The sequence below is a fragment of the Giraffa tippelskirchi genome, chromosome 10 (assembly GCF_054371585.1).
Source record: "Giraffa tippelskirchi isolate mGirTip1 chromosome 10, T2T-mGirTip1v1.2.pri, whole genome shotgun sequence".
Taxonomy (NCBI): Eukaryota; Metazoa; Chordata; class Mammalia; order Artiodactyla; family Giraffidae; genus Giraffa; species Giraffa tippelskirchi.
In genome coordinates, this window is record NC_137284.1 from 5394222 (window position 1) to 5528635 (window position 134414).

General features: G+C 54.1%; 10 protein-coding genes across 25 annotated transcripts in view; 7 read left to right on the forward strand and 3 right to left on the reverse strand.

Moving 5' to 3' along the window:
- Positions 1–2356: 2356 nt before the first annotated feature.
- Positions 2357–12329, forward strand: UNC93B1 (unc-93B1 regulator of TLR signaling). Its single transcript, XM_081531892.1, has 11 exons — positions 2357–2529; positions 2685–2826; positions 3397–3550; positions 6003–6164; positions 6381–6513; positions 6858–6951; positions 7481–7605; positions 8072–8254; positions 9074–9347; positions 10480–10598; positions 11565–12329. Exons 1-11 carry the CDS (start codon positions 2434–2436, stop codon positions 11901–11903), a joined length of 1821 nt encoding a protein of 606 aa, XP_081388018.1. The 5' UTR covers positions 2357–2433; the 3' UTR covers positions 11904–12329.
- A 12495-nt stretch (positions 12330–24824) lies between these two features.
- Positions 24825–34683, forward strand: LOC145522833 (aldehyde dehydrogenase family 3 member B1-like). Its single transcript, XM_081531893.1, has 10 exons — positions 24825–24912; positions 27230–27392; positions 28001–28111; positions 28295–28415; positions 28668–28753; positions 28849–28930; positions 29190–29576; positions 30577–30743; positions 31304–31403; positions 31675–34683. The coding sequence occupies exons 1-10, from the start codon at positions 24854–24856 to the stop codon at positions 31857–31859; spliced, it is 1461 nt and encodes a 486-aa protein (XP_081388019.1). The 5' UTR covers positions 24825–24853; the 3' UTR covers positions 31860–34683.
- A 9052-nt stretch (positions 34684–43735) lies between these two features.
- TBX10 (T-box transcription factor 10) lies at positions 43736–48747 on the forward strand. The gene is made up of 7 exons (XM_081531894.1): positions 43736–45293; positions 45382–45483; positions 45831–46002; positions 46935–47090; positions 47390–47457; positions 47649–47743; positions 48194–48747. The coding sequence occupies exons 1-7, from the start codon at positions 45082–45084 to the stop codon at positions 48472–48474; spliced, it is 1086 nt and encodes a 361-aa protein (XP_081388020.1). The 5' UTR covers positions 43736–45081; the 3' UTR covers positions 48475–48747.
- A 1038-nt stretch (positions 48748–49785) lies between these two features.
- On the forward strand, positions 49786–52345 carry NUDT8 (nudix hydrolase 8). The gene is made up of 4 exons (XM_081531898.1): positions 49786–50211; positions 51194–51326; positions 51859–51936; positions 52037–52345. The coding sequence occupies exons 1-4, from the start codon at positions 50018–50020 to the stop codon at positions 52262–52264; spliced, it is 633 nt and encodes a 210-aa protein (XP_081388024.1). The 5' UTR covers positions 49786–50017; the 3' UTR covers positions 52265–52345.
- LOC145522835 (double C2-like domain-containing protein gamma) lies at positions 52304–59508 on the forward strand. Of its 3 annotated transcripts, none has more exons than XM_081531895.1 (11): positions 52304–52515; positions 54921–56097; positions 56256–56335; positions 56409–56480; positions 56674–56783; positions 56876–57011; positions 57113–57163; positions 58500–58654; positions 58758–58839; positions 59002–59098; positions 59187–59508. In XM_081531895.1, exons 2-11 carry the CDS (start codon positions 55875–55877, stop codon positions 59315–59317), a joined length of 1137 nt encoding a protein of 378 aa, XP_081388021.1. In that variant the 5' UTR covers positions 52304–52515; positions 54921–55874; the 3' UTR covers positions 59318–59508. The 3 variants fall into 3 exon arrangements, with proteins under 3 accessions (XP_081388021.1, XP_081388023.1, XP_081388022.1); XM_081531897.1 differs by having other exon boundaries at positions 52419–52515; positions 58778–58839; XM_081531896.1 differs by lacking the exon at positions 52304–52515 and having other exon boundaries at positions 55043–55174.
- A 523-nt stretch (positions 59509–60031) lies between these two features.
- On the reverse strand, positions 60032–65685 carry NDUFV1 (NADH:ubiquinone oxidoreductase core subunit V1). Of its 5 annotated transcripts, none has more exons than XR_014066186.1 (10): positions 65515–65685; positions 64352–64434; positions 64108–64278; positions 63198–63381; positions 62241–62430; positions 61305–61517; positions 61014–61180; positions 60606–60718; positions 60262–60432; positions 60032–60168 (listed from the first exon to the last, which is right to left on the reverse strand). XR_014066186.1 is itself a non-coding variant. In XM_081531902.1 (10 exons), exons 1-10 carry the CDS (start codon positions 65584–65586, stop codon positions 60082–60084), a joined length of 1368 nt encoding a protein of 455 aa, XP_081388028.1. In that variant the 5' UTR covers positions 65587–65685; the 3' UTR covers positions 60032–60081. The 5 variants fall into 5 exon arrangements, 3 of the variants coding, with proteins under 3 accessions (XP_081388028.1, XP_081388025.1, XP_081388027.1); XR_014066185.1 differs by having other exon boundaries at positions 60262–60449; positions 60563–60718; XM_081531902.1 differs by having other exon boundaries at positions 60262–60407; positions 60637–60718; positions 65542–65685.
- A 16684-nt stretch (positions 65686–82369) lies between these two features.
- Positions 82370–85225, reverse strand: LOC145522840 (glutathione S-transferase P). The gene is made up of 7 exons (XM_081531906.1): positions 85169–85225; positions 84936–84971; positions 84559–84665; positions 84348–84435; positions 83742–83845; positions 82817–82924; positions 82370–82638 (listed from the first exon to the last, which is right to left on the reverse strand). Coding segments are annotated over exons 1-7 (633 nt in total). The 5' UTR covers positions 85170–85225; the 3' UTR covers positions 82370–82449.
- A 28279-nt stretch (positions 85226–113504) lies between these two features.
- Positions 113505–132988, reverse strand: LOC145522841 (glutathione S-transferase P-like). Of its 6 annotated transcripts, none has more exons than XM_081531908.1 (7): positions 132927–132988; positions 120658–120720; positions 115498–115604; positions 115317–115404; positions 114117–114220; positions 113914–114021; positions 113505–113752 (listed from the first exon to the last, which is right to left on the reverse strand). In XM_081531908.1, the coding sequence occupies exons 3-7, from the start codon at positions 115582–115584 to the stop codon at positions 113564–113566; spliced, it is 576 nt and encodes a 191-aa protein (XP_081388034.1). In that variant the 5' UTR covers positions 115585–115604; positions 120658–120720; positions 132927–132988; the 3' UTR covers positions 113505–113563. The 6 variants fall into 6 exon arrangements, with proteins under 6 accessions (XP_081388034.1, XP_081388038.1, XP_081388037.1 ...); XM_081531912.1 differs by having other exon boundaries at positions 114117–114205; positions 132746–132928; XM_081531911.1 differs by having other exon boundaries at positions 132746–132928.
- CABP2 (calcium binding protein 2) lies at positions 122388–128104 on the forward strand. 3 transcript variants are annotated; one of them, XM_081531904.1, is made up of 7 exons: positions 123600–123656; positions 124135–124317; positions 124885–124915; positions 125745–125879; positions 126592–126701; positions 126802–126949; positions 128079–128104. In XM_081531904.1, exons 1-7 carry the CDS (start codon positions 123600–123602, stop codon positions 128102–128104), a joined length of 690 nt encoding a protein of 229 aa, XP_081388030.1. The 3 variants fall into 3 exon arrangements, with proteins under 3 accessions (XP_081388029.1, XP_081388030.1, XP_081388031.1); XM_081531905.1 differs by lacking the exon at positions 124135–124317; XM_081531903.1 differs by lacking the exons at positions 123600–123656; positions 124135–124317; positions 128079–128104 and adding an exon at positions 122388–122789 and having other exon boundaries at positions 125706–125879; positions 126802–127251.
- A 1262-nt stretch (positions 132989–134250) lies between the features above and the next one.
- Positions 134251–134414, forward strand: part of CDK2AP2 (cyclin dependent kinase 2 associated protein 2) — a 2328-nt gene continuing 2164 nt past the window's right edge. For all 3 annotated transcript variants that reach the window (XM_081531914.1, XM_081531915.1, XM_081531913.1), the window contains exon 1: positions 134251–134414. This exon is cut by the window's right edge. The gene's annotated coding sequence lies outside the window, so the exon portion shown is untranslated.

Below are 134414 nucleotides of genomic sequence, written 5' to 3' on the forward strand. Positions count from 1 at the left end.
AAACTTTCTGTTTTGTATTGGGGATATAGCCGATTAACAACGTTGTGGTAGTTTCAGGTGAGCAACTAAGCGACTCAGCCATACTTACACAGTATCTTTTCTCCCCCAACCTCACTCCCATCCAGGCTGGCATATAACATTAAATAGAGTTTCATGTGCTATACATTAGGTCCTTGTTGGTTATCTATTTTGAATATAGAAGTGTGTACATGGCTCTCAGGAGCTACTACATTTTCTTCTAGGAGTTTTATTAGGTATTAGGTTATCAAACACCCATATAGTCAGCGCTATGGTTTTTCCAGTAGTCATGTATGGATGTGAGAGCTGGACAATAAAAAAGGCTGAGAGTCAAAGAATTGATGCCTTTGAACTATGGTACTGGAGAAGATTCTTGAGAGTCCCTTGGACAGCAAGGAAATCAAACCAATCCATCCTAAAGGAAATCAACCCTGAATATTCATTGGAAGGATTGAGCTGAAGCTGAAACTCCAATACTTTGGCCACCTGATGTGAAGAGCCAGCTCATTGGAAAAGACCCTGATCCTGGACAAGATTGAAAGCAAGAGGAGAAGAGGGTGGCATAGGATGAGATGGTTGGATGGCATCATTGACTCAATGGACATGAGTTTGAGCAAACTCTGGGAGATGGTGATGGACAGGGAAGCCTGCTGTGCTGCAGTCCATGGAGCTGCAAAGAGTCAGATTGACTGAGCAACTGAACAACAAAGTGTCTTTGATCCATTTCAAATTAATTTCTGTGAGTACCTTCAGAGAGAGGTCCAATTTTGTTTTGAGCATGTGGTTATCCAGTTTTCCCATCACCATCTGTTGAAGAGACTATCCTGGAACCAGTATTTTTAAAAGCTTCCCAGGTATTTCTAACCAGACAGACACCCAGAGCTGTGGCAGATACCCAGGCAGATACCTCCAGCAAAGCAGAAATTTCCTGGGCTCTCACTGAAGCCCTGGACCCTGTGTCCAGTCAGAAGGAGGCAGGAGGCTCTGAACCCTCCTGCAGTGTGGTGCTTAGGGTGGTCACCCCACTGCAGTCCAGCAGCCCCTGCAACTCTGTCTCCCAATGACCCTGCAAAAGGAAGCTCAGGGTGAGTGGGAGGTGGGCGTGGGCTGCCAAGTCCTGCGTTGGGAGCCTCTCCCGGGTGCTGTGGGGACTCTTTGAAGTGAAGTTAGTCGCTCAGTCATGTCTGATTCTTTGAGATCCCATGGACAGTAGCCCACCAGGCTCCTCTGTCCATGGAATTTTCCAGGCAAGAATACTGGATTGGGTTGCCATTTCCTTGCCATTGCCAAGATTCCAGGGGATCTTCCCGATCCAAGGATTGAACCCTGGTCTCCTGCATTGCAGGAAGATTCTTTACCAACTGAGCCACCAGGGACTCCTTGGGGGGCTCTTTGCTGACCTGCAAACACATCAGATGGGGCCTGGAGATGGGATAGGGACGACAGTGGTAAGGCCAAGGGGAGCTTATTATGGGCCTGGCACTTTCCTAAGGTCTTGCATTAACCCAGTAATCCCAAAATAGCCCTTTGAGCCCTTTGAGCTGAGTGTCCCTGGCTTGTTGTTGTTGTTCAGTCACTTAGTTGTGTCCAACTCTTTGCAACCACATGGACTGCAGCACACCAGGCTTCCTGGTCTTTCACCAACTCCCAGAACTTGCTCAAACTCATGTCCATTGAGTCGGTGATGCCATCCAACCATCTCATCCTCTGTCATCCCCTTCTTCTCCTGCCTTCAATCTTTCCCAGCATCAGAGTCTTTTCTAATGAGTCAGATCTTTGCATCAGGTGGCCAAAGTATTAGGGCTTCAGCTTCAGCATCAGTCCTTCTAATGAATATTCAGGACTGATTTCCTTTAGGATGGACTGGTTGGATCTCCTTCAGTCCAAGGGACTCTCAGGAGTCCTCTCCAACACCACAGTTCAAAAGCATCAATTCTTCCCTGCTCAGCCTTCTTTATGTCCAACTCTCACATCCATACACGACTACTGGAAAAACCGTAGCTTTGACTAGACAGACCTTTGTCGGCAAAGTGATGTCTCTGCTTTTTAATCCCTGGTTTACAGGTGAGGAAACTGAGGCACAGAGAAGTGGAGTTAATCTCCAGAGTCACAACACAGGAAAGTGGCAGAGTGGGGATTTGAACTAGCACCTCCCATCCCTGAGGCCACTGAGGGACACATGGGTGCTCCCCCACACACACACAGACACGCAGACACAGAGACATAGAAACAGACACACACGGATACACAGACAGACACGCGCGCGCGCGCGCGGGCCAGGCACGCCCCCAGCCGTGCAGGGCCTCCCCTAGCGGAGGAGGTGGCCCGGGGGCGGGGCGCGGCAGGTCCCAGCTCCGGGAGGAAGTGCCGGCCCCCTGCCTGGTCTCCCGGGCTAGTCCTCCCGCGGGTCGGGCCATGGAGGCGGAGCCGCCGCTCTACCCCGTGGCGGGGGCCGCGGGGCCGCAGGGCGATGAGGACCGCCTCGGGGTCCCCGACGGGCCCGAGGCCCCGGTGAGCGGGGACGCTGTTGGTGTCGGGGCGCGGGGACCGGGAGGGCCGGGTCTCCCCCGGCGGGAGTGGGATGCGGCCCCGGGGACCGGGTGCGGCGGGGCTGGATGCGGGAGCGGCCGGAATGCGCCCTTGCTAGCGGCCGTGGTGCCCCGCAGCTGGACGAGCTGGTGGGCGCGTACCCCAACTACAACGAAGAGGAGGAGGAGCGCCGCTACTACCGCCGCAAGCGGCTCGGCGTGCTCAAGAACGTGCTGGCGGCCAGCGCGGGAGGCATGCTCACCTACGGCGTCTACCTGGGTAGGTGGCCCGCGGCGCGCCCCGCCAGCGGCGGGCTGGGCCTCGGGCCCGGCGAGGAGGCACGGCCCGCGGGCTCCGCGCGGGGACCCAAGGCTCTCCGCCACCCCCCCTCCGGCTCCGTCTCCGGACCTGAGGTTTCTCAGGGAAAGAGAAACCTCGGCCTCCCTTCCTCTTTCACTTCTCGATCTGCGCCCTCGCAGATGCAGCTGCGGCGCCCCCTCAGTGGGGGCGTCCCGGGGTGGGGGGGCGGGCAGCCAAGGCCCTCGAGAGTGTGTGGGCGGTGCGCTGGGCGCCCTGGGCGGGTCTGCTGCCATTCTCGGGGCGGGGGGCATGGGGGCGCTGGGGTCCGAAATTCCTGCAGAGCAATGTAGGGGAGGGGGGGGGTCTATATTCAAGTCGCTATCGTTGCCACCGGCAGGTGGGACCTGGGCCTCCCCGCCGTCCTCCTGGGTATTGGAGTTAGGGACCCCTTTGGTGCCTGGAGCTTCCTGCCAGGCTTCGCGTTCCCGCCTCTGCTTGGTTGCCCCCAGAGCCAGGCGGCCCCCTCCACGCCCGCTCCCCGCCCCCTAGGCCTCCTGCAGATGCAGCTGATTCTGCATTATGACGAGACGTACCGCGAGGTGAAGTACGGCAACATGGGGCTGCCCGACATCGACAGCAAGATGCTGATGGGCATCAACGTGACGCCCATCGCCGCTCTGCTCTACACGCCTGTGCTCATCAGGTGCGCCGGCCGGCGTCCCCGCCAGGGCTGGGCTGCCCCCACTCCGACCCTGAAGGGGTGCAAGGGCCGTTGGACACTGGGGTCTCCAGTTGCCCTGGTGTTCCTGGGGGGTGGAGAGAGGCCTTGCTGACCTGAAGGGGTGAGAGAGAAGAGGTGAAACCCAGGTTTGGGGGAAGAAACAAGAGCTTTGCCCGCAGACACCGTGGGTCTCAAGCAACAGAAATTCGCTCTGGCTCCTTCCCTCAGCTTGCCGGTACCCCATGTGGCATCATTCTCGTGCCCTGCTTTGTGGCCTGGAGCCACAATGACCTTATGAGGTCAGGGCTGTGGCATTTCTGGAAAGAATCTGATCAGCTAGCAAAGCTCAGGGACACATCCCGGGACCCATTAGCAATGGCAGTGTTGAGGGACATCACTCACTGCAAAGGGCATGGTTGGGCAGGTGCCCTGGCGAGGGGGGGTCTACTCCAGACCTGAGCCTTACTGGCATCTGGGGCCGTCGCTGGGCCCTCCACAAGAACCTAACCACCAGGTGGTAGGTCTGTGCTCAAATGGGACCCAGAGATTAGTGCATACACTGGTTGTGTTCCCCTGTCTTTCCAAAACAAAAGCAACCCTGTCCCCCAGCTCCTGGGCTGTTTCCTTGTCTTAAAATTAAAGAGAGAGAGGGGGTGAGGGAGAGAGAGAGGCTGAGAAAGGAAGGAAGGAAGGAATAAAACCTCCTAGGATAAACTTTCAGAACTGCCCTGACTAGGTCAGAGGGATATAAAAGGCTTTATGGCTCTTGAAACCTATTACTATTATTCACAGCGACCTCCTTTCATTTCCTTTGTGCTGGGCACTTTATAAGCATATCGCATTCCCTACAATCCAAGGTGGATGCTCTAATCTTAGACACAGGGAGACCAAGAGATCGAACCCATTCCCACAGGCAGAAGTGCAGACTGAAAGTTTGAACCCAGGCAGAGTGACTCGGAACCCCCATGCTTTCCCCAACCCCATACTCTCAGGATGACTTTCCAAAGGACTGTACCACCTGCCTGAGCACTGACTGTGTCATTTTTAAAACCACAGCCTCATCAGCAATGAGTGTTAGTATTTTTACTTTTTGCATTTTCAAAATGTACAGTGCAGTTTCGGTGCCCTTCCCCAAACAGATCAGAGGAGGCTGCCTGTTTGTTTATTAGATGGCAGTTCAGTTCAGTTCGGTCGCTCAGTCGCGTCCGATTCTTTGTGACCCTGTGGACTGCAGCATGCCAGGCTTCCCTGTCCATCACCAACTCCCAGAGCTTACTCAAACTCATGTCCATTGGGTCAGTGATGCCATCCAACCATCTCATCCTCTGTTGCCCACCCCCTTCTCCTCCTGCCCTCAATCTTTCCCAGCATGAGGATCTTTTCCAATGAGTCGACTTTCTCACATCAGGTGGCCAAAGTATTGGAGCTTCAGCTTCAGCATCAGTCCTTTCAATGAATACTTACGGTTGATTTCCTTTAGGATGGACTAGTCTGATCCTAGGTGCGTGACCACATGATCATGGTTATCTAGGTCATTAAGACCTTTTTTGCATAGTTCTGTGTATTCTTGCCACCTCTTCTTAATCTCTTCACAAGCAAGTATACTCCAATTAAAAAAAAAAAAAAGAACCAGGACCCTGTTGTAGAAGAGAAAGCAATTGTATCAGAAAACCAGAGTCACTGAACTTTGAGCTTGCTGGAAATTCAGACAAAGAAAGGAAATAATGAGCCCAAATACTCAAAACAAACAAACAAAAACCAAAACAAAGCTAATCCCAAGATCAGAGGGGTGGTTTCTAACCTGATCAGCCTCCACGCCCTGAATGGGCCCTTATCCTATCATTTGTCAGCCCCTTCCTAACATAGTGTGACATTTTCCAAGAGCCAGTAAGGCTGTTGTTCTAGGAGCCAGTGAAGGGGAAATTTCCCAACTGACCATGCTGGACTGAAAGGGCAAAGTACGGAGGGGACGGGGTGCCAGGGCTCTCCCCGTGGTCCTCAGTTTTCCTCCACCCAGTTTCCTGGGCCAAGTTCCTTAGACATTCACTTGGGTCTCCTGCAGTCACTGCATGTGGGTAGAGGAGGGGCCTGGGTAGTCAGCCCAGAACACAGATGAGGGCTTCTTGTGTCCACGGGCCACTGTCTCCTGACACCTTCTCCCCACTGTATCTCCTCTATCCCTGCGGTGGCCATGAGAGGCTCGTGGCTGGGACACGGCACACATTACGTCTGTGTGGTTACAGTGGCTCACCTGAGGCCACCAGCAAGTCCGTATCTCTGAGACTCTAGTTTAGGTCCCTTGATTCCAAAGCCAGGGGTCTCTCCCCACTTCACCCAGCCTCGGGAGCTGGGACCTGGACTTGTGGCCACTGTGGCTTTGGGCTGAAGCCGTCTGGGTAGTCCGTGGTGCCAGCATCCTTTTTACCACCTTCAGGTTTTTTGGCACCAAGTGGATGATGTTCCTGGCTGTGGGCATCTATGCCCTCTTTGTCTCTACCAACTACTGGGAGCGCTACTACACGCTTGTGCCCTCAGCTGTGGCCCTGGGCATGGCCATTGTGCCTCTTTGGGCCTCCATGGGCAACTACATCACCAGGTAAGTCTCGTGGACAGCAGGGTGGAAGACCGGGGACCCAACAGAGCTATATTGCCCACCTCAGCTGGGGGACCTTAGGCCAGCCTTATTTGCCCTCTGGGCCTCAGTTTCCCCATTGGTGGGACACAGGCCAGGTAGCACATATGCCTGGGTACAGAAAGTGAGGCATCTGGCCGACGTAGGGCTGGGGAGAGCCTTCTCTCCTTTGTGGTCCAGGATGGCCCAGAAGTACTACGAGTACTCCCACTACAAGGAGCAGGATGAGCAGGGCCCCCAGCAGCGCCCACCGCGGGGCTCCCATGCACCTTACCTCCTGGTCTTCCAAGCCATCTTCTACAGCTTCTTCCACGTGAGTGCCATGCCTGGGGACCCTGGGGGCAGGCTATTCCAGGCCTAGAATCACATATTGCAGCCCATCCCACAGTCTTTCCAGCCCTCTAGTCCACTGGCCTTTCTTTGGCCAACCCTTGCTTGCTTACCTCTAGTGACAGAGACCTCATTACCTCACTGTCCATGGTGCTGACCAGGAGGAAGTCCTCCTGCATCGGGCACCCCCCACCACTGGACTGCCCCCCAGAGGTGGGAAGGCCCTTGTCCTCCCAAGGCTGTTCCCAGACCCCTCCCAGATGGTGCCTGTGCTCTCTGCCTGGTTCCATGCCCCGCACCTGACCCACACCACCCTCCTGCCCACAGCTGAGCTTCGCCTGTGCCCAGCTGCCCATGATCTACTTCCTGAACCACTACCTGTATGACCTGAACCACACGCTGTACAGCGTGCAGAACTGTGGTTAGTGCTCAGGGGGGTGGCTTCCCTAAGGTTGGCTTGCCTCCCCCACCAAGTCACCCAGTAGACACTGGGCCCTCAAGGGCAGAAAGGATGCCCTCGCTCACAGGATCCAGAGATGAGAGCCTGCTGTCACAGCTCCGGTGATCAGGAAAAGCAAAGGGCCTTGTCGTTAGGACATCTGACTCAGCCTGGGGTCAGGGTAGGGTGCATCAGGGAAGGTTGCTTAGAGAAGGTGCCATCTGGGCTGAGGCTGCCGTGGAATCCCTCAGGATCAAGTATACCCTCAATGCAGGGAGATGTATGGAGGTGGGAGGTGGGCTGGCAACCTGGGGAGAGGTACTTTCAGCCTCTTTGGCCCTCACCTCCAAAGTGCTTTCCAAAGGAACCCTGCCTTTGCAGGCACGGGTCCTCAGCTACCCCCCCTAACCCTCCCCTCACCCATCTGCTTGGTCCCATTTCTTTATGGCTGAGTTGCCCGTGTGCCCTGCTCCCTGCCTCACGATGCCCCCCCCCCGCCCTCCTTTCTCAGGCACTAACAGCCAGGGCATCCTCCTCGGCTTCAACAAGACAGTTCTGCGAACGCTACCGCGGAGCCGAAACCTCATTGTGGTGGAGAGCGTGCTCATGGCGGTGGCCTTCCTGGCCATGCTGCTGGTGCGGCCCGGGGTGGGGGTGTGGCGGGATCAGGTCTGGGACCCTTGGCGGGGAGAGAGGCGGCTTCGTGAGTCAGGAGTCAGGGCTGAGTCCTCCGGAGGGGACCTGAGCCTACGCGCTGGGCTTGAGGCTCCGAGGCGTGGCCGATGCCTGTAGACTGAGAGAGGAGTTGGAATACCAGAGGCCAGTGAGAGAGGGTCCAGGCCAGATCCGGGGTCGAGCTGGAGACAGGGTCCTGGAGGACTGGTTGTGACATTGGGCGGAACCGGGGGTGGGGTGGGGGAATGGGGAGGCAAGGCGAGGGTCCAAGGTGTGGCTTCAACATGGGGGCGGGGCCGGGAGGCTCGTCCTGGGATTTGCCAGGGGCGGGGCGGGGCGGTGCTGGAGCTGAGGGGCGGGGCCGAGTTCAAGGGGCGGGGCCAGGGCTCCCGGCTGCCCGCCCCCTCCCTCACCGCCTGGCCCGCAGGTGCTGAGCCTGTGCGGAGCCGCATACCGGCCCACGGAGGAGATTGACCTGCGCAGTGTGGGCTGGGGCAACATCTTCCAGCTGCCCTTCAAGCACGTGCGCGACTTCCGCCTGCGCCACCTCGTGCCCTTTTTCATCTACAGCGGCTTCGAGGTGCTCTTTGCCTGCACTGGTCTCGCGCTGGTAAGTGCAGCCTGCAGAGGGTAAAGCCAGATAAAGTCCGCGACATCCCGTTAAATTTGAGTTTCGGATAAACAACGAATAAGTTTCGAATTTATCAGTTCAGTTCAGTCGCTCAGTCGTGTCCGACTCTTTGTGACCCTATGGACTGCAGCACGCCAGGCCTCCCTGTCCATTGCCAACTCTCGGAGTTTACCCAAACTCATGTCCATCGACTCGGTGATGCCATCCAACCATCTCATCCTCTGTCGTCCCCTTCTCCTCCTGCTTTCAATCTTTCCCAGTATCAGGGTCTTTTCAAATTTCGAATTTATAAGTATGTGTAATACTAGTACAGTTGGCTCTCCACATTCACAAATCCAGAGGGCCCACAGTACTGCCCCATTTTATAGAAGGGCTTTAAGCATCCATAGAGGGTGTCCGAAGGGAGTCCTGGAGCTAACCCCCCGCAGACACCGGGGGACAATCGTAGGCCCAGATATTCTCCCCTGATCTCCTTTGGCCTCTCTTCCCCAATCCCCGTGTACCTTGGGAAAGTTACTTTCACCTCTCCCAGCCTGCTTCCTCATCTGTGAAGTGTCTAATGACTCACTTCCAGTTGAGACGGAATCATGCCCAGAAAGTGTTTGGTTCCACATGGGTTCCAACCTTGGTGTCTGGGGCCATTGTCCAAGCATTTTCTCATGGTCTGTCCCTCAGGAACCTTCCCACAAGCTTTGAAGGAAGTTGGCCCTGTGGTGGCCGTTGAGAGGGCAGGATGTGGCCTGACGTGAGTCAAAGAGCCTGGGCCAGCTGACCACTGACCTCACCCCTGTCCCCTAGGGCTACGGCGTGTGCTCGGTGGGGCTGGAACGCCTGGCGTACCTCCTCGTGGCTTACAGCCTGGGCGCCTCGGCCTCCTCGGCCCTGAGCCTGCTGGGGCCGTGGCTGCCACGCCCCGTGCCCCTGGTGGCTGGGGCTGGACTGCACCTGCTGCTCACTCTCAGCCTCTTCTTCTGGGCCCCCAAGCCCCGGACCCTGCAGCACATCTGGATCCTCTACACCGTAGCCGTGCTCTGGGGTGTGGGCAGTGCCCTCAACAAGACTGGGATCAGCAGTGAGTGCAGCCGAGGGCCCTGGGTAGCTGGACAGGGGATCCAGTGGCTCCTCGGGGCAGTTGTGGGCAGCACAGACATCCCAGGGACAGACTTAGGGTCAATGGACACCCTAGAGGGCTGTCATGGGGCCTGTGCCCTTGGTGGGGGCAGGTGGGGATCCCTATGCACACTGTTGGGGGGGTAAGTCCCGTGGACACTGCAGGGACAGATGGGGGCTGTGGACACCCTAAAAGCAGGTATGGAGTCACCTGCATGGACATCCTGTCGACTCCCAGGGCAGGCATGGGATTCAGGGTGACATTGTGTGGTTCTGCGAGCTGAGTATGGAGCTCTGTGGACACCTCTTCAGTTCAGTTCAGTTCAGTTGCTCAGTTGTGTCCAACTCTTTGCAACCCCATGGACTGCAGCACGCCAGGCTTCCCTGTCCATCACCAACTCCCGGAGTTTACTCAAACTCACGTCCATCGAGTCGGTGATGCCACCCAACCATCTCATCCTCTGTCATCCCCTTCTCTTCCTGCCCCTAATCTTTCCCAGCATCAGGGTCTTTTCCAATGAGTCAGCTCTTCGCATCAGGTGGCCAAAGTATTGGACACCTCTTAGGGACCATGTGAAAAAAAACACTGGGGAGGCCTTATTTCATACTAGGGGGCAGGGTCCCCCTCGGCATAGTTTTCAGAACACTGGAAACATATCAAGGTCTGTGCCTCAGAGCAGGTCCATTGCATCCCAGAATAATAACCAGGGTGTGTCCATTAGGGGGCTAACCGGAAAAGTCCCTGATGCTGGGAAGGATTGAAGGCAGAAGGAGAAGGGGTCAACAGAGAATGAAATGGTGAGTTAGCATCACTGACTCAATGGGCATGAGTTTGAGCAAACTCCAGGAGATAGTGAAGGACAGGGAAGCCTGGCGTGCTGTAGTCCATGGGGTCGCCAAGAGTAGGATACGACTGAACAACTGAACAACAACGAACCACTAGGGGGCAAGCCAGGACCGGTTTACAACAGCTTTCTAAGCGCTCTTGCCACGGGTTGGGACCAGTGCAGGGCATCTGGGGGTCCCCAGAGGGAGAACTGCAGCTATGGGCCCCACCTGGCCCCTCTCCCCTCTCTGCCCTGCCCTGTCTGCAGCACTCCTGGGAATCCTGTATGAGGACAAGGAGAGGCAAGACTTCATCTTCACCATCTATCACTGGTGGCAGGCTGTGGCCATCTTCACTGTCTACTTGGGCTCAAGCCTGCCCATGAAGGTGAGGGCCCTCCCTACTTGACCCTCTAGACAACAGATACTTTTGAGTGCCCGCCCTAGCCTCACAGACCCTGAAAGGCATCCCCATCCAAGGGCCAGGCCCTGGGCAAAGCCCACTGGTTGGCCCCACACCCATCACTGGCTTGTTACTTACTGCTTCATCTTCTGCCAGCCTCAGTTTACCGGTGTCTGAAAGGGTTCATAGTTTGCCCTCTCCTTGTGGGCACATCCCAGCTGCCTTGTGGGTTGTTTGGTCACCTGTTCACTAGATGTTGGGCTCTGAGCTGGATGCTGAAAGTCTCTCTCCCTTCTTGACGCTCAAGGGTCTTGACCAACTTTAAAAACAATTAAAAAAAATTATTTATTTGGCTGCACTGGGTCTTAGTCACAGGACACAGGATCTTAGTTGGAGCATATGTGGGATCTAGTTCTCTGGCCAGGGATTGAACCTGGGCCCCTTGCATCGGGAGCACAGAGTCTTAGCCACTGGACTATCAGGGAAATCTCTGGCCAGCTTTTTTTTAAAAAATGAAATAGAATAGGGAATAGCAGGGAGTATGTCTGTGAATATGTGTGAATGTACTGCCTTATGATGTAAAATTATTTCTGACTGCCTGTTACAGTCAAACCCTGTAACAAGTGTCACTTATGGTCCTCACGTGTAAGAGACAGTGTAATCTAAGCCCTGTTATGGTGGGCCAAGCCTCCCTTCACATCTACCCTGGGAGGCAAAAGGATTATCATTACAGTGAGGGAAACCGAGGCCCTGAGAAGTACGGTGACCATAAGGCACAGAGCTGGGGTTTGGGCCTTGCCGGCAGGATGGTACCCAGGAAGCTTGGCTGGACCCCAGGAGGAGGGAAGGGCAGCAGAGGAGCTGCGGGGTGCCCATCCGGGCCAGGGGCTGGGCCAGGAGGGCGCGGGGCGGCGGCCGTAGGTCCCCTGCATCCTCCACCTGTTTGCCCAGGCTAAGCTGACGGTGCTGCTGCTGACGCTGGTGGCAGCCGCGGCCTCGTACCTGTGGATGGAGCAGAAGCTGCGGCGGGGCGTGGTCCCGCGCCAGCCCCGCATCCCGCGGCCCCAGCACAAGGTGCGCGGCTACCGCTACCTGGAGGAGGACAACTCGGATGAGAGCGACGCGGAGGGAGAGCGCGGCGGCGGCGGCGGCGGCTGCGGCCGGGGGGACTGCGCGGAGGAGGAGGCGCCGCCTGCGGGGCCACGACCCGGCCCGGAACCAGCCGGTCTCTACCGCCGGCCCTGTCCCTACGAACAGGCGCAGGGAGGCGATGGGCCGGAGGAGCAGTGAGGGGCCAAGAGTGATCACCGGCCTCGGTTTAACGCGTCTCAGGTCGGGGCCCCTCTGATTCCGCGCGCTGATTTCAGGAAGGACCCTCTGCGCGCCCCCTCCCAGATTCAGGAACGCCCTTCCCAGAACGTGTCCACCTGGAGCTTGGGATCCTCCCCGCATCCTCTTCCAAGGCGGACTGGGTCCGCGAGACCCCTCCGCCAGGCCTAGGGTTCAAGAGACCGCACAGCGGAAACCCTCCTCCCACCTTAGGGGCCCGCTCTCCACGACCCCCTCCCCGGCCCCAGCCCCGGGGCAGGGACCTCGCAGTCCCGCCCCAGCTGCCGGCTCCAGGCCTGCCCTGCTTTGCACATCCTATCCGCACGGTCTGCCAAGATGTACGACTTTAAGAAAATGGGCAATAAAGAGATTTTTGTATTGTCCTGATTGGGAAGCCTGTCGTGGGTGAACGGAGATGGCCCGGGGTGTGTGGCCGGGTGACCCAGCCGACTGGGGCACTGGGGTGGCCTGCCTTGAACTGAGGTTGGGGAGGGAGGGTCCCCTAAGCCCCGCTCACTAGACTGTCCTCGCTCCTGGAGGTACCACCCCTCCCCACACGCGCCGGCTTTTTCCAGTTCCACCCCACCCACTCAAGACAAAGAGGCGCCCGGGGGTCGTCAGTAGGGGCCTCAAGGGAGTGTGATGGGGGCAGCCAGCCCCACGATGGTCTAGAGGAGGGGATGGAGTCCCGCAGCCCAGGTCTCGCTGCCCTCTCCTCTAGCATCCCGAGTCCTCCTGCCCCACCCCCATCCTTTCCTTACCCCTTGGGCCCGCTTCTGCCCACAGCTCCCCAAGGGACTCCTTTTGGGGCCAAGTCCATTTCTGAGCCGTGCGCGGGTCACCCCGTGTCAGTATGGGCCTGGGGCATTGATGTCTGAGCCCAGCTAAACTTGGCTGCTGATCTTCCTGCGTGACAGCCTAGGCTGTTATGTCCATGAGGGACGCAGACGCTGGTGGGAGGGGCAGACCCCTATCCCCCGAGGTCGCCCACCACTGTTGGGAGGGGGAACTGAGATTCCACTGTGAGGAGCAGCAAGGGGACCACAGGAGGGTCCTGGAGCCCCCAGCTGCACCCCAGGAGATTGGTACCACCAATGCTGGAGGCAAAGCATTCCTCCTCACACCACATCCACCCCTGGCTGACTCCCAGACCCTCGTCCACACCCACTTCAGCATCAGGTCTCCTAGCTTCTTCCACCCCCTATGGCCCTCTCTCCTCTGCCTCCCATGGCCCTCACTTGAGTTTGGTTCCAGGAGCCTCAGCGAGCCCTGGAGCCTGACTCTTGACCTCAGACAGGGGGTCAGCCCATCTAAGCCACAGCTTCCTCCTCTGTAAACTGTATCTGTGGTGGCACCAAGGTCCCTAGAGCCTGTAGGAGACTCACAAGGGCACAGAGGATATTTTAAATTGTCTAAAATGTGGATATCTCCCTGCTCTGAGCAAATTAACAGGTTCAGGTGGTTCACAATTTCAGCGTTAAATGACACCACAAATCTTTTCATGTCATATCTTTGAGAAGGTGGGTTTCCTGTGGTTTCGGGATAAAAAATGACGTGACCGTGAAACAAGAAATGAGACTGGGGGTGTCCCATCTGATTCCAGGTTTGAGAAGCTGGCCTGTGCACACAGCCAGTTAGTAAGTCACAGTAGTTATTGTTGTCGAGTCAATAAGTCGCATCCGACTCTTCTGCGACCCCATGGACTGTAATCCGCCAGGCTCCTCTGTCCATGGGATTTTGCAGGCAAGAATACTGGAGTGGGTTGCCATTTCTTTCTCCAGGGGGTCTTCCCAACCCAGGAATCGAATTCGGGTCTTCTGCACATGTCTCCTACATTGTAGGTGAATTCTTTACCACTGAGCTGCTACCAGGGAAGCCCGGCGGTTATTAGAGAAGGAAATAAAAATACCATTTTTTTTCTTTCTATTGGTGTGTATTATTCCATATATTTTCTAAGTGACTACTAAGTTATTAGAACATACATACTTATTGATTGGACCTAAAATAATTCACAAATATAACTGTTGGATATTTCTTTTGGCTTAGGAGCACCACGAAAAAATTACTGAGACACTGAAGGTTTCAGGACCAGGGAACGCTTGGACAGCTCTGTGTTAGCAGAAGGCTGGCAGGGAGTTACCTACAGGGAGTCCCTCGTTGGACCCTGGGCCCCCCTTCTGCCTTGTCCAGAGAACTGCAGCATCTTTTCTGGCCCCAGCCTGGGGATGGAGATTAAACCTATCGTCTGTGATGCCCCAGGCCCTTCTCTGAACCAGCGTAAACTAGTCACCAAGTTGTTTTTGGCAGATTCGAGGGACCTGCCATTATGGGGGGCAGCAAGGCCCACACCTCTCCACAGCCTCCCCAGCAGGTGATCTCTAGACTCAGACAGATGAAGGGGCTGAAAACTGCCTGCCTCATACACAGACTTGCAATGACAAGCAGACCCAGACTGGGTCATGCAGGGTGACTGGCACTCTGTCCTCCCTGTTGCCCAACAGCATCTGGCATGGAAGGCAATGTTCTCTTATGGAAGATGTGACCTCCTTATAGCAGGGTTCCAGCCAAATTCCAGACAGAGCTGGGCAACCAGATGCTTGAGCCATAAGCAGGGCAGGGCATCATTTGGAAAAGTGTGGGCACCTGGGCGTGCCAGGCAAGCGAGGGGAGGGAAGATGATGGTTCTACAGCTGGTCACCATTCAAAGTCATTTCAGGGATGAGCCCAGGCATGCAGAGCAGCCACCTGGGAGGGAGCATGACTTTCAATGATGTGCCTTGCATGGGGGTAGGCTCCCCATCAGAAGACTCCACACCCCCTCTTACTGCTCCTGGCACATGGACAAGACCCGCAGATAGACACACGGAACAGGGCACACCCATGACAAGCAACACACACACACACACACACCCAGAACAAGCAGGTAACTGTTACGACAGTAAGCTCCAGCAGGCCAGCTCTTACAGGCACGCCTAATTAAGCCATCAGATGTCCATGCTCCACCCCTTGGCAGCTCCAGGTCTGGTTGCAAAGTACAATATTGATGTCTCTATCACCTCTGGATAAGGGGACTGGGCGGCTGTCTGGACTCCGAAGTGGAAAGTCAGACTCTGCATCATGGTCTTGGCTTCTGTGATTCTGTGTCAATCTGCCCTTGGGTAATTTTAACAATTATATGATTCCAAGACTCTATAGTGTAAGATTTTAACTATCTTCTCAATAGCAGGTGAAAGACCCTGAAAGTCTCCTTTTAGAGTCACCTAGAGATGCTGGATCAGAAACAAACTGGTTTTGGGGACAGTTAGCCACTGGCAGTCCAGTGGTTAAGACTCCGTGTTTCCTAGAGGGTGTGGGTTCAATCTCTAGTTGGGGAACTAAGATCCCACACGCCATGACATTCCATATGGCATGGTCAAAAAATAAAATTTGATAAATTCTGCAACTGAGGTAGATCTACATCAGCAGGATACAAAAGGAAAGGTTGCTATTTAGAGGGTATTAGAGTTTATATTCAGAAAACTGAAAGTGACAGTCGCTCAGTCATGTCTGGTTCTTTGCGACCCCATGGACTGAATTCTCCAAGCCAGAATACTGGCATAGTCCTTCCCTTCTCCAGGGGATCTTCCCAACCCAGGTCTCCCACATTGTGGGCGGACTCTTTACCAGCTGAGCCACCAGGGAAGCCCAAGAATACTGGAGTGGGTAGTCTATCCCCTCTCCAGCAGATCTTCCCAACTCAGGAATCGAACTGGGGTCTCCTGCATCGCAGAGGGTCAATCTAAATGCAAGTTTGCAAATGTAGACATTCTCCTGAGTATCTTGTTCAAGAAATGAGCCTTGTTTATGAGAAGGTGGGATCTTACGAGAGTTGTTGAAGCTGGACGATTTGGCACGGGCTGAATCCCATTGTGTTATATGTTACTGGTCATGAGGCAACACACGTCATGGTTTTGTTTTTACAGACAGCAAACCCAGCAGCACAGCTCTGGGGTCAGGAACAGTGTGGATGTGGTGCTGGCTGGTCAGGGTCCGGCTCTGGTGCCAACAGTAGCGTCCGCTTCAGCTGGCTGAGAGGCCTGCGCTGCTCAGGGAGGCCCCATGAGGGATGGAACTGCCGTTTTTAGTGAACCCCTGTCTCGTTTACTCTCTTCGTCCTGTGTTATCGCTCAGTCGTGTTCGACTCTTTGCAACCCCGTGGACTGTAGCCCACCAGGCTCCTCTGTCCATGGGATTCTCCAGGCAAGCATACTGGAGTGGGTTGCCATTTCCTAGGGGACCCCAAAGTGGTAATGACTCTGGGACAAGAATAGCCTCCCAGAGCATCATGGTCCTGGGCAAGGGACCAAGGGTGGGGTTGGGGGTGGGGGTGGGGAGGGGTTGAGACTATGCCAGAAGACCTAGGTCTGACTTTACCCTAAAGATGTCATCTTTACTGTAGCAAGGCAGCTTCTGTGGCCCACTTTCCTGACCCAAGACCTAGGTGCAGGGAATTTCCCCGGTGGCCCAGCGGTTAGGACACCAAGTTTTCACTGCTGAGGGCCTGGGTTCAATCCCTGGTCAGGGAACTAAGATTCTACAAGCCATGCAGCACAACCAGAAAAAAAAAAAAAGCCATTTGGGCATTTATGTGGAAAGCGTTGTCAATAAAATATCACACCTGGATTCTGGGGACAACTACATGTGACTGAGGGCCTGTGGGCACAGGTTTCATGCCACAGCTGGGCTGTTCAGGTAACTTGGGGAGCTCAGCTGGAGCTCACAATTTGTTGTTGTTCAGTCACTCCGCCCTGCCCGATTCTCTGCAAGCCCCTGGACTGCAACACGACGCCAGGCTCCCCTGTCCTTCACGATCTCCCGGAGTTTGCTCAGACTCATGTCCATTGAATCGGTGATGCTGTCCAACCATAGAGTAGGACTTACTTCAGAAAGACCTGTGGATGCACCTTTCATCACACGCACTGAACTTCAGCGAGAGTCACAGAATTCCCACAAGGTTTATGAGAAAGTTTGCCAGCTTGGACTGAAAGGACATAGACAATACAAAAGAAAAAGGGGCCATCAGAATGCCCCCTCCCAGTCCGTCAGATTCTACAGGCAGGAGGCAGACTGAGAAAACCACTCGGCTGCAAACCCATGCTCCCTTTTATGAGAAAGGAAAGACTCAGACGACCAGGACCCAGAGATCAGAGCCATGTGCCTTGGAGAATTTTTCCCAAACCTTGGAATCCAATTAAAGAACTTCCTACGTGTTTCTGGCTGGATTTCAGAACTGCTTTGGATGAGTCCAGTCCACTGCGTCTCCTGTTTTCTTGCTCTTTGAGCAGCAATGCCTATGGCAGTTATCCTACACTGAGATTATAAGACTACAGCCAAGGCATAGGCCAGAATTCCAGTCATCTCAGGGCTCCGATGGGAAAGGACCCACTTCCAAGCTCCCTCCCTGGCCATTGGCTGGATGTGGTTCCTTGGAGGCTGTTAGGCTGAGGGTCTCAGCTCCTCACTGGCTATTGTTGGAGGCTGCCCTCAGTTTCTGCCGTGTGGGCCTTTCCATAGGCAGATGGCTTCATCAGAGTAAATGAGAGAAGAGCCAGAAAGCGCATGAGCAGGTGGAATAATAACCTTTACTTTTGTAGAAGTGAAATTCGAATAACACAAAACTCACCATGTTAAAGTTCAGTGGCATTTTCTGCACTTGGCATATTATGTAATCAACACCTCTCTCTAGTTTCAAAACTTTTTCATCACCATAAGATGAATATCCTGTACCCACAAAGCAATCATTCCCGGTTTTTCCTGCCCCCAGACCTTGGCAGCCACCAGTCTGCTTCCTATCTCTATGATTTGCCTCTTCTAGATATTTCATGTAAAAGAAACCTTTCAACATGTTTCAACCTTTGATGTCTGTTTTTTTTCCACTTAACCTGATGTTTTCAAGTTTCATCCATATTGTAGCGCCTGTATAAGTTCTTCATTTTAAAAAAAATAGACTATTTTTTAGAGTAGTTTTAGGTTCACAGCAAAGCTTTATTCCTTTCTAAGGTGGAATAATATTCCATTGTTATGGATACAGCGTATTGGTTTATCCTTTCATCCACTGATGGACATTTGGGTTGTCTCCACATTTTGGCTGTCGTGAATAATGCTTCCATGAATATTCATGAACAAATATTTGTTTGAACACCTGTTTTCAATTTGGGGAAGTATACACCTAGGAGTGGAATTGCCTGGTCATGTGGTAACTGCCACTCATTTCCAAAGCAGAGGTATCATCTGACAGTCACACCAGCAGTATACGGAAATTCTAATGTCTACACACTTTTACCAAGACTTGTTATTTTCTGTTTTTATGGTTTTTTGTAGTTGTCATTTCATTATAGCTAACCTAGTGGGTATGAAGTGGTATCTTATTGTGGTTTTGATTTGAAATTCCATAATGATCAATGAGACTGGACATCTTCTCATGTGCTTTTTGATCATTTGTATATCTTCTTTGGAGATAGGTACTTTGCTATTCAGGTACTTTGCTCATATTTAAATTGGATTTTTTGCTTCTTGTTGCTGAGGTGTGAGACTTCTTTATATATTCTAGATACATAACCCTTACCAGATTATATTGCAAATATTTTTTCACATTGTGTAGGTTGTCTTTTTACTTTGATAATGTCCTTTGATGCACAAAAGTTTTAGATTTTTGTAAATTCAAATTTATCTATTTGTTTTGTTGTTGTACATGCTTTTGGTGTCATATTTAAGAATCCATTGTGAAATCTAAGGTCATGAAGAATCACTCCTATGTTTTCTAAGAGTTTTATTGTTTTAGCTCCTATACTAGATTGTTGATACATACTGAGTTAATTTGTGAATATGGAGTGAAATAGGTATTCAACTTCTTTGGCATGTGGTTAGCCTGGTGTCCCGACACCATTTGTTGATGAGACTATTCTTTCCATAGCTTCCTTAGTGGCTCAGTTGGTAAAGAATCTGTCTGCAATGCAGGAGACCCGGGCTCCATCCCTAGGTGGGGAAGGTTTCCCGGAGAAATAAATGGCAACCCACTCCAGTACTCTTACCTTCTTTCTTTCTTTCTTTCTGAATGATCTTGGCATCCTTGTTGGAAATCAATTGGTCATAGATATTTGGGTTTGTTTCTAGACTCTCAATGCTATGTTACTGGTCTATCTGTCTATGCTTAAGCAATAATCAAACTGTCTTTGATTACTATAGTTTGTAATAAGTTCACACATCAGGAAATGTAAGTCCTCTAACTTTGTTTTTCTTTTTACATACATTTTTGGCTATTTAAAAAATGAGGATTGGAATTACAATTACATATGAAGATAGGCTTTTCCATTTCTACAAAACATTAGTTTTGATGGAAATTACACTGTATCACAGATCACTTTGAGGAGCATTGCCATATTAAACATTATTCAGTTTTTCATCTCTCAGGCCCTCCCTTCCAAGGTGACCAAGAGAAAAGAAGGAACAATAGTCATGCCAAAAAGGGCTGTGGCCACATGCAGCCTACCTGCGGCGGCAGCTGTGCCCAATGCGTGCTCAAGGACAAGGCCATTAAGAAGTTCATCATTCAAAACATAACAGAGGCTGCGGCCATCAAGGACATTTCTGGAGCAAATGTCTTCAATACCTAAGTGCCTCCCAGGCTGTATATGAAACTACAATACTGTGTGAGTTGTGCCATTCATAGCAAGGTAGTCAGGAACCATTCTCATGAAGCCTGGAAGGACTGAATACTCCCACCCCAATTTAGAACTGGAGGTGCTGCCCCATGACCTTTGCCAAGGGGAGCTAAGTCTTTAATGACCAAAGAAAAACTGCCCTCTGGACAAAAGTAAAGTGAAAATTATATTTTAAAAAATATTAAGTTTTCCAATCCATGAACATGGGATATCTTTCCACTTACTTATGCATTCTTTAATTTCTTTCTGCAGTGTTTTGCAGCTCAGTGTAAAAAAATTTCCCCTTCCTTGGTTAAATTTATTCCTGGGTATTTCATTCTTTTGGATGATATTGTAAATAGAATTGTTTTCTAAATTTCCTTCTCAGATTGTTCACTGCTAGTGTATAGAAACACAGCTGACTTTTGAGTGTTGATTTTATATCCTGGAACTTTGCCGAATGTGTTTATTAGTTCTAGTAGTATGTGTGTGTGTGTTCTTTGGGATTTTTTTTTTTTTTTACCACACCACGTGGGTTGCAGGATTTTAGTTCCCTGGCCGGGGATCAAAGCCAAGCTCTTGGCAGTGACAGAGTAGAGCCCTAATCACTGGACCACCAGGGAATTCACCTTCTTTGGAATTTGTTTATATGTAGAATCATATCTTCAGCAAATAAAAATTGTGTTACTCTTTAAAAAATATTTGTTTAGGCTGCACTAGGTTTTCATTGCTGTGAGAAGGCTTTCTTCAGCTGTGGCAAGAGTGGGCTACGGTTTGTTGTGGAGCTTGGGCTTCTTATTGCGGTGGCCTCTCATGTCGCAGAGCATGGCTCTGGGCATACTCTAGGCTTCAGCAGTCATGGCTCGTGGGTTTAGCTGCCCCACAGCATGTGGGATCTTCCCAGACCGGGGATCGAACCCGTGTCCCCCGCATTGCCGGCAGATTCTTTTACCATCTGAGCCACCAACTCTATGTAATGTTCAATGACAGTGAAAGACGCCGCTGCTCAGAAAGTTATAGACACATGGCAAATGTTAAGGTCTGATGAGACTGGGTGGTGTGTGTGTGAATGACCGTGTGTTACCCTGTGTATCTTCTGTATGCTAGAAATATTACATAAGGTATAAAGAAAAAAAGAAGACCCTTTGCGCCCCAGATGCTAGTGTTCTCCATATCCCGAAGTTTAGCGTGGTTAAGAAGAGCTTGAGCTCTCAAGATCGCATATTTCTCTGGGTCCAGGATCTCAAACAGTTTTCACAAACTACGATTCAAGCCCATAGCCCCCAGCTGTCCCTTTGGCCCAGTGATATGAAGGGCAGGCAGGCGCCTCTGGCCCTGCCTCTGCTCCTGGCCACACCCTCATCTGCCTGGGCCCTCGAGGCTGGAGAGGACACACAGACTTCTATCCTTCCCCCACCCCTTAGGCCTCTCACTGCCTGCAGTGCTTTGAAGTTTCTGGAAACATCCGACACGCTCCCATAGTGACCTTCCAGCAACCTCGTGAGATGGGTGTCACGGTTGGCTGCTTTCTCCCCATTCTGTGGATGGGGAGACTGAGACTCTGAGCATTCTGGACAGGGTTGGTTCCCGGCCAGGGAGCTTCCCTGCAGAGGAGCCAGAACAGAGGCTGCCAGCGGCCTAGGATCTGTCACAAAACTTATTCAGTAGCTTTTCCTAGGAATGACCAGGGAGCAACCATTTGTTCCCTCCAGGGAACCCAGTTCCAGTTTTGAAATCTATCTGAAATTCCCAATCATTTGGAAGCTGGTAAAGATGCTGATGCCAGGTCCCATCCCACACCTGCTGGGGCAGAAGCCCAGAGAAGGGCCCTGGCATCTTCAGGTTCGCAGGGGAAGTTTGAGGGTCCCCAACTTAACCTGTTGAGTCCCACTGAGGAGGCCAGGGTCCTGGAGTCCTGGGCACTGCTGTTTCTTTTCTCCCCAAGAAGAATCCTCTTCACAGGGCACCCAGCCACTTGGCCCTCTCCCCCTCCTGCCTAAGGGCTTCCCAGGTGGCTCAGTGGTAAAGAAAGCCGCCTGCCAATGCAGCAGATGTGAGTTCGATCTCAGCGTCAGGAAGATCCCCTGGAGGAGGGCATGGCAACCCACTCCAGTATTCTTGCCTGGAGAATTCCATGGACAGAGGAGCCTGGAGGGCTACAGTCCACGGGGTCACAGAGTCGGATGCCCTGAGCACGCACACGCACACGTAGGAGTTTGGGGAGACACCACTCAGATAGAAGTGTGGCAGGTCTCATTGGAAGATCATGGTCCAGAGTCTGCTGCTCTGTCCTTAGATTTGTCACATCCAATCCCTCCTTCCCTCCCCTAGCAGGTGGTCATTTCCTGGAAAACACAGGAACTACCCTACCCCCCATCTACAAGGGTCACCCCCTGCAGCATCCTCATCAGGAGGATCCTTCCTGTAAGCACCCAGCGTGACCCCCGACTTCCCCTCTCTACCCCACCCCACCTCTCAGCCATCACCCATTCTCTGCTTCCCTGGAGCAGCAGAATTTCTTTTAAGCCTTTCTTCCCCCTGAGAACTGTTTGTTTGCATTCTTTGACCATTTTTTAGAAATTAATATTTTCTTTGCCAAGCCGCAGAGCATGTGGGAATCTTAGTTCCCTGACCAGGGATCGAACCTGCCCCACCTAGCACTGGAAGCACGGATCTTAACCCCTGGACCACCAGGGAAGTCACAGAACTGTTTGCAAGAATCATCTAGTGGGGTGGCTTTGAACTAGGGACAATGTCATTCCCCTGGGGACACTTGGCAGAGTCTGGCGACATTCTGTTTTGTCGTAACTGCAGAGGTGTAGAGCCAGGGAAGCCCAGGAGACCCGGGAGGGAGGACCTCCCCCGCCCCGGAGCCCCACCAGCACGTGGGTTTCAGACTTCTGTCCTCTGGGGCTGGGAGACGGTAACCCCACTGTCTCCAGCCACCGCCGTGGTTGTGGTGGTTGTTAGTGCACTGATCCAAGGCACTGGACAAGGCACTAGGACACTGATCCAAGGCATTTGCCGAGCATCTTGCCGTTGTTGTACTTTGCATTTCACAGTTGCTGTAGAGGCCGAACACACTTTCACTTGCTTGTGGGCTATGCAGGCTTCTTGTTGGTTCAGTTCAATGTGGTTTAGTTTGTTTAGTTTTTTGTTTGTTTTTGGCCATGTGGCTTGTGGGACCTTAGTTGCCCAACCCGGAGAAGGCAATGGCACCCCACTCCAGTACTCTTGCCTGGAAAATCCCATGGACGGAGGAGCCTGGTGGGCTGCAGTCCATGGGGATGCGAAGAGTCGGACACGACTGAGCGACTTCACTTTCACTTTTCATTTTCATGCACTGGAGAAGGAAATGGCAACCCACTCCAGCGTTCTTGCCTGGAGAATCCCAGGGATGGCAGAGCCTGGTGGGCTGCTGTCTATGGGGTCTCACAGAGTCGGACACGACTGAAGTGACTTAGCAGTAGCAGTAGCAGTTGCCCAACCAGGGATTGAACCCAGGCCCTTGGCAATGAAAGCGCGGAGTCCTAGCCATCGAACTGCCAGGGAATTCCCTGGTGTGTCTCGCTTTAACAGCTTTATTGAGATACAATTCACCCATCTGAAGGGCACAACCGGATGGTTCCCAGGAGGTGGGCCTCACCCTACCCCACCATACCCCACCCCCTGCCCTTCTGGTGTCTTGTGTGGCTCCCACTGGCCTGGTTCCCATCACAGCCAAGGAGCACCTCACACCCCCACCCACGGGGCAAGCTGGTTCTCACACTGTGCCTGGAGCTGCTCTCCATGGCTCTCGGCCATGGAGTCATCTTGATCTCTTGGGACAGGCTTGGGGGTGGAGGGCGGACAGGGACAAACCACACATGAGGGATTAGCAGTGGGGCCTGAGTGCATTCTTCTGCTTCCTAGAACCTAGCAGGTGCTCCAGAAAGACTGGGGGATACGTTAGTAGCCAATACTTATGAGCACTGATTTCGTGTCAGGGGCCATGGTATCCGTATCTATTCTTTCATCTTATCATGAAATCCTCTAAGTGCAGTTGTTGCCTCAAGGAGGCTCAGGGAGGTTAAGCAACTTGCCTGTGCTGTGTGTTTAGTCACTCAGTTGTGTCTTTCTGACCCCATGGACTGTAGCCCGCCAGGCTCCTCTGTCCATGGAATTCTCCAGGCAAGAATACTGGAGTGGGTTGCCATGTCCTTCTCCAGGGGATCTTTCCCACCCGGGGATCAGACACAGGTCTCCCGCATTGTAGGGGGAATCTTTACCATCTGAGCCACCAGGGAGCCCAAGTAACTTGCCTAGGGTCACACAGTAAATAGGAGAATAAGGGGAAAAAGGAACAAGATGTGACACCCTGTGGCCACAGGGGCCCCTGGCCCATCCACTCTCTCTCTGCAGCTGCCAGGGCCCCTTCCTCTGCCCTGAGGATGCCAGTCGGGCACATGAGGAGAGCGCAAATGAAGGAGCCCTGAGGGGTGGGAATGAAGGCATAGACATGAGGATCTGGTACAGGGACCTAGGTGGCTTGAAGAGCTCTGCTGGCTGAGGGAGTCCTGGAGGAGGCTGCCAGGGTTCTACTGACAAAGTATTGATGCTTTCAAACTGTGGTGTTGGAGAAGACTCTTGAGAGTCCCTTGGACAGCAAGGATATCAAACCAGTCAACCTAAAGGAAGTCAACCCTGAATATTCACTGGAAGGACTGATGCTGAAGCTCCAATCCTTTGGCCACCTGATGCAAAGAGCCGACTCACTGGAAAAGACCCTGATGCTGGGAGAGATTGATGGCAGGAGAAGGGGCCGAGAGGATAAGATGGTTGAGTGGCATCACCAACTCAGTGGACATGAGTTTGAGCAAACTCCAGGAGATAGTGGAGGACAGAGGAGCCTGGGGAGTTGCAGTCCTTGGGGTCGCAAAAAGTTGGACTCTTAGCAACCGAACAACAACTTTCTCTTTCTCCTTACCAGGTAAGCTTCTGCCTGTCCTTCCCAGCAATCATAGCGTCACCTGGAGTTGCCAGACCTGTTCCGGGGGGCCAGCTGTGCCAGATGAGGCAGCCGCAGGAGGTGCTGATGTGTGAATCAGCAGGAGGCCAGACCAGCTGGAGCTTTGGTTTGGTGATTTGTCACCCGGGTGCCTCTCCACCACCAGACGTGGGCACAGGGCGTCCGGTTGGGGGCTGTACCTGCAACCGGCAGAGGCGGGGTGAGAGCGCATATCTGGAGGCAGAATGTCAGGCATGAAGGGCCTGGGCTCGGCAAAGGATCCAGGGTCAGAATCCACACCAGGGTACGTGGGGTCGGGGGAGGGGGGAGGGTGGGCCAGCAGCACAGGGTGGGGGAGTGGGGAAGAGAAATGGGATCCCGACCCCAAGGGGCCCCCAGGGCTGGGGGTCTGTGGGCCTGGGGCCTGGCTCAGCGCAGGGAGGTGGTGCTGCCCTGCCCCCGCTGTGCCTGTGGTCAGTCATGCTGTCTGAGCCTCGCTCCTGCTCCCTGCCCCCACCTCTGACCCCTGGGACACCTGGGAACACTCGGAGAAACCTGCATCCCGCCTGGGCTGGCCTGGCCCGGTGAGTGGAGGCTCCCCAGGCTGGGGGAAGAGGTGGATAGACAGAGGCCGGCCAGGTGTGACCTGGGCTGTGCTCAGGAAGTGCTGGGGGGTGGTTGGGACAGGGGAAGGGGGCAGCTCCTTATAAAAACAACACTCACTGTTCATTTCTGATTCTGGAAGTGTTGCATTCTCATGGTAGAAAATTTGGAAGCTACAGAAAGGTGTTGTTGAGAAGTCAATAAAAAGCACAGGGCAGGACTTCCCTGAGGATCCGGTGGTTAAAACTAGCACATTTTGGTGCTGGTGGGGGAGGGACTGCGGGGTCACAGGACCCAGGACTGAAGCTGCCATGTAGCCCCCGTGAGGAGGGCAAACAACGGGGCGGCTGACCTCAGCCCCACTCAGCTGTCCGCCCCCTCATTTGATTTAGCAATGATGGGGGTGGGCCTGAGGGTGTGGTCCCTGGGCTTTGAGTCATTCTGGAGGCATTCACCCCTAGCGAGGCTCTAGAGAGCCACGGATGAAGCCAGAGCAGGGCTGATGGGACCACCGGAACTCCATCAGGGAAAGCTGGGTGAGGCAGGTGATGCTGGCACCTCTGGGGAAGCCTTGGAACTTGAAGGCCTAAGGGTGCTCCCAGCCACCCTGGACCGAGGGTGGGCGGGGCCGGTGGCCAGAGCTGGTTCCGGCAGCCCCAGCCACTCTGGGATGCCCTCAGGAGGAAATGGCCCTGGTCGTCTTGGCTCCGAGCCTGGGCCTGGGCGGGATTTCCTGATTTCCCTCTGCCATCTGGGGTAGGGGGCTGGGGTCTAGGTGGGACCACCCCGGGCCTAGCTGTGGGAGGGCACACCTTGGGTCCCCTTCCAGCCCAAGAAAGGGCCAGGATACCCGCCTTGCCAACCACAGGTGGGAGCAGGCAGGTCCCGGGTTCCCCCTAAGAGCTGAGCTCCCGCTGCCCACCTGCTGAGAGGCTTCACCCACATGGCCAGCCTTCCCCCTCCCACCTAGCAGGACTTCCATGTCCCTGGTGTCCCCAGGGCAGGTCTGTGCCCTGGAGGCACTTGCCCAAGGCTAGATACAACCTGGCAGGAGTGAGTGGAGGGTAAGGGTCCTGGGGCCAGATCCTGCCCCCTGCTCTGCCTGGCACCAGGTGTTGCCTGGGAATGTGCCCAGCTTCCCCCTGTACTCCTCAGCTTGGAGGCCCACTGAGCAGGGCACCAGTGCTTTCCTGGCCTTATGCTTTCTAAGAACAGTGAGCACAGTGGCTAGCCCCCACTGAGAGTGGCCAGGCCTGTGCTGTGCACGCCCACGGAGAAGTCTGTCCCCACTTCCCAGGTGAGGAGACTGAGGCTCAGAGAGGAGGAGGAGGAGGTGCAGGGTGCCCAGTGGAGATGCTGAGATCTGCCTCACTCCATGGTCAGTGCTCTGAGGCAGAGGTCCTAGGCTCAGGCCTGTGAGATGCTGCTGGACCCTGAGGGTAGATGGCTCACATCAGCATACAGAGAAAGAGAAACACAGACAGGCCGACACAGAGAGACATAGAGACATGGACAGAGAGACACTCAGATAGAGAGACCTGGAGGCACAGGCGATGGTATGGTTTTGGGGCCCTGGTTGGGGTGCTCAGAGCCCTTTCTTGCTCAAAGTCCAGGTGTTCTCCCCAGAGGCCCTCCTGGGCTCCTTCTTCCCACCCCCATGCCCCCTCCCCCTCCCCTCTCAGACCTGCCAGGGTTCCCTTGGGTGTCAGACGAAGTCCAGATGGGCTCCAGGCTCCAGGCTGTCAGCTGTGCCTTCCCATGGATGCCCCACCCACCCCATTGCCCCGTGTTCCAGGACCACCTCCCCAGAGCACAGGGACCTGGCCCGTGCTCCAGGGCCCTGCGGCACACCCCAACCTCAGTTTCCCCATCTGCCACTGCAAAGCTCTGTGGTCTCTGAGGCAAAGAACCCCTCGAGGCCCCGTGGGGGTGTCGGTGGGCCCAGGTGGGTGCGAGCAGGGGCCATGGAGGGGTGGTGGAGGTGGGGGCACCCCAACCCACGCTGCCCTGGCCGGCAGGACGGACCCCTTCGCGGACACCCTGCAGCGGCTGCGGGAGGCATTTATCTCGGGGCGCACGCGGCCAGCGGAGTTCCGGGCTGCACAGCTAAAGGGCCTGAGCCGCTTCCTGCGAGAGAACAAGCAGCTTCTGCAGGAGGCGCTGGCTCAGGACCTGCACAAGGTGGGTGGGGGGAGGGGGGCAGGGGTGTGGGGAGGAGGGCGGGGGGGGAGGGAAGCAGGGGTGGGTGGGGGAGGGGAGCGGGGGGGGTGGGGGCGGGCGGGGGGGATGAGGGGAGGAGGGGAGGGGTGGGGGAGGCGGGCAGGGGTGGGGTAGGGGAGGAGGGCAGGGGTAGGGGAGGAGGGCAGGGGTGAGGGGAGGAGGGCAGGGGTGGGGGGAGGAGGGCAGGGGTGGGGGGAGGAGGGCAGGGGTGGGGGCTGGAGCCAGCTGCATCCCCAGTTCAGTCCTGTGGTTCAACAGACCCTTCCCTGGGCTGCCAACTGCTCTACATCAACTCAGCAAACCTGTGAGGCAGGTCTGACTGCTGTCCCATGTCACAGACACGGAAAGTGAGGCACACAGGAGTTAAGTCACTTGCCCCAGGTCCCACAGCCCGAAAGCGGCAGAGCCCAGGACCCGTGCTCCCCACTGCAGTTTCCAGGGGGCTGGCTGTGCTCACCCTGGAGACTGTCTCCGTGTCCACCCTGAGGACTCGTGGGACCTCCAGTGCTAGATCCGCTCCCCTCCCCACCTTGCCCAGGCCTGACCCCCGAATCCCACCTCCACCACAGGCGGCCTTTCATTCGGACATTTCGGAGCTCATCGTCTGCCAGAACGAGGTCGACTTGGCTCTCAGGAACCTGCACTCCTGGATGAAGGACGAGCCAGTGGCCAAGAGCCTGGTGAGACCTCTGGCCAGGCGGGACAACTCCAGGGCGGCCGGCCGAGGCCCTGGGCGAGTCACTGACTTTCTGGGGACCCCGGTCTCCTTGAGGGGACTCCACTGCACAGGCAGGTCGAGGGCTATGAGGGATGGGCTTTGGGGTGATCCTTAGAGAGGCCTCACTGCTCGTCCTACACCCCAGATCACGCAGCTGGACTCGGCCTTCATCCGGAAGGAGCCCTTCGGCCTGGTGCTCATCCTGTCTCCCTGGAACTACCCCCTGAACCTGAGCCTGGTGCCCCTGGTGGGCGCCCTCGCTGCAGGTGAGAGGACGCCTCAGCCCTCACGCCCCCTGCCTGTCCTCCCAGCCGCCCCCAGAGCCAGGAAGGAGGGACCTGGCACTGGGTGATTAAGAAGGCCTGGTTCCTGTCTGACCACCATCCCTGGCGCTGTGTGGCCTCGGGGCCAATAGGGCACCTCTCTCAGCAGCACTAGGTGTGAGGACTTGAATGGAGGTGGTCGTGGCCACACATGGCCCCGACCTCTCCTTGCCCCGCCCCCGCCCCGTCCCACAGGGAACTGCGTGGTGCTGAAGCCCTCGGAGATCAGCACGAGCACTGAGAAGGTCCTGGCCGAGGTGCTGCCCCGACACCTGGACCAGGTGAGGGTGAGCCTGTGTCCCACACTCCGCCGCTCCCACCAGCGGGAGGTCCTGCAGGGTCCCCTGAGCCGTCCATCCCCCCCGCCCCCTTGCAGAGCTGCTTTGCGGTGGTGCTGGGCGGGCCCGAGGAGATGGGGCAGCTGCTGGAGCACGAGTTCGACTACATCTTCTTCATGGGTGAGGGTGGCCCCGGCTGGTGTCCTGCGGAAAGAGGGATGTTGGAGAACAGGCTGGAGAAGGCGGGGGAGGGAGGAGGCGATGGCCAGTGGTGTGGAGCATCCCTGATGGCAATCATCTGGGGCAGGCGGGCCTGGCAGGGTGGGGTCCTGGGTAACAGGGTGGGGGCAGATCCCAGTGGGTGAGCCAGGATGGGGCCAGGAAGGTGGTGCCTGAACCATCTGGCCAAGAGCAGCTGAGTCAAATCTCATGTCCCCAGGGAGCCCTCGAGTTGGCAGGATCATCATGGCTGCTGCCGCCAAGCACCTGACGCCCGTCACGCTGGAGCTGGGAGGCAAGAACCCCTGTTACGTGGACGACAACTGCGACCCCCAGACCGTGGCCAACCGGGTGGCCTTCTTCCGCTGTTTCAACGCAGGCCAGACCTGCGTGGCCCCCGACTACGTCCTGTGCAGCCCCGAGATGCAGGCGCAGCTGGTGCCCGCCCTGCAGAGCGCCATCACCCGTTTCTATGGCGACGACCCCCAGAGCTCCCCAAACCTGGGCCGCATCATCAGTCAGAAGCATTTCCAGCGGCTCCGGGGCCTGCTGAGCTGCGGTCGCGTGGTCATCGGTGGCCAGAGTGATGAAAGCGATCTCTACATCGGTGAGCCCCGCCCTCCCTGCCACTGTGCCCCACCCCAACCCCCACCCCAGCGAAGGCCCCTCCACGCTGAGAGCCACAGCTGGGCCCCAAGTCTGGGCTCTGAGGCTCCCCCGACCCCACCGCTACAGCTCAGCCTGGTACCACAACTCTGACACCGGTGTTTCCTGTTGCTGGGGTCTGAGCCTGCGACCCCACGACTCCACACTCTGGCCCAAGTTCTCCAAGCTCAGTTCAGTCGCTCAGTCATGACCCACTCTTTGCGACCCCATGGACTGCAGCATGGCAAGTCTCCCTGTCCATCACCAACTCCCGGAGCTTGCTCAAACTCATGTCCATCGAGTCGGTGATGTCATCCAACCATTTCATCCTCTGTCGACCCCTTCTACCTTCAATCTTTCCCAGCATCAGGGTGTTTTCCAAAGAGTCAGTTCTTTCAATCAGGTGGCCGTAGTATTGGGGTTTCAGCTTCAGCATCAGTCCTTCTGATGAATATTCAGGACTGATTTCCTTTAGGATTATTTAGGTCTCCAAGCTCAGATCTGAGAGTTCTAGGCTCAGCTTCCCAATTTCAGCCCCACGATCCGCTGCTCTATGAGCCACACGACCCCAGGTGCTACACGCCCACGATTCTGGTTCTCAGCTCCCAAAGCCCGTCCTCAGTGTCCGCTCTGCTGTGAACAAAAACCCTTTTGCTGGGCCGAAGGACTCGGAGGGTCTAACAGGCTGGGACCTGGGGCCTCAGACTCTGGGGTCTAAGATCTGGTCACCCTCTGACTGTGAGACCAAGGCTGAGTGGTTCTCTGGGCCCCACGGGCTCCGGTCAGGATGGGGAGCCCCTCGTGGTCACTTCCTGAGGCTTCGGGGAGACTACCGTCCCTGGGACATCCGGCTCCCTGGGCCCTGACAGCCCGCGGGCCCGCCCGCCAGAGGCCCCGCCTACCAGAGACCCTGCCCACCAGGGGCCCCGCCCCTGGGTTGAGCCGGCCCCTGTCCCGGGCAGCCCCCACGGTGCTGGTGGACGTGCAGGAGACCGAGCCGGTGATGCAGGAGGAGATCTTCGGGCCCATCCTGCCCATCGTGAACGTGAGGAGCCTGAGCCAGGCCATCAACTTCATTAACCGTCGGGAGAAGCCACTGGCCCTGTATGCTTTCTCCAACAGCAGCCAGGTGAGGATGGACGCGGGGGGGGGCAACAGAAGGGCCCAAAGGGGTGAGACTAGCCACCTCCCTTTTCCCAGCCCACTTACAAGGGTCGGGGAGCAGACAATTCCAGGGTGACTATAATCCAGGCCACTGGATGACGGCTCCCTGAACACAGGTGTCCAGCTGAAACCGGGATGGGGTTGGAGGGGACAGCACCAAGAACCTACCAACGGGTGGGCGGCCAGCTGCCTGCCCTGGCCAGGGCAGCCTCCACACCCAGACAAGGAGGTGCTCTTTCGATCTGCCCTGCCCCAAGCACCCCTCTTTTCCTAAATCGTGCAAAATTTCTGTATGGGCGTGCAGAGCCCCTGAAGGGGGATGGGGCAGAGCAAAGGTGGGACCCTGCAGGCGGAGCTGGGCTGGCTGCCTGTCTGCTGCGGCTGCTAACCCTCACAGCCACTTCTCAGGGCTGCGGGCTCCTCTTTGTGAACTCAGAGGGGCGACACTCACTCATCAGAGGATGGAGACCGGGGAATAAGGAGCCTACGCTCCACCCCCTGACCCCGGCCTCCCCCTCCCACCAGGTAGTGAACCAGATGCTGGAAAGGACCAGCAGCGGCAACTTCATAGGGAATGATGGCTTCACCTTCCTGACTCTCACCTCCCTGCCATTCGGGGGAGTTGGTGAGCCCCGCCCTCCTTCACCCTCTAGCTCCAACTCCCAGGGAAGCCCAGGTGGGCGCTCCAGACCCAGGAAGGTTCAGTTTGGCCTTCACTCACGGTTCAACCTTGATCCAGGCCCCTGGCCTCTCAGGGCCTCAGTTTCCCTCTCTGCAAGATGGCTCATCCCATGGCCTGGCTTTTCCTGGGCTCCCTGCTGGGCGGTGGGTTGCTGCTGCTGGTGGTGGAGGGCTCCTCGGCCTGGCTTCAGACCCTCACTTCTGTGCCCCTGCAGGCAAAAGTGGGATGGGAAGATACCATGGCAAGTTCTCCTTCGACACCTTCTCCCACCACCGCGCCTGTCTGCTCTCCCACTCGGGCCTGGAGATGCTGAACAACATCCGCTACCCACCCTATTCTGAGTGGAGACAGAAGCTGCTCACCTGGGCCTTGGGCAGCCACAGCTGCACCCTTCTGTGAGCACCCTACCCGCCTCCAGGGCTCCATCCATGACCCCTCTGTTCTGCTGCTGCCCGGGTGCTCAGTGGCCCCCAAAAGGCAGGCACCCTGTCCAGGAACAGAAAGTTCCTGCCCTTGGGGCTTTGTCTGAACAGACACCCGGCTGCACAGACCTCTGGGCCACCAGTCCAGCTCCTTTCAGAACCAGAGTCCCCTCTGCAGCTTCCTGACAGATTTGTTGACCCTCTGCTTGAACATGTCTGGTGACAGAGAACTCACCCCCTAGGTTGAGCAGCCCTGGTGGTTAGGAAGGCCTCTCTCACGTCAGATCTATAATTAGGCTCCCGAAGTACAGAGTGATCTCTAACAGCTCCAGCCACACCTGGTTTGGGAAGCTGGGCTTGTCTGGGTGTCGGCTTCACCAACTGCAGTGAAGAATGTGGGCCTTTGGAGACGTCTGCCCTCCAGGCCAGGGTATGCTGTGCACGTGTCTGTCCTCCAAGCTTGCACCTGCCCCCTTACCCCCTCACTCCTCCCAGCTGCCCCGACCCAGGAGGGAGCCTCGCTCCCATCTCACAGGCAGGAGCCAAGGCCCAGAGAGGGCACTGACTCCCTAGGTCACACAGCCTGTCAGGGAGGGGGGTGTCGGAGCCAGTGGGGGCTGGGGGTCCCTCTACTTCCTGGGGCTCAGAGGGGCAACTGAGCCGGCCCACCTCCAGACTGTTCTCACTGCTGCGGCATGCACATATGTTGGTACACATAGCACAGATGTGAACACACAGATCCTCAGACAGGCAGACACCAGGGCTCACACGCACTTGCTTGCACACTCAGTTGGGGCTAGAGGCTGCTGTTTCTGGGGGCCCTTGTGCCAGTTCCCCAATGCCCTTCCGTTCTATGAACACCTTCTGAGGGTGTGGAGAAAAGGGAATTCCCCTACACTTTTTTGTGGGAATATAAATCCTCGCAAGGAGAAGGCAATGGCACCCCACTCCAGTACTCTTGCCTGGAAAATCCCGTGGACGGAGAAGCCTGGTAGGCTACAGTCCATGGGGTCGCTAAGAGTCGGACACGACTGAGCGACTTCACTTTCACTTTTCCCTTTCATGCACTGGAGAAGGAAATGGCAACCCACTCCAGTATTCTTGCCTGGAGAATCCCAGGGACGGTGGAGCCTGATGGGCTGCCGTCTATGGGGTCGCACAGAGTCGGACACGACTGAAGCGACTTAGCAGTAGCAGCAGTAGCAAATCCTTGCAGTTACTATAGAGAACAGTATGGAGGTTCCTTAGAAAAACTAAAAATAGAGAAACTGTATGACCCAGCGATCCCACTAGTGGGGATATATCTGGAGAAGACTAATTCCAAAAGATACATACACCCCAATATTCATTGCAGCATTATTTACAATAGCCAAAACATGGAAGCAACCTAGATGTCCAATGACAGATGAATGGGTAAAGAAGATGTGGTACATACATACACAATGAAATACCACTCGGCCATAAAAAGTATGAAATAATGTCATTTGCAGCAACGTGGATGAGCCTAGAGATTATCACACTAAGTGGTAAGTCAGACCAAGACAAATACTACACACTATCACTTACATGTGGAACCACAAAAATAGTACAAATGAACTTATTTGTAAAACAGAAGCAGATTCACAGACATAGTAAACAAATTTATGGTTACCAAAGGGGAAGTGGGAAAGGGATCCATTCGGTGTATGGGATTAACATATATACACTACTATAGATAAAATAAACCACAAGGTCCTACTACACAGTGCCGGGAGCCAGCTCACGAGATCCCACCCATGATAGAGTCATGAGGTAGAGGGCTGATTGAGCACGGCTTCTCAGCCCTCAGGGATTCTCGGAAGGCTGCCTCAGCACTCACCTTAAAGATGATATCTGTCTTTCTGATGTTTGCTACAATAAACCTCTTCTTATTTTCTGTGACTTAGAAAAAAGGCTTTTCCTGATTCTCTTCTAAAATAGATCAATCTGAAATCTCAATCGACAAGGCCCCTGAACGGTAGCACCCTAAATAAAATTATCTGGAATATAAAATATGCTAATCTAAATTCCTCTTGCTAGCATATTGGTTTGTTTAATAAATCTACCTGTGCCTTTGGAGCTAATGTGCTTGTCTGCCCCTTAACAACAGAACAGCATTGAGAGCCTCCACACAGAAAGCCCTAATGGGCACAGAGCCCTTTGTAGGAAAGAAAGCCTTGTTAGGAAATACAAAAAATATTGCTTTGTGAAATTGTTACTTAATCTATATTTACTCACTATGGTTTTACTCTTAACGTATTTAGCCTATATAATGAAAGCATAATAGTTAGGGATTTATATAAATAAAAGTTTAGTTTTAATACAAATAATAAGACAATTGTTAATTCAGCTGGTGATTTTGCTAAGAACTGACCTTTGTGCTATATTGTTTCAGCTTGCTGTACTATGACTTTATGGAACCACATTCTTTTCTGTTAAGCTCAAGGCATAGAGTAAATTACCGAAAACAGGTTTTACCTTGAAACTTTCTATTAATGAATTATTTCCTGCTGTGCCTGATACAAAAGTGTCCTGGCTGATCAACCCTTATCAATAAAAGAGTCACAAGATGTTAGCAGGCCTCTGGGCCAGAAGATGATGTAAACAATTTTAAATCTTTTATAACTCAGAAACACAAACAGTGTCCTGGTTCCGATATGGATCAAAAACTGCTGATCCATCGAGCTGATCTGGCATGACTCTATGCTTTACATTTGTTTCTATGCACCACTGAAAATATAAAAGCCGTCTTAAAAACAATAAAGTCAGAAGACACTTGGAAACACCACGACTCGCTGTGTCTTCTCATTCGTATCGCCGACGCCGTCCATCCTGAGGGATCCCTGACCTGCTGGGGCTGGACTCCGGCAACACAGCACAGGGAACTATACTCAGTATCTTATGATAAACTGTAATGGAAATTATTTGAAAAATATATACATAAAACACGACATTGTGACTCAACTATGTTGTTGTTCAGTCACGAAGTCGTGTCCAACTCTGCGACCCCATGGACTGCAGCACGCCCGGCTTGTGGGTCCTTCACCATTTCCTGGAGCTTGCTCAATCTCATGTCCATCGAGTCGGTGATGGCACTCAACCATCTCATCCTCTGTCACCCCCTTCTCCTCCTGCCCTCAATCTGTTCCAGCATCAGGGTCTTTTCCAATGAGTCAACTCTTTGAATCAGGTGGCCAAAGTATTGGAGCTTCAGCTTCAGCATCAGTCCTTCCAATGAATAGTCAAGGTTAATTTCCTTCAGGATTGACTGGTTTGATCTCCTTGCTGTCTAAGGGCCTCTCAACTATCCTTCAATCTAAAAAATATATTAATAATAAAAAAATATATGTATATATAAACACACTTTCTGAGACATGGAAGCTGGACCTCAGCCAAGGGAACTGAACTTTCCAGGACCCCCAGTGCTGTCCTCCCCAGAGCTGGGGGCCCCTGGCATGAAGCATTCAGGTCTCCAGAAACTGCCCCCCACAGCTGGGGGCTGCTGATCAGGCCCTCCTTCCTTCCCAGGAGGCCCAGCGGCCTGGGCGGGCCCCTCGAACAAAGGCTGTGGCTTCTGACTCATAAAGTGGGTGCCCGAGGCCCCTGCCCTGGGAGAAGCAGGGAGCAGGGACCCTCAGGCCGGCAGACACACTCACCCACCAGCTTGCTCCACCACTGCTGGCCAGGGAATTGGCCAAGTCGCTGAGCCTCCTCGAGCCCAGGTTCCGCCCCGCAGTGCAGCGGGAAGGAGAGCTGTGCTCCCTCTGTGGGTCTCCAGGGTCCCTGCCCAGGACCCTAACCAGGAGGCAGCCCGAGCAGGGGTTGAAAAAGAGTTTCCAGACACAGAGCATTGCAGAAGGGACTGAGTTTATGAAGAGCAGGGAACAGAGATGAGGCCGCCAACCTCCTGACAGACCAGGGAGAGTTGAAAGTTTTCTCGTGTTAGCCGCCAATTTTATGGCCTCAAGACAAAATTCCTGCTAGGAGGTTAGGTGATTGGTTAGGGCGTAGAGAGTGACTGCTGGGGTGGGCATTCTAGCCTAATTTGGGGTTAGGAAGCCTATTAGTGATGATGGGCAGGGGTAGGGGGGCTTTAGGCAACAAAGGGGATCTGTCGGGTCCAGAGCTGACCTTGTTTCTGGGCTCGTGTCAGTGGCCTTGGTACAAGGCCTCCCACCTGTGGCCTTGGGGCAAGACTCAGCACCTAATGGAGGTCTCTGCCCTCCCTTTGCTGAGGCTCCAGACCCCTGGAGGGTGCTAGCAGGGACCTCCGCCTCCTTGGGTGAACCAGCCTCACACTTCAACCCGGTCCACCCCCGCCAGCTACCCTACGGAGCAGCCTGACAAGCCCCACAGGCCCCGCCGTCCGGGTGGAGGGTGGGACAGCAGGAAGCGTGTGATCTGGGCGCTGCAGAGAGGGTTGGCCTGGAGGGAGCCCTGGCTGCTGGGCCTGGCTCTAGAGCCAGGCCGAGACCTCCTGGGAGGACAAGGTCTGGTTGTAAAGAAGCCCTGGGACCGGCCGCCTGGGAGGGCAGGAGGGGGTGCCTCGACAGCCTGGACGCCCCTCCCTCACCGTGGAAGGGAGGGGTTGTGGAGCAGGCACCACCCAGTTCACCTGCTGGGAGGGGCAAATACGGAACCCTCTCTTTCATTAAACCCTCCCGTGGATTCTGTGAGCATCCCTACGTGCATTAGCAGGAAGTCCAGCGTCTCCCTCTCCCGGTCTCCCCTTCCTTGCTGTTACAGGAACTGAGTCATCCTGCTTCTACACCTGGCCAGGAGGAGGTTGGCAAGAAGGGGCAGCCCACCAGCCACAGCTCTATTTTCCGCCACATGGGGTCTCTGTTGAGCAACACCCCTTCCCTCCAGGGGCCCTCGGGTCCTGCAGTCCCAGGGGCAGAGCCCTAGCCTGCTTAATAACTGTTTCCCAGGGAGAGCAGGACCTTAAATAAGGCTGGGCGCCGAAGAACTGATGCTTCGAACTGTAGTGCTGGAGAAGACTCTTGAGAGTCTCTTGGACTGCAAGGAGATCAAACCAGTCCATCCTAAAGGAAATCAACCCTGAATATTCACTGAAAAGGCTGGTGCTGAAGCTGAAGCTCCAATCCTTTGGCCACCTAATGCGTAGAGCCGACTCATTGGAAAAGACCCTGATGCTGGGAAAGATTGATGGCAGGAGAAGGGGATGACAGAGGATGAGAAGGTTGGATGGCATCACTGACTCAATGGACATGAGTTTGAGCAAACTTTGGGAGAGAGTGAAGGACAGGGGAACCTGGTATGCTGCAGTCCACGGGGTGGCAAAGAGTCGGACATGACTGAGTGACTGAGCAATAACAGCAACAGAGCCCCTCAGCTGGCCTTCAGAGGTGGGAGGAGCTTCAGCGAGAACCACCTGTTGGTCCCGGCCCTCCCGCAATGTGCTCCTGAGCCCAGGGACCAGCTGGAGCAGCCTCCTTTGTGGGTTGCCATCTCAGGGGCCTCCACCTCCTTCCTTCATCAGCTCTGCTCATCCCAGCTGGGGAAACTGAGATCTGGCTCCCGCGGCAAGCCGAGCCCCCAGCCGAGGGCACAGCAAAATGTGGGTGCAAAGAGAAATATTAGGAAGAGACTGACATTTCAAAAATATGATCCTTTTTAAAGGACCAAATAACAATGACAAGAAAAAGTCAGAACTTGGCTGGACTTCTCTGCTCTTATTACAGCTTCAGGTTTTATTTTGAGGTGTTACATTACTTGCAACATTACTGTGGAGGAAACACTGTCCTTTCAGTGTTTGGGGCTCGAGACCCATCTTCCCTGCAGATGCTAAATAATAGTGATTTCTCCCACAATTTAAAATTTCATTTAATACACTTTTATATTGTAGTTACTACCTGTCATACACTGAGTTTTTCTTTTTTTGCTTGTTTTTTTGGTTTTATGTGTCCAGATTGTTCAGCTTATAGGATCTCAATTCCCCAAGGATCGAACCTGAGCCCACCATAGTGAAAGCGCTGAGTCTTAACCACTGGACTGCCAGGGAATTCCCCCCAAATCCTGTTTTCAGCACTGTTAGCTGTTAAACTTAAACCTCAGGATGATAGGAGGAGATAGTATAATCCCAATTTTACAGATGGGGAAGCTGCGACACAGAGAAGTTAAATGACTTGCTCGAGGTCACACAACCAGCAAGGCTTTGAACCCAGACTTCACTGTCTGTGCCTGTAACCACGCGGGTGGTTACAGTGACAATGACAAGCATCTTTCTAAGGTGACCGGTGTCTCCATTTCTGGACACAGAGCCAGTTGGCATCTCAGCAGACACTCTGTTGTGTTGACTGAGGAGGTGAAGGAGTGAGTGGGCAGGACCATCAGTGAGGGGCATCTCTTGGCGGTCCCTGCTGGGGTTGCCCCCTTTGGGGCCCGGGCAGAGGTTGATCCCAGCAGCCTTGGCCCCTGGGTCTTCTCCCAGGACCAAGCCTTCCAGCCACTGTGACTCGTCTTCCAGATGTTCGGTGCTGAGGACATGCTCTGTGAGGGGGAGCCCACTGTGTATCCCGTTTCATCAACACGGCCGCCGACTATTAGAAGGGCATTGTCTTCATGTTCTCCTGGCCTGGCCTGCCCACGCTGGCCCCCGCACCAGCCTGGGTCCCAACCCAGGCCCCACCTGCCCCGTCTCAGTCCTCCCTTCTGAACAGTGGGTCCTGAGACACAATCTCCAGCCCAGGGCCCCCCTTTGCCCCCCACTGTGTGCCACATTTCTTGCCAAACCCACGCACTTCCATGCCTCAGTTTCCCATTCTATAAAATGGAAGGTGTCCTGGGGTCCACAGCTCCTGCCATCCCCCCTGCCTGGGAGAGGACCCCGCTCTGTGACTTTGGGATCTGGGGCAGGTCTGGCTCAGGGTGGTCTCAGACCTGCTGTGTGTTCTGGGGCCAGGGCTGACTGTCTCCGTGGCCACACTTTTTCATCACAGCCCAGGAGGAGGATCCCATAGTGTGTGTGTGGGTGTGGGGGGACTTGGAGAAAGATTGCCCCGGGGCCAGCAGAGGGGCTTTCAGAGGAGGCCATGGTCCAGAGGAGGGCTCCAAACCCACTATGTTCACAGGACCACAGAGTCAATCTGAGAGGGTGGAAGCGTGTGGCTGTGTGTGTGCCCACGTGTGAGGGTGTCCAGGCGCGTGTCTGCCCAGGCGCTGTGTGTGTGAGCACACATGTTTCTGAGAGCCTCAGCACTTTGGCCCTTCTTCCAGAAGGATCCATGTGTGGCGGGTGGCACAGCCCAGATGTGTGCTTCCAGATATGTAACGAGCCCAGTGCTCATGGGACTCGGGGGGCATCAAGGCTGGGGCAGGGGTGCAGCTCGACAAGGCTCTCCCCACCCGGGACCACCTGTCCAGGTGCAGGGGTGCAGGGAGGAGGTACAGGTAGGGCAGGTAGGGTGGCGGAAGTCCCACGAGGGAGGCAGAGACAGTCAGCGTCCGGGAGGCAGCGGGCCCAGTCCTGCCCCTGGGGCCCCTTCAGTCCTGACCAGGCACTCTCTGCTGTGTCCACCACAGGGCCACTCTGGCCGGGGAGGGACGGATCCTGGACACAGCCTCCCCCCGCCCCCCATGCCTGAGAGCATTGCTCCTGCCCGACAGGGGGGCTGGAGGAGCCCAGAGCTCTGCCCTCCCCAGGTCTCCGTCCCTGGGCCCCCTACACCCCCACCCGGCCCATCCATCTCCCCGCGGCCACAGCTGCCATGCCGCCTCCTGCTATTGAGCAGCGAGATGAGAAGGTGTGAAGGATATGGGGGCACCTGGGACAGGCTGGCAGGCAAGATGGATGAGGGGGCAGGGGGCCAGGAGGCGCCTCCGGCAGGAAGAGCGGGCCAGCTGGGGAAGAGGCTGTGAAGAAGGGAGGCGTGCTTGTGTGTGTGTGCGCGCGGGCATGTAAGAGACAGCCTGTGTTTCTGTGCACAGGGGAGAATGCACGTGTGCACACAAGTGGTGGCAGGTCATTGAGTCTTGAGTCTGTGTGTGCCCGTGGGTTGGCATGCCAGTGCACTCACATACGTGTGGCAGGCTTCCCATCTCACAGACCAAAGGCAAGTGCAAGCGTGCACGCACACACACACACACACACACACACACACGCACCAGAAGCCAATAGACCCCCAGGTCCCTGGGAGTCCAGGCTGAGGGGGCGCCAACCTCATCACCTCTCCTATCTCCCCCCTGCCCCACTGTGGCTCCTGGGACAGGGCGGCATGGCTCCACCTCACTAGGTGGCCCCTCATCCCTGGGAGCCTCTGGGACCCTCCCTCACAAGGGCAGAGGACTCGCCCCATCCTGCCCAGTAGCAGACCCCAGGGCTGGGTCTGTGCCAGGGTCGGCCCTCACTCTCCCGGGGGGATTCCTCCCAGCCTGGCCCTAGGAACCTGGGGCATGGGGCAGGGGAGTGGGGCAGCAGCCCCCCCCTGAGCTGAGGGAGGAGAGTTTGCCCCCAACATGTGGCTCCGGGAGGGGCCGGGGTGTCGCGCTGTGTCCCCAGAGCTAGACTGTGGAGGAGGCGTGGGATCCAGTCAACTTTGGGAACTCCGATCGGGCATGCCCGGCCCAGCCCGGTGCAGTCTCGCCTGGTGCCCCGGCCCAGGGCCCTAGAGTGGGCCAACCTGGGGTTAGCCCGATGACCCACCCTGGGCCACACGGCAGCATGCAGCGTGGGGGGACCCCCCTCCCTTTCTGCTTTTCTGACCGGCCATCTGCGTGTTCCCTGAATGCCCTGCTCCAGACAGGCAGGGGCTGCTGGGGAAGGTGCACAGTCAGGACTTGCCTCCAAGGCCTCTGACCTGGGCCAGCCTCCCCCGACCCTGTGGGGACAGCTTACTACCCACCCTAGGCGGGGCCAGCCCATTCCAGGCAGAAGCGATTATGCACTTAGTTCAGTTGGGGAAACCGAGGCACGGGGCTGTCAGGTCCCGCCAGTGTCACAGCTCATGGGCTGAGCAGTCAGGAGGACCTGGCCTCCCACCCCCCAGTCCAGGGGCTCTGCTTCTGCTTGTACACGTGGCTGTTGCCCCCTTCCCTTTCCGGCCCGAGCTCCCTGGTGAATCCACGACAGCAGCCCCCAGTCAGGGGTCTGGGTCCTGGGAAGAGGGCAGCGCCTCTGCCATTCAGTCTTCTGTGCTCTTACCACAGCCCCTTGACCTCCCCAAGGCCTCGTCAGCCCCAGCCTCTCCAGTCTGCCGGGCCCGGACCCCTGCGGATCTCCCAGTCTGTCCTCCAGGTGGGCCCACGCCCTGTGTCTGGGCTCATTGATCAGGAATGGCTAGGGGGCTCCTAGCTGGGGAGGGGAAGAAGCCAGGCGCGGGCACTGGGAGGGGGAGAGGCGGCCTTGCCACGTCAGAGCTTCCCCACCTGCCCTCCTCCCACACAGCATCGCGCCTGGAGCGGACGAGCCCAGCCCAGGGCCTCGCGCAGTCCAGTCTCAGGGTGGCTTGCACAAGGGGCTCTGCACACCCCAGAGCTGAGGTCCCACCTGCAGAGACCAGGTGCCTGGCTCAGGGAGAGAACCAAGACGTGGATGAGCCAGGAGGGAAGGACAGTCCTGCCAGGAGGCTGGGGACTGAGGGCTTGAGCGCTGAGCCGTGCTGCCAATGGACTGGGAGACCAGGAGAGGCTGACCACCAGGGCAACAGGCAGGGACCCCAACTGAACCACCGTCTCCAGGAACCGGAAGTCTAGGCAGTCCCCATGGCAGGTAAGGGGCAGGCGGCCAAGGCAGTCCCACGAGTGGGTTCAGGCTCCGGGGTGCATCGGGTGGGGCAGGGCCTAGGCTTAGGGACCAGGGAAACCCCACTGTACCCAGGGCCTGGGCAAGAGGATGGGGCAGGGGCACCCCAGACTGAGGCCTCAGGTCCCACCAGGGCGGAGTCCATGCAGCCATCCAAGTGCAAATGTGGGGGTGCTGATAGGCAGCGGGACAGAGTCATTTCTGGGAGGTGAAAGCCTTATCAGGCTTGGGTGACCTTGGGCCTGGCCCCTCCTTTTTCTGGGCCTCACCCCTTGAGTATCAAAGTGGACAAGGAGTCTCTAACTTTCCCTCCAAATCTGATTCCATGTTGGTCAAATTGACAATCAAGAGGTGTTGGCTTTCAGAGGAAGTGGGCAGAGGACAGGCCCCTCCCCAGAGTTACTGAGGGCGGCACAGGGTGGCATGTGGACCAGGAGGGGCAGGGTATAGGCTCAGAAAAGACCGAGGAGCCAGTAATCAGCCTGCGAAGCCTTCAGGCCCAGCAAAACCATGAGCCTCTCCCCCTTGGGACACACCACCAAAGACTCTGGGACTGGCGTGGGTTACCTGGATGATGTACCTGCCCCAGTAGGACAGCTAAGTGATGTGCAACTGCCCATCTGATGGCCTGATCCAGGTGATGGGGGACATCGGCCCATCCCCCCTTCATCTCTGGGGGATTTAGACCGGATATGGCCCGTTCCCTTTCAGTAAGACCCACCCACCCCCAGACTGCAGATTTTCCAGGGGCTTTAGTGAGGTGCCATTTCTCACATGTGGCTCTCAGGGCTGCTAAGGATGGGGCCACTGGCCTTGGACCCCACACTCTCACCTGGTACCTACGATGCACTGGCTCTGGCCAGGTGCTGCCTGCCTGTCAACTCATCACATGCTGTATCATCCCAGGAAACTCCCTCCACCCATGGATCTGTCCATCCATCCATCCAGAACCATAATTCTACCTCTGCCCAGGGGATCACATGGTTTTATTAGGTTCTCAACTCATATGGGGATGCTAGAAATGAACAGTCTGCTTTTCCTAGTTTTAAAATGTTGTGTTAAAATATACATAACATGGGTCTTCCCTGATGGCTCAGACAGTAAAGAATCCGCCTGTAATGCAGGACACCTGGGTTTGATCCTTGAGTCAGGAAGATCCCCTGGAGAAGGGCACGGCAACCCACTCCAGTATTCTTGCCTGCAGAATTTCATGGACAGAGGAGCCTGGCAGACAACAGTCCATGGGGTCTCAAAGCGTCAGACATGACTGAGCGACTAACAGTTTCTTTTTCACTTTTTCATACATAACATAAAAACTATTATTTTAAGTATTTTTAAGTGTTCAGTGACATTAGGTACATTCATACTGGTGTGCAACCATCACCACCATCCATCTCCAGAACTTTCTGCATCTTGCAAAGCTGAAACACTGTCCCCATTGAACATTTATTCATTCCCTCTTGCTGCTCCTGGCAACTGCCATCCACTTTCTGTTTATGAATTTCGCTACTTTAGGCACCTCTTATGAATGGAATCATACAGTCTTTGTCCTTTTGTGACTGGCTTGTTTTACTTAGCATAACATCCTCAAGGTTCATCCATGTCATAGTCTGCATCATAATACCCTTCCTATTAAAGACTGTGTTCCATTGTCTGGGTACATACGTTCTTCTTATCCATTCATCCATCAGTGGACAGACACTAGGGTTGCATCCACATTTTAGCTGTTGCAAACAATGCTGCTCTGAATACCAATGAACACGTATCTTTTCAGGTACTTGCTCTTGGTTCTTTGGGGCATTCCAGTATTCTTGCCTGGAGAATTCCATGATAGAGGAACCTAGCAGGCTGTAGTCCACGGGGTCACAAAGAGTCAGACATGGGCTTCCCAAGTGGCGCAGTGGTAAAGAATCCGCCCGCCAATGCAGGAGACTCAAAGAGTCAGACATGACTAACACTTCCACTTTTCAGAGTAATTCTATCTTTCATATTTTGAGGAACCATCAGTGGTTTTCCACAGGGGCTACACCGTCTTACATTCCACCAACAATGCACAAGGGTTCCAATTTTTCTACATCTTCACCAACACTTGTAACACTTTTTTTTGTTATTGTTGTTTTTGTTACTTGCTTTGGTTTTTGGTAATAGCCATCCTCGTAGGTATAAAGTATCTCACTGTAGTTAAAAAAATTTTTTTTTAAATAAGAAGGACGGAGCCATGGCAAACTTTTGCACAAGCCACGTGCCAGGATTGCAGACCAAAAATGGGCTCTTTTATCTTTTTTAGATTTATTTTTGGCTGCTCTGGGTCTTCATTGCTGCATGCAGGGGTCATTCTTTGGGCTTCTCATTGTGGTGGCTTCTCTCACTGCAGAGCATGGGCTCTAGGGTCTGTGGGCTTCAGTAGTTGTGACACACAGGCTTAGTTACTCTGTGGCATGTGAGATTTTCCCGGACCAGGGATCAAACCCATATCCCATGAATTGGCAGTTGATTCTTTACTAGACCACCAGGGAAGCCCAAAAGAGGGGCTCTTTAGAAAAAAGTGAGGAGGCCAGAGAGGAAAGATGTTAGAACTGGCTTCTGGAGGCAGAATTTGGGCCAGTTTGCCCTAGTGGCTTAGACAGTAAAGAATCTGCCTGCAATGTAGGAGAACCCAGGTTTGATCCCTGGGTAGGGAAGATCCCCTGAAGAAGAGAATGGCAACCCACTCCAGTATTCTTGCTTGGAGAATCCCATGGACAGAAGAGCCTGGTGGGCAACAGTCCATGGGGTCACAAAGAGTCAGACACGACTGAGTGACTAACACAACAACTTCAGGGTCAGAGATGGGTAAGAGTCATTCACAGTAATTTGGGGATTTCCTTCAGCTCAGTATTCCTTAAGCAGCACGAGGCAGCCAGGTCTGCACAGAGCTGAGAAAGACCCCCCACCTCCACCCCCTACAATCATCCATAACAAGGTCCTTTTTGAAGAGCCTACTGTGTGCCAGGCCCTGTGTGTGTCTTCACAAATCCTCACGTCAGCCCAACAAAGCAGATTTAAGAACTCCTTGAGATAGATGTGGAAACTGAGGTTCCAGGAGGTGAAATAATTTGCTCAAGGCCATATGGCCTCCTGATGGCTCAAAGATTCGCTAGGAAGCCAGACAGGTCCTGTCTCTGGCCTCTAGGAGCTTTAAGTGAGCATTTACCTCATGAAGTGATGTGAGTTAGGGATCCTATGGGAACACAGGCCTGGCAATCAGGGAGGGCTTCCTGGAAGAAGAGGCATCTTGGTGCAGCCTGAAAGATGAAGGCTGGCCAGGTAGAGTGGAGGTGGGTGAGGAGAACAGAGGCCCACATCCTGTCCTCTCTCCCCAGCTTTCCTCTCTGCTAGCCTTGGAGTATTTGCCCCCTCAGAGACCTACACACTGCCCATGGCCACCTCCAGCTGGGAGCCCCAGCCAGACTCCATGTTACCATCAGGCCCTTCCACTGGTTCCACAGGGGCCCCAGTGGTGGCCGAGCCCACCGAACAGGGCCCCAAGAACCCACATGTGTCCAGCGTGACGGTTCAGCTGGAGATGAAGGCTCTGTGGGAAGAGTTCAACCAGCTGGGCACAGAGATGATCGTCACCAAGGCAGGCAGGTGTGAGCATGGGGGGTGAGGGTGAGGGGGTGTTGGAAGTGGGGCAGGCTGGAACCATGCCGGAGCCGCTGAGCACCCCCTCCCGCAGGAGGATGTTCCCCACCTTCCAGGTGAAGATCCTGGGCATGGACACGCTGGCTGACTATGCCCTGCTCATGGATTTCGTGCCTTTGGACGACAAGAGATACAGGTCCGGGGCTGGCTGGGGCTCGCAGCTCAGACCTCAGGCACTGAGATGGGGAAGCAGAAGCCCACCCACTCCCTGGGTGAATAGGGGCCAGTCAGAGCAGTGTCGGGGAGCCTATCCTGGGCAGGCAGGGATGGGGGGGACTAGCCCAGGGCAGCAGGTGTGACCACGGGGACCCCAGGCCGGACAGCCTTCTGGAGCCTCTGGTTCCTCATGTGCAGATGGGGCCAGCACGTGGGCAGTAGGGGAGACGGTGACCCCCAACAGTCTTGGCTCCAGGTGGGGGCAGCAAATGAGGTAGGCGCCCTGGGGTGCACTCGGGCACCCTCGCCACCTTGCTCTGTCCCCAGGTACGCCTTCCACAGCTCTGCCTGGCTGGTGGCGGGCAAGGCAGACCCGGCCACGCCCGGCCGCGTGCACTTCCACCCCGACTCGCCGGCCAAGGGCGCGCAGTGGATGCGTCAGATCGTGTCCTTCGACAAGCTCAAGCTGACCAACAACCTGCTGGACGACAACGGCCACGTGAGGCCCGGGCCACCGTGGGGAGGGGTTGGGCCAGGGCAGGGGACACTGGGGCCTGAGTGTGATGAAGGCCAGGGCCAGGACTGGCTGGGGCTTTGGTGCCCAAGTCCACCTGGCTGGAGTCGGACAGCAGAGGGGACTGCCCAGGCCCGCAATAGATGCAAGAACATAGCATCGTTGACACTTTGTCCAAGGCAAAGATCAGGCTGATGTCAGGAGAAAAAGGAACCAGGGAAGGGGTCTGAGACGGAGGTGGCAACTGAGGCTATTTGAAGAGAGGTCTGGTGGAGTGGAGGAGGGAGCCTGTGTATATAGAAGAGGGAGCTGTGGCAGGCAGAGGGGCCAGTGAGTGCAAAGGCCCTGAGGCAGGAGGATTCTGGGGAGTCAGAGGACCTGCAAGGAGACTTGCGTGTGGCTGGAGTGAGTGAGGAGGGGCAGCGCAAGAGATACTAGGGGCGGCCTGTGCTGATCTGCAGGACCAGTTGGTGCAGAGAGGATTCAGATCTTTACTCCGTGTGGGGCTGGAGCCACAGATGAGGGGCGGTGGTTCCAAGCAGCAGCTCATTGGGGCTGCTGTGTGGAAAACCGGCAGAGGAGCCAAGTGGAGGCAGGGAGCGCAGCTGGGAGGTGGCTGCAGAAATCCAGGAGAAAGATAGTGGTGGCCGGGCGGCGTGGAGGCCACCAGGTAGGAGAGGTGGTCAGATCCCAGATGGTCCTGTGACAGCTGGGACGTGGGAGTGAGAGAGGCCAGCCGCCCGGAAGCTCAGACGCAAAGGGCCCTTTGACTCAGAACCGTAGACTTGCAACCTCACACCCTGCATCAGCACTTATGAGACGGGGGCGGGGAAGGGGGGCCCTGGAGGAAGGGCTTCAGCCTCAGCCAGGGCTGGCTGCCGCCCCGCCCAGCACACCCCCTCCTGCTCGCCCCACAGATCATCCTCAACTCCATGCACCGCTACCAGCCTCGCTTCCACGTGGTCTTCGTGGATCCGCGCAAAGACAGCGAGCGCTACGCCCAGGAGAACTTCAAGTCCTTCATCTTCGCCGAGACCCAGTTCACAGCCGTGACGGCGTATCAGAACCACCGGGTGGGTCAGGCCACAGTTCCTGACCTAACTCCCCCAGCCCATCATGTGGGAGAGACTGAAGTACCAGGTTCTTAGGCCCAACAGGCGCACAGAGCCCTGCCTGTCTGTCCTTCCCAGACTCCATGGGCATCTGCCCAAAGTCATTTCCCTGCCTTCATGCCCACTGGCTCTGTGGTTCCTGGACTGAGGGGCCCAGGGCCTCCAGATTGGGGGATCCTGGGAGGAGAGGGTGGCTTGCCCAGGGCCCCATAGCCTCTCCCCAGCTCAAGGCTGACCTCTAACTACTCTCTCCTCTGCAGATCACCCAGCTGAAAATCGCCAGCAACCCCTTTGCCAAGGGCTTTCGGGAGAGTGACCCAGGCTCCTGGTACCGTCTGGCCCCATCCCCTCACCCTATCTCTATCCCTAGGCATCTCTTAAGGTCTCAGCTCCCGACCCTTCTTTCAAGGTCACAGCCACTGGCTTGTCCTGGGGTCCCCCTGTCTGACTCAGACCATGACCCTTGGCCTGGGTTCCCCACCGTGACCCCTGCCCCATTCCTGCTCGCCCCACTTCCAGGCCTACATCTCCACGGCCCCTGCTCAGTGTCTCGACCCGGAGTCGCAGCAGCCTCGGCCCCCGCCTGCTGAAGGGCTCCACTGAGCGGGAGAAAGGTCAGCCCCCAGGCCCACAGACACCGTGGGACCAGAGCCCACTGAACAGGCAGGAAGGGAGGGGACAGGGCCACGGCGCCCCCAGGAAGGAGCTGTAGACTGCTCAGCAAGCTCACTAGGCCTCTGTGTGGACAGAGAGGGGAAGCAGAAATTTCTGAGACAATTTTGGACCCAGGGCAAGGAGAACGGTTGGGCAGGGACAAGGTGCGGAGAGCGGGGATGAGGGTGGGGGGTGAGGGTGGAGGTCAGGTAGACTTCCTGGAGGAGGTGGTTCCTGGGCTGAGCCTTGGAGGACTGAGGGGGGGGCGGAATTCCAGGCAGAGGCAAGAGCAAGCACAAAGGCTAAGCAGTGGGCAACTTGAGAAAGGAGAGCGGCAGGCTCTCAGACCAGCAGGCTGAAGGCATAAGGGGAGGCCTGGGGTCCACTCAGACCACGTCCTCCCCACTCAGACCCCAACAAAGCCTTCACCTCCAGGACCCCCGCCAGGCTCCACCATCAGCTGCTGACCCCTCCTGAGGCTCTGCTGGCCCCAGCCACCTACCCACCCCTCACCTACCAGGGCCTGTACCCTGGAGCCTCAAGCCCTGTCCGACCAAGGGCCCGACTGACACCATACCCCCTCCCCAATATCCAGGTGGACAGGGACCAGGGGGGCCTGTCCCTCCCAGCAGGGTTGGGGCTCCTCTCCCCCACTGCAATGTGCCTGGGGCCTGGCCAGGACCCGCAGTGACAGTGGGGGCCCTGTGGACAGAGTCCTCTCACCCTGGAGCCCACTCTCTTCAGCCTTACCTCTGCAGAGACTCCCCCCTCCCTTGACCAGGAGAGCAGGGCAGGTGGAAGCCCAGAGAGGAAAGCAACCTTCCCAGAGTTACCAGGCTGGGATGGTGCCAGCCTTGGAACTAGACCCTCTACCTGCAAGCTGCCCCTTCTGCCTTGGGGGCGACTCCTCCAAACCCTGCTTTACCTCTCTCTTCCCTCCAAGATTAAACCATTTGGAATGGGTGGTCAGAGCACTTCTGTCCTTGGAGGTCAGGGTGGAGGGCCTCAGGAATGCCCACATCCCAGAGTCTGGGCTGCAGACATCACAAAGCTCTGCTCCGTGCTGCTGGCACCCAGGTAGCACAGAGTCATGGTAAAGGTGGTGACACAAGCTGAGTGCCAGGGCTGTGAGGGAGGTTGTGTTCCTGCCCTCTGCCTCGCCCACCCAGATGAGGACTGAAACTTTAGCATAGGGAGGCACTGCTTAAAGTCGAAGCAAAGCATGGGACATCTGTCATTCCATGTTTAGGTGCTATGTGCAAGACCAGGGTGTCTGGTCCTTGGGGAGGGGCGGCACAGTCTGGCAGAGGGGTGCAGCATGCCTCGGGCAGTGACCACAAGGGTCAAGGTGGGGGTAACGGGAGGAGTTTGAGAATTCAATCAAAATTCCAGGCAGGAGAGCTTCTAGAGAAAGTGACCAGCACCTGCGGAGGAGACGGGAGGGGAGGAGGCCGCTCCGGGAGGTGGGAAAAGCAGGGCACTGGTCTGGGGCTGGAATGGGTCCCCTGGAGCGAGACGGCGCAGCGCATACCAGCCAGCGGAACCAGGAGATAGGGCCCGGAGGGTGGGGAGGGCTGGGCACTCCTCCCCGCGGCCCCAGGCATCTCTACCCACCAAACGCCGGCTCCAAACATCCTGCAGCACTTGCGGGCGCGGAGAAACGCGGGGCCGCAACAGTCAGATACCCCGACTCCCAAACCCCGCGGTCAGTACGGCCGAGCCCGGTCGCCAGCCAGGCACGAGTCCAGTTGCACTAGGCAGGGGACACTCTCCAGGCCCGTCGGGCCAGCCCCGCCCCAGGCCCGCCCCAGGCCCGCCCCTACCGGGAGGCCAGACTATCAAGCCACGCTCCTTCCTTCCCCGCCCCAGGCCCGCCCCAGGCCCGCCCCAGGCCCGCCCCAGGCCCGCCCCAGGCCCGCCCCAGGCCCACCCCAGGCCCGCCCCTACCGGAAGCCTAGGCCCGCCCCTACCGGAAGCCCAGGCTATCGAGCAACGCCCCTTCCGCTCCGCCCCACAACTCTCAGAGGGGCCCCTCCTCTGCCTGGGTCCGCCCCTTGGTCGGGCCCCGCCCCCGTAGGCGTGGCCTGTGTCGCTACCGCGCCCCACCAAGGCGGGCAAACTCCTCCCACGACCCGCCCCCCAAGTTCCCGAGAGACGCCCCCGAGTGTGCTCTCCTGACCATCTTCCCTCGCGCCGCCCGGTGCCCTCGGTGTCCCCGCCGCGCTGGACCGGACATGCTGCCCGACTGCCTGTCGGCGGAGGGCGAACAGCGCTGCCGGCGGTTGCTGGCAGGAGCCACGGCCCGGCTGCGCGCGCGGCCTGCGGCGGCCGCGGTCCTCGTGCCGCTGTGCTCGGTGCGCGGGGTCCCGGCGCTACTCTACACGCTGCGGTCCAGCCGCCTGGCCGGGAGGCACAAGGGTGACGTCAGGTATACCTGCCGGGAACTCCTCTCCCTTCTAGGAGGGCGCCGCTAAACCCCGGAGACCTCCGGGTCGTGGGCAAAAAACTTAACCGCCCCGAGCCTTGGTTTCCGCCTCTGTAGAATGGGTCTAAGTAGAGCCCGTCGCCAGCAGGCTGCGGCGGGAGTCAACAAACCGCATCCCTCCGAGCCGAACCTGGCGCCGCAGGTGCTCCTGCCCCGGCGCCGCCTCGCGGATCGCTCGAAGCGCGAGCCGGGGACACACGGTAGCTCAGCTGGTAAAGACTCCGTCTGCAATGCAGGAGACCTCGGTTCGATCCCTGGGTCGGGAAGATCCCCTGGAGAAGGGATAGGCTACCTACTCCAGTATTCTTGGGCTTCCCTGGTGGCTCAGACGGTGAAGAATCCGCCTGCAATGCGGGAGACCTGGTGTTCGATCCCAGGGTGGGGAAGATTACCCTGGAGGAGGGCATGGCAACCCACTCCAGTCTTCTTGCCTGGAGAATCCCCATGGACAGAGGAGCCTGGCGGACTAGAGTCCACGGGGTCACAAAGAGTCGGACACGACTGAGCGACCAAGCACACACACTAAAAAGGCAGAACTTCTCCCCTTCCTGGCGACTGCGGGAGGATTCGCCGGGAGCCAAGGGGGCGCGCCGGGCGGGGCTATCTGGCGTCCCGCCCAGGCCGCGCCCCCCTTCCACCCCCCCCCGCCCCCGCGGAAACTGGGGCCACCCTAGGGTAAATGTCAGCGCCTCTGGGGCCACCCACGTGGCCGAGCTAGTGCGTCAGAGTCCCAGGGCTTCTCCCCCTTACCCCTGTTGTTCATGGAGGTAAACGGAGCCTTCTGAGGCCGTGGGGCTTGCCCAGCCCTCTCTGCAAACTAGGGGCAGAGACTTTTTTTTAGGCGAGTCCTTGCCGCAGCGGCCACCCCCAGCCCTTCATGGCCCCACCCAGTGGCCCAAGAAGCAGGCTTCCTCTGCCTGTTCAGTTTCCCAGGTGGCAAGTGTGACCCCGCTGACCGTGACGTGGTGCACACGGCCCTGAGGGAGACTCAGGAGGAGCTGGGCCTGGCTGTGCCCGAGGAGCAGGTGTGGGGAGTCCTGCGGCCCGTGCACGACCGGGTAAGCCCTTCAGGCCCTTACCCCGATCGGCCGTCTGCTCGCCCCGGGCTAGGAGCAGGGCACTCGGGAAGCAGGAGGTGGCCGTGGGGACTGTGGCAGTCACTGAGGGCGGGGGGAGCGGTCCCAGACAACCTGCCCGGCCGTCGTGTTCCAGCCTCCCACACCCATCGGGAAGGGGCCAGGGGTATTTGATTCCCCTTTCACGGGGGATCCTGAGGCTCAGTCCTGGGATGGAGGTGGCTCCAGGTGAACCAGCTCTGCTCAGCTTGGTGGACAGAGGTTGGGGAGGGCGTCGCAGTATAGGCAGGGGAGATTCAAGGGTGGTAAAAGGAAGGGAGAGCAGAGGCCCGAGTGGGTCTAGTGTGTTGAGGGGGCCTGAGTCAGTCAGCATGGCTGGAGCAAGTCCAGGAGCAGGGCCGGGTGGACCTGGCCTGCACGGCTGTAGGCCCCAGAGGCCTTCCCTCAGGCTCCCCTGGCCCAAAGCCCTGCCAAGGCCTTCCTTGCCCTGATGGCCTGCCCGCTCTCGCCACAGGAAAAGGCCACCGTGGTGCCGGTGCTGGCCGGCGTGGGCCCGCTGGATCCCCGGAGCCTCAGGCCCAACCCCGGGGAGGTGAGTGGGGGCATCTGGGGCGGGGAGGGTGGGTTGTCCCTATGCGGAAGGCTGCGGTGGCCAGCGCTCTGTCCGCCCTCTCACTGCCCCCTGCCCACAGGTGGATGAAGTGTTTGCCCTGCCCCTGGCCCATCTGCTGCAGGAGCAGAACCAGGGCTACACCCACTTCTGCCGCGGTGGCCACTTCCAGTACACGTTGCCCGTCTTCCTGCACGGGCCACACCGGGTCTGGGGGCTCACAGCTGTTATCACCGAGTTCACCCTGAAGCTGCTGGCGCCTGGCGTCTACCAGCCCCGCCTGGCCGGCCCAGAGCTGCCCCGGGGCTGAAGGCCTGGCCCTGAGCAGGCCCTACCTTTGCCCCGCCAGGCCGGCTCCTCTCCAGAACCGAATAAAGAGCCTTTCCCAACACCGTGGCAACTGCATCTTCTGCACTGGAGCCCCGACCTTGGGCAGACTCCATGGGACAGCTGGCCTGCTGGCTGGGGCACCTTGGGATAATCATGCTGTCACTTGCTATGTGCACATACTGTGTGTCTGGCATCTTTTCTCTCATTTCACCCTCACCATGGCCCTGTGAGGTGAGACCACTATTGTCCCTGGTTAGTGAGATGGGATCAGGGAGGGCAGACACCTTGCCCAAGGTCAGCCTAGTTTGGGATTTGAACCAGGCCCTGACTCCAGAGCCCAAACTCCTAGCCACTACAGCCACTGCAGAACTGTCTTCCAAGCGTGGCTGACCCTGTGCTGGGCAGCAGGCATCCAGAGAGGAGCCCGGCATATTACTGCAAACCTGTGACGTGCCAGGCTCTCCCCGTGCCAGATGCTGTGCTGGGGCCACATCTGTGCACCAGCCAGATGCTACCCTGCCGTCTACGGGTGCTCAGTCTCAGGGAGACCTTAGACCAGGTCACATAGATAATTGTGTGATTACACATTAATTACTCACAGATGTGTAATGGAATTACATATCCATCTTGTAAATCTCTGTGAGTTGAAGAGGTGGGCAGTCTGACCTTGACATGGTGGACTGGGCAGTATTAGGTAGGACAAGGGATAGAAAACACCACCCAGTGGCTGACTTTGCCAAAGGAAGAATTCAGTTCAGTTGCTTAGTCGTGTTTGACACTTTGCGACCCCATGGACTGCAGCACGTCAGAACTCCCTGTCCATCACCAACTCCTGGAGTTTACTCAAACTCATGTCCATCACGTCGGTGATGCCATCCAACCATCTCATCCTCTGTCGTCCCCTTCTCCTCCCACCTTCAGTCTTTCCCACATCAGGGTCTTTTCCAATGAGTCAGTTCTTCGCATCAGGTGGCCAAAGTATTGGAGTTTCAGCTTCAGCATCAGTCCTTCCGATGAATATTCAGGACTGATGTCCTTTAGGATGGACTGGTTGGATCTCCTTGCTGTTCAAGGGACTCTCAAGAGTCCTCTCCAACACCACAGTTCAAAAGCATCAATTCTTCGTTGCTCAGCTTTCTTTATAGTCCAACTCTCACATCCATACATGACTACTGGAAAAACCATAGCTTTAACTAGACGGAATTTTGTTGACAAAGTAATGTCTCTGCTTTTTAATATGCTGTCTAGGTTGGTCATAACTTTTCTTCCAAGGAGTAAATGTCTTTTAATTTCATGGCTGCAGTCACCATCTGGAGGAATGGTGATTACAAACTCCACAGATAGACTAGCTTCAGGCGTAGCTGGATCCAGGAGCTCCGGGACGCTCTTCTCTCTGTGCTTTCCACTGTATCAGCCTCACTCTCAGGAATATTCTCCACTCCCCAGAGATGAGAGGTGAGGAGAAGACAACAGCTATAGGACGGAACAGTACCAGCATCCCATCAACAGAAAACAGCTTCTCTTTCTGGGCCAGTCTATCCCAGAGTTACACTTTCTTGGCTGACTTTGGGTCACATGACCTTCCCTGAGTCTGTCACTTGGCTGCTGGACTTGGAATTCATTAATCAGCCGGGTCTGGGGCACAGGCCTGGGGAACAGGGTGAACCTCCTAGAATGAGAGTAGGGTAGGGGTGGCCCCCCCAAAGGACCCCTGGAAAGAGAAAGGGAAGGTGAGCAGGCAAAAGTCAGCCACATTCCCCTGCAGAGAGTGACCTTGAGACCATAGATAAACAGGAGCAGGCCAGGTCAAAGGGCAAGGGAGGGAAGTTGGGGCAAAAGTGCAACCCAGATTAGGACTTGAGCCCACAGTCTTATAATTGGAGTCACTCACCTGGTGTCTCAGCTTACTGAGGCTCAGGGTCTCATGTTTCAGCACAGAAGGAATTCAGCAAGAGGCAACGTGCTAGGCAAGAAGTATATTTATTAATATAGGACGCTCGTGAGAGAGGAGGCTCTGCCCCAAGGATTAAGTGGTTTACATTTTTATAATTAAAGGAAAGTTGGGGAGGGGGAAAGACCGCCTTCTCATTCTTTGAGTAGACCTCAGGCTTTCATCACTAGGTGGGCTTCCCTGATAGCTCAGTTGGTAAAGAATCCACCTGCAATGTAGGAGACCCCGGTTCAATTCCTGGGTTGGGAAGATCCCCTGGAGAAAGGATAGGCTACCCGCTCCAGTATTCTGTCATGGAAAATTCCGTGGACTGTATAGTCCATGGGGCCGCAAAGAGTTGGACACGACTGAGCGACTTTCACTTTTCATCACTAGCTCCTCCTTCACATCGGACAGGAGAGTGTCTGACCCTAGAAGGTCAAACTAGAAGTGTCTCAGCCCTTATTTAAATCAGCAGAATAATTTTTTTCTTTCGCTTAACGACCTGGGGCATATCTCATGCTTCCATTTATGGCTTTATAGTTAAGGAAGCCTGCTTCGTTCCATGATGTTCTGATAGCTTTCTTGAGTGATCACTAACTTGCTGTGATCCCCCCGAGTTCCCTAGGTTTCCCTCTCTGTCTCTAGTCCCCTACTGGGACTTCTGCAACTGCTTGTATAACTATCCTTAGTCTATCCCTATCAGAAGGAGCGTCATTGACTCAATGGACCTGATTGGAGCAATCTCTGGAGATGGTGAAGGACAGGGAAGCCTGGGGTGCTGCAGTCCACGGGGTCAGACACAAAGAGTCAGACACGACTGAGCGACTGAACAACAGTCATAAGGAGCAACACATGCACAAAGCTTGGGGTGTTCAAGGAAACCCGGAGGAGCCATGAGGACGTGGGGGCAAGGGGCCCCCCAAGGGGCCGTAGCCAGGGGCCAAGCCTCAGTGGTGGGTTAGGATTTTATTCCAAGCTGGGAGAAGGGGGAGAGGAGCCGAAGTGATTGGTTGATGTTTTAAAGGCTTGAGCGGCAAGGGGACCAGGTTGCAGGCGCCGTCCCCCTCCCTGTCTCCGTGGAGCCCTCCCATCTCGCCTCCCCCTCCCCGCATGACTCCCCACCCGCTCTCCCCAGCCCCCTCTCTCTCACCCCACCCTGCCTCCCGTTGCCCCTCACACCTCTTGTGTCACCTCTGGCCCTCCAGCCTCTTCACCTGGGAGCAGGGCCACATGATGGTGGTAAAAATAAATCTCCGACAGAGTGCGAACTGGGGGGGGAGGGACCCTTGGGGTGGAGGGCAGGGAGCTGCGGGCTCCTGGGCTCTGGGGAGGGGCCCTGAGTCCCACCCCTTCCACCTCCCCCACCGCTCTCACGGGTCACCTCAGTCAGGCACTCAGCAGCCACCCAAGGCAGGTGCAGGGGCTCTCAGAGCGGTAAGTGGCCCTGCCGGCCTAGCCTCCGGCACACGGGGTCCCCCCACCCCAGGCTGGAGGCCCCCACCCCGCCAGCCTTGACCTCGTGCTCTGTCCTCAGGTCGCAGGACCCCCCACGACACCCTCAGTGATGCCCGTTGGCCCTGTCTGGTTGGCTCAGTGCCGGCCCCTCATCTGCGGTCCTCGGGGGCTCCCCTGAGTCCCCGCCCATGTCCAAGCCCCCATGGCGGGCCGGGGGCGGGTGAGCATGCAGGAGCACATGGCTATCGACGTGAGCCCGGGCCCCATCCGGCCCATCCACCTCATTTCCCACTACTTCCCGCACTTCTACCCCACTGCTGAGCCCGCCCTGCGCCCCCCAGACCTACACCCCCCAGTGACCCCCGTCCGCTCTGCACCCCAGCCCCAGCCGGACCCAGAGCCAGAGGGAGACTCAGACGACAGCAGTGAGTGGGGACGGTGTGGGGACAAGGGGGATACTCTGGGCTCAGCCCATCCAGGAAGGGGTCTGGGGCAGGCCAGCCTTCCGAGCAGGGAGGGTCAGGAGGCATGGTGCCTGGCGGGGGCTGACACAGACACTGATCTGCCTGCCACCTGCCCCTAGCCGCACTCGGCACCCTCGAGTTCACGCTCCTTTTTGACGCGGACAACAGCACCCTGCACTGCACGGCTCACCGTGCCAAGGTGAGGAGGGGGCGGCATCCTCGGGGCTTGGGCCCAGACCCGGGCCTCTCCCACAGCCACTCTCCCCTCCCAGGGCCTCAAGCCACCGGCCTCGGGCTCCGTGGACACCTTCGTCAAAGCCAACCTGCTGCCTGGGGCCAGCAAGGTGAGGGCGAGACGCAGGCTCCCACCGCTGCCCCTCGGCCAGGCGCCCGGCCTGGAGCGCCCACCTGGTCTGCCGTGCCCCTCCTCCCCAAGGCCTCCCATTCAGGCAGGGAGCCCCCCATTGCTGGGACGGGGGGACCCAATGGGGCACCAGAGCCCGAGGAGGGCTCTGACCCTCCCTGCTTGGCCCTCAGGCCAGCCAGCTGCGGACGCGCACGGTTCGGGGCACACGAGGGCCTGTCTGGGAGGAGACGCTCACCTATCATGGGTTCACCCTCCAAGACGCCCGGCGCAAGACCCTGTGGTGAGGACGGGGCCTGGGCCACAAGGCAGGGACGGCAGGGCCGGACCGGGGCAAGGGGCTGGCCTGGCCAGGCTGACCCGGGTGGCCCCCAGGCTGTGCGTGTGTGAAGACCCGTGGCTGCGGCGACGGAGGCGGGCACCTCCCCTGGGAGAGCTGCGGGTGCCCCTGAGGAGGCTGGTGCCCAACCGGGCCAGGAGCTTCGACGTGTGTCTGGAGAGGCGGAGGCTGGTGAGTGGGGCTGGCGCACAGGGTGGGGCTGGGTGGGGGGTGACAGGGAGGGAGGCCCAGGCGCTATCTGGCTAAGGTGACCGGGCTCTCTGCTTTTTCAGACCAAGAGGCCCAAGAGCCTGGACACAGCACGCGGCATGTCTCTGTATGAGGTCGGTGGGACGTAGGACCCAGAGGGGGTTGCTGGGCAGGGCTCTGGGCTCAGGGGAGCTCAGAGAAACTGAGCCCATCTCTCTCTCCGGGCCCATGAACCCTCATAGTCTCAGGGGGACAGCCAGGCCCCCAGAGCTGGGCAGAGAGGGTGACTCCCCTGCCTGGGCAGCCCAGGAGCTGTGGGGCACAAGGCCTCAGGGGGCAAAGACGCAGGCCAGCTTGAGACAGAGGCTGGAGGTGAGCAGTGAGGGTGGTTGGTCAGTGGCCTGAGCAGGCGGGGCAGGTCAGAGTTCAGGGGAGAACGGCAGTGGTGGGCCCCACGGCCGCTAGGCCTGCCCCTGGGGCAGCGTGGGTACTGCTCCTGGGCTGGGAGCTCTGGACAAGTCCTTGTCAGAAGGGGTGAAGGTGACCACGAGGGATTTGCAGGAAGAAACCAGAGACCTGGCCAGAGCCCCTGCAGCCCAGAGGCCCCAGGGACCCGCAGAGCTGGGGCAGGGCCCTCCCCGACCCAGCTCCCCCAGGACCTAATGGCCAGGCACTGCTGCCCTGCCCCCTGGTGGAGCCTGCAACTGTCAGTCAAGTCCAGGATGGTGAGCCCTCGGGGGAGCAGCCCTACCCACTGCGACAAGCCCTTCCCGTCCCAGACACCCCCACAGCAGCCCCCTGGCACCTGGCCGGCACTCACGGAGCACTCCCTTACTGAGAACTGAATGCAAGTAAGGCAGTTGGGCTTTCTGCTAATCAAACCCCACATGAGGTGTGGGAGAAGAACATTCTTTCCAGGGTATCTTCCGAGCCCTTCTGCAAGCACCACGGGCCGGGAGGGCAAAGGGCATTCAGCATCCGGCCCCCGGACTGTGGGGTGTGAGGGGGGTCTTGCAGCTGAGGAGGCCTGTGTGTGCTTTGAGGAGGGACGAGCCTCTGGGAGCTGCTTCCAGGCTTCCCCGAGAGGGAAGAGACGGGCCCCTAATGGAAGGCCACCTAGGAAGCTCCTATGCGTTTGTGACCCTCAGAGACATCAGTTCCCTCCCCCTCCACGACAAACACAGCTGCAAATGGGTGGTCACGTGACCCAGACAAGCCCCCCTCCCCTTCTCAGGCCCTGGAGGGTAGAGTTGACCTGGAAGTCTCATTCTAGGGCACTAAGTCAGTGACAGTATCGGGAAACTGAACCACGAAATCGAACACTGGCCCCTGATTTCTTTGCGGCCAGTTTGAGTTCTCCTGTCCAGGCCAATACTGGTGGGAGGCTGGGTGGTGGGCCACGTGGGGCTGAGCCAGCCTGCCCTGCGGGCGGTGGGCCACGCGGGGCTGAGCCAGCCTGCTCTGTCGCAGGAGGTGGAGACGGAGGTGGCCTCGGAGGAGCGCGGTCGTGTCCTGCTGTCGCTGTGCTACAGCTCCCGGCGGGGCGGCCTGCTGGTGGGTGTGCTGCGCTGCGCACACCTCGCCCCCATGGACGCCAACGGCTATTCAGACCCCTTCGTCCGCCTGTGAGTGTCAGCTGGGCGGCCGGGTGGGCAGTGGGGGTTCCTCAGAGACCCTTCGCGGCTCGCCTCTCTGGGGCCACACCGAAACCAACCTCATCCCTCCCAGTTCCCTGCATCCTAATGCAGGGAAGAAATCGAAATACAAGACCAGCGTTCGGAAGAAGACCCTGAACCCCGAGTTCAACGAGGTAGGCTGGCCCGAGAGAAGGCCGTCCTGGCTACTGAGGGAGGGGAGGTCGGCATCCTGCCTCACACAGCACAGGCCCCAGCAGCCCTGGGCCACTCCCCTGAGTCTGTTCCTTAAGCTGTGAAGGACTAAGGCCACCTCTTTTTCACCACGTCCCCTGCAGGAGTTCTTCTATGCAGGACCGCGGGAGGAGCTGGCTCAGAAGACGCTGCTGGTGTCTGTATGGGATTACGACCTGGGCACGGCTGACGACTTCATTGGTGAGCGGTAATGCAGGGGAGCTGGGAGGGGGGGGGTTGGGGGGCCCAGTGGGCTCCCACATGGCTCCTGACCTGTCCCGCAACCCAGGTGGGGTGCAGCTGAGCAGCCAGGCCGGCGGGGAGCGCCAGCAACACTGGCGCGAGTGCCTGGGCCGCAGTGACTGCAGGCTGGAGCTGTGGCACCCGCTGGACGGCACGCCCCTCCAGCTCAGCGACTAGCAGGGCCTCTGGCCTGGCCAGCTCACTGCCCCTTCCCCAGGCTGCCCCACAGCCTCTCTGTGGAGCTGGAAGGCCCTGAGCTGCTCCATGCCCCCTGTCCAGCCCCTGGTCAATTGCTTCCTTCCTTCCCCGCTTCTAAATTCACCCCACCGTCAAATCATGAAGCAAGAATAAACCTCTCCTTCCAACCAGACCGGACAGTCCTTTTTCCCTGCTATCGCCTCACGGGGCAGAATGGGCCTTGCTCTCCTTGCTCCCACCCTCCAGAGGCCTGCACTGCACCAGGCCCAGGTCTGGACCCCAGGCCACCGGTTTCCCCTCCCCACTTTTGATTCCTGCACTGAGGGATAAACACTCAGGGTGGTCTATGACAGGGGCTTCCCTAGTGGCTCAGCGCAAAGAATCCGCCTGCAATGCAGGAGACAAGGATTCAATCCCTGGGTCAGGAAGATCCTCTGGAGAAGGAAATGGCAACCCACTCCAGTATTCTTGCCTAGAAAATCCCCTGGACAGAGGAGTCCGGCGGGCTTCAGCCCAAAGGGTCCCAAAGAGTCGGACATCACACAGGGAGTCAAGGTGTCAATTCCCAACACAACCTTGTCCTGACCTATCCCTCTGAAGTGCCCCCCGCTGTCTGAGAAACAAGCCTCTGTGAATCATGGGCCGCAGCGGCCGAGTGCGGGCGAGCAAGGCCATGCAGAAGATGCAATGAGAGAGTGGGTATCACTAGCTTTATAGTCCAGACAGAAACCAGCCCCGTGGGCTCAGGAAGCGGCCTGCCTGGCCTGGTGCTGCTGGGCAAACTGCTGCATCCGCTCCTCGAGCTCCGGCCGGAAATGTCGGATCAGGCCCTGGGAGGGGGGAGCGCTGTGTGAAGCAGGGTCTGACAGCCACCTCCCTGAGCCCGGGCACTGCCCCCCGCGCCCCCCACAGGGCAGCAGTACCTGCACGGGCCACGCAGCCCCGTCGCCCAGGGCGCAGATGGTGTGGCCCTCGATCTGCTTGCTGATCTCCCACAGGGAGTCGATCTCCGCCGGCCGGGCGTCCCCCCGCACAAAGCGGGCCATCACCTTGTTCATCCAGTCCACACCTGCGCCGGGGCAGCAAGAGATGGCCTGCTGATCCCCCCAAGCTGGGGCGGGGGGGGGGATGGAACTCCAGGGGTGCGGGTCATGGGGCAGGGGGCTGAGAGAAGCCACAGCAGGCTGGGCGGCTGCAGCGGTGTGTTCAGGGTCCAGAGCCCACGCCCCTTGAGTCCCGTGCCCCACCCAGGCCTGGAGGGAGCCACAGAGAAAGCCAAGCCTGCCCAGTGCGCCTACCCTCGCGGCACGGGGTGCACTGGCCACAGCTCTCATGCTTGTAGAACTCGATGAGGCGGGCGATGGCTTTCACAATGTCCGTCTGCGGAGACAGGGGCAGTGAGGAGGTGCCCGAGCCTGAGCCTCAGGCCCTGACGGCACGCCCGCCCAATTCCAGCAGCGCTCTGGCCATCTCCACCCACCCCAGGCATCCTGCGCTGCCAGGCTCCACGGGCATTCCCCCCAGAGAAGCCTCACCGCCCGGCCTCTCCCACCTCCCTGTATCTCAGGTGACGGGAATCAGGACCCAGGAACTGGCGGGTGCCTCTGAGAAGCCCAGGCCAGGGGATTAGCCAGGCTCACCTCAGGCAGGCACTGGGTGGGCAGCAATTCCTTACCGAGCGATCCATGACGATCACAGCCGCCGTGCCCAGGCCCGTCTGCGCCTGGATCAGCGCATCGAAGTCCATCAGCACCGTCTCACACACGGACTTGGGGATCAGCGGGGTGGACGAGCCACCAGGGATCACAGCAAGGAGGTTGTCCCAGCCACCCGTGACGCCCCCTGGGGCCCCAGCCAGTCCCGAAGAGGATGGATGGTCAGGGCAGGGGCCGGCACATCTGTCAGCCCCCACCCCAGCCCAGGCCCCAGAGGCCTGCCCACCCCGCTGGCTGGCCCCAGGCCTCACCGGCATGCTTTTCAATCAGTTCCTTCAGCGGTACAGACATCTCCTCCTCCACGGTGCAAGGGTTGTTGACGTGGCCAGAGATGTTGAACAGTTTGGTGCCTGAGTTGCGCTCTCGGCCAAAGCTGGCAAACCATGCACCCCCACGGCGGCAGATGGTAGGAGACACGGCCACCGTCTCCACATTGGCCACGGTTGTAGGGCAGCCAAACACTCCTGTGGGGGAGGAGGATAAGAATCTGGTGGACGGCACGTCCCTGATGGCTTGGTGGCAAAGAATCCACCTGCCAACGCAGGAGACATGGGTTCAATCCCACACACCAAGGGGCAACTAAGCCTGTCCCCCAGGGCCCGGGAGCTCTACCACTGAAGCCCACGTGCCCTGGAGCTTGTGCTTGGCAGCAAGAGAGGCCATCGCGATGAGAAGCCCGTGCACCAGAACTAGAGAGTGGCCCCGTTTGCCACAAGTAGAGAAAAGCCTGCACAGCAACGAAGACCTAGCACAGCCAAAATCAATAATTTTTTTTTTTTTTAAAGAAACAAACCAGTGGCTGCTGCAGGTTGGGAACAGTTGGGGTGGGTTTCTTGGAGGTGGCACCTGTCCAGGGTCTGCTTCTGTGGCAGAGAGCCCTGCTTCCACCCCTCTGTTACTCTCATCCTGCAGGAGCCCCCGACTCCAGCTGTACTGCGTTTCCACCACCCTGCCCCAAGTTCCCAGGGGGTTGGATTACACCCGGGTGTGTGACCTGTGCCCTGGGGCAGGAGGAGGGACTCTGGGGTGCACTGGTGCAGCCTCTATGTTGTTCCCACCTACTCTCAGTGTCAGGCCCCAGTGCAGAAGGGACTCAGAAATCCCCCAAGAATGACAGTGGCGACCTGAAGCCGGATCCTGGATTCCACAGGACAAGGCCCAGGATCAGGCCAGGTGCCAGGTCGTACCCACGTCTGCAGGGAAGGGTGGCTTCAGGCGGGGCTTGCCCTGTTTGCCCTCAATGGACTCGATGAGCGCGGTCTCCTCCCCGCAGATGTAGGCCCCGGCTCCACGCACCACAAACACGTCGAAATCGTAGCCGGAACCACAGGCGTTCTTGCCAATCAGACCAGCCTCGTAGGCCTCTCGGATGGCTACCTGTGGGACAGGGGTGTGAGGACACAGTCCCCAAGAGCCCAGGAACACTGCATGTGGGAGGGCGGCGTACAGGCCCAGTGAGCCCGTCACCATAGTCCAGGGCCACAGCTCCCTCTGGACACAAGCAGGGGACGTGCTGGGAGAAGGGTGGGGATTTTTACAATGTGTGTGCTACTTGTGTGAAAACATTTAACAAATTCTCCAACTGTATGTATTTTTTAAAGACTTTAAGGAAATAATGAAAATTTCAGCAAGTAGTTTCTCTAGGTAGTCAGTCTAAGGGAGATTTTTCGTTTGCATGTGTGTGGATTCCTGTCTTTACAATGAGTGAGTACTGCTTCTGAGTAGAGGAAAAGACCCTGGAGGCTGATTTTTAAATATGTAATAACACACATAATGCTACCATGCGCCAGGTTATGAACCTAATAGAAAGGTGAGGCTTATGGCCCTGGACCAATTACTACAAGCGTCACTGGGCTGAGAATTACTGACATGACCCCTTGACCCTTCAGGAAAAGTGCCCACGTGTGAGTTCTCCAGTCTACCCCCGCCCCAGGGCTCTGGAGCCCTGGGGGACCTCCCAGGCTGAGGCTCTGGGACACAGAGCGAGACGGAGGCTTTGGGGTGCACGTCCCACTCAGGACACAGGCCAGCTTGAGAGATCCCCACCCTGCCAGTGCGACTCCAGATAGATCCTGCCCGAGAACCTAAGAAGAATTCTGCCTGGGTTGGGGCGCGTGAGTGCCCACTCCCCTCCTCCTGCCCACCTGCAGATTGGAGGCCTCATTGTAGAACTCCCCGCGGATGTAGATATAGGCGGCACGAGCGCCCATGGCCCGGCCCCCGACTAGACAGCCTTCCACCAGCTTGTGGGGGTCGTGGCGAATGATCTCTCGGTCCTTGCAGGTGCCTGGCTCCCCCTCATCCGCGTTCACCACCAGATACTTTGGCCTGCGGGGGTCAGTAGGTCAGTCAGGCTACAGGGCCGCCAGGGTCAGGTCTTCAACCGTACGCCACCGCACCCCACCAGGAAACCTCAAACAGGTCTTATCTGACAGCCAATCCTTCTGTCCTCCCAACAAATTCCTAGGGCTCTGCTTGCTCACCACCAATGACGGGGAGCTCACTGTCTAGCCCATACTGGGGCAGCTATGACCACAGGCAAGGTCTTGGTTCTCCTCAGCCCAAATGCCTCTCCCAGTGCTTTCTCAAGAGCCCAAATCTGCTTTGGTCACAATGAGCATTGTGTGAACCTTCATCATATCTCTGGAGCCAAAAGGAGGCAGAGTTGACGTTTATCATTTACTTTCTACGTGCAGGCCAAAGCGCAGGCCAAAAGCTGTAGGAAAAGTCTCTTCAATCCCTGCACAACACAATATCCATTTACAGAACAGAAAACTGAGGTTCAGAAAGGCCAGGAGATTGCCCAATGCTATATGATTAAATGACACAGCTAGGAATTGATCAATTAAGTCTGCCAGAGTCAACATCTTGTGTAGACTCTGCTGCCCCTCAAGACTCCCCTGAGGAAGACGAGAGAACCGAGTCCCTGCTACTGGAGCTCTGGTAAGGTTTTCCCACTTCATTCACTCTTGGTTTCCAAGGAAACAGCCCCAAGGCCCAGGTAAGTCCCATCCGCCCTGAGATGCAACCCCATTTCTGCCTGCCTACACACACCTGCCATCTGAGGGCTTATTCATGAAGCTCCATTTAAGGCCTGTGGGGAAGCCAGCACCTCCACGGCCCCGCAAGCCCGATGTCTTGACCTCACCCAGGATCCAGTCAGGCCCCTTCAGCAGAATCTCCTTCGTCTTGTACCAGTCACCTCGACTCTGGGCACCTTTAAGCCTGGACAGGGTGGGGAAGGCAGTGAGGAGGAGGCCCTGCCTGGGGACCCACCAGCCTAAGGGCACCATCTCACCTCCAGTCATGGCGGCCATACAGGTTGGTGAAGATCCGGTCTTCATCCTTCAGTGAGCCAAATGAGGTTTTCTTGGGCGCTGTCTGGAGACACAGAGAGTCAGTATGCCCAGCAGAGCTCTGGGATTATGAGGGGCCAGGCCAGGAGCTACAGATTTTTGGGTCCCCTAATTAAGGAGGGTTGGACTGGGAGGAGGGCAGGGGCCAAAGCTTCAGAACCCTTCGTAGCATCATAACTACCATCACCACTTAGTAAGCACTTTCTGTTAGCAGGAAAGATATATCTTTTTATATCCAAGATCTCATTTCATTCTCATAACCCTGAGATGGGAATGATTTCTTCCATTTCACAGAAGAGGAAGCAGACTCAGAGCAAAATGAGCTTACAAAAGGCACACAGCCTGAAGGAGCAGGTGGCATCTAAGTAGGGGTCTGTCTGTGGCCAAAGCCCACACAGGATCCACAGCACAGACTACAGCCCTGAGCCCAGCGTGATGTCATATCCATTTATTTACTTGTCTGGCTCTGCTGGACCAAAACTTTGATTTGGCCAAAGCCTTGCTTATATGACTAAACTCTGCTGGAGACAAAATGCGTTTTCTGAAGGAAGAGTAATGCTTCACTGGGGTTGGGACACAAGACGATGGCGGGAGACCCGCTCGGGATAAAACCGTTGAGGAGAGATGGCTCTGGAATCCCACGAGACAGTGAGGAGAACCCCAGCTGAGGGCTAAGGGGACCTGGCTTCCAGACACCCAACCCCTTAAAAGCCAATACACGGAGCAGAACGTTGAACGAGGAATGAAGCGCACGGCCCTCTCCAAAGCTGTTTCTGCAGCTGTAAAATGGGGCAATGACCCCTTCACGCGCTACAAGGTTGTGGCGAGGAAGGAATGAGTCAAGACGCTTTGCCACCTGCAAAATTTCCCGCTAGGTCGCGCAGTTGTTAAATAAGGGGAAGCCAAGGAGCCGGAGGGCTAGGGGCAGGGGAGAGTCAGCCTCCCGTTTGGGACCCGTCCCCTTCTTCATCGGCAACCTTCCTGTCAGAAGGGGGAGATGAGAGGCTTCTCCAGAAGGCACTACGGACCCAGGGATGGCGCTTGCAGACGCGACAGCGAGACCCGGCCCGCGAGCGCCACTGGTCCGATCCGGGTCGGGCCTCACCGTGTCACTGCTGAATCGCACAGACACCCGCGCGGGGAGCGACCCGCCGAGCAGCCGCCGTGCCGCCAGCATCGCGGGGCCAGCGGGGGAGAGGCAAGCCGGTCACCTCCCGCTGTCACCTTCACGGCTCTTAGGCTCAGGACCCAGCACGACCTAGACGCTAGGCGGCGCACAGGAAGAACGTCACGCGCCCTGACGCCGGGGCGCGCCCCAACTTCCCCACGCCGCTCCCGCCCCGCCCTTGGCCCCGCCTCCTCGAAGGAGCGCGGAGAGGCCGGAAGTGCCCTGTCTGGCGCTGAGGTTGCTGGGAGATGTAGTCCCGTGGGCCTCCGGACCGCCCTTCTGCCGCGGGGCTGGCATTTATTTACTGTCTTGCTTGCCGGCTCTGCTCTTTCGCATTTGCCTCCGGACTCTCAGCCTTTGAGCCCACTGTGCAGCTGGACCCTCCTGCCTGCCTTGTACTGCTCTGGCCCTGTCCCAGCCCTGCCAGACTGTGAATTTCCCCCTACCCACTGCGGGCACCCCTGGGCTCAGGGAGGCGGGGCAGGCAGGGGGTCTAGGGCAGAGTCTCCCAGAGGAGGGATGTCTAGAGTCCTAGGTTGGGGTGAGGCTAAGAGGGTGGAGATGGTCATCGGGAGGTCCATCCTCTCCCCGGTGCTGCTGCACTCTCCCCACCATCCCTCCCGCGGCGCGGGTCAGGAGAGTTTGGCATTTGGCGCTGCTGCTCAAAATCCTGGCGTGGTCCCCGCTGCCTTGGCGACCTGGCCCTGGACTGGATGGAAGGACTCTGCCCCTCCCAAGCAGGGTCGTCAGGCCCAGGCCACGTCACGCCCTCCTCTCCCCAGGACCTCTTCTGCTTGGGACTTTAGGGCACTTCTGTCCCCCACCCCCACCCCCACCCCCCCCCCCCACCACCACCACCACCGTGCTCTGATGACCTGAAATGGTCTTCTGATCTTCGCCTTCTCCTGAAGTCTCCAAAGCTTGATTAACTGTTTTTAATCAGTTTGTCAGTTCTCTGGAACTCTGTGGCTCTGAGTCCCAAGATAAGCATGTCTGTTTTGGTCTTCTCTCCCCAGCTCCTCTATTCTCTTATCCTGTTGTCATCCTTTTTTAAAAAAATTAAATTAATTAATTTATTTTGGCTGCACTGGGTCTTCCTTGCTGTGCACAGGCTTCCTCTAGTTGCAGCGAGCAGGGCTGTTCTCTAGTTGAGTGCTCAGACTTCCCCTTGTGGTGGCTTCTCTTATTTTGGAGCAGGGGCTCTAGGGCACTCGGGCTTCAGTAGTTGCGGCTCATGGGTGGCTTAGTTGCCCATGCATGTGGGATCTTCCTGAACCAGGGTCCCCTGCATTGGAAGGCGGATGCTGCACCGCTGGACCGCTAAGGAAGACCCATCCTTTCTTTTCTCTCAAGAAATGTGCTATTTACAAAGTAATAGGCCCTTAATTTCTCATATATTCCCCACAGTAGCCCTGGATACTATTAACTCCATTTTCTCCACGAAGAAAATGGAGGGCCATGGTGGTTTCATCTCTTGTCCAGGGGCGTGAAGCTGCTGAGTGTGGAGCTGGGAACCGACCCAGGCCTTTCTTCCTTTGCAGAGCACCCCAGACACAGCAGATGCACAGAACACCTGGCACACACGTGACAATCCTTGCAGGGTGTCAGCGGTGTTTCCAAAAGAAGAGGCAAGAGCCGGGGCACCTTGTCTGAGGTCTCCCAGAGGGGTGGGGCAGCCCCAGGCCCAGGGCCCAGCAATCCTGACTCCCAGCCTCAGGCCCCCTCTCCTGGGCAGGAAAAGAGATTGTCCAGTCAGAGCTGGGGATTACACAGCTAATCCGGGGCTCAGACCTGAGTCTGCGGATCCCTCCCTCTGGGGTGGCAGAAGCAGGGCAGGATGGAGCCAGAGGGTGGATTCTCTCCTCTTCCCTGTCTAACTGGGTCAGGGGAACACAAGGCCATGGGGAGAGGGCAGCCCAGCGATGCTGCGGATGGGAGATGCTGGGCATGGGGTGATGGGAACGTAAGAACAACAGGCAGGGCCCCCAGATCATCCTGCGCCAGGCTCAGTGCCAAGCACTTGCCGTGTGTTATCTCCTTAATCCTCCCTCAACCCAGAGCGTAGGAATGACGAGCCCCTGTTTTCAAAAGAGGACAGAGTATTAGCCACACGGAGTGGCCTGCCCAGGACAGCACAGCGGCCAGAACTCAGCCTGAGGTCTCCTGACCCTCAGTCCCCACCCATCCAGAGCCCACGCTTGCCAGGCTCCACTGGGTATCACCTCCTCCAGGAAGCCCTCTTCTAAGGCATCCCAGACCCTGGTTCTCGGCTGTCTCATCCTGTGCCACTGTCTCCCCTGCCAGCCCCCAGGCCAGAAGCTGGAAGGCATCCAGGATGCCTCGTTTTCCCCAGATCCACTGCATCCTGCCAGCCCTGCCTTCTGAGCACACCTTGTTCCTGTGCCTTCAGGCCCCACCCCTTGGCCATGACCCATCAGCTTTCATCTGGAATTTTGCAAAACCTTCTTGAGGTCTCCCAGCCTCAAGTCTTTGCCCTGCAATCGCTTCTTCACACCATGGAATGAGCAGGACTCTTGTAAACCTGGGATCCATCTTGCTTCTCCCCTGCCTGAGACCCCTCGTGGTTCCCCGTGTCCTCAGGAAAAAACCCAAGCCCTCGGCCTGGCACTCAGAGCCCAACTCAGCTCGGCTGGCTCTGCCCATGCCAGCTGGGTTTGCACCGGGGATCCATCTTCCTCGCCTTCCTCCTCTGCCTCCTCCTCCCCAGAGGATCCCTTTGGATGTCACCTCCCAGGAAGCTTGTTTCCACCACTTCATACAACTCTTGCACAACTACTGCCATGGGACCAGCGTGACTACAGCTTGATCTGATCTTCCCTCTTCTCCAACCCCCAGGACAGAGCTTCTCCCGGGAGGGGCTTACTCAATATTGTAATCTAATTGTACATTTGGAAAATGAGAAAACTAGATGCTTTTCCTTTGTTGGAAATTTAAGAAATACATGCCTGACATAACGCCTGAAGAATGTTCAGCTAAATGCACTGGATTAGATTAAATAGATTAATTCAGAAAATCCGCATCTTTACATTATTGAGTCTTCCCATCCAGCCATGTGATGTGATCTCATTTTTTTCAGATCTACTAGGTCCCTCACTAAGCATTTAGAATTTTTAAAAACTCTACACATTTTAAAATATAGGAATTTTATGTGATGTTTTTGTGATCTCTGTTCTGATAACATTTTCTAATTGACTGTTGTTTGTGAATGTCATGCTCAGTCGCTTCAGTCCTGTTCAACTCTTTGTGACCCCATGGACTGTAGTCTGCCAGTCTCCTCTGTCCATGGTATTTTTCAGGCAAGAATCCTGGAATGGGCAGCCATACCCTCCTCCAGGGGATCTTCCTGACCCAGGGATTGAACTGGTGTCTCCTGTGTCTCCTGCATCACAGGCAGATTCTTTACCACTGAGCCATGGGTGTTTGTGTTTAGTACACTGTTATTTTACCTTAGTTGATTTCACATCTGGAACCCTTAATGGAATTCCCCGTAAGAAAACTTGTCCGTTGAAGCTTTTCTATTTTCTGTGCTGATGATTGTATTGTTGAGAAATGATGAGTCTAGCATGTTCCTTTCTAATATCAGGTTCTGGTTTCTTTTCTTATTTCATCAACCAAGAGCTTCAGAATAAGATTGAATAGTGTAGTAGGCCACCTGATGCGAAGAGTCAGCTCACTGGAAAAGACCCTGATGCTGGGAAAGATTGAGGGCAGGAGGAGAAGGGAACGACAGAGGGTGAGATGGCTGGATGGCATCACCGACTCAACGGACATGAGTTTGAGCAAGCTCAGGGAGATAGTGAAGGACAGGGAAGCCTGATGTGCTGCAGTCCATTGGGGTGGCAAAGAGTCAGACACAACTTGGCGACTGATCAACAACAGAGCTTCCTTATACAGGGTGTAACTTTAATGGGAGTGGTAAAAGCTTAATACTGAAATCCCCAATTCCATTTTTAGAATTTTTGTTTCTCCTTTTCACTTCATGTGCCTTTAGATTTCCTTAGACCAGCACATTTTAATGGGCAGCTCAGAAACAGAATTCCTGCTGTAAGTGTCTATTTCCGGGTTGACTCATTGGAAAAGACCCTAATGCTGGGTAGCTACGATTGGGGGCGGGAGGAGAAGGGGACGACAGAAGATGAGATGGTTGGATGGCATCACTGACTGGATGGACATGGGTTTGGGTAGACTCCGGGAGTTGCTGATGGACAGAGAGGCCTGGCGTGCTGCAATTCATGGGGTCGCAAAGAGTCGGACACAACTGAGCGACTGAACTGAACTGAACTGAATTAGTAATAGCTACTCATGAAAATGAAAGCAGAGTGACTGCAGAAAAGAACCACCGATGCAGGTGCAAAAGGAGATGGAATTCCAAGCAATAACACCTAAAAACCTTTCTAGATAAAGTTGGAGTCTGGAAATATTCACAAGAGCATCAATCTTAGTCTTTTCTCCAACATCCTTTATTGCCTTTTTCTGTCACAGATCTGGATGCTTCCCTAGTGGCTCAGTGGTAAAGATCCCACCTGCAATGCAGGAAATGTGGGTAAGGAAGATCCCCTGGAGGAGGAAATGGCAACCCACTCCAGTATTCTTGCCTGGGAAATCCCATGGACAGAGGAACCTGGCGTGCTACAGTCCATGGAGTCACTAAGGGGTTGGATACGACTTAGCAACTAAACCATCAATAGCAATAATCAGATCACCTTCTTCCCTAGTCAGTCAGAGGTGTGACCTTGAACCTCCCAATGGCTTGCTTCCAAACCATACAGTGGGTGGGAAGAGGGTGGATCTGGGCAATAAAAAAAGCTAAGTGTGACGGTTGTCAAGACAGCCTGTTAGTACAAAGTTTGCTGAGGTTTTTGATAGAGACCTCGATTGTATTAAGGCTCAGCTTCACTGAATGCTTCTTCTGCGTCTGAGATGATCATATTGTGTTTCTTCTTTCTTCTTAATTACATCAATCTTTTTTCTAATCTAATGAGTTATTTTTGACCTAAAGGGGTGGCAGAGTGAGGTCACTAAGAGAACAGTTTGAATCTTGGGTTCTATCACTGACCAGCTGTCTGGCATCGGACAAGTTTCTTGACCACTTTGTGCTTCATGACCAGTTGCAATGGCGACCTGTTTTTAATCTCCGTAGAGTCTTTCCGATGGAGCCCCGAGCAGTGTAAATACTCTGTGTTTGCTGTTCTTGTTTTTTATTATTCCAGGGACAATGCTTTTGGTCATGCTGTCATATTTTTTCATTTGGATTCACGACGGCTGTGGTGTGTCCCTTTCCCCCTTTTTCCTATACATTGCAGGAGTTTACTGAGGGTAAAAGTCATCATTTCCTGAAGCATCACTAGGACTCACCGTAAGGCCATCTGGAGCTGGGGCCTCTGCTTAGGGGTGATCTGACCACCGTTTCTATTTCTTTTACGGCCATTTGTTTATTTCTTTGAGCCAATTTTGAACTCCTACATTTTAAAGAATGTTTTTTTTTCATGGATTGTCCCTTTTTTTAATATAAAATATTTCTCTGCTTTTAATGACTTTGCCTTGAGATCTAGGATCTCTGATACTATTATTGCTACCTAAGCTTTCTTTTTATTAGTATTTGGAGTTTTTTCTTTTCTTTCTTTCTTTCTTTCTTTCTTTTTTTGGCTGTGCCATGTGGCATAAGGGATCTTAGTTCCCTGACCAGCGATAGAACCTGTTAGCCCTGCATTGGGAATACAGTCTTAGCCACTAGAACACCAGGGAAATCCCTGGGATTTTTTCTTTTTCTTTTCCATCTTTCTCTGGTTTTAGGGATGACTTTAAAAACAACCCATAATTAAATTTTCATTTTGTTTTACTTTAACCCAATATTGCTGTCTTTTAAAAAGAGTCTGACCTATTTACATTTATTGGTATTTCCACTGGAACATATATCTGCCATATTATATTATGTTTTCTACTTAGCATTCTTTCTCTTGATTGCTTTTTCATCTGTTTTCTGAACTTCCATTGAATTAATTGAGTTTTCTTTGTGCTATTCCCTTCTTCCCCAGTATTGGTTTGAAAGTTATACATTTTATTTCTATTTTTATTGGTTTCCCTTACATTCTTAACACTCATACAGAAATCTCCTTTTCCAGCAAAAGCTGATTAATACGTCTATCTTCCTTGAAACAAAAACAGATGGCGCTGCGTCTCTCTGTACTTACTTCTATCACGAATTCTGCATTCCTGTTTTCTGGGTTGGCCCTGTTTATGACCTGCCAGGGAGGGCATTTCTGGCGCCATGCTTCATGCTCTTGGTGGAGACCTGGCCTCCATCACTGAAGGCTCTCAGTCTTGTTCACCAGCACTGGTTACAGACTGAACACTTGGCCCCAAGCCCTGTGTGTTCAGCTTGGCTGTGTTCCCGCTTCCTGGCTAAGTCACAAGGCTTCAGCTCCCACCCCAGGCCGGGGGTTTCTTCCTATTTCTTTCCTTCAAAGAGAGCCTTATTTTGAGTCTACACAGAATCCCCTTGTTCATTTCTGTGTGATTGGAATGTCATTACTAACACTTTTTTTCCTTCTCTGTTTCTTTGAGAGGGAAACGGTGCATCTTAGGTTCTACTCTAATATCTTCAACTGGAAATCTCCCTATTTTTTCCCCCACTAATTTAAACTTGAGAAAGTAAAGTCAATCAGCCTTCGCTGGTAAGGCACACATTGGACAAGGTGAGTGCAAACAGCATAATTAACGGCTCATGTGACCCAGCCTCCCTCCGTGCTCTCCAGGGCAGAGTGCCCGCACATGCTCTGCTGACCCTCTGGTCCTGGCGTGAGAACCTGTCAGCCTGCCAGTGTCTCAGGGTCCCTCTTTGGCTTATACTGGTTCTGAAGCCCTGGGCACCATCTGCAGCCTCCATCAGGGAGCACCAGTGAAGTCTCAGTCCCAGGGATCAATACAGTCCCCTCAGCCCACCCACCCTGGCACCTCCTTGGCAGCAGACGCATACTCAGACACCCGGTAGATCAGGTCGAGGTATCTGCAGGGTCTCCATGTCAGCCCCTTTCCCGTCTTTAAGTTGCCCCTTGGCATTCTGCTTACACCCCCTTTGTCCCTTAACACAAAAGCTCTAGTTTCTTTTCTGCCCCATGTAGCCCTCGACTGCTATTTGGGATGACAGACACCAGGAAGAGCTTACACACCCCTCGACTAATCCCAAGCCGTTAGAAATATGAGACTCAAGTTTCAGTTTTTAGAAATGCCAGGACCTACCTTATAAATCAGCAAAAAGCAAAACCTGTTGAGTGTTTATTAGAAACAGATTGAGCCGTTCATCTTCTGTTACATGTTCTTCCTCCCATGACCACTTTGCACCTTCCAAAGACAATTTCCTCCCAATATACAGAACTCAGAGCCACGAAGGACACATGGTCGGGGCCGCCGCTGCTGCAATGGTCATGACGCCATAGCCAGTATTTATGGCTTCCTTCCTCCTTCCCGACTCCCACGTTCCCTCTGCCTCCAGCCAGTACTGCAGCTGCTCAGGAGACTTTACCAGGTGGGGTGACTTAATATCATAAAGATGTCACATCTTTCCAAGTTAATCTACAAATTCATTGCAATTCCGATCAAAATCTCATCAAGGCTTTTCATGGAGCTGGGAAAACTGGTTCCAAAATGGATACAGGGTCTTCCGTGGTGGTCCAGGGGCTAAGACTCCGTGTTCCCAATGCAGGGGGCCCGGGTTCGCAGGCTGCAGCTAAAGATCCAGTGCAGCCAAATAAATATTTTTTTAAATAAATAAAATGGATATAGAAGAACAAAGGGCCCAGGATGGCCAACCTCATCTTGAAGATGAATGAAAGAATTGCGGGGAGATTAAGACTAATTATTAAGCTAGAGTAATCAAGACAAGGAGACCAAGCTTCTGATGTATGGTGCTTCTTTATCATCATTTTCTAGAAGTTCTGCCATTTTGATTTCTATTCCTTTTTTTGAAATTTTACTTGTAGAATAAATTTGTTTATATTTATTTTTGGCTGTGCAGGGTCTTCATTGCAGTGTGTGGGCTTCTCATTGCGGTGGCTTCTCTTACTGTGGAGCACGGACTCTAGGGCGTGGGGGCTTCAGTTCTTGCAGCACGTGGGCTCAGTAGTTGTGGTTCCCGGGCTGTGGGATTTTCTCCAACTCCTGTGGCATGTGGGATCTTTCCAGATCAGGAATCAAACCCATGTCTCCTGCACTGATAGGAGGATTCTTTACCACTGAGACACCAGGAAAGCCCTTGCTTTCTTTTTTGACATGTCACTTTAAGAGAGATTTATAAATATACTTATAAATATAAATATCATATCTATAAACATTAGGGTCTTTGTGTTTCCTGGGTTTTGTTATTTTTCCATTTTATCACTTATAATGAGAGACTGTTGTCTGTACTGTTTCTTTCTCTCCCTCTGGAATGCTATAAAACTTTCTCTGAGCCATGATATATAGTTATTGAAGTAAATATCTCAAGAACAATTGAAAGGACGGTGCTTTCTCTGTTTCCTTATTGCAGAGTTTGACATTTGTTGTTTCCAGATGTCTCAGTCTCTATCTTCCCATCAGCTTTCTCTTTATGAAAGTCAGGGTATGTTATTTGGTGCATAGACGCTCATAACTATAAACACTTCAGATGTTTCCTACCAACATGAGAGATGGAGTGTGTGTTTGCTTTTTTATGCTTTTTATGGCTTTGAGGGGATTCTGAAAGATTTGTGGGAACACCATCTGCAACCTTATAAACCACTGGACCCCCTCCCCCCATCAGATGTTCCAAATATATCTCCTTTATCATCTCTCTAATAACTGATAATAGTAGCTATCCTCGTACAAGAGAAATCCTGATCACACAGCATGCAGGATCTTAGCTACCTGTCCAGGGACTGAACCCGTGCTCCCTGCAATGGAAGCTTGGGGCCTTAACCACTGGACTACCAGGGAAGTCCCTGAGAAATCCTGAGTCTTGATCTAGTCAAGTTCATTCATTTGAGGGCCTCATTTAAGGAATTCATCCCCAGTCCAAGGTCACAAAGAGAAATCTTATACTGATTTTTGTTGGAATTTTATGTTTCTGTTCATACATGAGTGAGCCCTATGGCAGTGTTTTTGAACCTTGATACTATGGACATCTGGGGCTGTATAATTTTTTGTTGTGGGTGGCTTTCCTGTGCATTATAAGATGTTTGGCAGCATCCCTAAGTGCCAGCAGCACACCATAAGTTGTGGCAACAAAAAATATCTCTACACAATTAAAAAGCCCCACTCATCAGTTGATGGCTGTTTGGGTTGTTTCCAGTTCTTGGCTATGATGAGTAAAACCTCTATGAACATTCACAGTCTTTTGTGGACACATAATTCCATTTCTCTTGGTTAAATACATCAGAGTTGAATTGCGGGATAAAAAAATATCTCTAGACATGGTCAAACATAATCTGGGGGACAAAATCACTCCCAATTAAGACCCACTGGTCTATCTGGAGTTAGTGTTGTAAATGACATGAGGAAAGAAGCCATTTATTTTTCTCAATGCAGTGAATCAGTTTTACTAAGCAACTCTTCAGAAATTTGTGATGCCACTACTATTACACATCAAGTACCTATATATGCAGAGATCTTAAGCAAGATCAAACCAGTCCATCCTAAAGGAAATCAGTTCTGAATATTCATTGGAAGGACTGATGCTGAAGCAGAAGCTCCAATGCTTTGGCCACCTGATGGGAAGAGCGAGCTCCGGGCATTGGTGATGGACAGGGAGGCCTGGTGTGCTGCAGTCCATGGGGTTGCAAAGAGTCAGACACGATTGAGCAACTGAACTGAAAGTTGAAAAATATGCATAAAAATAGAAAAGATAAAAGCATGGAAAAATGAAAAAAATAGAGTATTAGTCGAGGAAATCTAGAGAGGGAGAGAGACAAGGAAAAAAATAGTAGGGGGCAGATTATCAGATGAATGGGCTTCCCTTGTGGCTCAGCTGGTAAGGGATCTGCCTGCAGTGCTGGAGACCTGGGTTCAATCCCTTGGTTGGGAAGATCCCCTGGAGAAGGAAAAGGCTACCCACTCCAGTATTCTGGCCTGGAGAATTCTATGGACTGCATAGCCCATGGGGTCGCAAAGAGTTTGACACAACTGAGCCACTTTCACTTATCAGATGAATAATACATATTCTCAGGCCTGAAGAAGATGAGCTGTCACATTGAAAAGCATAATAAGTACCCAGCACATTGAATGAAAAGGACCCATGAGCCGACCATGAAATTCCAGGGCCTTCAGAAGGCAAATGCAACCTTGTGAAGAGAGAAGAACACCACACACAAAGCATAAATAATTTGAAACTGCATCTTATCTGGTGGTGATGACAAAACAAATGTTTTGACACTTAGACATCTCCATGCCCTCCCAGGAAGCTGGGCAGGTCCTTGCTGTTGCCTCCATGAAAACAGAGGAAGCCACACACTGGGGCTTCCCGGGCTAAGTTCGAGAAGGTCACACAGCTTTGTGGTGTCTCTGGAGACACTTCAGTCATTGTATAAAAGGTCCAGCTGCCCTGAGGCTGCCACAGAGAGAGCTCACGTGGAGAGACCAGAGCTGGAGAAGGAGGGAGAGAGAGGGAGGGGAAGGAGGGAGCAGCGGTGAAGACACAGCTGCTCCCAGTGCCCAGCCCTGGAGTGACACGCTCGTCCAGATACACGGGGGCTCTGTGCCCAGGAAGAGGAAATGAGTTCCGAATATCTAGTCAGTCTCTACCACATAAAACACCAGTTCAGTTCAGCTGCTCAGTTGTGTCCGACTCTTTGCGACCCCATGGACTGCAGCTCGCCAGGCCTCCCTGTCCATCACCAGCTCCCGGAGTTTACTCAAACTCATGTCCATTGAGTCGGTGATGCCATCCAACCATCTCATCCTCTGTCATCCCCTTCTCCTCCTACCTGCAGTCTTTCCCAGCATCAGAGTCTTTTCCAATGAGTCAGCTCTTCTTCGCATCAGGTGGCCAAAGTATTGGAGTTTCAGCTTCAGTCCTTCTAATGAATATTCAGGACTGATTTCCTTTAGGATGGACTGGTTGGATCTCCTTGCAGTCCAAGGGACTCTTAAGAGTCTTCTTTTTTTCAACTTTACTTTCTGAGATTTTTCATTTCTGTTATCATATTTTAGGTTTTTTTAAAAAGTACTTTCAGTTTTGAGAACTTTTTTGTTTGTTTTGTTTTGGTCACACCATGTGGCTTGTGCGTCTCCTGACCAAGGATTGAACCCACACTCCCTGCAATGAAAGCTGATCCAGTTTTAACCACTGGACCTCCAGAGAAGTGAACGTTCTTTCTTAATCACCTCACTTTATCTTCCCGGTCCCTTGGACTGCAAGGAGATCAAACCAGTCAATCCTAAAGGAAACCAACCCTGAATATTCATTGGAAGGACTGATGCAGAAGCTGAAACTCCAATACTTTGGCCACTTGATGCGAAGAGCTGACTTACTGGAAAAGACCCTGATGCTGGGAAAGATTGAAGGAGGGAGGAGAAGGAGTGACAGATGACAAGATGGTTGGATGGCATCATGGACTCAATGGATGTGAGTTTGAGTAAATTCCGGGAGTTGGTGATGGACAGGGAGGCCTGGAGTGCTGCAGTTCATGGGGTCGGAAAGAGTCATACAAGACAGCAACTGAAAACCACCAGCACCACCAATCTTCTGAGTTAATAACTTTTCTTATCTCCCTGAAGATAATCATTCAAGTTTATTTTTAACTCAAGTTTTCTCATGCACAGTCTCTGTCTTCTCTGAGTTCCTTTCTCCCTCCTGTTCATTGTTATCTTTTTTATGCTAGAGATTTCTCTCAAATATCTGGCCATTGTTTGTTGTCTGTTGATTTGCGGTGTTAGGAATGAGCAGGAAGTTGGACGGAAGTTCAGAAGTTCTGGAGTTTGAGCAAACTCTGGGAGATAGTGGAGGACAGGGAAGCAGGTCTGCCTCCTGCAGCCCATGGGGTCGCAAAGAGTCACGACTGAGCAACAGCAACTGGGTGACAGAGGGGACTGTGATCTGCGTGGCAGGACTGCGGCTATCGGCTGAGTTTCCATTTCTCCCAGATGCCCCCTCGGCTCTCCCGCCCGTCTGGGCCTGTCTGCACATGCAGGCTGGAGCCGGGTGGCGATGCGGGCGGAGCTTGGGGACCTGCCCTCGCACTCGCAGGCTGCCAACCTCGCCCACTGCCTGTTGCCAAGCGCAGGAGGCCAACCCAGATCTCCGCCAGGCCTGAATTCCTGATCGAGAGTGATGCCACCAAGTCTGCGCTGCTGCAGTAGGTGCCTCGAAACCCACCAGGCCCGAGTCAGCTGGGGAAGGAGGAAACCGCGAACCTTCTGGAGGTCAGCACCTCCGATTGTTGGGAGCTTTTTTCCTGCGCCAGGGTGATCCCACCAGCCATCCTAAGGTCCTCCCTTAACCCTTTACGCCAACAGCCTCAACATCAACCATCCCCCCCACCTCCTCGATCTTGCCCACCCCCCAATCCCCAGTCTTGCCCACTCCCAACCCCCGATCTTGCCCACTCCAAGTTCCTGATCACTGGCCTCTGCCCCAGACTCTGGATGCTGACCTTGACCTTCTCTCTTTTCCTGGCAAAGTGGGCAGTGAGAGGTGCCACTCAGAGTTCTTCCTTGGGGAGAGCCTTCTTCTCCAGGGTCCTTCAGGGCGGCCCACCCTGGCCGGAAGCCCAGCTCTTTGTTAGCCCCCAGGGGAGTAGGGCGGGTACAGGCATGTTGGCAACGTGAATCACCAACTCCTGCAGCTTCCCGGGTCCCTCAGTAACCACGTGCAGCGGAAGCAGTGCTCTTCAGCACATTGTCTCTGTCTTGGTGTTCTCAGGGACAAGTCAGACTGATACTCTGGTGATACTCTGGTTTAGCCTCCTCCAGGGCCCGTAAATGAGCCAAGAACTGTTCCTGGAAAGAGACTGTTTGGGGTCCTGCTTTCTCTCAACAGGATTTCTCCACTCGAGGAGGAAAATGCCAGAGGAAAAGGCTGCTGTGGCTGGGTCACCTCTCTGCAGAGGAGACTGCAAACACAACAGACAATGGCCAGACTATACATGGAAGTAGAATCTGACCCACGGCCTGCAGCGACCTGCCTGAAAAACAATCTCTTATTTATGATAACCAGACAGGAAGCCAGCCCACAATAGGTCAGACTTGTAGGAAGCCTGATGACTATCTCCAGGACGATTTAGGATAACCCTTGTAATAATTGCCCCAATAAGTGACTGCTTCCTTAATTTTCATCCCCTCTTCCAACTTAGGGGGCTTCCCTCGTAGCTCAGTGGGTAAAGAATCTGCATGCAGTGTAGGAGACCTGGGTTCAATCCCTGGGTCGGGAAGATCCCCTGGAGAAAGAAGTGGCAACCTGCTCCAGTATTCTTGCCTGGAGAATCCCATGGACAGAGGTTACAGTCCATGGGGTCGCAAGAGTCGGGGACACGACGGAGCAACTTAACCATCACCTTGCAACTTAGGACCAACCAGGGGAAGCCAAATCTGCTCCCCTAAGCAGTGACATAGGATGTCCCAGTTCCGGTCAGCCCGCCCAGAGCGCCCCAGGCTGACAGCCTCCATTCAAGGCACACCTGAAGTCTCCCCTTTTCAACCCCATAAGCTTTCCCACTCCTCTGCCTGCCTTTGAGCTCAGCCAATCAAGGGGCTGTGGCCGACTCCTGCCCTGAGGACACACACTGCTTGTTCTCATTTGCTGGTCTTTACTTTCACAGAGGGCTGCTAGAAGCAGCTAGGAGGAAAGCGGGGTTTCCGAAAGAGATGACAGAGGTGCTGCAGTCAGGAGATGCTGGAGCACCGACAGTGTCTGTCCGTCCACGGGCTCTGTCTGTCCACGGGGGCGGTGGACTAGGTGCGCAAGTGCAGTGAGCCCCCGGGCAGAGGGAGCAGCCCAGTCCAGCTCTGAAACAATCCTTTGCTCTCCCCAGGGGCCAAAGTCACCCTGCCAAGGTCACCAGGTCCAGGCTTGTCCCCAAGAGAATCTGTCCCACTTTGGCCCTGCAGCCAAATGTCCATGCCAAGGAGAGGACTGTGCCCTTTAGTCGCTCTGATCAGCTTGGTGTCTTCCTCCCAACCTCCCTCCAGAGAGACATTTTCTCAGACGTTTCCCCATCACTGACAGCTCTCAGGGCCTGCTCTGAGAGAGCCAGAGGGACCTAGTCCTGGGCTAGGGAGAATACCCGAGGGTCACAGCCCTCTCTCCTTCCCTGATCACCTTCAGAGGCAGGACAAAGGTGGGAGGTGACTGGATTCCGAAGCCTGAGCTGAGAGTAAAGGGTAGATCAGACAGGTTGGGTCAAGTTATGCTGCAGTAACAGACAACTTGAAAATGCCAGTAGTGGGACTTGCCTGGTGGTCCAGTGGTTAAGAATCCACCTTACAATGCAGGGGATGTGGGTTCGATCCCTGGTCGGAGAACTAGGATCTCACAAGTCTCAGAGCAACTGAGCCCATGCCCTTCAACCAGAGAGAAGCCTGCATGCTCCAACTAAAACCCAATGCAGTCATAAATTTAAAAAAGTAAAAAAGAAAATGCCAGTAGTGTAAAACCACAAGGTCTCTGCTCAGCCACTCCACATGCATTGCTCTATGCTGTCCTTGGACGTGAATCACCCACTCTACCCACAATCCAGCATCAGAACCTGTTATCTGGCCCCTCGCAACTGCAGAGGGGACAGAGAAGTTTGATTTTCCCATGTTATGGTTGAGCAATAGAAAAAGTCTTGCAAAGAGGGCTGTACTCTTGTTGGCCCAGCCTCCTGTATTCCTTAAAAGTCTAATCCTGATCTCCCTGCTCTTTTTCACAGCAGTAAAATCCATGGCACACCAACAAAGTCCTTTGTGTGTACACTTAGTGTACTTAGCCAGTCTCCTGTTGAGGGACACCTGGTCTGTTTTCAACCTGTGTGTGATCACAAGCAATAAAATGAATAACCTTGCTAGTGCCTTTGTTCACACATCAACAAATTAAACTTTCTGTGATTCAGTTTCTCATCCATAAACAGGGATAAGTGTACCTACTCAAGGGTGGTGAGAATTAAAGATCATATATACTGAAGTATTTATTATGATGCCTGGCATCCAAGGGACCCGATGAGCTTTAGCAATTATTATCATTATTTGCAAGGGCAGCTGTAGAGGGTTGGGGGATGCATGCCTCTTCAGTTTTGATCCACACTCCCTGAACCCCATTGGCAATGTCTGTTCCAGCCTCTAGTCAGTTTTCCCAGCCACCCACCCAAGGGCACTGCTCTCAGCTGTTCTGTGCCCCCAGGCCTCTCTGAGGGTGTTCAGGTATTCAGTCCCGATGCTGGAGCCACACCTGCTCCACGAATGGCTCCTAAGTAGGGCCTCTGGGTGTGGGATGGGTGCATGCATGTATTTCTCTGCCAACTCACCACCCCTGCAGCAGGCAGGCAGGACACCTTAGTCACCACACAGATGCCTCCCCTTGGGCCCTCAAGTGACATTTCCTGGAAGTCTCAACCTATTATGAGTTCTCCCATAAGAAACAAGAGAAGTTGGGACTTCCCTGGTGGTCCAGTGGTTAAGAATCTACCTTCCAATACAGGAGATGCGGGTTCCATCCCTGGTCTGGGAACTAAGAACCCACATGCTGCAGGGCAACTGAGCCCGCACACACAAGTTGAGAAAACTGCGCCACAAGAAAAGACCCAGCACAGCCAAGATTTTTTTTTTAATTTAATTAATTAAGAAAATTACTTTAAAAAAGAACTGAGAGGTAGACTTCCTGAGAGGTCAGATTTCCTACTTTGAGCAAGAAGCTCTGATGCTGGGCAAGGCTTCCCAGAGAAAGGTCTTCTCCTCCAGGCTGCAACACAGGGGGCTGCCCACGGCCCCTTCCCTCCAGCCATTCCTAGGAGCCCTGAGAGCCCCAGGCTATTTGCACCCCAATGCCTCCCCACTGTGGACACCCCAGAGCCAGCTCACCCAGGCTGGGTTGTTCTCTCTGCCCAGCCAACAAGGATGAGGAGAGAAGCAGCAGGAGAGGCACCTGGACCACTGTGCTGCTCCCATACCCGGGATGCACGGGGAAGCAAGGAGAGCCCCACCTGAGCACAAGTGACTGACCCTCCCACCTCCCAGCCGGGGCTGCTCTGAGCCACTCAGCTCTTCTCCACGCCCCTCCTCTTGGCCAAGGGCCCCTCAGCTCTTGCTGTCCTGCACAGGGGCCCTCTTGGCAGGTGGCTGGCTGAGGCCAGAAAGCATATTTATTTAAGTGAGCCAGTCTCTCTAGACTGTGGCAACATCCAGGGCAGGGGCCATAGTTAATTTCTCTTCCTGTTTTCTATTTTTTTCTTTCCCCTCTTTGTTTCTGGAGTTCAGTAAACACAGACCAGCCCAAGGGCTTCAGGAAGACACTGATTATGTTTTGAAAGCAAAAGTGTTAGTCACTCAGTCACTTCCGACTCTTTGTGATCCTAGGGACTGTAGCTTACCAGCCTCCTCTGTCCATAGACTTCTCCAGGCAAGAATACTGGAGTGGGCTGCCATTTCCTCCTCCAGGGGATCATCCCGACCCAGGGATCGAACCTGGGTCTCCCGCATATGAGGCAGATTCTTTCCTGTTTGAGCCACTAGGGCAGCCCGATTGTGTCTTAGGATCCAAATATCCCAGCCAGCTGCCCCGGCCCTCCCCAAGCCTGAGAACCTGAGGGGATCAGGGAGGCCCCTGCCCAGAAAACTCAAGGCTCACTGCTTCTCTCTTGGAAGTTTTATTGGTCCGCGGGAAAGGGAAGCAGGCAGTCCCCTGCCTCCCACGGAGAGTGCCGCAAGCCCTCACTGTTTCCCGTTGCCGTTGATGGGCCGGTTCACATGCTCCGGGGAGGCCAGGTAGGCCTTGAGCTTGGGCCGAGCGTTGAGGCGGGCCACATAGGTTGAGAGCAAAGGGAAGGGGTCCAGGCAGCTAGGGGCCAGGACCTGGTGAATATGAAGCAGGTCCAGCAGGTTGTAGTCCGCAAAGGAGATCTGCAGGGCAGAGCAGGGTGGGACTCAGAGGGTGTGGGAGTTGGGGGCGGGCAGGGCGCCCGAGGTGGTCCCCAGGTCTGCCCAGCTTCGCTGAACCCATGACTCCCATGCTGTCTCTGCACGGGTGTGCCATGTGGACAAAGTGGGGTGCGGAAGGGGCGGGAGGGGGCCAGCTCACCTGGTCGCCCACGATGAAGGCCTGGCCACCCTTGTTCTGGGACAGCAGGGTCTCGAAAGGCTTCAGGTGCTGGGGCAGTGCCTTCACATAGTCCTCCTTGCCCGCCTCCTGCCAGAAAGAGGCCACTGTGTATCATCCTCCTGGCCCTGGCCTGCTGCCCACCCCATCCCCGTCTCCCACCCCCGGGGATGCTCCCTTCTGTCCGCTCCATCTCAGTGGATCGCCACCCGCCTAGCACCGCCCTCCTCTCTTCACTCCCCACCCCAGGCTATTGCCACATCCTGTCCATTTCAGAGGCTGAGTCTTCTCTAGTCCACTCTTGTCATGATCATTCCCCATATTTGCAAAAGCCTCACAGGGATCCTTCCAGATCACACAGACACCACCCTGCTTAGACTCCCCAAAGAGTATCTCCAAGCCAGCTAGTCAAGGCCTTCAGGAGTGGGCCTGCTGTCTCTCCAGTTTCATCCATCTACTGATACTCTCCTTCGCACACACACAGAGGCACACCCTGCCTCTGCGAAACTGCTCCCAAGTGCCTAGATGTGCCCTGTGCCTGCACACTTCGTGCATCTGAAAGTACCAGCATCCCTTCCAGAAGCTCCTCCTTCTGCACCTGCTCCAGGAAGCCCTCCTGACCTCCCCGGGCTGAGGATCAGGGAACCACCTCTGGCTGGTCGTCTCCTGTCCTAGCACCGTTCTGCCATGACCTGCTACCTGACCAGGTCTCTCCCCCAGGCAGGGAGGCAGAGGGGTGTGTCCAGTCTATAATGGATTCTTATAGACTTGCTTTTGAGTCCCACCCCCAACCCCCACCCAGAGCCAGAATCAGCCAGAGCCACAAGTGGGGAGTGATATAGGGCGAGAAGGAATCCAGTCCCTTTCTTTCTTTGTCCTCAGTGTGAACCCCTATGCCCGTGCTTACATAGTTGGTGTAAATGAGGGAGATGTATTTGCAGCGAAGGTCCTCCACGCCGTCATTCACCATGTCCACCAGGGCCGCCTCCCGCTGGTCCTTCCCATACAGCCCTGGGGTGGTGGGAGAGCAGACGGCATGAGTGGGAGCCTGAAAGCCATGGCAACCTGACCCCCCCATCCCCCAGCCAGGCCATGTGGCTGCCCATGCGCCTGGGCCAGGCAGGAGGGAGCAGGATGCGCAGGAAGAACGGGGCTGAGTCTGCTATAGGGCAGGGATCTTCCCAACCCAGGGATCGAACCCAGGTCTCCAGCACTGCAGGTGGATTCTTTACCAGCTGAGCCACAAGGGAAGCCCAAGAATACTAGAGTGGGTAGCCTATCCTTTCTCCAGGGGATCTTCCCAGGAATCATACTGGGGTCTCCTGCGTTGCAGGCGCATTCTTTACCAACTGAACTACTAGGGAAGCCCTAGACAACCTCCAAACGCCTCTGTTCCACAGGGTGGCTAGGCGATTTGATTGACATGGAGGAGGCTCAGCAGGTGCTTAGGAAGGCTGGCTGATGCCTGCTGGCCCCCGGCTTGGGCTGAGCCACCTGCAGCGCCAGGACTCACCGAGGGTGCGGCCCAGGTGCCGCAGGATGGCGTTGGACTGGTACAGCGTGAGGTCTCCGTCCTGGAACTTGGGAAGCTGCCCATACAGCTGGGGGGGACGCACAGCTCTGTCAGAGGCACTGAGCTTGGCTGCCCCTCACCCTAGTCTTGCTCCCCACCGCTCCCCCACAAGGTCCAGCCCCTGAGCCGGGGACAGGACAAAAGTACTCACGCAGGAGGCCTTGAGTGGGCCCTGCCCCCAGGTCTGCATGGCCACCACCTCCTCCTTCCAGCTCTGGTCCTGATCGGCCAGGAGCATGCGCATGGCCTCGCAGCGCCCTGGGGGAGGGGAGGATGGGGCAGTGAGGGTGGGCAGTGCCCTGGGCAGGGGCCAAGGGGCTGGGGCCTGCTCGGATGACCTCACAGCACACAGTGAAGGGGTGGGCCAGGGCCAGAAGGCTACGGGTACGCTAGCCCGGGCAGCTCCGGGGTCCAGGAAGGAGGCTCGAGTTAGTAGCCACATGATGCCAGGAAAAAACCGGGGTGTGGGCTGCAGCCTCCAACCTCTGGCTCCCCTCCCACACCACCCTCGCCGTCCCAGGCCCCTACCTCTAACCGGGAAGTAGACGATGGTGTAGGGCGGCACTGCAGGATGCACAAAGAAGTCAGTTAGCGGCGGGACAGGCCTCTTCGGGGGAGACGACACCGGCCCGTCCTCCCCGGGGTCCCATCCCCGGCTCTGGGCGCTCCAGCCCGTCCCCTCGAGAGCCCCAACTGCCCACCCAAACATCCTGGGCGCCCCCCTCGGAATCCCTGGGAGCCCCAGGCAGCGGGGAACTCACTCCTGGCGACAGGGAAGTCGGCAAAGGCGGCGGTGGCGGCGGCGGCGGCAAAGCTCCAACGCACTCGGCAGCGGCCTGAGCCTTATAGCGGTGGGCGCGCCCCGCCCCGGCCCGGCCGGCCGGCCCGCCCCCCGTGCTGAGTCACGGCGCTGGCCGCGAGCCGCGGCGCCGCCGCCCCCTGCCCTACTGCTTAATCTCCGTCCCCTGGGGGCCCGCAGCCCGCCCGGACCGATTGCTGAACGTCCGCCGGGCACTGATGGGAGAGGGCTTCCAGAGCCCGGAGGGTCCGCGCAGTCCGACCCCTAGTGGGGTCGCGGACCCCAGGCAGGCAAACCCCTGCGTGTGGACACTTGTTCCACAGACAATAGGCAGATGCTGCACACAAAGACGGAGACACACCCCTGTGCACCGACGCGCGCACACCCAGCTCACGCCTTAGGTTGGCTTTTCAGACCCATGGGCCGTTTGGAGGCCCCCTTGGGGTCCTTGTATGACTCATGTGCCCTGCTGCCGCTTCCTTACCATTTTTCTCTAAATTAATTAATTTAAAAATTAATTGGGCTTCCCAGGTGGTGCTGGTAGTAAAGAACCTGCCTGCCGGTTCAGGAGATGTAAGAGATGCAGGTTTGATCCCTGGGTTGGGCCGATCCCCTGGAGGAGGGCATGGCAACCCACTCCTGTATTCTTGCCTGGAGAGTCCCATGGACAGAGGAGCCTGGTGGGCTACAGTCCATGGGGTCGCAGAGTTGGAGAAGGCTGAAGCGACACACAAAAATTAATTAATTGTCACTTCAGCTCAGATGTGCCGGCAGAGGGAACCTGTCTTTCTCCCCTAAGTGGAAGCAAGCGCCACTTGTGACAAGCACCTCACCGTAGAAATTTGACCTGAGAACTACATGGTTTTTAAAATCCCAGACAATGGGATACTGTGTGTGTGTGTGTGTTTGTTAGTTGCTCAGTCCTGTCTGACTCCTTGTGACCCCATGGACTGTAGCCCACCAGGCTCTGTGGTGCATTGAATTCTCCAGGCAAGAATACTGGAGTGGATTGCTATTTCCTTCTCCAGAGGTCTTCCCGACCTAGAGATCAAACTCAGGTCTCCTGCACTGGAGGCACATTCTTTACGGTCTGATCTTCCCTTTTCAAATGTGCCACTACCAAGGTTAGGTGTTTCTGGCACAATAACACCCAGCTGATCAGCATCCTTCAGTTCCATCAGGATTGAGAGCAATTTTAAAGGATTCCAGGACAAGCATCCAAGCTATTTAACCCCAACTATCCACCTGGGAGCCCCTTTCTGGGTTGTTCAGGCCCTACTCTTGGTCTCCCTGATGGCAGTGATGGAGAAAGCTTCAGAGAAGTGTGTCCAGGTGGTGTTTCATAAGGACCCCTTCCCCAGAGCTGGCTGAGCCAGCTGAGACTCCAGAGGAGCCAGGCCCCAGGCAGGACGCCTTGGGTTGGGCCCTGGGCAAGTTCTCCAAGCTCATCCAGGTGGGAGCTTCTGGACTTGGTGACTGTGTGGGGAAGAAAGCCTTATGGGAGATGGAGAGGGGGACCGGGAGGAGAGGCAGCCCCTGGGAGGACATCCAACATCCTGCTGGACCTGGTGAGTCCAGGTGTTTGTGGGACTAGGGTGGTTGGGGGCAGAGGCAGAAAGAGAACCCAGGAAGGAGTAAGGGGAACCGCATTCCTGCCTAAGGACCAGTGCGCCTCTCCTGACCCCCTTGACATGTCCTGAACCCCCACCCTGCCCCACCCCAGCAGGGATTCTTCAGGGGCCATGCAAAGCTGGAATAATACTTTCAATGTGTAACTTTCTAAGTGGATAATGAAACAATCATTTCCTTATACATCACCACTGGCCCGGGCAGAGGAGGTACAGGCAAGGACAGGCAGTGCTCTGAGGCAATCAGCTCTGGCCCTCGGAAGGGCTGGACCAAGCCATCAGCACAGTCCTTGGGCCTTAGAACATGCTCCAGGTCCCCACCCCGCAGGGGCCAGCACTTAGGGTCTCTGTTCCTCCCCCACTCACAACCCTCTTCCCTCAGGTCCCACCAACACAACCCTCTTCCCTCAGGTCCCACCAATACCGTCTTCATCCCTTAAGGCACAAAACTCTTTTTCTTCCAGAAGAGCTCCCTTTGCTTATTTGACCTGAGCTAAGAGTCACCTGAAATTTGCCTCCCCCAGTTCTTAACATCCAGTATTCCATGAGCTACAAAGAACAAAGAAAAACATTAAGAAACAGTTGCAATCAAAACCAACCTTCCTGTACAGTTCCCTTCCAGCTACATTCTCCCTGTGCAGCACATTCCACAGCCCTGATGAGTACCACACACCCCCACCTGCAAAGACACACCCACACCCGCACAACTCTTTCACACACATCACACACACTCAAATGCACCCGCACACTAGAATCTCACCAGGCACCGCAGAGGCCCCCTCCTCTGGGCTCTCCAGGGCCTGAGAGGGACAGCCAGACCACAGGGTCTTCCTGTACAGGCAGGGTCCTTGCTGCTGTTCAGTCGCTCAGTGTCCAACTCTCTGCGACCCCAGGGACTGCAGCATGCCAGGCTTCCCTGTCCTTTACCATCTCTCGGAGCTTGCTCAAACTCATGTCCATTGAGTTGGTGATGCCATCCAACCATCTCGTCCTCTGTCGCCCCCTTCCCCTCCTAGGTCTGGGTAATTCAAGTGGGGGCTTGAGGTGGACGAGGTTGGGGGGTCACCCTGGCTGGTGTTCCCCGCCCCCACCCATCCTGCTGTGGCCCCAGCCCCAGGTCTCTGTCCCTTTCCCATGGTTCTGAGTAGACTTAACCTCTCTGATTGCCCTGGGGTTTACAGGAGCATTTGCCTACCCCTCCTCTCCTTCCCTGTGCCATGTGGACCTTAAGAGATCTCCAGGGTTCATTTTATTTTTTCAGGCAGGGCTTTATTGGTGCCTCTACCCATATTCGACCCCTGGGTCAGGAAGGTCCCCTGGAAGAGGAAATGGCAACCCACTCCAGTGTTCTTGCCTGGAGAATTCCATGGACAGAGGAACCTGGTGGGCTACAGTCCGTGGGGTCCCAAAGAGTCTGACACGACTGAGTGACTAATACTTTCACTTTTACTTTCTGGTAACAGCAAGGGAGATGGATAACAGAGCAAACAACAGCTTCCCTTCCTCTCTGGCGTGTTATGGGGGGCGGTGGTGGTGAGTGAGGGTAGGGGTGTGTCCAGGGGTCAGAGCGGAGGGCTAGCTTAGGTGTTTTGTCCACTCCTCTGGTGGTTCCCGAGTTCATTTCAACTTGTCTCATCCCCCTCTGCTCCTGTGGCACAGTCGCAGGGCCCTCCTGGGCCGTTCCTGCCTGCTGGACCGCAGGGGTGTGTGTAGCACGCATGCACCTCAGATTCTGGTCCGCTGTCATCGCTTGTCTCCTCTGGCTCCGGCCTCCCCCTTTGTGTGCATTTAGTCGGTTCCGTGTTCCCTTTATCCCCACATTCCATTCTGCTGCATCCCAGGTATGTGAACACTCGATTTACATAAGTAGCTCCAGGTTGCCGTCCCAAATGGCTGCTCTAGCCTGCCCCAAACCCCAGCTACTCTTCAGATTCATTCCTACCCTTCAGACTCATTCCAGACCCATGTACCCCCAACATGCGGCATCAGCAGCTTTGGAATGTTCGCCAGTCCCATCGGTATATTGTTCTAAATGGCATCCCTCTTTACTAAGGATCTGCATCATCTCTTCCCATGCACCTTGAATTTTGCTTTTCTCTTCTGTTTTTCCCTTCATATCCTGACCATTTTCTATTTGATTTGCTGCCTATTTCTTGTTGATTTGCAGGAGTTTATTCTAGATATCAGGCTTCCCTGGTGGCTCAGACAGTAAAGAACCTGCCTGCAATGATGGAGGCACTGGGTTCCCATCTGGGTTGGGAAGATCCCCTGGAGAAGGGAATGGCTACCCACTCCAGTATTCTTGCCTGGAGAATCCCATGGACAGAGAAGCCTGGAGGGGTACAGTCCTTGAGGTCACTAACGTTTCAAGCATTACAAACCTCTGTCCACTCGGTCTCTTCCCTTTGTTCAAGACGTCTTGCGTGAAACAGTGTAATCAAATTCATAGATGTCTTGCGTGAAACAGTGTAATCAAATTCATAGATGTCTTGCGTGAAACAGTGTAATCAAATTCATAGAAGTGTTTCGTTAAACAGTGTAATCAAATTCATCAGGAGCGTTTTCTCTGGGGGAGTGGATTGCTTGTGTTTTGTGCTTTTGAAACTTTGTTTAAAAATCCTTTTATTTCTGAATGTTTTTATTTTGTTCTGTGTTGTTTTCAGCTGTGCTGTGCGGCATGCGGGATCTTACTTCCCCAACAAGAGATGGAACCTGTGCCCTTTGCATTTGAGACATGGAGTCCTAACCACTGAGCCACCAGGGAAGTCCTGCTACTGCTTGTTTTAACGACAGGAGAGAATACATGGAACATTTATACTTGCATAACTTGTAAGAGGCAATATTTTCTAGTTAGGTCACACAGCTTGGGGATTAATAATAAAAACAAAAACAAGTGAAAAAAAGTCTTTAATTACTGCCTTGGATCACAATAATATGCTCTTATGTTTTCTTTTATTAACTTTGTCAAGTCACTTTCACATTTACACCATCCATCCGTCAAGAGGCCGCCTTGCCTGTACTGTCAGGGAGGAAGTCACCTCGCCAACACCATCCCCTGAACAATGTACTGACTTATTATATACCGAGCTCCTGGAGGTGTCGGGTCTGCTTGTCAGTTCTGTATTCTCTTCTGTGTCTGTTCCTTGGTCAGTGCCATCATTTAAAAAAAAATATTTATTTAGTTAATTTACTTATTTGGCTGTGCCAGGTCTTAGCTGAAGCACATGGGATCTTTTAGTTGCAGCTTATGGCATGTGAACATGTGGGGCAACCCAGGATCGAACCCAGGCCCCCTGTATTGAGAGCAAGGAGTCTTAGCCACTGGACCACCAGAGACATCCCCGTAAATTTTTTTTTTATTATTACTATAGCTTTATACGGCTTCCTCAGTGGCTCAGACAGTACAGAATCTGCAATGCAGGAGACCTGGTCTTGATCCCTGCGTTGGGAAGATCCCCTGGAGGAGGGGATGGCTACCCACTCCAGTATTCTTGCCTTGAGAATCCCATGGACAGAGGAGCCTGGTGGGCTACAGTCTGTGGGGTCACAAAGAGTCAGACGGGACTGAGTGACTAACACTTTCACTTTCATGGTCTTATAACTCTGGTAAGGAAACGCGCACACTCCTTCCCCGAGCCCTCCTCTTCGCTGAAGTTTTTCTTAGCTATTTATGAATCTTTATTCAAATAGGAAAAGGAGTACGTCAAGGCTGTATATTGTCACCCTGCTTATTTAACTTATATGCAGAGTACATCATGAGAAACGCTGGGCTGGAAGAAACACAAGCTGGAATCAAGATTGCCGGGAGAAACATCAATAACCTCAGATATGCAGATGACACCACCCTTATGGCAGAAAGTGAAGAAGAACTAAAGAGCCTCTTGATGAAAGTGAAAGAGGAGAGTGAAAAAGTTGGCTTAAAGCTCAACGTTCAGAAAACTAGGATCATGGCATCTGGTCCCATCACTTCATGGCAAATACATGGGGAAACAGTGCCAGACTTGATTTTTTTGGGCTCCAAAATCACCGCTGCTGGTGATTGCAGCCATGAAATTAAAAGATGCTGACTCCTTGGAAGGAAGGTTATGACCAAACTAGATAGCATATTTAAAAGCAGAGATATTACTTTGCCAACAAAGGTCCGTCTAGTCAAGGCTATGGTTTTTCCAGTAGTCATGTATGGATGTGAGAATTGGACGGTGAAGAAAGCTGAGCGCCGAAGAATTGATGCTTTTGAACTGTCGTGTTGGAGAAGACTCTTGAGAGTCCCTTGGACTGCAAGGAGATCCAACCAGTCCATCCTAAAGATCAGTCCTGGGTGTTCATTGGAAGGACTGATATTGAAGCTGAAACTCCAATACTTTGGCCACCTGATGCAAAGAGCTGACTCATTGGAAAACCTGATGCTGGGAAAGATTGAGGGCAGGAGGAGAAGGGGATGATGGAGGATGAGATGGTTGGATGGCATCACCGACACAATGGACATGGGTTTGGGTGGACTCCAGGAGTTGGTGATGGACAGGGAGGCCTGGCATGCTGCGGTTCATGGGGTCGCAAAGAGTCGGACACGACTGAGCGACTGAACTGAACTGATTCACCTATAAAAATGCTTTTGTGAATTTATCAAATTTCTCCAAAATATCCAACTGAATTTTGATTAGGGTGGCATTATATTTAGAGATGAATTTGAAGACAGCTCACATCTCGATAACTTTGTCATCTTACCCTACATTATTGTCTGAAAGAAAGTGAAAGTTGGTCGATCAGTCGTGTCTGACTTTTGCAACCCATGGACTGTAGCCGACCAGGTTCTTCTGTCCATGGAATTCTCCAGGCAAGGATACTGAAGTGGGTTGCCATTCTCTTCTCCAGGGGTTGTTCCCAATCCAGCCATTGAACCTGGGTCTCCTGTTTTGCGGGCAGGTTCTTTACCGCCTGAGCTATTAGGGAGGTCCACATGATGGTCTTGTTCTCTGCTTATTCAGATTCTCTTCAATATATTTTATTAAAGTTTTCTGCCAAGAGGTTTTACATATTCTTATATATTCTAGACGGGGCTTCCCAGGGGGCTCAGTGGTAAAGAATCCACCTGCAATGCAGGAGACAAGGATTCAATCCCTGGGTCAGGAAGATCCCCTGTAGAAGGAAATGGCAGCCCAGTCCAGTATTCTTGCCTAGGAAATATCATGGACAGAGGAGCCTGGCAGGCTATAGTCTGTGGGATTGCAAAGAGTGGGACATGACTTAGCAACTAAACAACAACAAAATATATTCTAGATACTTTGTATCTAGCTGCTCTGAGTAAAACCTGTTTTTTTAGCTGGGTATTAAAGATGTAGAGAAATTCTAGAAATACTATGATTTTGTAGGTTTCTATCTAGCAATGTTACTGAAATCTTATTGATTCTAATAGTTGGGTCCATTCTAAATGAATGCTCACATCATCTGCAAATAAGAAGAGTTCTATCTCTTTTCTTCCAATCCGTACAGCTTTAATTTATTTTACTTTGTTTATTTCATTGACCAGCACCTTCAGAACTATATTAAATATAAATATCTTGCTTTTGATATTAAAGGGACATGTGAGCATGAATGAAGAAGGAAATGTCTTATCTAAATCCTCCCTTTTCGCATGGCTCAGGGTGACTTTGCCCCTGGTCAGGGTGTCTGAGCCAGGGTTAAAGGCCATTATGTAGAATATCTGCTGTGAATTTTTGGCATGGAAACTGCATTGAGTTCAAGAAATTCTCTTCTGTTCCCAATTTAATAAGAATTTGTGTCATAAATAAATAAATCTTATTAAATGCGTTTCCTACATTGCTTAATGTAATCAGATGGTGTTTCTCTTTTATTTTTATTTGTGTAGAGAATTATACTGATACATTTCTAATGAGTTCCTGTTTTGTTTTGTTGTTGTTGTTGTTTAGTTACTAAGTCGTGTCCAACTCTGTTGTGATATCCATGGACTGCAGCACTACTAGATGATGTATGTGTTGAGGCAGTCCTAGCAAGGGTTGGAAAAGAATTTCCAGACAGAGTATTGCAGAAAGGAGTGAGTTTATTAAGAACAAAATAGCAGAGGTATTGTGGGTACTGTGGGCACAGTGGGTTGACAGCAAAGACCCAGCAAAACCAAAAATAAATAATTTTTTTAAAAAAGAAGATTATTTTTAAAACAGTAAAACAGAGCTGAGACTCCCCTGTGGTCCAGCGGCTGGGACTACTGACTCCCAGTGCTGGGGGTCTGGGTTCCATCCCTGGTCAGGGAACTAGATTCCCACATGCCACAGCAAAGAGTTCACATGCCGTGAACTATCAGACCTGATGCAGCCAAATAAATAAATAAATTCAAATAAAATAAAAGGGAGCTCCTCAGATGTGACTACAGACGCTGTGGTCCGGATAGTTCCTTGTTGTGAAGGGCTGTCCTGTATTCTGCAGCTTGCCTCTCAGCATCCCTTCTACCCATTACAAGCCAGCAGCCTCCCCTGGATGATAAAGAATGTCCCCAGACAGTGCCAGATGTCCCCTGGGGGCGCTCAATCTCCAACAATTGAAAACCACAAGTCCAGAAGGACTTTTTCATCCTCTCTTTCACTTCAATTTTAAATGCATCCGGAGCTCCAGCAAGAGGGAGAGCCGCGGTTGCACTTTGGATATGTTCTTTAGGGAGACGTTTTCTCCTTAGAAATGCTGCGATATTTTTCCTCTTCTCTCTCTTTATCACCATGACACCAAACTTCTGCTCTGAGGTGAAAAAACAGACATACCCCTCTGCAATCAGGGCCTGAGCTGCCACTCTGATACTGCTCTCTCTCTCTCTTTTTTTTTTAAACAATAATTGCTCCCGCTTCCTTCTGGGTAAGCGCCCACCTGGCTACGTTGTTTCGGGGTTCTGGTATCCCATTGCCATGGGGAACCCAAATCTTCATAGCTTCTCCTACTGTCGCCCTGGCCTGCAAAGGGGCATGGCCATGCACAACCTTTACTGCTTTGGTTTATGTGGAGTTCCCACACTTATGCAGAATATCCAGTCCTGCGTGCCTACTTCTCTGAGCCTTATACCTGTACTTCCCTCATAGCTCAGTCGGTAAAGAATCTGCCTGCAATGCAGGAGACCTGGGTTCGATTCCTGGGCCGGGAAGATCCTCTGGATAAGGAAATGGCAACCTCTTCCAGTATTCTTGCCTGGAAAAGTCCATGGACAGAGGAGCCTGGCAGGCTACAGTCCATGGGGTCACAAAAGTCAGACACGACTTAGTGACTTAACCCATACCTATACCTTCCACCATCTACCATGGCAGTCCTAGCATTTCTACCTCACTTGGTGTGGATATTACTGCTAAAAGCCACCTTAACAGTGCTAGTGCCCCATTTCCTAGGATTCTTGCCAGAAATTGGGTCCAATAACCCTGGGGAGTGTTCCCAGGTCAATAAACTCTCCTTGTTTCAACATCAGATTCTTTTGATCACCATCCAGCCCCTGGCATGTTCTCCTGGTCCGTGCTGTCTGGGTCTCTGGCTCCTTTGAATGCAGTCTTATTCCTCCTTTATCAACCCACCTTGTCCCCACCTGGTCATATGGTGACCTCACCTAGTTATTTGCACAGTGGTTGGAAGAGCCTGGGGCAGGGGTGGGTGGGGGGGAGCTGCGTGCTGCACGCTGCTGTCTTACTTGCATCTTCTTCAAGCAAATGGGACAGGGGTGGGGGTGAGCATTAGCCCTTAACCGAGAGTAGTGGGGCACTTCTGGTGTGAAGATTCAGCGGAAGCTGGAGATTCAAGAGTTTGGGGGTGTGTCAGCCCAGATGTTGCCCTGCCGTACAGCAGAGTCTCCTGACCTGGGCATGGCAGATCTGCCTCGATGGAAACTATACCTTCTTTAGAGCTCAGCTGTTCTCCGGATTAAGTTCCTGGCCTGGCACTCTGACCTCCAGCTCTGCAGGGAGGTAGAAGCCTAGCTCTCTTCCTTCACACCCCTTAGCTTTCCATCCCAATTCAATGTGCTCAGCCTTTCACTGTCTTTTTTTCCAAAGCATCAATCAGGCTTAGCAGTGGACATCTGATTCCACCATCCTTGTAGGTACACCTGCCCTTCTGTTTCTCACATGCCTGATCTACCTCGACAGCTGGTACATTCCTTTCCACTGCCTCCCTCCCCGCCCCCAATTAAAGTATGGCAGTCATTCTGTTACCTGGGCTAGGAGCTCTCTCTGCCACTAGCGTGGCATATCATCATGGCCAGCTGGGTGATGAGTGACCCTGCTCCAAATGCCCATTGAGTGTCTGCTTTCCGGGTCACTTCTGTTATCAGCTGTTATATGGGCTCCCCAGGAAACAGAGCTCAGCCTGTGGAAGGTTTATAGGGAGAGTTCTTAGGGTCAACACCCCGGGGAAAGAAAGGAAGGAAACAGGATTGAGTGGAGGGATAAACTGAGCTGAAGTGGGGTATCCATGAAGGTCTCAGCCAACCCCATGAGAAGTGTGGGAGCTGGATGGTTCTGGAAGATTGTCCTGAGTTCAGACAAAGGTTGAGTGTTTTTACTCCTTTGTCAACCAGTCACTGGGGGCTTCCCTGGTGGGTCCAGTGGCTAAGACTTGTGCTCCCAATGCAGGGAGCAAGGGTTTCAATTCCTGGTCGGGGAAACTAGATCACACATGGCTCAGCTAAAGATCCCCCTCCCTGCAACAGAGACCGAAGGTACGGCGTGTCGCAACGAAGACTCAGCACAAGGGCTTCCCTGGTGGCTCAGTGGTGAAGAAGGTGCCTGCCTGGTAAATCAGGAGACACGGGTTCAATCCCTGACCCAGGCAGATCCCACAAGAGAAAAGCCCGGGCAGCAACGAAGACCCAGCCCAGCCAAAAACAAATAAATAAATAAAATTATTTTTTGAAAAAAGACTCGGCACAGCCAAACAAATAAATAAACAGAACTTCCATTAAAAAATTAATCAACCAGTCCCTGGATGTGGGCTGGGAAGGAGGTGTGAACTCAGGCGTGCACTCGAATGTCTTCCAAAGCAGTTCCAAAGAGGGCTGGCAGGCCAGGGCTGTTTGCCACCAGCGTGCCCAGGGCTGGGGAGTTGGTCCTGCCCTTCGGTTCAGAAGGGAATTCTTCGCAGCAGGTAGTACAGCATCTCCCCCGAGAGGAAAACTGAAACACGGAAGAGAGAATTCTTAGAAGTTCAAAATGATTGTCAACAGAAAAATCTAACTAAAGGGTTGCAGTATAAAGAGGCGTTTTATGATTTTTTTGCTGTTACTGTTCAGCAGGTAAAAGAAAAAGACTAGCGGCAAGAAAAATGAAACCAGGAGTTCTGACATCCAACTAACAGAGCAGAGAAAATGAGATTATTGCACAGGTGGTAGGAGAGGGTTTTATGAGCTAACGGACATGCATCTCCAGACTGAAAACCCTTAGGAATCCAGGGGAATGAAGGAAAAAAAAAAGACTGACATCTACAGCCATGGCTGAGGAGTTTCAGAATATCCAGAGTGAAAAAATCTAAAAGCTTCCCTGGAGGAAAAAAAGCACTGCTCACAAAAGAGTGAAATCAGACTGGCCTTAGACCCCCTACCCCCCAGCACTCCCTCACCTCCCTACCCCAGCAACCCAGGGTAGAGGTGAGAGGACCTCCAGCTTGAGGTGGGGACGATTTCCAGCCATGAATGTCCACTCAGCCAAATGATGGGTCAAGTGGAAAGATAGACATTTTAGATATGAAGGGCTTGAAAAATCTAGCTTCCATGCCTTTCTTAGGAATCTATGTGAAGTTTCACTGCAGCCAAATCAGGGTGTGAAGCAAGAAAGTAGACCAGGGACCTGGAGCCCCTCTCTGCTCCCCCAAACCCAACAGCACCCAGCAGCCTGGGCTGACACCTCTGTGAGCCACGCCCCGGGAGGAGGAGCCCAGGAATTGGGAGCCACCCCCTCAAATTGCTCTGGGCCCCTCCCTCGGTGGGTTCAGCTGCCTGCAGAGGGGAAAGGAGCCCAGGGGCCTGGGCAAGCACGGGCCGGTCACTGTGACTGCCTGGCCTCTGGGGGCTCTGCCGTGGGCCTCGCTGAAAGAGGCTGACAGCAGCCAGTCTCGGGAGCTCCACCTCCCAAGGGAGAGCCAGTCCCCAAGAGCGGGCTGATGCCAGGGAAAGCCCATGGCCCTAGGCTGATCCAGCGCCAGTCTGTGCCCACCGACCTGCCATGAGAAGCGTGATCGAGGGCTCGAGTTCAGTCAGGCCTCAGAGGCCAAGCCAGGGGCACGAAAGGAAGACAACTTCACCCCACCACCCCCTAGAGAGCTGAGAGGGACTGGGGCTGGATTCCTGGGGCTCCGGGACACTGCTCACATCATTGGTGGTGTCCCAGCACAACCGGATAACCGGGTGAGCTCATTTAGCAGTTTAGCATTCAGAGTAATCCCCTCAAACCTCCTGAAGCAACCGGAAACCCCAGAATGGCTTCCATCTCCAGCTGCGCTGGAGCAGGACCAGCTGGTGACAGTGAGGCTCTTCAAGGGTCTGTGTCCTCTTAGTGCCAGGATGCTGACGTCCACCGCGCTCAGGGGCAAGGTGAAGGCCGCAGGCACAGCTCCCCCCGCACAGGCCTTGAGAAAGTAGCAGCAACAGTCCTGGGACAACCCTGGAGGGCCAGGGGTTAGGAGTCTGTGCTTCCACTGCAGAAGGCACAAGTTCGATCCCTGGCAGGGGAACTAAGATCCCGCATGCCAAGTGGTGCAGCCAAACAGTAAATAAAACAGTCCAATAGCCCAATAGCCCAGGGACTTCTCTGGTGGTTCAGTGGTTAAGAATCGGTCTGCCAATGCAGGGGGCACGGGTCCACTTCCTGGTCCAGGAAGATCCTACATACCTGGGGGCAACTAAAGCCTGTGCACCCCAATACTGAAGCCTATGTTCCCATGCTCCGAGACAAGAGGAGCCACCATAATGAGAAGTGTGTGCACCACAACTAGAGAAAGCCCATGTGCGGCAACAAAGATCCAGTGCAGCCCAAAATAAATTTGGAAAAAAAATTTTTAATTTAAAAATAATAGCCCTGCCACCAGATAGACCATACCTCACCATTGCACGGCTCTCAGGGACCAGCCTGCACCCCACCTGCTTTACTAAAAGCCTGGGAAGACGCAGTTAGGGTCCAGAGCTGAGTGGTTGTTGTTCAGTCGCTAAGTTGTGACTTTGCAACCCCATAAACTGCAGCACGCCAGGCTTCCCTGTCCTTCACTATCTCCCAGAGTTTGTTCAAACTCATGTCCATTGAGTTGGTGATGCCATCCAATCATCTCATCCTCTGTTGCCCCCTTATCCTTCTACCCTCTTTCCCAGCATCGGGATCTTTTCCAGTGAGTTGGCTCTTCGAATCAGATGGCCAAAATATTGGAGCTTCAGCATCAGCATCAGTCCTTTCAATGAATATCCACAGTTGATTTCCTTTAGGATTGACTGGTTTGATCTCCATGCTGTCCAAGGAACTCTCAAGAGTCTCCTCCAATACCACAGTTCGAAAGCATAGGCCTCCACAAACTGAGCAATCAAGAAGGCAAGTCCCCTACCCTTGTGGCACTTGAGTTATAGTTCCCCATCTTCAAGGGCAAGAGTGCAATCTTGGGGCCAAGTGGCTTGCATTAAAGTCCTAGCTCCCCCACACTTTCAGGGACCTTGGCCTCGCTCCTTAGAATTTTTGTGCCTCCGTTTCCTCATGTGCAAAGTGGGGACAAGCTGTGTCCCCACAAGCTGTGGGGATTAAATGAGATGATCCTGGCACACAGAGGTATCATTCATACTCAGCCTGGTCCCTGCCCACTGCCCTGCACTCCAAATAGAGCTACAGAGTCTTCTCTCCCACCTACCCAGTTAGCAGAGGGAAGGTGGTCAGAACCCACTGGGCCAACTCAGGATCCAGACCTCTGGTCCTGCCCATCTATCCTGGGATATTCCCAGATGCCTTTTCTGCTCTCAGGATCTCTGCTCCTTGAGACTGGCTCCAGGGAGCACACTCCACCTCAGAGCCATCACCACACCTGCCAGGGGCTGATGAGTTCTTGCCTCGTGTGGGAGAAGCTGGTAAGGTTTTTCCTCCTTACACACATCCTGAGACACGCAGCCAGGGACCGTCGGGTGCAGGTCCTGGGCTGTGGGGCGCACCCTTCCTCTTTAGATGCCAAGGTTCTGGCACCCTCCTGAGGCGCAGCCAGGGAGTGCAGCGGCCAGGAGGAAGGTGCAACCCAGGAAGAGACTTGGCACAGAAAGACAGGACCAGAAGATGCTGCCCAAGAATAGTGGGACCATCCACCATCTCACACCCTCCACAGCTTTTTCTTGAGTATCTACTGAATATCAGGAACTGTTCGAGGCACTGAGAACTCAGCAGGGGATGAGACAGAGTCCCTGAGCCCATGGAACCTGCCTGATCCCCTCCTTCCTGTGCATTGACAGATCCTATCAATAAACACCCATGGGACTAAATATATCAGCCACTCGCCTTCCCAAGGTTGGAAAAACTCACCAAAAAACTTACCATAACAAGCCCCTTCTGTCTCAGGCTGGGACTCCTCAGAAGGCAGAGTCCGAGACCAGGACATGGCTTGGGACAGGCTGCTGGTTTGGGGCAGTGGTCCAGGGAGCAGGAGTGAGGGGACAGGGAGACTGGGACGAGATGGAGCTGAGCCGGTGAGCCTCGAGTCAGGAGCACCGTCCTCTCCCCGCAGGCTGGGTCAGTCCGTTCACATTGGTTTGAGTGGGGTTTCTGTGGCTGGCAGTCCAAATCGTTCTAACACAACTGGAGGAGAGAGTATTAGGAGTGAGCCCTCCACCCCTGTGGTGGTGGCATGTTTGTGGGCTTCAGGGGATGCTTGGTAGAGTGTGAGAGAATCACTGCTGTCAAACCAGGGATGTGTTACCCCAGCCAGACGGGGGCTTGGGCGGAGCCCACAGGGAGCTTCCCTGGGGGCCAGTATATGAAACAGAACTGAAAAAAACCAGTTACAGAGCAGGCAGCTTATCCACTCCCCCAACCTTGATTCTTTAAATAATTGGTTGAATATGAATTGATCCCCCCACCCCCGCCAAGTGCTGAAAATGGAGAAAAAAGGGACTTCTCGATAACACTGCTTCTCTTTGCTGAGGATTTTTGCAAAGCCTATTCACTAGAAATCATTGTCAATTGAAAATCAGAACTTCCAAACCAAATGCTGCATAGGGTCATGCTGGGTATTGGCAGCAAGTAACTTATTTTACCAGCTGCATGGTAAACCCTAGAAGGTGCCTCCCCAGCAAGTGTGGTTCAGAGACCCCCTTCCCCTGGCTGGAGCTCAGAGGAGATGGGACAATTGTGTGACAGAGTCAGCTGGAACGAGCCTGGGTCTCCAACACCAAGGGGAGTGGAAACCAGCCCATCCAGATGACTCTGGACTGTTAGTTGAGCAAGAAAAGAACTAACTTCTTTCAGCTTCTGTTATTTGAAAGCTTTGTAACCTCAGTTGAACTTGTATCCAATAATACACAACTGGAAGCAAGAATTCCCAGGTGGTTCAGTGGTATAGAATCCACCTGCAATGCAGGAGACACAGGTTCGATCCCCTGGAGAAGGGCATGCAATCCACTCCAGTATTCTTGCCTGGGAAATCCCAGGGACAGAGGAGCATGATGGGCTACAGTCCACGAGGCTGCAAAGGATCAGACACGACTGAGTAACTAAAGAGTAATAACAAAGAAGCAGAAAGGTAGGCAACGGATGTGAAGGTTTTTTCCAGCCCCCGAAAGTGAATATGTTTCTGTAAACAATCTCTTTTTTTAAAGCAGATTCTATATGGCCAAACTTAATATTTAATATGTGATGACTAAATATTTAAAACCTTTGGCTTGAAAGGGGAGCAGATTACTGGCCACCTGTGCCCATATTCCAGAGTCCAACTCTCATCGTTAAAAAAAAGTGTCTGTGATTTCCCTGGTGGCCCAGGGAAATGGTTAAGACTCCGCCCTCCCAATGCAGGGGGCCCAGGTTCCATCCCTGGTCAGGCTACTAGATCTCACATGCCACAACAAAATAAATAAATAAAATAAAACTGCTTGTTGTATGTATAGGATGGATAAACAACAAGGTCCTACTGAATAGAATAAAACACTACAAACAATATCCTGGGATAAACCAAATGGAAAAGAATATGAAAAAAATACATAAATGTGTATAACTGAATCACTTTGCTGTAGAGCAGAAATTAACACAACATTGTAAATCAACTATTCTTCAATAAAATTAAGGGGCGAAAAAAGAGTTTGCTGTTTGGAAATATTTTGTGTGGCAATATTACACAACCCTCAAGCATAAGAAAAGGTATGTGACATCATTAGTCATCAAGGAAATGAAGACTAAAACCACAATACCATTAGATTACCACTATACATCCATAGAAAAATTGGAAGCACTGACAATTCCAAGTGTCAGCAAGGACATAGAGCAACTGCAACTTTCATGCTTTCTTGGTGGGAGTGTTAAAATGATTCAACTACTCGGAAAAATTGTGTTCTCTACTAAAGCTCCACTCCTGGGTATATATTTGTGATGGTTAATTTTATGTGTTAACTTGAATAAGCCACAGTACCCAGATGCTTGGTCAAATACTCTTCTAGATGTTTCTCTGAAGGTTTTTTTTTTTTTTTAGATGAGATTGACATTTAAATCAGTAGACAATGCCAGCCTACCCTTCAGATTTTGGATTTACCAAGCTTCCACAATCAAATAAGCTGATCCTTAACTCATAATAGCCCCAAACCAGACATCCAACCCAAATGTCAACCAATCAGTTATGATGTGGTCACCCAATGGAGGGCTTCCCTGGTGGCTCAGACGGTAAAGAATCTGCCTGCAAGGCAGGAGACCTGGGTTCGATCCTTTGGTCAGGAACATCCCCTGGAGAAAGAAATGGCAACCCACTCTAGTATTCTTGTCTGGAGAATTCCATGGACAGAGGAGTCTGGCGGGCTACAGTCCATGGGATTGCAAAGAGTCGGGCATGACTAGGCGACTAACACACCCAATGGAACGCTGCCACACACAAGGATGAAAGCCTCAGACATTACACTAAGCCGAAGAAGCCACACGAAGTAATGCACGGTATACAACTCCATTTATATGAATTCAGAAACATGCGAAGCTAGTTTATGGTGTTAGGAGCCAGAATGATGTGTGGTTTGGAGGGCACTAACTTTGAGGGAGAATGAGCACTAACTTTGAGGGAACTTTATGGGGTTGAGGTATTAGAAACATTGTCTCTCTCTTGATCTGGTGGTAACTGCAGAGGTCTGCAAGAATATGAAAACTCACAAAATCCACTTAAAGAGGAGTGCACTTTATGGTATGTGCAATGTAGGCATAATAATGTAGTTATGGATGTATAATACCTCAACAACAGCAAAATTTATCCCTAAAATTAAAAAACAAAAACCAAAATACACATTTTGGCTTCTGTGGTGGCTCAGTGGTAAAGAATCCTCCTGCCAATCCAGGAGACACAGGTTTGATCCCTGATCTGGGCAGATTCCACATGCCAGCGAGCAATTCAGCCCATGCACCACAGCTGCTGAGCCTGTGATCTAGAGCCTGCCAGACATAACTATTGTGCCCTCACACTCTATAGCCTGTGCTTCACAACAAGAGAAGCCACTGCAATGAGAAGCCCGCATTCTGCAGCTAGAGAGTAGCCCCCACTCACCACAACTAGAGAAAAGCCCGCACAGCAATGAAGGCCCAAATTAAATTAAAATTAAATAAATAAGTTAACTAATTTCCTAAAAAAAAAGTTGAGGTAAATTTTTCTTTTACAATTTTGCATATTGGTTTGCTTTCTATGAAGCAATGATTCTCTGTGGTACTTGTGGTTCTCTGGCATGAGGACTCAGCTCCTGAAATAGTCCTTTAATCACAAACATCTAAGTTGTCTTTTTGGAAATTGGCTGTTAGCTCACTTGCGCTGTGCACAGGCAACAGACTCTACACTTTCAATCCACTGGAATGCGCTGACATTTCTATGGAATCGATTTTGGTATATGTTACACGCGTGTTGAAAAGAAAGTGTATTTTGGGACTTCCCTGGTGGTCCAGTGGTTAAGAATCCTCCTTGCAATGCAGAGGACACAGGTTCAATCCCTAGTCAGGGAACTAAGATCCCAAATGCAGTAGAACTAAGCCCACACTCCTCAACTACTGGGCCAGCTCACCACAACTAGAGAGTCCACGTGCTGCAAGGAAAGATCCTACATGCCACAACTAAGAGCCAACGCAGCCAGATAAATAAATAAAAGTGTATTCTAGGAGAAGGCAATGGCAACCCACTCCAATACTCTTGCCTGGAAAATCCCACGGACGGAGGAGCCTGGTAGGCTGCAGTCCATGGGGTCGCTGAGAGTCGGACACGACTGAGCGACTTTGCTTTCACTTTTCACTTGCAAGTATTGGAGAAGGAAATGGCAACCCACTCCAGTGTTCTTGCCTGGAGAATCCCAGGGATGGCGGAGCCTGGTGGGCTGCCGTCTATGGGGTCGCACAGAGTCGGACATGACTGAAGCGACTTAGCAGCAGCAGTGTAACATTAGATAGGCTCTTGGGGACTTCCCCAGTGTTTAAGACTCTGAGCTTCCACTGCAGGGGGTGTGGGTTTGATCCCTGATCTGGGAACTAGAATGCCATATCCCACATGGTGCACAAAAACAAGACCCCCCAATAAACGGCTCTTAAAAACCTAAAAAAAAAAAAAAAAAAAGTGTATTCTGTGGTTGTTTGGCTTTTCCATGTTATTCTGAATTTTTTCTCTGCCCGATCTATCAATTATTAAAAGAAGCATGTTAAAATATCTGAATACAGACTGGAAGAAAATATAAATGAAACCAGATTGGCAAATACACACACACACGTAATGACTTCAGCTTTGTGTATGTCTCATTGCAACTCCATCATGTTTTGCTTTATAAAGCTTGAGGCCATGATATTAGATATATACAAACTTAGAATTTTTTTACTTCTGGATAAATATTGAGGCTTTTCACATTCACAAAATTCTCCCTATATATATTTTTAAGTTTTTCATTTGTTATGTACTGACTTTTGGCTTCCAAGTGCTGTTGTCCTGATACTGATGCAGCTACACTTTCTTTCAGGTGGTACTTGCACAGCACCCCTTTTTCACCCTTTCACTTTCAACCTCTCCATATCCTACGCTTGAAATGTGTTCCTATAGGTAGAGTACAATTTAATGTTCTTTTGTCATTCTGACACCCTGTGTCTTTTAATTAGAATCTTTATGTCTATTTACTTTTTTTGACCTAAACTTTTCCTTTTGAGATAACATGTTGCAACACTGGAGTGCAACGTCCCACCCAGGATATTAACATTGATACAATCTAACCATCTTGCGCAGATTGCCCTGGTTTCAGCTGGACTCCTGTGTGAGCGTGTGTTTATCTGTATGTGTGGGTGTCTAGTTCTATGCAATTTTATTACCTGTGTAGGTTCATGCATCCACCACCACAGTCAGGACCCTGAACAGCTCCTCGCCACACAATCTCTTCCATCATCTTTTATAACCACACTCACGTCTCTTCCCACCCCACCCCCGCCCCAACGCAACACTTCCAATCCCCTTGCCTGTCCTTAATCTCTGGCAACCACAATCTGTCCTCCATTTCTATAATTTAGTCATGACAAGAATGTTATATAAATGGAATCAAACAGTAAGTAAGCTTTTGGGATCAGCTTTTTCCCCCCACTCAGCACACTTCTCTGGATTCTGGTTGCCCTGTGAATCAATAGTTCATTACTCTTTTTGAAAATTAATTAATTAATTTATTTGACTGCACTGGGTCTTAGTTGCCCCACCTGTGATCTTTGATCTTTTAGTTTCGGCATGAGTTTTTTTTTTTTTTAGTCGCAGCATGTGGGATTTAGCTCCCTGTCCAGGGACTGAAACCTGTTCCCCACTCCTGCATTAGGGGTGTGGAGTCTTTGCCACTGGACCACTGTGGAAGTCTCAGTTGATTCCTTTTATTCCTGAGTTGTATTCCTTGGTATGTTTAACCACTCACCCACTGAAGGATATCTGTGTTAGTTTTGGGGCTTCCCAGGTGGTTAAAAATCTTCCTTGTAATGTAGAAGACACAGGTTCGATCCCTGGGATGGGAAGATCCCCTGCAGAAAAGAATGGCCACCCACTCTAGTATTCTTGCTGGGAGAATCCCATGGACAGAGAAGCCTGGAGGGCTTACAGTCTATAGGGTTGCAAAGAGTTGGATATAACTGAAGCAACTTAGCACCCACACACATATGCTTAAGCGCACCTATCATAAATTGTGAAAGTGAAAGTTGCTCAGTCGTGTCCGACTCTTTGCAACCCTTTGGACTATACAGTCCATGGAATTCTCCAGGCCAGAATACTGGAGTGGGTAGCCATTCCCTTCTCCAGGGGATCTTCCCAACCCAGGGATCGAACCCAGGTCTCCCACACTGCAGGCGGATTCTTTACCATCTGAGCCACCAGGGAAAAGTGGCAAAATGAAAAAATGCCATTTGCAGCAACATGGATGGGCCTAGAGATGATCATACTAAGTGAAGTCAGTCAGACAGAAAAAGACAAGTATCATAGGATATCATTCATATGTGGAATCTAAAAAAAATGATACAAATGAACTTATTTACAAAGCAGAAACAGACTTACAAACATAGAAAACACATTTGTGGTTACCAAAGGGGAAAGGGGTGGGAGAAGTAATTTAGGAGCTGGGGATTAGTCGATACAAATTACTGTGTATAAAATAGACTCCACGTGGCTCAGGGAAACTCTGAGCTTGCACTCTAGAGCCCATGCCCTGCAGCAAGAGGGGCCATCTCAGTGAGAAGCGTGTGCACCGCAAGTATAGGGCAGTCCGCGTGTAGCGATGAAGACCCCCCAAAATTTTGTTAAAAAATAAAGAAAACCTTTAGCTCAATGCCTGGTCCATAATAAGTGTTCAGTGAATGGCTGAACACAATTTTTGTAAGAAGCCAGCTCTGCAGGCATTTTCATCACCCTTACCTTCGGGGCTACCTCAACATCTTGAGAAAGTGGTATCTCTTCTTTCACCATACATTTTGCATAAATATGAAATTGAGCAAGAGGGGAAAAAAAACAAGTGATGGTATGTTGACCTCTAGCAAACTTGAAGTTCAGCATTTTCAGCCAAGTCATCATTTGAGCACTTGCGTCTAGAATGAAACAAAGAAATATTACTACATTGAGATTTCCTCTCCAAGTAAAGCTTTTTAAATCCAGTTTTCTATTACTCAATTTTTAAAATCAACATGTTATGCAAGAATTAAAACCATCATGTTCATGTATGCCAGAAACCAATATAATAATGTAAAGCAATTATCCTTCCATTAAAAATAAATAAATTTTTTAAAAAAGAATAAAAATTAAACAGATTGTTCTAATCACAGCAGATAGAAAAGCAATCTTTTCAGAGACAGCCCTCAATAGGTGATTCTTCTGTATTTTTAATTTTAAGTTTAATTTTATTAATTTACTTTTAAATGCTTATTTTTATTTATTTGACTGCTCCAGGTCTCAGCTACAGTGTGTGGGATCTAGTTCCCTAACCAGGGATCAAACCTGGGCCCCCAGCATTGGGAGCGTGGAGTCTTAGCCACTTGACCACCAGGGAAGTATCCTATTCTTCTGTTTAAATAGTGTATTAGTCAGCATTCTATCCAGAAACAGAACCAGTAGGGGAGACACGGATAAGAATTTTTTAATGATATATTTATTTATTTTTGGCTGCGCTGGGTCTTCGCTGCTGCACGGGCTTTCTCTAGTTGCACTGAGCGGGGGCCGCTCTCCATTGCAGTGTACGGGCTTCTTGTTGCAGTGGCTCCTCTTTTTGTGGAGCACAGGCTCAAGGTGTGTGGCTCAGTAGTTGTGGCACATGGGCTTAGTTGCCCCACATCTTTGTGGGATCTTCCCTGACTAGGGATCGAACCTGTGTCCCCTGCATTGGCAGGTGGATTCTTAACCACTGGAGCACCCGGAAAGTCCCGAGCTGTTTTAGATGTATTGCCTTGTTTGGGTATGGCGATCGGGATCACAGAGCAAATGAGGGGAAGGGATGGGGCCTGAAGTCAAGCTCATTAGCTGCTCTTCCATGTGAATGACCTGCATGGAAAAACTAATTGTTGGAATATGCACTGGGGTGTTGGGCCATCCTGGGTTTGCAATGAGGAATTGAGATCGTTAAAGGAAAGATTCCTGTTTGAGGGATGTGCCTTTATCCCGAGCACTAACCAGCACTTGTGCCCAGTGGTGTCAGAGAAGACACCAAACCTCAACTAAAGGAACTAGAAAACCTCTGGAAAGTAGCTCATGAAACCTCAGAGCACCTGTCTTGCTTTGTGAACCTGAAAAGTTGCTCCACGTCCATCCCACACCAGGACCAGATGGTGCTGGCCTGGTTCTGACCCTGTATTAGTTATCTATTGTTGTCTAACAAATGACCCCAAAGTTTATTCACTTAAAATAATAAACATTTATTATCTCCTTCTCTGGGTCAGAAATTTGGGAGTGGCTTGGCTGAGTGGTTGTTGCCCAGAGTCACTGTTTTAAATATAGGTTTTATTATTATTTAGGTCTGGCAAGGCCAACAGATCAACAGGCATCTTCCATCGAAGAGATAGTTTCTCACAGATCCCAAGAGAACGGGGCATTTTGGGGTAGGGGTAGGGGGTGTCCACCCAAGGATGCACCAGGGGTGGTCAGGAGGCAGAGGGAGATGGGAAACTTCGGGCAGAGCCTCCACTGTGGCTTCCACAGAAAGAAACACCCAAGGCAGGGTAAGCAGGCCAAGGATTGGTGAGTTTGGATCATTGCAGTGGGCTCTGGAGCACAGGGGCCAGCCCTGATTGTCTGGTACCTGGCCCTGGGGTGACTATGGCAGGTATACGGCCAGGGTATAAGAGCCCATTGAGGAAGGTGGGACATGGGCTCTGAATTGGTTGGTTTGCATCTGAAAGGCACACTGTCAGGCCAGTTGTTTACCATCGCTTTTGTTGCTGTTCAGTTGCTAAGTCGTGTCTGACTCTTTGCGACCCCATGGACTACAGCAGGCCAGGTTCCTCTGTCCTCCACTATCACCCAGAGTTTAGTTGAATTCACGTCCATTGAGTCAGTGATACTATCTAACCATCTCACCTTCTGCTGCCCTCTTTCCTTTTGCCTTCAATCTTTCCCGGCATCAGGGTCTTTTCCAATGAGAATTAGTTAACCCTGCAGGGTCAGTCGGGCCCTAGAAGTCAGAGCATCAGAATATAGAAAATCAGACTTCCCTGGTGGTCCAGCGGCTAACACTCCACACTCCCAATGCAGGGGGCCACGGTTTGATCCCTAGTCAGGGAGCTGGATCCCACATGCCACAGCTAAGACCCAGCAAAGCCAAAAAAAAAAACAAAACAGAAACTAAAACACGTGGTTAACACAGTTTCTCATGAGGTTTCAGTCAACATTGCAGCTGGGGCTGCAGCCATCCGAGGCTCAACTGGGGCTGGAGGAGACCCTCCAGATGGCTTGCTCACATGGGTGGTGACTTCGTGCTGCCTTGGCAGGAAGCCTCCGCTCCTTGTCACCTGAACCTCTCCCCAGGGCTGCTTGAGTGTCTTCATGGTTGGCTGGCAACCTGGGAGAGGGAGCCAGGAGCAAGCCACAGACCTTCTAGACCTAGTCCCGGACAACCTGCACCATCTCTCCCATACCTGTGAGCTGGAAATAAGTCACTAAGTCCAGCCACACCCAAGGGGCAGGAGATTGATACCAAATTCTGACGGGAAAAATGGATCTGTGGACATATTTGAAAATTGTCACAGTCTCTTTCAGCTGAAATCACAGAAGCTCATCTCCAAAAAACAAGCATGTATGAGGTCACAGGAACAAATCAGAGGAAGGACATAGCCTCTGGGGGACTGGAATCATGGCTGAAAACTCTGTCTCACACAAACACATCCATACACACACACACACACACACACACGGGCTCAGCTCTCTCAGCTATAACCAACTCCACAGTCTGCTCTGAAGTCACCCCCTCACTGACTCTTTTTGTGCAGGGGCTGTGCTGGGCCTTCACTGCGGCGGGCAGGCTCAGAAGTTGGGGTGCACAGGCTTAGTTGCCCAGTGGCATTTGGGATCTTAGTTCCCTGACCAGGGACTGAACCCGTGTCGCCTGCATTGCAAGGCAGATTCTTAACCCCTGGACCACCAGGGAAGTCCCCTCACAGACTTTTGCGAAGAAAAGAAAGCTCTGGTTGCAGAGGAAGCTCTTGGTGCCTGGCCAGCACTGCCCGGGCTGGGTCAGGGGAGGACTCGGATGGGCCCAGCTCCCTTCCAGGGCTCAGCCCTTGGACCACACTGTGCCCGGGCCTAGAGCTTGGTGACTCGCTGGGCTTGGGTCACATGTGTCTGGAGGGCAGAGCCTGGTACCAGCAGGAGACGGTGAGGGCTGGCAGTCAGAGGAAGAGAAGCCCACAGACATTACCAGGTTAGAGCTGAGCAACCGAGCCAGCCGTGCATCTCAGTCTCCCGGGGCCTGATTTATGAGCCCAGTTCCCAGTTGCCTTATTTTTGGCATAAGAGGAAAAAGCCACTGCTTCAAACTCTCAAAATGGTAACTTTCCACTCTCATTGTTGTTTACTCACTAGGTAGTGTCCGACTCTTTGCGACCCCACAGACTGTAGCCTACCAGGCTCCTCTGTCCATGGGATTTTCCAGGCAAGAATACTGGAGCCGGTTGCTATTTCCTCCTCCAGGGGATTTTCCTGACCCAGGAATGGAACCCACGTCTCCTGCGTTGGCAGGCGGGTTCTTGACCACTGAGCCACCAACTTTCCCCAGATGTGGCCTAATCAGTAGGTTTAGCTGGAGACTTAAACATACAGCCCCAATCTTTGAGAAACCACCATTTTCTCAAGGTTGACACACTTTTGAGCCAGAACCCAGCTGGGGATCAGCCAATGGGTGAACTAAAAGCCTTCGTTTTATTTTCTTCCCTAGATGCTTCTCTTAAGATCAAGGCTCAGGCAAGTAAGTTGGAGGCACAGTAACCAGAGCTCTTAGGATCCTGGGCTATTTTTCTGACTTTGTGGAAAATCCCATCTGGAGATGTATAGGCTCCCCACCCCCACCCTGGTGGAAAGTCTTCCAAGAGGAAGATTTGGAGTTCAAGTTTTGCTGCCAAAAGCACTTCCTGGACAAACACTCAACAGTTCTTGGGGATAAACGTCTCCGCAGGGTCATGAGAGGAGCCTCCCAGCTGTTCGTGCTCACCCTGGTTTCATCTCCACATGTTTGCAGAGCTGGTTTCCAGCCTCTCAGCCATGAAAGCAAACCGCAAAGCAGGCCAGCGATTCAACGTGACCTGTACTCTGGCTTCTAAAATTCCTGTGGCTCCCTCTTGATTGCGATTAGGATATTTAACATTTCACTAACGTTAACATTGCAAATAACCACTCCGTTGAAGACTAGATTCTTCACCTGCTCTGCACGTTTGAGAGCATTTTCTGGGGCTCTTTGGGAAAGAATGTAGGCTAGGCCGTCAGTCTGCCTGGGTGCAAATTCCAGCTCTGACCTCAGTTTTCTCATCTGTAAAATGGAAGTTTTAAGAGCCACCAAGTGTCTGGCACACAGAAGGTGCTTGATAAATACTGTGGCCTTTTGTGATGTCAGAAGAGGAAACAGGCCCAGAGAGGGTATACACCTGGGGAAAGGCAGCCAGGGGTTCCAACCTCCAGGGCTGGGAAGAGAGTCTTCAGGTGGCTCACCAAGTGGGCTCAGGGGGAGTGGGCTGGAGGTGGGGAATGGAGCCCAAGCTAGAGCCATCCGGGACCTTGACAGAGCCGGGAGAAGGTGGTACAGGGCAGAGGCGAGCCTGGGAAGGACTCAGCTAACGTTCCCGCAGTTTCTGGAGTGGTGGCCAAGCAAGGCCCGTAGGCTGAGACCTGGACTCAAGGCCCCATAGCAGGCTGCACTTCTACCTCTGAGGTCTGGGGTGACTCCCTGAACCCCTCACCCCCAACCTCCCTGGGCTAATACCACAGGGAGGGAGACTCTCGAGTCCCAGAGCTGCCACCGAAGGGCAAACCCTCGCAGGAACTGGGATCAACCCCTTTATTCCACCTCTTCTGACCCAACTGCAGCTGGTTGAGGACTGACTGGGAGCGCCCACAAGGACTGGCGTTTTGAGTCCGTAACCACTTGTCCCTCCTCCCCAGCTGGAGAGCAAATCCAATCAACAGGCTTTAAATGTTCCAGTTCTCCCCACCCCATGTATTCTTCCCTGCAACTCTTTATTTAATTTTGGTTGTGCTGAGTCTTCGTTGCTCCACACGGACTTTCTCTAATTGTCGAGGGTGGGGTCTACACCGCACTGCAGTGCACAGGCTTATCACTGCCGTGGCTTCTCTTGTTGCAGAGCACGGACTCTAGGTGTGCGGACATCAGTAGTTATGGCAGAGAGGCATAGCTACTCCTCAGAATGTGGAGTCTTCCCGGACCAGGGATCGAACCCTTGTCCCCTTCATTCGTAGATGAATTCTTGTCCACTGTGCCACCAGGGAAGTTTCTGATCCAGCCTTTAAACTGGAACCAGTTCCACTTCCACCTCGACCCTGAAAGGCTGGAAGCCCAACCTGTTAGGGCTCCTGTCTCCATATAATTGAGTGGGGAAGGGGTCACCAGAGTTACCAGCTCGCAGGGCACCTGGTGACTGCAGTCACCCTGGACCAGGATATAGAAAATAGTGGTTCAAGCTGGGAGAGTTGTTACAAGCACAGGCTCTGGGAGCAGAGAGCCCAGGTTGTGGCATGTCTTAAAGGAGGTTATGGGTTTCCCTGGTGGCTCAGATGGTAAAGAATCTGCCTGAAATGCAAGAGACCTGGGTTCACTCCCTGGTTTCAAAAGATCCTCTGGAAAAGGAAATGGCAACCCACTCCGGTATTCTTGCCTGGAGAATCCCATGGACAGGGGAGCCTGGCAGGCTAGTCCATGGGGTTGCAAAGAGTTGGACATGACTTAGTGACTAAACCACAACCACCACAGGTATTGATGTTTTCGAATTGTGGTGCTGGAGAAGACTCTTGAGAGTCCCTCAGACAGCAAGGAGATCAAACCAGTCAATCCTAAAGGAAATCAAGCCTGAATATTCATTGGAGGGATTGATGCTGGAGCTGAAGCTCCAATACTTTGGCCACCTGATGAAAAGAATCAACTCACTGAAAAAGATCCTGATGCTGGGAAAGATTGAGGGTGGGAGAAGGGGGTGACAGAGGATGAGATGGTTGGATGGCATCACCGACTCAGTGGACATGAGTTTGGGCCAACTGGGAGATGGTGAAGGTCAGGGAAGCCTGGCGTGCTGCAGTCCATGGGGTCGCAAAGAGTCGGACACAACTGAGCAACAACAAAGACTGAGCAACAACAAAGGTGAGTCAGCAGCACCTCCCCTGGGGCCAGGGAAGACGGAAATGAACTTGATCCGGTCTCTGACCTCACAGAGGAAGGGCTGGAGGGGAGACAACTGGGCAGGCCAGACCCCACAGAGCGGAGAGGCAGAAGTGCCCAGGGCACCTGGGTGAAGGCTGACTGTGGGGGGTGGCAGGGAAAGTGGGGGAGGTGAGGTGGCAGTGGGGAAGTGGGTCATCAGCAGGACAAAGGCACGGAGGGACAGGAGAGGTGGGCTGTCTGGAGAGCAGAGAGCAGCTCTAAGGGTGAACCAGGCGGCTGGGGGTGGGGAATGTTCTGGAGACCAGAGAATTCGGATGTAGGAATGCCCGCCCGGGAGGCTCATCAGTCTGAGCACTCTGCCTGGAGAGCAGGGAGGAGCTGGGAGAGCTCTGCGTTGGGAATGCAGGCCTTCTGAAATTCTCTGCCTCCACACTGTCCGAGGAGCAGCAGAAGGGCTGGGACAGGCTAAGGATGCCACGCAGCAGCGGTCACAGCCTTGCAGGAAAGAGAGTTGGGCTGGGACTGGGCAGGTGGTGGGGCTTTCCCACGGTGGGGGTGGCGCCACTGATGGAGGCCCCAGGAGCTGGAGGAGAACCTTGACTAACCACCCCCCCAGGTCCCCAAGCAGCATGGCGTGCCCAGAGCTCCCAGGTCTGTCTTCAGCCATACACCTGGGCCCTGCTGGCCACCTGCCACACTGCCTGGAGGTGACCGTGGGTGACACACGAGAACGGGCAACATGGACACGTGTGTGAAACACTCGAGTGTGTGTGTCACTCCAAGTGGCGCGTGTGCACAGCACTGGAGAGTGCAGAGACCAGCCACCCTGCCTGGGGTGATGGAACTCATCACACAGTTGTCAGGAACTGTGCGTCCCCTACACTGCGGCCCTTCTCGCAGATGGAGATGGTTCGCAGGTTACCACGGCCCTGAGGAGGTCAACCCCCTCCTGCAGGCAGCCCTCCAGGGTGGATCTTGGAGGTTTGGAATCTCATCTTCCTCTCTGGACTTGGAACTCATCTTTGTGGCGGCTCTGAGGGCCTGAAGATTTTTCAAGGCCCAGCCCAGCCCCCATCCTCTCTGAGACAGTCTGGGAAGGGCCAGGGATCCCCAGAGGCCACCGGGTCCCTCAGTGACCACAGCACAGCTTTCCTCTCACCGTGTTTATTCGTCTCAAGGGCAGCCCCTCTCCCGGGGGAGGCTGGGCTCATATTTTGCGGCTTCCAAAGATGGGGCGGTTCAGATGCTCCGGGGAGGCCAGGAAGGCCTTGAGCTTGGGCCGGGCGCTGAGGCAGGCCACGTAGGCCGAGAGCAGGGGGAAGGGGTCCAGGCAGCCGGGGACCAGCACCTGGTGATTGAGCAGCAGGTCCAGCAGGTTGTAGTCGGCGAAGGAGATCTGCAGGGCAGGGGGGGAGGGCTTGAATGGGATCAGGAGAGGGGGGAGGCGGCTGGGGGCGCAAAACACTGGCTGCTCCAGGGAGCCAGCCACGGCCCCGCCCTGGGCCTCGGTCTGCCCATCTGAGAAATGGACCTCCGATGGCTGGATCCAGCGCTCACCTGGTCACCCACGATGAAGGCCTGGCCCCCCTGATTCTGGGACAGCAGGGTCTCGAAAGGCTTCAGGTGCACCGGCAGCTCCTGAACATATTGGGCTTTGTCCTCCTCCTGCGAAAGGAAGAGATGCCCGCTGCGGTCTGCTGTGGGTCTGGCCCCGGGCAGCCTCCCTGCCCCAGCCCTGAGCGCCCGCCCAGACGGCTCACGCGCTTGTGGTGGATGAGGTGGCTGCAGCGCCTGCGGAGGTCCTCCAGGCCGTCGTTCACCATGTCCACCAGCGCCGCCTCCCGCTCGTCTGTGCCGTAGAGCCCTGGGTCAGCGGCCGGGCAGAGGGTCACGTTCTGTCCAGGCTGGGGTCCAGCCCGCTCACTGCTCCCCTCTCTCCCCAAACCTGAAGGCCTCAGGTCTGGGTACCCAGGTCCCCTGTGTTGGGGGATCCCCTCTGCCTAATTCTGCCACTCCCATCTACACAAGCCCAAGGAACATACCCAGCAGAAGCCCATGCACTCATCTTTGAGACCATACCCTGCTCCCTGGGACTCGGGAACTCCCAGCCCAAACCACCCCCAGTCCCTCCTCCAGCCTGTCCCCTTGCAAGGGCCGGCCAGGCCTCTGATGGCGCCTCCCTAGGCCTGAGGGGTGCCCACTCGTGGGGCCTGGACAGAACTTGGCTCTGCAGACTGGTGTGTCCCTCTTGAGTGCAGGACTGCGTGGGGCGGGACAGCAAGAGGCAGGCTGCGCTAAAGGCCTCTGTCCTCTCACCCTGGGTCTCGAAGAAGTCAGGGTAGGCCTGGGCCTGGCTGCTCTCACTCCAGGGAGTCAGTCACGGCCCCACTCTGGGCCTCAGTTTGCCCATCTGAGAAATGGACCTCCAATGGCTGGACCCAGCGCTCACCTGGTTGTCCGCGATGATGTGGGATCCCCTTCCCACATCCTCCTGTACCCACCCCCATCCCCCAAGCCAGCCGAAAAAGAGACAGTCACCTCCCCAAGCCACATTCCTGCCACCCCTGAAACAAGGCCACAGGCCTGCTCATTGAGTACCCCGGCTTTCCAGATTCAGGTGAGGCCAGGGCAGGAGCAGACCAGCCTTGAAGGTCCTGGCCACATCCACAGTGACTCTAGCCTACAGCAGCATGCACCGTGTGGTGGCCAGTGACCACCTCGGAGCTGTCACCCAGGAAGCGATGAACCCAGGAGGGCTGCCAGCCCAAGCCATGTGGCCCCTGCCCCAGGGTGACTGGAGATCCCAGCTCTGTAACCTAGAGCCCTCCTAACCCAAGCCCTGCCCCTTCCTCTAGGGCCATCTGGCCTATCCCCCAGGCATAGGACCGGATCCCAGGACATCTGGGTGGGACCCTTCAGGTGCTTTCCTGGACTGGGCTGCCTTCAGCCTCCGGACTCACCAAAGGAGCGGCCCAGGTGTCGCAGGATGGCACTGGACTGGTACAGGGTGAGGTCTCCGTCTTGGAACTTGGGGAGCTGCCCGTACAGCTGGGAGGGGTGGGGCACAGCTCAGTGAGGGACACTGGGCTCAGCTGCCCCCTACTCAAGTGCTGCCCCCCTGCCTGGGCGCCCGTCACTCACGCAGGAGGCCTTGAGGGGGCCCTGCAGCCAGATCTCCTTGGTGACCACCTCCTCCTTCCAGCTCTGGTCCTGGTCGGCCAGCAGCATGCGCAGGGCCTCGCAGCGCCCTGGGGGAGGGGAGGACGTGGCAGTGGGGGCGGGCAGAGACCCCAGCCTCGCAGCAGCCCCCTGGGGAAGTCAGGAGTGGATGGGAGCTGGATGTGGAGACAGGACACAGACTAGATTCTGAGCCCGCTGAGAAGATGAGCTGCGGATAAAGAGTGGAGCCCCCGGCCCCCCACAGCGTCTGGGCCAGGGGGACAGGGTTGGAGGCCCAGCCCACTTCGCCCCAGGAAGGGACCCGAGACCGAGGAATAGAGCGCATCGCCCGCAGGCCCCCCGCCCCCACAGACGACGCAGGGGCGGGACCCCAGCCCACAATCCCGCCCCGCCGCCCCGGGGTCCCGCCTCCGCCTCGAGCGCTGTCCAGACCGCGCGTCCTGCCGGGGGCCCTTCGCCCTCCCAAAGGAGCAGCGGCCGCACCTCGGGTCGGGAAGTAGACGATGGTGTAGGGCGGCACTAGGATAGTCAGACAGACCGGACGATGCGGGAGGAAGGACCCCCCAGGGGCTGGCAGCCCGGGGGTCAGGCCGCCCGGAGAGGGGGGTGGCTCGGCCGGCCCCTCCCCCTACCCGGTCCAGACCCTACTCACTGGAGGCGGCGGAGTTCAAGTGTGGCAGGAAGTGGGGAGGACCCGGAGGCCTTATATTTAAGGTCCTGCTCCACCCCGGCGCCCCACCCCGGGAATCCGCCGAGTCACCGAGCGGATCTGGGTTGGGTCGAGGTGTGGGTGTGGTGAAGACGATCCGGAGGGGCCCACCGGCTCTCCACAGCCGTGCACCTTACCTGCTGCGCAGCGGTTTTACAAGAAGCTCCCACACTCAGAACCGGGCAACCACTACCCGCCTCCTCACCGCCCCGGAACACAGCCCCCTCAGGGCCCCCAGAGGGCCAGGACTGAGCGCCCCAGCACCGGCACACAGTAGGTGCTCCATAAATGCTTTTTGCTTGAATAAATGCTATTTCAATAAACACGCGTTTCCGCAGCCTCTCTTCTTGATAATAATAGCAAACCCTCAGGGACTGAGGGCTGCCCCTGAGAAATTTACACCTATTACAACCCTGAGACTTGGTGCTGTTCAGATCCCAGTTTACAGAGGAGGAAACTGAAGCACAGAGGGTGTTCCCAAGGTCAGAGAGTGAATACCTCTGGTTGGCTTCAGTGCATCACTTGCAACCCTCACTTTCTTCTGCTGAGCCTTGTTATTTGACTACGTCTAAGGGCTCTGAAAGGGGCTTCCCAGGTGGCTTAGTGGTCAAGAATCCGCCTCCCAACGCAGGAGACAGGAATTCAATCCCAGGGCTGGGAAGATCCCCGGGAGAAGGAAATGGCAACCCACTCCAGCATCCTTGCCTAGGCAATCCCATGGACAGAGGAGCCTGGTGGGCTGCAGTCCGTGGGTTTGCAAAGAGTTAGACACGAGTTAGCAACTAAAAAGCAACAAAGAGCTCTGTACTCTTCACATACAGGCTGAGCCCGGGGATACGGGTGAATGGAAAGACAGGGTGACTGGAGTGAGCAAGACTTTCTGGGCCTGGGAGGGCTGTGTCTTTCCAGGTGGGACCTGTACCAGCCTCCCGACGGGCCCATCTGCACCCGCAGCCGGGTTCTCCTGGCTGCCCCTTCCTGGTGCTGGGGGTGGCAGTGGGTGGGGTTCTCCTTGGGAACTGGCATCTGACTGAGCCTGGTTTTCCCATCAGAGCCACCGGAAAGAGGAAGCTGTCCTTCCCCAGGTACAGAAGTACCCAGCCCAAGCATGGGAAAACACCAGGCAAGCCAGATTAGGAGCATCCCTGAGCCTCACGGAGCCCATGGCTGTCTGGGTCTGGGAGGGGGTGGGGGAGGTGGCCCCAGAGCTGGGATCTATCCCTGACTCACAGCTGCAGGAACATCTGCCCAGCACTTAGCAGCTTACAAAGAGCTTTCGCATAGATGGTTTCTTGTCATCTCCACCGCAGCCTGGGAGGAAGGGGGTCGTGTTCCCATTACGCAGAAGAGGACACCAAGGCTCAGAAAGACTCAGTTGCCCACTCTGGCCTGGAACACGCCTGCGCTCCTTCTGTCCACAAGCATCACAGACCTGGGAGCTTGGAGACACTCTGCCAGCCCGCAGGCCTCCTGCCAGCTCACACCCTAGCCGTCTTGCTCAGGCCCCCTGGGCAGGCCTTAGCACCAGGCCGCAGTGTTCTGGTGACTGCTTTTACCCACAGTCCTCTGGCTCCCCCGGCCCAGCCTGTGGTCTAGCTTTGTGGCCACCCTGGGGCCTCTTCCTCTGAGGCCCAGAGCACAGCTTTCCCAGTCGCATGGAGCATGCAGCTTCCTGTGTCCGTCCCCCACCTCCAGTTCATGTATATGTCAGCCCCTGTCTTTGGCGGGGTTTAAAGTATATGTAAGAGCTTTATTGCTACACAAAATTCACCCTTATAAAGTGTATGTTCTGTGGGTTTTGGTATGTTCAGTGTTGTGTGATTATCACCACTAATTCCAGAGCAATTTCATCACTCCGAAAAGAAACCCTGGACCCATTAGCTATCACGCCTCATTCCCGCTCCTGCCATCCCTGCCTGGAGAATCTCATGGACAGAGAATCATGGTGGGCTAAAGTAGCAAAGAGTGGGACATGACTGAGCAACTAACACACACGCACACAATATATTTTGTCACTATGGATTTGCCTCTTCAGGATATTTCATATAAATGGAATCGTACACGATTTGGCCTTTCATGTCTGGCTGCTTTCTGTTAGTATAATGTCTTCAAGCTTCATCTATGTTGTAAGATGGGTCAGGACATCATTCCTTTCTATGGCCAAATAATATTCCATTGTCTGGATATACACATTTTGTTTACTCATTTGTGTATTAATAGATATTTGGATTGCTTCATTTTTTGACTGTTATGAGTAACACCTTCCCTGATAGCTCAGTTGGTAAAGAATCCGCCTGCAATGCTGAAGACCCTGGTTCGATTCCTGGGTGGGACGATCCAATGGAGAAGGCATAGGCTACCTACTCCAGTATTCTTGGGCTTCCCTGGTGGCTCAGCTGGTAAAGAATCCGCCTGCAATGTGGGAGACCTGGGTTCAATCCCTGGGTTGGGAAGATACCCTGGAGAAGGGAAAGGCTACCCACTCCAGTATTCTGGCCTGGAGAATTCTAGAGCCTGTAGAGTCCATGGGGTCGCAGAGTCAGACACGTCTGAGCAACTTTCACTTTATGAAAGTTGTAACAGTGCTACACACAAGTTTTGTGTGAACTTATCAATTCCCTTAAGTATATACCTAAGTGTGAAGTTGCTGAGTCATGTGGTAACTCATTTTGAGGAACTGCCAAACTCTTTTCTGAAGTGGCTGCACCATTTTATAAGCCCAGCAGAAGCCTATGAAGGTTCCAACTTCTCCACATTCTCACCAATGATTGTTATTGTTTGTCTGTTTCACTGTAGCTATCCTAGTGAGTGTGTGTATATCTTAAGTGATATCTTACCACGGGCCATGCCTGGGTTTGGCTTGTGGGGAACAGGGTAGAGAAGGAAACATCATCTTTGCCTTTAGGGGAATCACAACTCAACTCAGGGTAGGAGGAGATAGACGCAAGACTTTTTTTTTTTATTTAAGAAATTCTTATTGGGTTTTATTTTTTTTTGGCTGTGCTGCGGAGAATGTGGGATCTTAGTTCCTCAACCAGGAATCAAACTTACGCCCCTTGCATTGGTAGTGCAGAGCCTTAACCACTGGACCACCAGGGAAGTCCCCAGGCACAAGTCTTTATTCACACATTGATTAGTGTGTCTCAGCAATGATTGGACTGGACATCAGGGGAGACACTAAAACAAGTAAAATATGGTCTTTACCTTAATGAACTCTGAATGAAGAATGTAAGACCTTCACCAGCAAGTCCATCTACCCAGCCATCTCTCTGCCTCCAGTTACCTGTCTGTCCATCTATATACCCATTTACCTAGTTATTCAGCTGGTAAAGAATCCACCTGCAATGCAGGAGACCCCGGGTTGATTCCTGGGTCAGGAAGATCTGCTGGAGAAGGGATAAGCTACCCACTCCAGTATTCTTGGGCTTCGCTTGTGGCCCAGCTGGTAAAGTATCCACCCACAATGTGGGAGACCTGGGTTCGATCCCTGGGTTGGAAAGATCCTCTGGAGAAGGGAAAGGAACCCACTCCAGTATTCTGGCCTGGAGAATTCCACGGACTGTATAGTCCGTGGGGTCGCAAAGAGTCAGACACAACTGAGCGACTTTCACTTTCACCCAGTTATTCAGCCATTCAGCAACCAAACATTAGACCAGCAGTCCATCAAAGCATCTACTTGTCCATTTACCCACCATCTCATTTATCCAGCCACTACTCATTTACCTACCCAATCATCCTCTACTTGTCTATCCCTCCATCTTTTCATCCACCCATCTACACATCCAACCAACCATCTGTGAAACCATTAGCCCATCAAATCATCTACCCATCCTTCCATGCAGTCAGTCACCCAACCGTCCATCCATTCATTCATCCAACTTCCCATCTATCTACTCAACTATACATCCACCTGTCCATTCATTCATCCTTCCATCCATGTTTGTCTATCCATCTTCTCAATTGTTCATCCTTCCCACCACCAACCATTCAAACATCAACCCATTAAATCATCCACCAACCCATCCAACTACTCGCTTATCTACCCAACCATCCATCCATTCATTTGTCCACCACTCATCCACCTGGTCATCTTGGACACTGGAGCCAGACATGAAGGCTTTGCTCCTTCATTGAAAATGCTTCCAGCCCATATACCCTGAGCAGTGATCATCCCCACTTCTTTGGCTTATACTTTGGGACACATTTCTCAACACTTCCTACCTTCTTAGAAGGTTATTTGGACATGGATTCTTTCATCTCGTGTGACGTCCACAGTTTTTTGAACCCTTCCAATATGCCAGGAACCTGATTGGTCTTTTCTCATTTAATTTTCTCAAAGGCATCATGAGGCAAATACTAGGCCAACCCTTGCCTTCCAGATAAGGAAAGTAAGACTCAGAGAGGTGAAATACCTTGTGTGCGGTCACACAGCAAATGCAGGCGGAATACCAGGTCTGCAGGTCCGTTCTAAGACCCTGCAGAAAACAGAAGAACTCTCTGAGGGATGTTTGCAGTCCCGCTGGGGATGCTGTGCATGCCAGGCCTCTGGGAGGAGCTGTGACCAGGGTGCAGAGGGTCTGAAGGATGCTGAAGCTGAGCCTTGAGATGGTCAATGGGAACGGTCACAACAAGCCATCCTTGACCACCAGCCGGCATCCACTTGCCTCTCAACCCTGGCCTTTGCTCAGATTCATTCAGGGCTTTGTGGAGGCCGTTCCCTCTGCCTGCAAGTCCACCCGCCCCCCTTCATGCGCTCACTCCCTTCATCCCTCTGGTCTCGGCTCACAGGTCACTTCCCCAGCCCCTATCGCAGCAAGGTCCCCACACACCTCCTCTGACAGCCGGTCAGGCCCTTCTCTGTGCTCAGCCCTCCACAGTGGCTCTGGGTTTGCTGAAGATGCAAGCCAGGTGGGAGGTCCCAGGAGACACTGGTTGCCAGCACCCAGGAGGGGGTCCACAAACATTTGCTGAAATTGAGTCCCCCAGGAGTTTTTTCCTGCCTCTTGCAGCCTACACCTTTTGCAGGGGTTATAAGCCCTGCCTCCCTCCTGAGGGCCTCCACCCACAGACCCTGCTGGATTCCAGCACCTTGGAACACCCCATGTTCACAGCTGGTCCCTGCTGGGGACCCTGGGACTTGCCCAGGTAAACATCAGTGGGCAACACCTAGAATGCTGCCCATCCACCCATCTCCCCCATGAAGCCTTCCTGATGCCTGGGTCCATGCCCCAGGGCACTTGGAGACTATCTCTTGGCCCTTTTCTGAATTAGATGTGCCTGAAACCAGGGTCCTCAGAGCAGACGGGGTCTGTCCTGTTGGCCCGAGGCTGGATCCCAGCAGACCTCGGATGTTTGCAAAAGAAATACATGAATGGATGGCCGTGCTGTGGCCAAGAGAGGCCAGCGCCACCAGCTCAGGTGGCAGGTGCTTGGTGGGATCTGGTTCCCTTGGACAAAGGCCGGTGAGGGGGGCAGGTGAATAAATCATGAGGGGCCCAGAGCAGGGCTGGGGCAGGACAACCGACCTCATTCTGGGAGGTGAGGAGCCAGCAGCTGGGCAGTAAGTGGGCTGGGGGGCAAAACCTGGGGCGAGGGGCGCACAAGAGGCCGCTGCGGGCTGCCTGGCTCACCCCCACCCTTCTCCCCGAGAAGCAGGAAGTTGGAGGTCAGCACAGGTTAGGTGGGAGGTGTGGGCGGAAGTGGGGAGGTGGACAAGTGCAGAGATACCCCAGGGCTCTGGGTCAGGGAAAGAGGGGCAGATCTGGGATGGGGCTTAGGGGGATGGTCTTTCCAGAGTCCAGGAGCCATCCTGGGAGAGGGCATCCTACAGAGAACAGGAAGAGGGACAGACCGATGTGGGAAAGAATCTCACCCAACAGAGGGAGGAAACACAAAGAGATGGGTACGAGTGGGCAGAGGGACCCACTGGGACACAGCTGGGCAGATGTCAGCAGGGAGCAGGGGGCAGAGCGAGAACTGCAGGTGAGACAGAGAGAGAGAGACCCCCTGGAGCAGAGGGGCCAGAGAGGGGCAGAGAGCAACACAGACTGAGAGGTGGAGGGGCATGTGGGAGAGGGGCAGAGAGGCCACTGTGATGCAACGAGCCCCGGGCACGGTCTGTGGCAGCCCGAGCGCTGCGGGTGGCAAGGTAGGGTTTCAGGGAGGGGCTGTGTGAGGGGTCAGGGGAGCTAGAAAAGACGGGGTGCTTGGAAGGCCTGGGGCCCACCAGCCCCTGGAGCCAGAAACAGGAAGAAGAGTAGCAGGGACCCTGCGGGGACCACACCCGCAGCTGCCCACAAAGCCACCCTCCTGCAGGCCCTGGGCAAGTGGAGTGGGCCGGTGCCCTTCAGACGGCAGGAGGTACCAAGTGCTCGTCTCCATGGCCCTTCCCCGGGGCCCGGCAGATGGCAGCCTCCCCACGGGGGACCCCACCCCCTCCGAGGGCACTCCAGGGCCTAGCCGGGCCCCTGCCAGCCCAGCAGCCACCAGGCGGCGGGTGCTCCTTCGGGAACTGGAGGCTCAGGTGCAGGCCGCCTACGGGCAGGTAAAGGGGGCCAGGGTGTGGGGTCATCCTCAACTGAGGGGACCGTGAGGGAACAGCGGGGACCCCACGCCTTAGCCGGGGCCCTATAGGACAAACCCAGGGCTGAGCCCAGGGAGCAGAGCTCAGACATGCACATTGATGGATGGGCCAGCAGCTGCTCAGCTGCCCAGAGGGAGGCTGGCATCCCTCTCCACCTCTGCCATCACTGAGCCCTGTTTCCAGCCCATAGAGCCCAGAGTCAGCCGTCCTTGGGTTCTCGCCCAAGTAGCAGGGCTGGGGCAGGTCCAGGCAGGGGTGCCGAGGGCAGGCAGGCTGGGCAGGTGCTCTGAGGTGACAGCAGGGGTCCAGCAGGGAGGGGCAGGTGCTTCCTGGGTCTAGCATTCCCGGGAGAGATGACCCAGCCTACCCTGGCAATCAAGGCACCTGGCTTCCTCCTCCCAGGTCCAGGCCCTGCTTCTGAAGACATTAAATCTCTCCAGATTGGGCTGGGGGGAGAGGATGCTGGAAAGGGTGTGTCTGCAAGACCCTCAGGAGTGAGCATGGGGAGGCTGTGCCTTCCAGGGGGGGCCTTGCGCCCCGAGTGGCCCCCCTCTTCAGCAGAGATGCTCAGAGATAATCCCGGATTAGGACCCAAGCCCCTGTGCCCTGGGCTCCCTGCCTGCCCACCCGCCCACGATCTTCCCCACAAAACCCTCAGAAAATCCCCTGCAGTGATCCCAGACTCTCACTGGGAGCGGCTGGGGGCTGGTGGGAGCCCACAGCATCCTCTGAGGCCCAGCCCTTGGCTGCCCCTGGGACTCCAGGCCTGGCATGGTTCAAGGGCCCATGGGAAACTGTGCCAAGCGGCCCCGGCACCGGGGGCCTAAGGTAGGAGGGTTAAGGGGGAGAAGCCAAGGCCGGGAGGCTGGGCTGGACCCTGAAAGGATCCGATGGGGTGGGCAGGGCCCGATTGGGATCTCAGGTGGGCACAGCAGGGGGATGGAGGGGTTGACGCCCACCACTGTCGACCAAGATCTTCCGTGGCAGACCCCAGACTCTGACCCATCCTGGTCTTGGCTCCTGCAGACCTCTGGGTCTCCCCCTGTCAAGCTCGTCAGGCCCCCAGCTGCCCATCCAACTGCTCCCTTCCTGCTGCTGCCCTGCCCTCTGGAGTGATCATGGCCCCATGCTTTGCCTTTTCTGGGCCCTGGTTTGCCCCACTGAACAGTAAGGGAGTGGACCCTTCTAGTCAAGAGTGTTGATGGTGAGGTTCCACTGTCCTGGGCTGGGTTCAAATGACGGGAGAGGCTGACAAGTGAGGGTGGAGAGGGGTCACTGCCGCAGCTCACAGCTGGCTCTGCTGCAGGACCGCTGGCAGTGGCCTGGCTTCCCCCCAGGGGGGTCCCGCCATGGCCTGGGCCCCAGCCCCAGCCCCAGTCCTGAGGAGCTGGGGGCCCCTGGGCCTGGCGTCCAGGGCTACTCCGTGCTCAGCAGCGTGGTGGGGCCCGCCTGCATCTTCCTGCGGCCCAGCATCGCCGCCACCCAGCTCGTATGTACGGCCACCACCTGCCTGCCTCCGGCCCCAACCCTTGTCCCCACGTTTTGCCTCTCCTTGAGTGGGGGGAGAGGACTGAGTGGGGATCTCAGAGCAAAGGCTCACAGATCTAAGGACGTGGGGGACAGAGAGGCATGGAGAAACAGACATAAGATCAAAACAGGGGAGACCTGGAGAAACAGGCCAGGAAGGAGAGAAGAGCGGGGCAGAGAGCAACTCAGAGAAACAGCAGAGACAGGAGCCACCAAGGGGACTGGCAGGGAGGGGACAGGGCCCTCAAGAGAAAACAAGAGAGACGTGGTGACACTGAGGCCCCCATGGCCAAGCCCGAGGGTCTGTCCAACCCCAGCTCCACCTCTGGCTAATGGAGCTCCAGGAGAGGGGCACAGGGGGCAGGGAAGGGGGGCCCAGATGCCCAGCCCATCAGCAGGAATGGTGGGAGGAGAGGAGTGCCTGCATGTTGTGGGGGCTTGAGTGGGGGGCCCCAGAGAACAAGAAAGAGGAGGTGCAGGTACCTGGGGGGTTGTCCAGGGAATTCTTAACCCCTCTGTGTTCCCTCAGGACCGGGAGCTGCGGCCAGAGGAGATTGAAGGTAAAGGATTGGGGACAGAACTAGAGTTTCCGGGTGGGGGGCAGTGGGTGGGGGTCTGAGCAGTCTCCAGGAGGAACTAGGAGCAAGGAGGCTGCAGGGGATCCGAGCGGGAAGATGGGGACCGGACTGAGCAGGGCAGGGTTGAGGGAACCCCCAGCTGTCAGTTTCCTGGTTCTATTTGCCCAGCGGGACATGGTCCCCTTTTATTCACCCAGCGAACACTTCCTGGGTGCCCACTGTGGGCCTGGCCCAGTTCTGAGAACTGGAAAATGTGGCCAACCAGATAGATCTTGCCTGTGTCCTCTGGAGAGAGACATCAACAGTTGCAAGTACAAATGGTGCTATGAGCTCTCAAGGAAGTGATCAAAGGAGCGAGAGGGGACTGAATTGAGAGGGAAGACCTCCTTGAATAGGTGGCATAAAGACCAAGAATGTTGCAGAATGTGAGCTCCATGAGGTCAAGGATTGTTTTTCCCTCTCTCTTTCTCACCTCCCTCACTCTCTCCTTTCTTTCTCTCCTTCCTCTCTTCCTTCCTTCTTTTCTTTCTCCCTTTCTCTTTCTTCCCCTCCCTCTCTCTTTCTCGCTTTCATCTTTTCCTTTCTTCACTGCCACATCCCCAGTACCTAGAGCAGCTCTTGGCACAGAGCAGATGTCCCTTAAATATTTGCAGAGTGAATGAAAGGAATAGCATGTGCAAAGGCCCTGGGGTAGCAAAGAGAAACAGCTGTTTAGAAAGCATGGACGTGACTGGACCAAGGTGAGAAGGTCTAATCCAGGCTGGGGTCTCAGGGGACATGCGGAAAGGACTGACCCCGCCCTGCCTGGCAGAGCTGCAGGCCGCCTTCCAGGAGTTTGACCGAGACCGGGACGGCTACATCGGCTACCGGGAGCTGGGGGCCTGCATGCGGACGCTGGGCTACATGCCCACCGAGATGGAGCTCATCGAGATCTCCCAGCAAATCAGTATGTGCCTGAGACCCGTCCCACCCCCAGTTCTCCAGAGGCCATGACCACGGTCAGGGCAGCTGGGCAGCCCAGGGAACTGAGGTGTCTACACAGGTTGGCTCCCAGAACCCGAGACTTTGGTCATTCTCACGGCAAGCTCTCTGCCTCCAGAGAATCTCACCATCCCCCGTGAGGTGGGTGGGTCAAGGGCCATCATGCCCACTTCTTAGATGAGGTAACAGTCTCTGCTAGTGGTAAAGAACCCGCCCGCCAATGGAGCAGACTTAAGAGACCCAGGTTCAAACCCTAGGTTGGGAAGATCCTCTGGAGAAGGAAATAGCAATCCACTCCAGTACTCTTGTCCGGGAAATCCCATGGACAGAGGAGACTAGCGGGCTGCAGTCCATGGGGTCACAAAGAGTCGGACACAACTGAAGCGACTTAGCACGCAGCCACAGTCTCTGAAAGGTCCCTGTGACTTGGTTAAGGTCACACAGCCAGGTCACTGGAGCCGGGAACTTGAGCCCAACTGAGCTCTTCGGGAAAATTAAGGGAAGCCGGCAGGAGACACAGACGAGCTCCCCCCCTCCCCCCCGCTCCCCAGGAGACCCAGAGGGAGGGAAAGGCCCATTCAGTGGGGCGGGGAGAGGCCAGGAGGGGAGGGCGGAGGAGGCCAGGGCTGGACGGGGGTCTCTGATGGTTCCGGGTCTCTTATGGGCGTGGCCCCCAGGTGGCGGGAAGGTTGACTTTGACGACTTTGTGGAGCTGATGGGCCCCAAGCTGCTGGAGGAGACCGCGGACATGATCGGTGTCCGGGAGCTGCGGGATGCCTTCAGGGAGGTGGGGTCCCCGGGGCCGACGGGGGCGGGACCTGCGTGTCTGCGGTGAGGGAGGGGCCGAGCGAACGAATGACTCGGTCCGTGACCCGGTGTCGCCGCAGTTCGACACCAACGGGGACGGCTGCATCAGCTTGGGTGAGCTCCGGGCGGCCCTGAAGGCCCTGCTGGGAGAGCGGCTCAGCCAGCGGGAGGTGGACGAGATCCTCCGCGACATTGACCTCAACGGGGACGGTCTGGTGGACTTCGAAGGTACCGCCCACCGCTCCCCCACGCTCAGCCCCGCGGACCCTGCGCGAGTTTTCACAGAGGAAGAGCGTCAAGCGCTGTGTGTGTGCCAGGCTCTGTGCTAAGCACACCTACCTCCTCTCCCGGCTAACCGTCAGGAGAACCTAGGAGGAAGCCACGCTGAACCCCATAAGCAAGAGAAAGTCGGTTCTTAGGGAAGCGAGGGTGCTTAGCAAAAGAAGTGGATGGAGCCAGCATCTAGATCCAGGAAGCCTACCTGTTCCCATCAGAGGGAAAACAAGGATTAAATAATAAAAGGAAACCAAGGAAAGTAAAGTCTTCCCTCATAGCTCAGCTGGTAAAGAATCTGCCAACAATTCAGGAGACCCCAGTTTGATTCCTGGGGTCAGGAAGATCTGCTGGAAAAGGGAAAGGCTACCCACTCCAGTATTCTTGGGCTTCCCTTGTGGCTCAGCTGGTAAAGAATCCGCTGGCAATGCGGGAGACCTGGGTTCGATCCCTGGGTTGGGAAAATCCCCTGGAAAGGGAAAGGCTACCCATTCCAGTAATCTGGCCTGGAGAATTTCATGGACTATAGTCCATGAGGTTGCAAAGAGTGGAACACAGCTGATCGACTTTCACTTTCACTTTCAAGGAAAGTCAGGGCTTCCTTGGTGACTCAGATGGTAAAGAATCTGCCTGCAATGCAGGAGACCAGGGTTCAATCCCTGGGTCAGGAAGATCCCCTGGAGAAGGCAATGGCTACCCACTCCAGTATTCTTGCCTAGAGAATTCCATGGACAGAGGAGTCTGCGGGTTACAGTTCATAGGGTCGCAAAGAGTTGGACACGACTGAGCAACTAAACACACACCAGGAAAGTCAGTGTGTAGAAATTCTCCAAGGTAGGCCCGAAAGTGTTCCTGAGCTTCCTAGCAGCCAAAGCAAAGAGGAAAGTAGGTTCAGTTACAAGATTATTTTTCCCCCATAAGACAAAGCCCCTCTTTCTGGCCTATTCTCCACCAAATTCAGGGGAGCCCCTTGCAGGTCCTGCCCTTGACCACACTCCCTCCCACCTCGAAGCCAGTATCTTCGCCTCACTCCGGGGGATCGAGGTCCAGAGAGCAGACTGAAATGTTGGCTTTGTCCTGGCAGAGTTTGTGCGAATGATGTCTCGCTGAGCCTGCACAGAAGCTGGAAGCAGCAGACAGGACTTGGGACCAGTGCCACTGCCTGGCAGTGTGTTCCTGGAGCCCCCCCACCTCCAGCTGGAACCCCTCGCCCTCTCCTCCCTTCCCTCGCCTGTGTGCACAGCCCTTGCCTGCAACACCCCCACCCCACTGCTCCACCACGCCCCCTTGCCCAGCTCTGTTTCTCTGACAATAAAGCATCTTCGAGCTGAGGACACAGCTTCCACTGCTCACTTGTGCATCCTGCAGGCATCCCCCAAAGTGAAGTCCTCTCCATTGTGAACTTTGGGTGGGTAAGGGGCCCTCCCTAGATCCTGCGGCCAGCCCAGAGCAAGTATTGGGAAATGTTCCTGGATGAGTAAATCCAACCTGCTTCTCCCAGAGCTGGGTGCATGGTGGCCCCTCACTCTGTGAAGGGCTCCTGCTGAATCAAGGGTTACCACCGAGGACCACGTGCCTAAGGGCTTCTCCCAAGTTCCTTCCCATTTCCTCTTAGAGGGGCGCAGCTCAGAGCTCCCTGCAAGAAAAAGCTTGCTGGTGGGCTCCGGGGAGTGAGGAAGCTGACAGGCCCCTTCAGGATATATCTCAGCCTGTGGGCACACGCCTCGCTCTTCCCAGGAGCCCACGGCCACTGACCAAGCACGCAGGTGGTCTCTGGTCCAAGCTCCCCTCTAGGTTAGCCGAGGTGTGGTCAGCTCAGCCTCGAATCAGTGACTCTCTGTCCAATCCTTCTTCATGACACTTCCTCTTTTTCACATTCCTAACTTCATCTTGGTGTCTGCCTTCCAGGAAAACCAAATGACACACCTCCTCACTCCAGCCTCCTGTGGTCTTCATAACCTCATTTTCCATATCAAGGGACCCGGGAGGCCAGGTCTCAGCAACGTGCGGGCGTTCTCCCATCTCCACTGCCCTCTCCCTGCTCCCGGCCGTGCAGCATGTGATGCCAGATTTTTCTTCCTAAACTTCCATTTGTGTTTTGTCACCCTTCTGTCCAGAAACTGGCCATGGTCCCCCATTGCCCCCGGGGCTGATCCAGCCCCTGTGCCTGGCGCTGGAAGGCTCCATGCGGATGAGGAACTGGCATACAGTCACACACGTTAGGAAGAAGCATCAGGGGGACTTCAGCCAGGCTTGGGGACTATAGAGTCACAGTGCCAACCAGAAAGGGTGCCTCCAGGTCAGAGGCGACCCCAGACAGGAGGAGGCCTCTTCTAGCCCTGCATGACCAGCCGCCATTCCCACCTGCTGGGAGGAAGGATGAACTTGACCTCTAGGCCCAGAAGGGGGAGGAGCTTTCAGTGCTGTGCCTGGTCTCTACTGCCAACAAGATGGCCTTGAGACAGAGCAGGCAGGCAGCCACCAGTGCCTCGCTCAGTCCACAGCTTGAACACCGAGGTGCCAGGGCTGGCTGCAGCAGCCTCAACATCACTTGCCTGGCAGATCACAATTAATCCTTAATCCCCAATTAGGTGATCTCTCCTGCCAGTCTGGCAGGCTTGGGGATGAGGGGGGAGTCGCAGCTTGTCTGGGAGCCATGGTCCACCCTCCCTCCCCCTACCCTCCACTGGCAGGCACAGATGGCATTGCTGCCCAAGAAGAAGTCTGTCCCCTCTGCAGGGCCTGAGGAGAAGGATGGACATGGGCCAGGGGAAGAGCAGACCCTGCTCAAGGTCAGCCTCCCACTGGCCTTGGCAGGCCCTGTGGTTGGAACCAAGGAGGGGAACTGTTGGTGGGGAGGTTTTAATTGGCTGCCGTGTGTCTGCTGGCATCAGCAGTGCTCACAGCTCCCCCAATTCCCCCACATGCCCTCCCACCCCAAAAAGGCTGTTAGCCCAGAAGTTCCAAGCAGACACAGCTGGAGCAGGGACCAGGGCTAGAAGGGCCAATAAGCAGGCGGCAACTATGTGGAGCCAAGAACCCCTCCCCCGCCTAAAGGGGGCACCTGCCATCCAGCTCCACTGACTGCTGCCAGTTGGAATAGGCTAGAGCTACAGGATCTCCTGGTTTTCCAAGAGAAGCTGTCAGTTGAGATCTTTACATTAAGTCCACGTTATGTATTTATTTATTTTTAATTTTGGCTGCATTGGGTCTTTGCAGGGGCACGTGGGGCCATCTCTTGTTGCAGAGCATGGGCTCTAGAGCTTGCAGGTTCAGAAGATGCAGTGCTCAGGCTTAGCTGCCCTGCAGCGCGTGGGATCTTTGCTCCCGACCAGGGATCAAGCCTATGTCCCTTGCATTGGAAGGCGGATTCTTAACCTCTGCACCACCAGAGAAGTCTCAGTTTCACTTTAAATAGTTGGGGTATAATGTATATTCAGTAACATGAATGAATGTACAGCTCAGTGAATTTTTGCATGCATATGCAGCCAGGCAGCCATCACCTGATAAGGATATTAATACACTTATTTTAGAGTAGTTCCCGGTTTACAGAATTATATTGAAGACAGGACAGGGAGCTCCTCACATCCAGTTTCTCCCATGTGTTAGTCAAGGCTCTCCAGAGAAACAGAGCCAATAGGAGATGTGTATGTGTAAAGATATTTATTATTAAGGAATCGGCTCGGGCAGTTATGGGCACTGAGCCATCCCCAGATCTGCAGTCAGCAAGCCAGTGACTCGGTGGGAGACCTGGTGATATAGTTCCAGTCTGAGCCCGAAGGCCCGAAAACCAGAAAAGTCGATGTTGGAAGTTCCAGTCTGAGAGCAAAAGAAGCCTGGTGACCCTGCTCAAAGGTCAGGCAGGCAAAACTCCCCCCTCACTCAGCCTTTTTGTTCCATTCAGACCTTCAGCCCACACTGGGAAGACCCATTCGCTTTACAGTCCTCAGATTCAATGCATCTCATTCAGACGCTCCTTCAGGACACTCCAAAATAATGTTGGACCTGCGGCCTGGGCACCCAGTGACCCAGTCAGGTCAACACACAGAATGAACCACGACACCCTAGTAACATCTTACATTAGGATGGTACCTCTGTCACTGCTCATGAATTAATAAAGTGAAGTGAAGGTCACTCAGGCGTGTCCGATGCTTTGTGACCCCATGGACTGTAGCCGGCCAGGCTCTTCTGTCCATGGAATTCTCAAGGCAAGGCAAGAACACTGGTGAAAGTGAAACTGAAAGTCGCTCAGTCGTGTCTGACTCTTTGAGACCCCACTGACTATACGGTCGGTGGAATTCTCCAGGCCAGGATACTGCAGTGGGTAGCTATTCCCTTCTCCAGGGGCTCTTCCCAACCCAGGGATTGAACGTGGATCTCCCACATTACACATAGATTCTTTACGGTCTGTGCCACTAGGGAAGCCCAATGAACTAATAGTGACGCATTATTATTAAAGACCACATTTTATGCAGATTTCATCACTTCTTCCCTTGTTCTGTTCCAGAGTGCCTTCCAGGACACCATTTACATTAGAAATCATGTCTTTTTAGGGTTCTCTTGGATGTGATGGTTTTACAGAATTTTCTTTTTTAATTATCTTGTCAGTTTTAAGGAGTACCAATCAGGTATTTTATAGAATGTCCCTAAATTGGGATTTGTTTGTTTTTATCACAGTTAGAATGGGGTTCTTGGGACTTCCCTGGTGGTCCAGTGGCTAAGACTCTGAGCTCCCAGTGCAGGGGCTGGGGGCCCAACTGCCTTGGTCAGGGAACTAGATTCCACATGCTGCAACTAAGACTCAGCACAGCCAAATAAATATTTAAAAAAGAATGGGGTTCTCACCCCAACATGTGAAGGGTCTATACTATCAACATGACATCATTATTGATTTTGACCTTGATCACTTGGCTTGAAATAGTGTTTCTGTCAGGTTTCTGTACTATAAAATTACTCATTTCATTTTCTTTCTTCTGTTACGTACAATCTTGTTAAAGGTCAATTTGTCTCTTCCCCATTCATCTATTTGCTCACTCTTTTTTATATAAATATGGACTCATATTTATTTTATACAAGTTATAATCCAGTACTATTTTATTAATTTTCTTGCTCAAAGTGCTCCACCTTTGGCCATTGAGAGCTCTTTCATTTGGCTCCTGTGCCCCACTGACATACCCCCATCACTGTAGGGGCTTGAGTTTGGGAGTTTTGAGTTTTGTTTTAGCATTTTCTTACTTTCAGGCACTACTAGCTGCTCCAGAATTATCTTGCATATTTCTCTCCCAGTCCTAGAGTCAGCCATTTCTCCAAGGAACTCTGCTTCATTTTATTGGAGAATGGTATTTGAAACCAAGATCTGCATGTTAAGTTGCTTCTAGGCACTCTAAGCTAATAAATGAGGATATATATATATTTACACTAACTTGTGAATATAAAAAAATTTTAATATTTCTGCTTGTAACCAACTATATTTATATCAAGCTAAACATGAGTTCCTATTGGTATCTCCAACTCCAGTACATTACCACATGGATCATTCTAGCCTCCTCCTCCTCCTCCTAACTTACCTGTAACTTCTCATTCCAGCATTGAGAATTGTTAGCCCACACTCCCATGGGAAACCACATCAACTAGAGTGCAGTGCTTTTTGTCTTTGTTCTTATGGACTCCATTCATTTCCAATTTCCAGATTATGCTTTACCTATTCAATTTTATCCCTCACCAACTCCTGGCAACCAGTATTTTGTTTACCTTCTGTATAAGTCTTCCTTTTCCAGAATGCCATATCATTGGAATCATACTGCATGTGTCTTTTTCAGACTGACTTCTTTCACTTAGCAATATGTCTGTGTCTTTTTGTGGGTAGATAATTTCCTTTTATTGCTGAATAAGAGTCCATTGTATGAAAACATCAGTTTCTTTGTTGACTCACCTATTTAAAGCCACCTCCACCAGGAAGACTTCTGTGATGTCACAAGGCTGGACCCTTCCTCTGAATTCCAGAGGAATCGTCGCTCTGGAATTCCTTGTCCCAGGAATCCACACTGTCTTACTCTATTGTGTGGCTTTACTTCCCTGTCTGTCTCTGAGACTAGGATCTCCTTGAGGACAGAAACCATGACTAGTTCATTTCCATCAGTGTCCAGCACAAGGCCTGAGATGGAGGATGGAGTGAGAAAATGTCTGTTGAATAAATAAACAATGTCCTGGGCATGAGAAAAATCTACAGAGCTGGGGGCACAGAGATTTTGAGGAGTCTCAGGAAAAGGGTTAATGTTTGAAGGAGAGTCTAAGATCCAGGGTTGTGAGGAATGAGATTTGAGGGGAGGGATCTGAGTGGAGATATGGATAGGAAAGAGGAAAATGAGACAGTAGACACTTTATATTCATTTAATCCCCACAACAACCCTATATTCATTTAATCTCCACAACAACCCACAAGGCCCTTGGACTACAAGGAGATCCAACCAGTCCATCCTAAAAGAAATCAGCCCTGAATATTCATTGGCAGGACTGATGCTGAAGTTGAAACTCCAATACTTTGGCCACCTGATGCGAAGAGCCGACTCATTGGAAAAGACCCTGATGCTGGGAAAGATTGAAGGCAGGAAGAGAAGGGAATGACAGAGGATGAGATGCTTGGATGGCATCACCGACTCAATGGACATGAGTTTGAATAAACTCCGGGAGTTGGCGATGGACAGGGAGGCCTGGAGCGCTGCAGTCCATGGGGTCGCAAAGAGTTGGACACGACTGAGCGACTGAACTGAACTGAACTGACTGTCTTCATTTTACAGACGGGGAAGCTGAGGCCTATTGAAGTAACTTGCCCAAGGGCAAATCACTAGCGGACGTGATGTAAGCTTCCAACCATCAGTCTGACCCCAGGTGGTGCTGTAGTCCAGGATCCAGGACGGTCCACGGTACAGGGCCCGGCAAACAGTTTAAGTATTCAAGGTGAGCTGTTCCTGCGATTGTCATTATGAGGCACCAGCACTGGGCTTTGAGGAGGTGGGGGTGACAGATGAGGAGTCTTTGAGGTCGCCCTTGGACCTCACACCAGCCTAGACCCGAGGTCCAGGCAATTGGAAGGGAGAGGCGCATCACCCGCGTAGGTGCAGAACCCGTTGCCATGGGAACAGATGGTGAGGCCTCGGGGAGGGCGCATGCGCGAATCGGGGACAGGTTGTGGAACCGGTGAAAGGTGACGTAAAAGCGCACGGGGTGGGGCGCGGGGCTGGGAACGTCAAAGCCCTGCGTCCTCCGGCACCCAGAGCGGAGGACAGGCGCGCGCGCGCGCGCCGCGGCGGTGACGGCAGCGGCGGCCACAGCCCAGCCGAACCGGGACGGGGCAGCGGGACGCTGACGTACAAAGCAACGTGAGTGAGGTGCGAGGGCGGTACCCGCACCGGGGAAGCCC

What these genes read in the sequence shown, in the direction of transcription:
- LOC145522835 (XM_081531895.1), top strand. Translation starts at nt 55,875, where the DNA reads ATGGCGGGCCGGGGGCGGGTGAGCATGCAGGAGCACATGGCTATCGAC. An exon ending in GCACGGCTCACCGTGCCAAG is followed by an intron (nt 56,336 to 56,408) that starts GTGAGGAGGGGG and finishes CTCCCCTCCCAG; the next exon opens with GGCCTCAAGCCACCGGCCTC. An exon ending in TGCTGCCTGGGGCCAGCAAG is followed by an intron (nt 56,481 to 56,673) that starts GTGAGGGCGAGA and finishes CTTGGCCCTCAG; the next exon opens with GCCAGCCAGCTGCGGACGCG.
- LOC145522841 (XM_081531907.1), bottom strand. An exon ending in GCCCCCTCAAGGCCTCCTGC is followed by an intron (nt 115,405 to 115,497) that starts GTGAGTGACGGG and finishes CACCCCTCCCAG; the next exon opens with CTGTACGGGCAGCTCCCCAA. An exon ending in CCTTCATCGTGGGTGACCAG is followed by an intron (nt 113,753 to 113,913) that starts GTGAGCGCTGGA and finishes CCTGCCCTGCAG; the next exon opens with ATCTCCTTCGCCGACTACAA.
- TBX10 (XM_081531894.1), top strand. Translation starts at nt 45,082, where the DNA reads ATGGCCACCTCCAGCTGGGAGCCCCAGCCAGACTCCATGTTACCATCA. An exon ending in TTGGACGACAAGAGATACAG is followed by an intron (nt 45,484 to 45,830) that starts GTCCGGGGCTGG and finishes CTCTGTCCCCAG; the next exon opens with GTACGCCTTCCACAGCTCTG. An exon ending in GAGAGTGACCCAGGCTCCTG is followed by an intron (nt 47,458 to 47,648) that starts GTACCGTCTGGC and finishes CCCCACTTCCAG; the next exon opens with GCCTACATCTCCACGGCCCC.
- NDUFV1 (XM_081531899.1), bottom strand. Translation starts at nt 65,586, where the DNA reads ATGCTGGCGGCACGGCGGCTGCTCGGCGGGTCGCTCCCCGCGCGGGTG. An exon ending in AATAAGCCCTCAGATGGCAG is followed by an intron (nt 63,382 to 64,107) that starts GTGTGTGTAGGC and finishes TGACCCCCGCAG; the next exon opens with GCCAAAGTATCTGGTGGTGA. An exon ending in TGATCGTCATGGATCGCTCG is followed by an intron (nt 60,719 to 61,013) that starts GTAAGGAATTGC and finishes CTGTCTCCGCAG; the next exon opens with ACGGACATTGTGAAAGCCAT.
- LOC145522833 (XM_081531893.1), top strand. Translation starts at nt 24,854, where the DNA reads ATGTCAGGCATGAAGGGCCTGGGCTCGGCAAAGGATCCAGGGTCAGAA. An exon ending in GGGTCAGAATCCACACCAGG is followed by an intron (nt 24,913 to 27,229) that starts GTACGTGGGGTC and finishes CCTGGCCGGCAG; the next exon opens with GACGGACCCCTTCGCGGACA. An exon ending in GGTGGGCGCCCTCGCTGCAG is followed by an intron (nt 28,416 to 28,667) that starts GTGAGAGGACGC and finishes CCCGTCCCACAG; the next exon opens with GGAACTGCGTGGTGCTGAAG.
- UNC93B1 (XM_081531892.1), top strand. Translation starts at nt 2,434, where the DNA reads ATGGAGGCGGAGCCGCCGCTCTACCCCGTGGCGGGGGCCGCGGGGCCG. An exon ending in ATGGGCAACTACATCACCAG is followed by an intron (nt 6,165 to 6,380) that starts GTAAGTCTCGTG and finishes TTTGTGGTCCAG; the next exon opens with GATGGCCCAGAAGTACTACG. An exon ending in CCTTCCTGGCCATGCTGCTG is followed by an intron (nt 7,606 to 8,071) that starts GTGCGGCCCGGG and finishes CCTGGCCCGCAG; the next exon opens with GTGCTGAGCCTGTGCGGAGC.
- LOC145522840 (XM_081531906.1), bottom strand. An exon ending in CCCTCATTTACACCAACTAT is followed by an intron (nt 82,925 to 83,741) that starts GTAAGCACGGGC and finishes TCTTTCTGGCAG; the next exon opens with GAGGCGGGCAAGGAGGACTA. An exon ending in CCTTCATCGTGGGCGACCAG is followed by an intron (nt 82,639 to 82,816) that starts GTGAGCTGGCCC and finishes TCTGCCCTGCAG; the next exon opens with ATCTCCTTTGCGGACTACAA.
- NUDT8 (XM_081531898.1), top strand. Translation starts at nt 50,018, where the DNA reads ATGCTGCCCGACTGCCTGTCGGCGGAGGGCGAACAGCGCTGCCGGCGG. An exon ending in AGGCACAAGGGTGACGTCAG is followed by an intron (nt 50,212 to 51,193) that starts GTATACCTGCCG and finishes CTGCCTGTTCAG; the next exon opens with TTTCCCAGGTGGCAAGTGTG. An exon ending in TCAGGCCCAACCCCGGGGAG is followed by an intron (nt 51,937 to 52,036) that starts GTGAGTGGGGGC and finishes CCCTGCCCACAG; the next exon opens with GTGGATGAAGTGTTTGCCCT.
- CABP2 (XM_081531903.1), top strand. Translation starts at nt 122,625, where the DNA reads ATGGCCCTTCCCCGGGGCCCGGCAGATGGCAGCCTCCCCACGGGGGAC. An exon ending in GCGGCCAGAGGAGATTGAAG is followed by an intron (nt 124,916 to 125,705) that starts GTAAAGGATTGG and finishes CTGGGGTCTCAG; the next exon opens with GGGACATGCGGAAAGGACTG. An exon ending in TGCGGGATGCCTTCAGGGAG is followed by an intron (nt 126,702 to 126,801) that starts GTGGGGTCCCCG and finishes GTGTCGCCGCAG; the next exon opens with TTCGACACCAACGGGGACGG.